The sequence below is a fragment of the Aulonocara sp. 'chitande type north' Nkhata Bay genome, linkage group LG7 (assembly GCF_057382095.1).
Source record: "Aulonocara sp. 'chitande type north' Nkhata Bay isolate Kocher_YH1m ecotype deep benthic linkage group LG7, A_spYH_male_GT1.1, whole genome shotgun sequence".
In the NCBI taxonomy this organism is placed as follows: Eukaryota; Metazoa; Chordata; class Actinopteri; order Cichliformes; family Cichlidae; genus Aulonocara; species Aulonocara sp. 'chitande type north' Nkhata Bay.
Window position 1 is genome coordinate 41482970 of NC_141350.1, and position 130777 is coordinate 41613746.

Genomic DNA, 130777 nt, shown 5'->3' on the forward strand with positions numbered 1-130777 from the left:
ATAAATTAAGTCTTTGATATTGTAAACCGATTACAGACATGTAAAAATATTTGGACTTGTGGAAACGATTTCAACATTCAGAGTAATCCAAGTGTAGAAATTGCTAAAGGGGATATAGCACAGGGTAAATGTGTGGGGTGCAGTACAACAGGCCTTTTTGTAAGACTGAGAGAATGCGCTGTCGCCCCTCTGTTGGCCTCTCAGCTGGACTGGCTGCCAAAACTCAACTCTAAAGAGGGGAAAAAAGCTTTAGGAGGATGCAGCCTGTTGAAACTGAAACTGGTTGTGCTTTTGGATTGTTACAGCTTTTTCTTAGAAGAAAAAGCTGTAACAATCCAAAAGCACAACCAGCTTAACTTAAATTTTGAAATCTGACCATATAATGAATATTACTTACAACACATGTTTGTTTAATGCTAATTTGTTTTAATTGAACAAAACGTGTTGATAAAAATAAAGAACAAATCATTAAAGATAAATATTTAAAATCTCAAACTGCAGTTAAAGAGCCTTTAACTAAGCCACAGTAGACTTATCTCTCAGCTATGTTTGAGTCTAATTTTAATTTTGATTTGCACGCGACCGTGTTCATCTGTGATTGTTTTCTGATTTCTGTTGACCTCTTTGTGTCTTTGCATTTCATCACCAGGTGGCAGAGTTTCCTATGAAGCGCTGTGTAGAAGCTGGACTTTGGACAAGCACAGGGAGGTGGACAAAGGACGACACTACAGAAACGGAAGACATGCGCATGATGGAGACGTCTTAGAGGATTCAGCCCCGCCCCCTGCTTTTCTAATATCACCATCATAACCTCTCCGTTTAGGAACGATCCGAGTTGTTTATACAGCAGACCAGGCTAAAAAAACAACAACATCATAGTGCAGGAATAAACAGACATTCAGTCTTTTATGCCACAGTTTTCAGTAGAAAGCCTGCAGAAAGTACGTTTGTGCCAATGGCAAACGTTTCTCTGTGTGGCTGTTAGCATGTCGGCGTGGTTGGCCTCTGGCAAGCGGGTTTGTTGCAGTGTCTTTTGCCAGCTTAAATGCATGTTGTGCCATAACTGTTGTTTTTACAGTTGGAGGTATTGCATTCTTCAAGCTAGGTGTATATCTTTCTCAGAAGAGAGAAATATCCTCACTAAAAAGCAGAACAGAATTCATCCAGACAACACAATGAATACTTAACCAGTAAAGTCTCTGGATAAAAATCACTTTGGTAGCAAATCCACTGCTTAAAGTATGACAGAGGTCAGGGGTCACAAAGAGCACTCTTTAAAAAATCATGTCAAGTCTGAGGAGAGTAACTGATGAAAGTTAGTGTCCTTGCACCCTCTGAAGTACAAGAAGATTCAGTTGGAGCCAAACAGTATTGCAAATCTTGTAACTGCAATGCTGCTGCTCTGGTAAACAGTAACTACTGCAAACAAACAAAAAAAGGTGGGGAGTGCTTTGCGGGTGTGACCTGAATTGTTTGATTTTAATCATGAAGAGGAAAACAAACCTACCTGTGATTAGGAACAAAGCATGTTTGAAATGGAGGGAGAGTTTCTGAGTTATCAATAGAGTGTCATAGGGCTTCAGTTTGTGAGATATGCAGCTTTATTTTACATTTTTAACATTTTCAATGCATAACATACAACCAGAGCTACTGACTTTATGCTAGTGTGCAAAGAGCAGTTACAGTGAATATGAATAATTTCTAAATCTGTAGTGTGATGTAACGTTTTGGTATACCAGCACTCAACATATTCAAAGTCTAAGCCAAGTTAAAGCTCTGAAAGTTCCTATTTTTTGTAGTCAGTTTCTTCTTGTAGGACCCTTTCAGATTGATCTTCATATAAAGAGACTGCACATGAATTTCAGTTCTGTAAGGCTGATTATGGGAGAGGATGAACAATGCAGTATGTGTGGGTGGCAGGGTAGTTGTCTGACTCAGTCCAAATCAGCAGTCAGAATGGATGATTCAGGATGATGGCTTAAGGTGTAATTGTTTTCATTTCTATCATACAGTTGCTCTTTTGTTGCCTGATTGCTTCTTTTTGAGCCAGAAAGGCCATCATGAGTGGTCTGTCTCGTTGCTTTAAATAGGCCAAGAGGATGTGTTAAGCTCATTTCCAGCTCTGTTTGAACTGTTAAACTGGGCCTTGATGCAGCCCGTTAATTTCGTCCCCTTTGTGAAGCAGGAGGTTTCGGCTCTGCTCCTTACAAAGGCCCTTATTGGCTGCTCCTAATTTGAATAGTAGATGGGTGGGGCCTCTGTGTTCACAACTAGAGCCTTATGCCTAAACCTTGTTAAGGGAAAAAAATGCTTTTATTGATATCAAACAGAGACAAGAGTGGGGGAAAACTTGCTAATGTGAGTATTCAGAGTAGTTGAGCCTCTTTTGGGTATGGTTAATATGCTCATCCAAATTTCTAACATCATGTACAACAGAAAATCATGAAAAACATCATGGGTTCAGGTGATCTGACAACACTCCGATTACACTATACCTGTGGAAATCATTGTGGCCTTAAATCTTTTGCTTTGAACACTGTGTGGTGCGACAGGTTCGGAGGACTAAAGCACATTATAGCTTCGGAACAGTATATGTGATGGGAGAAAGAGGATGGTTTAATTGTTCTGTTTTCCTAGAAGTATTCCTTAGTGTTGTCTGGAGAAGCTTAAACACAGCACAGTTTGTAAAAATAAAAAAGGAAGCCTTTCGTCCGTTAAGAGACATCCATGCTAGTCAGGTGTTATGTGGATAAATTAACTGCAGATAAGTGATTAAAAATCAGTCAAATACAACATAATGCCTACGCTGAGCCGTAATACAAGCTCACCAGATGTTAAATTACAACTGACTATATACTGTGTATTCACAAAAAAGTATTTGTTGTGCACTTAACAGCTTTGGGACTTCCTGTGACAAAAATAAGAGTCTCAGGACGACAGGTGGTGATTAATTTAAGTTGAATTTTGAGTAAAATAGCATGCTTTATAGTATGTGAGTCAGTATAATAATTCTGTGATAATAAAGCACTCAGCTTTTGATGCAAATAATATAATATTACAATGCTGTCTTTTTTAGAAAGGCATAATCAGCCCGGTTTTGGTGTTGAGTGTAATTGTCAATTAACCACAACCGGTTATTGTGCGGATCGTGACGTGAGACGTAAAGAGGACACTACATTACTCGGTAACTAATCGTCAGCTGAGTTTCGCTCCTTTGTCTTGCTCTCATGTAATCAGAGACTGAATTTCAACCCAAACACTTCAAATCCTACCAAAATCTTTTTACATTTGTTTTGTGCATTTTATTTGTGTCTGCTTCGGTGATGCGCCAGAGAATAACTATGCTTTCTTCACCAGCCTGGCATCTGTACTCGTTTCCTGAAACCAAGTTGCAACCAACTGTTTCCTTTCATAAGTGCTTTGTACAGACTTTTGTCTGTGCTGAGTTGGTTGAAGTTCTTCGCTCTGGGATGATCGACACCAGAGCTGAAGGAAAGATGCCTGTGTTGAGGATGTGCGAAAAAGGGCTGAGCTCTCAAAAAAAGACTTTTCACTGTATGTGTGTTTGCAGAAAGGAGCTCTCTGCATCTGAATGTGTCCTGCACTTTATGTTTCTTTTGTAAAACGGACGAATACAAAGGGGTGGGGTGTTGAAAGCTTTTGCTTTGTAATTTTGTCTCATCCTGCGTTCTAAATGTATATCACCTTTCTGTTCTTGGTCAGCAAGAAACAGATTAGAAATTATGAATGCGTTTTTATGAATTGCGTGACATTTTGTTTTTGCTTTTGTATTCGTTTTTTTGTTTGTTTAAGTTTCAACTTTCTTTCACAATGCTTTTCATTATTTAACAAAACATAAACATTGTAGACATTTGCTCAGTAAGACATTTGCTGCAGTGTGTGGATGTAGAAATATCAAGTGTATTAAATACAGTTCAGACTTGGAGCTGCTTCATGATGCATTGATGATTCTGCTTCACAGCTATCGTTGTCATTTATTAATGATCGCTCCCACCCCCACCCTAAAAAGTAGTCTTTTTTTAAGTATATTAAGTAACATACACACACTCAGTGCTGTTAATAAATATATATGTTCTCAGCAGTGAGGTTAGATGTGGACATAAGTAGTCTTTGTGGAGCAAAATAAAATATTTAACTACGAAAAATAATTGGCTAAGGCTTGCTGAACTCAGCCTGTGGCCACTGGTGTGTCGACTTCCCAGGTTACAGTGAGCTGTGAGTTTAGTCACTAGCTGCCATCACATTTACACTGACTTGTCCTACAGAGGAAAAAAAACAACTTCAAATATATAAACACAGTACTTAATGTCTTTTGGGACCTACAGTCGAAAACAGTGGTTAAGTCCTTACAGGGAAGCTCCACTAAGTTTGCACATCATAGTTTGTTGTCAGGTCTTGAGGAGTACTAATATATATGTAAAATCAAATTTTATAAGAGGGAGCTTTGTGAAGTCCAGTAAATATTTAGACAGTCAGTTCTGGAGTTGTGGTTGAAGACAAGGCTATACAAATACAGGCCATTTACCATTTACAAGGACGACGGAAAGAAAGAGGAGGTTTGAGTGGAAAGACGTGTGCTTGCCAGACAACTGTGCCTTGCTCGTCTTGCTGCAGGCGAGAAGCTCATCATAATACTGACTGCTGTTAGCATAGCACAGCCAAATTTCTTGCCAACCCGACAGACAAGTTGCACAGTGAGTACTGTCGATGCCGGGGTTTGACTTTCCACATTCATTGTTCTTTTTAGTTATTTAGGAGCAAAATCATTGAGAACAATAACTGGTAGGAGGCTTGGCTTGACCTAATTTAAAGGTCTCCTACTGTGCAACATAATGAAGGCCTCTTTTTTTGTATACGCAGTCTACAATTTACAGAGAGGACAGGAAAACTGTAGGACCCCATGTACAAGCCATGATAGCAGACATAAAACTAGTTGACAATTCTGCAAATAAAAGCCTTTGGACAAAGTTGGTCTTCAGAATTTGTCAGAAACCTTTTTTTTTAAAGAGTTGGAGGGAAGGGACAAGTACTAAGATATGAGCTGGTAACAACCTTGCATCCTTTTGTTTTATACATACCTTTGAAGCTTTAAAATGAACTTGCAGCTTGGAGAATATTTCTTAAATATTACAAAATGAGACACAAGATAAATGAAGTCACAGGAAGAGTTGGGAAAAGTTTACATTTATATATTGAATGTCTTCCTATCAACACGAAAACAAGAAAATAGAAAAACTGAGAACCTTACAAGCGATTCAACTAGTCTGCAGAAGTGAACACCTGGCACATCACAGATCAATGACACGATAAAGGCAGACTTGTAGAAGAATGGGAGAAATCATAAAACGCGTGAAAGGGAAAACTACCCTTGCCAAAGCATCTCAGTTAGATATAGGCTGCTCCAAAACTGAACACTTAGTGACAGCGTTGCATATCGGAGCTCTGACTACAGTCTGATGCAAGCTTGATTAAAAATAATTTACAAATTCTAGATATTATCCCACTTACACCAGACTAGGCTTAAGTGGAAGTGACAAATAATGTCTTTGAGATGAAAACAGTGGAATTTATAAACTTGTGTTTGCATTGAAATCATTGAGAAAGGTGGGAGAAAAGTGACTAGTCTTGTGTTCTAATCAATGAATTTAGGACTGTTTTTGGAAAAAGTCTGCATACAGTGCTTGATGGCGTGTTTTGTGTTGTCTTATAGACGTATGTATAAAAAAACCCCAAAATGACCAGGAATCTAGGTAAGACATTTATTATGATTTATAAACATAGTTGTGAGTCACCTATGAAAGGAGATACGCCTTCAAACATTATCTTCAAGTGTTTCGGAATACGCACAGGAAACATTTGCTGCATCGATCTGTACAGTACAGTTCAAGGTAGGTTTGCATTTCTGTGGCTTTTAACAATATCGGAGAAACTTTAAGAAAAGAGTGCAAAAACAAGAGGGAAAAGAAACAACAACACAGCAGATGATACTTAAGTACTGCAACATCTCCCAAACAAGACAGAAGCAGCACAGAAGCCTTGTACAAACTGTATAATTATATATTTTTAGTTGTCACATTCACATTAAATGGCTAATATCAGTCAATGACAACAAGGAATAGCTGGCAGAATTTAAGAGCATCACTTAAGACTAGCTAAAGAGGCTGTTCCACAATGCTTTTTTCTGATTAATTAAAAAGAAATAACATAAGAAATGTGATCTGGTCATTTAATCTGGTCCACTACGATCAAAATCATTTACATTCATTTAACTACCTCGTTTATTGTCAAAAGCAGCAAAAGGCACTTGAGTGCAAAAGTGAATTTACAGTAATTTGTAGAATGTGGCACATTTCCCTTTGGGGTAGCTGCCTAGTGCATGGAAAACAAACCCAGCAAGGCAGTTCTGGAAAAGCAATGCTAAAGCAAAAACATAAAGAGCCCACCATATTGTTTTTAGGGGATTTCTCATGTTTAACCCCCCCCCCCCCCCAAAAAAACAAAAAAATAAAAAACAAAACAACAAGTCAGTCTTGTAGTGTGTGCCCATTCTTATTCATCAGAATCAAACAAGAAAGGAAGTAATTATTATAATTAGAAAAGACTTTACACTTTCCTTAAAAACTGGCTGCATTCACCGGCACACGTCAAGCTGTTATACTCTGCAAACGCAGCCTTCACTTACTGTTAATAACCTTAATATTGGAGTCACTCAGTTTTCTGCTTGCTTCATAAAAAGGCACACTATGGAGTGAAGAGGCAATCTGTGCAAAGTCTAACAACTACTGTTTAAAAGATTTTGCACACAACCTGAGACGTTCAAAAACCAATGTCAACATTGTGGAAAAATTACTACTATAAGCTTATGTTTTGTATTAAGTGCCATTTTACTGCCGTGTACTCCTGTACACGTAAGATGAGTGTTATCCCTGTTTTAAAACATTCAGAATATTTTACTCCCTTTGTTTAATGCAAAAGTGGCATTTTGACTGGACAATGCACACAGTGGTTTCTGTCGATAAACTCTTCTCAGGCTTTCTATTCAACTTTTTGATTGATTGAAGACAATTTTCTCTGAAGGAAAACTTCAACGTGTGGCCATATCTTATTGGTTTCTGTCCCAGAGAAGGTCTCTAGCACACCTTTACTCCTGGAGGGTAAAAACAAACAAAACAAATCAGATTTCAATAACAGCATTTGAACTTGGAAATCCATGTACATCTATTAATCAGCTGGCAATGCTCCTAAACTTCAGAACAAGTTATTTTAAACATTAAATCTGCATCTTCTTCTATTCTCAGTCTGTTATTATCTGTACTTCCTGCAAATGACAGACTTTTAGGCAATGTGGTTATAGTGGAAAGTGGGACACTGGATAAAAGCATCTCTGTGGTTTAAGGAAACAGTCATACATTTTCCTGGCCCAGAAACAGAACATAAGATCCATGAATTTTCCTGCCTGTGTTTTAAGCTTTCAAGATAAATATTTATACATCTGTCACCTGATTTAATAAAGAGAAAATGCGATGCAGTGTTGGCTAGGGCTGCTGGAATGTGGTTCTTATGCATTTTCTTCAGTCATGCAAACAGCTTTGAAGAATACGCAGGGATGAAAAGGTCATGGTTCAATATTTTTGACTTTTAGCTGGACCCTTGGTGAGTATTAGAGAGATTTTTGCATATACTGCTGGCACTAAGTTTTAAGGTATCTGCGGTGCTCTACCTGTAGTATTCTAAGACGGGCTCCGTCTGGGTTTCGTAAGACTTCAATCGCCGTGTCACCGTCTCTGGTTTGTCATCGTCCCTCTGGAAAAGAGGCTCCCCTGTGTCATCATCAAAGCCCTGCAGAGATAAAAGAAATCTGTCTTAATGCTGATCTTTTGTGCATGTTTACTATGTGCTGCAAAGGAGGGTTTTAGTTACTTCTTTTACATACTGGCTCTTTAATAATGAGATATATTAGGCAATAAATGTTGGAACATAAAAAATATGAGACATGTTGGAACAGAGTAGAAATCATCTTACTAATCCACAACCGTTTGTAGGGTTTGATCAGTGTTGAATGAAACGTGACAGAGACATCAGTGTCAAGGGGCTGCCTTCAGTTCATTTCCCATGTTGCCAAGCACATTTCTGACTTTAAGAATTTGAAAGCTACAAAGATTGCTGCAGGCTGGCTTCTTTACTTTCCAAAACCTCACAGGATGCTTTTTCCCCCCTTGCAGTGATCTGGGAGCATTACTAGAAGGTGGCTAGTGTAAACAAGTCTGCATCTGTGCTGAAAGCACTGCGAGGCTTTGAGCTACAGCGACTTCTACTAAAAACACAGATTTACAAAAACGTGAACCACAAGCTATTAGTCAGGAATGATAATAATAGTGTGAAAGGCAGACGCTGTGTCTCAGCTCTACCCAGTGAACTTGACCAGCGCCCCAAATCTACCCATTTGACGTGCTCAGATATGCAACCTGTCCGTTTCTGTGGGGCTTACAAAGGTTACGTTTCTCTCACACTCTTTTCTTGCAACTCTCAAGGCTTTTTATAATCTCCTGCCTTAGGTTAATGTTTAGTTACCCTTCATCTTCTACCTGTGAACTAAAAAGGAAACAAAAACAACCCTTCACATATATAAAATATCCTCAACTGAACTAAAACTATTCATCTCACATTTCTCTGGAACTGAAAGGTTGACATTTATCTGGATAAATGTTGTTTATTTGTTAAGAAGTAGTTGATGTTCTATTAGGAACTTGAATTTCTGAATTTCATTCTCATTTCAGACAGACATTTGTTGCTAATGAACCTGTACAATTTGACCTTCAACATGATTTTTTTGATTAAAGTGTATTAATGCAATTAGTTTTTATTTTAACAGCACACTTTTTTTTTTTGATCGGTTACACTTCCAAACTCTTTACAATATTTTATGACCGTCAGAGGATTGAGAGGACTCTAGATATATTCAACACCTCTGCTCCATGACACCATCTAAACATCAACTTTTACCAGCTGCGTCCATTATAGGATCAGTCACCCTGTTATACATTTCAGGAGGGTAGACTGTAATAAAAAGGGCTCGGACAGTTCCAGGAATATGACAGTGTCTTTAGTTTACTCAGACAGCAGACACAGTCCCAGAAGGGTACGTCTGAGGTCAAGAGGGAGCACTGTAAACATGCTGTCCACAATTCTGCAAGAAATTAATGATTTACATGGTGAAAGAATTAGCTGCCTCAAGCAATTCCAGTTGATTGAGGCAGTAAGTTAAACTCGGAAATCTGACATGAGAGAGTAAGTATTATATTAAAGGCTCTCAGTGTGTTTACCATTACTCTTAGGAGAGTTACCAAATATGCAAAGTGAGGGAATATCTCTTGGAAGATTGGTATTCATCCTTCCAGCATATTTCCAAAGACATGCTGAAGTCATTCTGGTAGCATGTGGTGGCCAAATACCTTACTAAGATTTATACTGGAGTTTTTCCTGTAATCTGGTATCCTTTACTCTGAATTTCCACATCTTTATTGAGCAAATATATACATTCATGAAAATTTGAGAAACCTGAATGGCCTCATGTCCTGTTCGCATCACTATGTGGTCCAGATCGTCAACTAAATTTTAATATTAAACAAAGATAATGTGAGTAAATACAAAATGCAGTTTTTAAATGATTACTTCTGTCATTAAGGAAAAGAAAAAAGCTATCCAAACGTACCTGGCCCTGTGCGAAAAAGTGAAAGCTTCCCCAAAAACCCAATAACTTGGCAGCAATCAAGCTTTCACAATGGCCGGTAACAAGTCTTTCACATCACTGTGGCTCACTGTTCTTAGCAGAATTGCTTTAATTCAGTCACATTGGAGGGTTTGGGCATGAATGGCCTGTTTAAGGTCATGCCAAGACATCTCAATCGGATTCAAATCTAGACTTTGACTGGGCTGCTCCAAAACCTTTTATTTTTTGGTACAGTGATAGACATTCACAGGTGGAGTTGCTGGTGCGTTTTGAATCATTGTCATGCTGCATAACCCAAGTGCGCTTGAGTTTCACAAACTGATGGGCAGACGTTCAATTCATGGTTCTATCAGTTACAGCCCCAGACATCACTAACACCATGTCTGTTTATTTTTATGAAATGCTGCATTACGGTAGTAATAATGGGGCGATCGTGGCTCAAGAGTTGGGAGTTCGCCTTGTAATCGGAAGGTTGCCGGTTCGAGCCCCGGCTTGGACAGTCTTGGTCGTTGTGTCCTTGGGCAAGACGCTTCACCCGTTGCCTACTGGTGGTGGTCAGAAGGCCTGGTGGCACCTGTGTCCGGCAGCCTCGCCTCTGTCAGTGCGCCCCAGGGTGGCTGTGGCTACAATGTAGCTTGCCATCACCAGTGTGTGAATGGGTGGATGACTGGATATGTAAAGTGCTTTGGGGTCCTTAGGGACTAGTAAAGCGTTATATAAATACAGGTCATTTACCATAATAAAACTTAAATTGGTCCGACTATCTGAAACTTAAGATTTTTGCAATTATGTGTGCAAAGCTGGGCTAAATACGGTATAAAACATCTAATAGAAACTAAATCAGGGAGTGATAGGAAAGGGATATTTACAGGGACTTTAGGCGGGTTGAAATCTGTGTTGTATACTCTGCCACTCGGAAGGTGAGTCCAACGTGAAGTGAACCTTTGCTTGATGGTCTGGAAAGGTACATTGAGGTTAATAACTGTGTCCAAGGTGTAGACAACATCCAGAGCTTCTGCTTGGGACACTGTACGAGGAAAACCTGGTGAAAGAGACAGAGGAAATCTAGGCAAAGCAAAAAAGGAATCAAGGTTGGTGCGATCAATGCCAGTAATTTAATTAAAGTCTAAGTCTTTCCTTCAGTGTTACATCTATTTTTTTATAGAACAAATTCAACAATTCCTAACTAGAAATGCTGATAATATGATCGCCTACCACTCATTTTACCAGATGAACCGAGTGCTGATGCAAAGTTGTGAAAACTTACCATCGAGCAGCCAGCTGCCGCCATCTATTGCCCTCAGGTCATTCAGGATGAGACGAGACATGACGTCATCAGGTACCAGCTGACCCTGATCAATACAGGACTTCATTAGCAGCCCCAGCTCTGAAACAAACAGGAGAGGAAAACAAAAAACAAACAACACATGAGACAGAGAAAGGAAGAATGTTTGTGTTAGAAAATGTACAATTTTCCCTTCGTGCCTCAATTTTTAATCCATACTTCATAAAGCCAACACGGATACCACATCAACATTTGGCTGCATGTGCCTGACAAAGAAGCCTAATAACATGCATCTACACCAGAAAACCTGTTTTATGTTTCAGCTATTCTAACACTTCCAGTGTTTGCAGTGTCTCCATCATTATAAACAGTGTGTGTAGCTACTCAGTGACACACAGATGTTAGATGTACAAAGACAAGCTATGCTGAATTACAAGGTAAAAAACATAAAATGATGCAAATACCATAGCATATTTACACTTAATATGCAAAAAGTGGTATAGTGTATAATACAAATTGAAGAGGTTAAAGCGAAAGCCTTTTTTCTATTACTTCCACTTTAATTGGCCAGAGTCCATCAGAGGAAAGGAATTTCCTGACAAGCCTCTTTATTCTAAGCGGATTTAATGAAGAAGCAGAATGCGTTGGGGGATCGCTTGATCAAATAAAAAGTCTGACTTTTAAAAATGCGAGCAGTCACACTGCATAAAAACTGCTTTGATTGGCAGATGCTCAAGTGAATTAAGTTAAGCCTGCACGTCTGCACTCTGTATGTTTTAGGCTTTCCCAGTATAACTAACGGTTAAAGCACGATTACACATCGCACACTCCAAATCAACCAACATGGGATTCTCTTCATGCAGCTGTAAAAACAGACCTTTTTTTTTCCCTTCAAATGTGTAACTCCTCCTTTCATGAAGCAAAAGTTCACGGCTATCTTATCTTTACAGCTCTCAGCCACATCCAAGGTGATATTGAGCAGTAGCGGGCCTTCCTCCAAGGTCCAGGTAACTCTGGCGCAAATGTTTGCAGTATAAACCTGACAACGCTGACCTTGATTAGAGAAGACACAACATGTTTAAATTGTATCCTATGTTTAGTATTTCACAGACAGATAAAAATCACACTGTTGTAGGCGTGGACTCTTATCAGAATATTGCAGAAAAGCTGCCTTGTTTCGTTTTTAAGTTCGCACTTTGTGCGTAACGACCAGCTGTGGCTTTAAGCGAAATAAGCTTGATAAATACTAAGTTAAATCTTTCAGTTTGACACGTAAACTCCTGAAAGCTTTTGCAATGCCTTAGCGTGTCCTCCCTCTCGAGCTAAAACTATCTTACCGGTCTGCGCGTTTATGTTGGCTCTCAAAATGTCCCCACTGGAAATGTGCTTCAGTCCAAAAGTTTTGGTAATGCGCCCAGACACCGTTCCTTTCCCCGACCCCGGGGGTCCCATGATGACAGCACGGATAACTCTTGGCAGCACCATGTCCAAGCGAGTTTGAACTGACTTTTATCGAGTAACAACAAGTGTTCCCTTCTCATGAAACGCAGAGCAGATCCACTCTCCCTTCTCCTTGCAAAACTGCACAACGCAAGAAAGAGTGGGCGCGTCTTAAGCAGCTAGTTTGAACTCGGTGGACTTTTTATGTTGCGCAGCGCTTGCACAAAGAGGAGGAAGAGGAGGAGAAGGATGATGAGAACTACAATCAGCGGGCTCAGGGCCAGCCAGAGAGAGGAGGTTAGATGATGCACCCCTCAGACGACGGACACCGAGCAAAATGAGCTCCTTTCTCCTGCGTGCTGAGAAACTTACCCCCACCCCCCATTTAAACACTGCGCTTTACCGGACATGTATTTATTGTATAACACGTTATATAATTTGTCTACTGGTCGAATAAATAGCTTGCTGGCAAGGTGGCGGTGTTTAATCCTGTATGAGCCGATCCCTTGTGTAGGGGATTGGCTAGCTGGCAGCCCAGGCACGCTAGGTTGGACGACGACTCGTTTGCTTCCTCACACTAATCTTTAAAAAAAATAACGTGGGACTTTTCAAATAATTAAATTATATTAGCAGAAATGGTACGACTGGTTGTTTTCCTTACTTTGTTGTCTGTTAACGAAAAATAATTTCGAAAATGCTATCGTAATTTAATTTTGTTTAATTTCTGTTTATTAAAGAAAGACTGTAGGCCAAACCAGAAATTCGTATTTTTGCTGTTTGTTTACACTTTTTATGAGATTTGTGCCTTTAATTTGTGCGTCATTTAGCCACGCCCACCTAGCGTTCGTCAGTGGTTACAGTGTGCCATCTAGTAACAGTAGTGTGGCAACGCAGCCGTAGAAACCATTATTTTGACCCTACTGTCTTGCCGTAATCTCCCCCTCCCAGTAACGTCTTCCTGGACAAACACACGTGGATTTTACTGACGCCAAGCACAAACAACAATAACATGGCAAGCCACGGACTCACCTACGAAGGCTGCAATTTTCTCCGACAGCGTCTGGTTTTGTCCGCACTCAGCGGGAAGCGCGTTAAGATAAAAAACATCAGGTCTAAAGATGACGAGCCGGGACTCAGGGGTGAGTTTTTAACAGATTCGCTCCGCATGTGCCGTCGCAGTTAGCTCCCTGGCTAACTGGCTAGCTGTTACGCAGTTGGGAGTGTGTTCAGTCGCTGGGCGTCAGAGGAGGGAAAATGATGGGACAGTAGTTTGATAGTGACACGAGTGTGGTCGTACATTTGCCTTATGAAGTTGTGTCTTCGATAAGCGTGTCAAGGGGCGTCGAAGCAGTGATTTGGCAGTTTTTTGAGTTGTTTGAGGTGTCTTGGTGTGTCAGAATAAAGTTCACACTGTGGGTGGATTGTTTTTGAGTGCCAGACAAATTAAAAAATAAATTACCATGTGACATTTTTTTCCAGTCTCTACATATAAATTCTGTCTTCTCCAGATTTTGAGGCCAATTTTATCAGACTGTTGGACAAGTTGACCAATGGCTCCACGATAGAGATTAACCAAACGGGTGAGTGTTACAGCGAGGGTGTGATTTCGGTGTTGCCTTTGTCACAGACTGTATTTTATGCACAGTAATGACTGTTTACTGTGAAGGTGCAACGGAGGGGAGATTTCACCAACTCATCGACAACTTTGACGCATGATCAAAATTAAGATTTTTTTGTTTTATTATGTTTTACTCCATGATGAACTTTTGCATTTAATATACACAGTCTTCTCCCATAATATTTGTCATTTATGCCTCTCTTTAAGCTCGCAATCCAAAGGTAGAAATTATTTAAAGCTTTAAGCAGTAAGGATGCTCCAATAGTGAAGTTGTGGGCCTGTAGCAAGGTTTAAATAATGTCTTAAATTGACTCATAATTATTGATTTGTAACTAATAAAAGTCTTATGCATAATCTTATGCATATTTCGTCGTAGTTCCGTATTTTTCCAAATAAAGTATTTATTGCTTTTGTTTTATATGTACAGTATGTTGTATGTTATTTTAATACAGCATATATCTGGATGTAAAATGGATTACACTTAATAATTTGTGTGTGCTTCACTGTGTAGGTTAAGCTGTATTTTTTCCTTTGTTACTTTTGCCTCCTTTAGGCTTTGTAGACTTAAACCTGGAGGTTTATATGTTAGGTATATTAGCTTTATGTGCAATAAAATGTGCTGTATAAATTTGTACTTTAGCAAATATTGCCATTCACTGTCTTTCTTAGGTACCGTTTTAGTTTACCAGCCTGGGTTGTTGTATGGAGGCACTGTAGAACATGACTGTAACCCGCAGCGCTCAATTGGGTACTATCTGGAGGCCCTCCTCATGCTGGGTCCTTTCATGAAGTCCCCTCTGAAGGCCACTCTGAGGGGAGTTACCAATGACCTCACTGACCCAACGGTAAGCTCATAAATATGTTCACCATCCAACTTTTGTTCTGCATTTTTCTCTGCTGATTTAGTTGCAACTCATCCACCTCATGATCGCACTGGGTGGAGCTGAGCCGTGCATCTGCAAAGAAATGAACTGCGTGTTTTGTGGTGGAGTACACACCTCCCATTTCCATATGGACACTGCCCTCTAGTGCACACTTGATGATGAGCACGTTATACGTCAGTTAAGATCAACAGTGTTTCACTTAAGAATTGGTGTGCGCACAGTTTGTGTACACATATTTTCAGAAGTTGATGTCACTGGGGTTCATGTTTTTGTAATAATTTAGACACTCATGTGTTGACTTGAGGCAGTTGTGTAACATGCATCTGCTCTCTGGTTTCCCCTTTTACACCCTTTTTTTTGCCACATCCTTTGCACACAAGCCAGTCTCTGTATTGTTCTCTTCAGCCCTTTTCTTCAAGGTGCATTGTTTCAAATTAGATATTGTCAACATATCATACAAAAAAGGAAGCCTTGCGAAGTATGAATTGAGGACATTGGAGAGAGGTGTTGTCATGGAAACTGAACAGCGTCTGCCTGTTGTTGTGATGAGACTGGGTTTATTCTAGGGTTTTGGAAGGTAGTTTTTAACTCTCTGCAGGCACAAGGGTGTGCGTCAGGATTTAATCTCACTGTTCCTTGCCAGGTCGATCTGCTGAAGTCCACAGCCCTCCCAGTGATGAAGAAGTTTGGGATCGACGGAGAGGGCTTTGACATCAAGGTGAGGACCTCATGGTATTCTGTTTTTGTAGAGATGCAGTCAAACCCAGGGATGGATAAGGTAGCCATGCATGTCATCTTATATCTTAATCTGTCTCTTGTGTTACACCCTCAGGTGGTGAAGAGAGGAATGGCGCCTGGTGGGGGTGGAGAAGTAGTGTTTACATGTCCTGTCCGCAAAACCGTCAGACCCGTCCAACTGACTGACCCTGGCAAGATCAAGAGGATCAGGGGAGTGGCGTATCCTTTTTAGACTTGCACTTTATTTCACCTTAAGCAAAATGAAAGTGATCGAAATACAGAAACGCCTCTTTACATTTTAGCCCTGGTAATTTTTATGTGCTCATTTTAGTTTGATGAGTCATATTTTTTTTGTAATAATAAAGAGATCAGTTCTGTACAATTATAAGTCCGATCTAGTTACAATTACATCAACATGGCACAACTGATGTGTTATTAATATTAATAAAAAAAAAAAACCCAGAACAGAAGGCCAGAGTAGCTCATGTTGAATCAATTCATGAATCATTTGCTTAAACTTTAGCTCAGTTTCTATTTATAAATGAGCACAATGTTGCTGATGAAGTTTACACATAACTGGTAATATGAGTTGCAGGAAGCCATCATGATTTTGAACTTGTTACTAAATACTAGCTTGTTGCCTCTTGATTTTGATATAATTTCTGCATCACAAAGTGGGAACACAAACACACACTTTTGAATGGCATGTCCTTGACATTTCAAACACAGATATTCAGTGCGAGTTTCTCCTCAGATGGGCAATAGGATTGTGGAGTCAGCCAGAGGCATCCTCAACCAGTTTCTTCCAGATATCTATATCTATACTGACCACATGAAAGGAGCCAACTCTGGCAAGTGGGTATCTTTGCCTACATTTATAAGCTGCTAAGCTTTACATGGGTTTTCTATGTGTTTTTAATTCTCAACCCTTATTTGTGGAAACGGACTAAATCATTGTACTTGGTCAACCCCCCAGGTCTCCAGGCTTTGGTCTGACACTGGTAGCAGAGACGCTCAACGGCTACTTCCTTAGTGCAGAGATGTTATCCACGCCACAGGGGCAGGGAGACCCCATACTGCCAGAAGACCTTGGCAGAAATTGCGCAAAACTGCTTTTGGAGGAGATATATCGGGTAAATGCACACATGGACATTTAATACTGTGTAGAGGCTCTTGATGCCTGGCTGTACATAAAAGTATAACAGGCATGCACCAGATTGTGTGTGTGTGTGTATAAAGTAAAACCTGTGAATAATAATAATAATAATAATAATAATAATAATAATAATAATAAAAAAAAAAGATATTATTAAACAAGGACTGATCTGAGCTGCGGCTGAAAAAATGGTTAGATATGCCAACAGGATTTCTTTGTGCAAACAGGACAGAGCTTGAACATCACTGCTTCAATCCTGGGGGTGCATCTAAAGTAGGGCTGTTCGATATAACGACGATATATCGGATGACGATATAGAAACGTCTATCGTTTCCTATTACGCTATCGTTTGTTTCACGGTAACGTAAAATAAACCGTTTACAGCAATATTTTTTTCATTTTTTTGATGGGCACTGTAGTGGCTATATTAATTTCCAAAAGTTCTCTCTTTCACTTATATTTAATATAACAACACTACGGACGGACAAGCGCCTGTTTTTACGTCTTGTCGTTAGCAACAATGATGGTAAAACCATTGCGTGGTCCTGCTGTCTGCTTGTTTCTTTTTAATGTAACACTTTCACAATAAAGCTCAAGATCCTGTTGAGCCTTTTCAAAATAAAGTGAATCACGTGAAAGAGTATGCAGAGAGTTTACGGATGAGAAGCAAAAAAGAGCCGCCAGGTGCTAAAAAACTAAACGTTAGACTCAAACTTTGAAAGAAAATGGCGGCCATTACAACTTATGTCTGAAAATGAATAGTTTCATGCATCGGTTAAAACACTCGACTCCAGGTAAAGGACACCCCGCTGGAAACACTTCACGTAAGTCGAGCTGCCTGAGATTCACAGAATTTACAGAAAATATTCCATTATTGTGATTTATATCGTTGTCAGGATGATAAATATCTTATATCGGGATATGAGATTTTGGTCATATCGCACAGCCCTAATCTTAAGTATAAAAAAACATATTTTTTTGAGCATTTAACAAATACAAATATTTACTGGATTTAAGTAAATATTGCAGTTTTTGACTTCGAGGGGAGCTGATGTAGGTTTGCTGCTTCCAGGTAATTCTAGATGTATTACCTGCAGCGTTAGACAACAATTTATTTCTTGCACATTTTTAAGTGAGAGATATGCACATTTAAGTGCTTGAAAAAACAGCTGCTAGTTTACTGCTTAGTGATGATAAATAGTTCACAGTCGTATAGATGATCTGTATCAGGATGTCACAGCAGATTACATTTTGAACTTCAGCTCAGACTTTAAAGCTTCCACAGTTACAAGCTACAGTTGAATACTTAACTAGAGCTTGTTAAGCTTCTTAAGCTGTAATGGCAAGTCTTCTCTGACTTCGGCACATGTGTGAAGGTAGGGAACTCGCACACAATTCACAATATTGCACAAATAATGTTGTGTTACGACATGTGTTGCATGAACGCTGTGGACATGTTTGCAGGAAGCCAAAGCAAAATACACAGACATGGCATCTAATGACAGAATACTGTCAGCATAACAGACTGTTAAATCTGGCAATGTCTGAAAAGGCTAAATAATGCAGGTAACTGAAAGTGCTTTAATTAACTAGTTGATCTAAAGGCAACTGCCATTCAAAATAACAAGCCTATCCTGTTTTATTTGCATATCACAAGCAGGAAAAGCTGATTTCTGCCCGTTTTCATCAAGTCTGCTAGTTGTCGACTGAAACATTACCATAAGGGCTCGGCTGTATTTAAATGTGCTTCCATTTGCTCCCTCACAAGCAGCTCTTAACATCGTTTGTGGTGAGCTATCACAGTTTTATGAGACACTCATATGTGAGCTTTAACAGTGAAACATCAGATGTTGACAACATGAAATGGAAGAAAGAGTGTGAGTAATTTGGATTTGGACAATTTTGCATCAAACAGCCCACCAGGCAGTGTAAAGTCTGTAAAAACTCCTCTCAGAGGGAAAGTTGCAGCACACACGCGCACTGTGTGCACCGTGTTCTTGTGCATATCCCAGTTTGTCTTTGTGTACACATAATAAAGCTTGACATCGTGAATAGTGAATGTTGTAGAATATTTATATATTTGTTGCAGTTGTGAATCCAACACTATTCTTTTTAGATATAAGCCAGTCTTAGAGCACATGCCACCTAGTTTTATCGATGTAGATTTTCTATTGCGAAGACTACAGCATTATATTTACAAAGTTGAACTCATTCATAATTCCACTTTTTGTTAGTTTTTTTTTTTTTTAATAACTGTGCTGGGGACTCTCTTATCATTTAAAGTAAATTTGGGCTTGAAACAATGTTGGAAAAGCTGCTGCTGCTGAAATAAAACTCCTGAATTCTTGGGGAATACCTGAGATACACTGTCAGCACACATTAGGCAACAATGACATTGCACTTGTTTACCCGCATTCCCTGGTAATAAACCTCGCCTGCATTTCAACTGAAAGAAACTTGTTTGTGGACAGACCGCAATGTAGAGAGCAGCTTTTGTTTAGGTAGATTTTAGAGCACTTGACTTGACTGCATTTTCTACTTTTAATTAGGGCATCATGTTTTTAAAGAAAAAAAAAAAAGTAATCATGAAAACTTTCATGGTGTGTTTTTTGTGGAGGAGAAGTCAGCCTGTGTCAACTGAGGAAAACCATTTGAGAGACATCTGACATGAAATCAAATTAGATTTTTAAGTTAAACTAGACCGAAGACCAAGAAAATGGTAAAATTAAGTTTGTACATTCAGATCTATAATAGCCTCAAAGGGTTCTGCCTTAATATCAAGTAATTAGCTCCCTCAATATGTAAAAAGTGTAATTTAATGCTGTATAATCAGTCATTTCTTCAATTTTAAACTGTATTAACAAGAAAAAAAAATGGTGAAGTATGGGGTCCAATAGGCCATTATCACAACGGAGTATATAAGTATTTGTGGCTCCAGAGTGCAGTGGGTCACACATTTGACAAACAAGCAACAACCTTCCTGGGAAGAGAGGCAGATTCTTTGGGGAAGGTATCAGCATTTTTTATAATTGTACATTTACATATTGCCCCAGTTTCTTTCAAACTTACAGCTCATGTCCAATGACAGGATCTGCGCTCATAAATTGTTTAATTCTTCGAATACACGAGCCGATTGGGTAACGTGTCAGCTGAATACGCTGTGTTTGAACAGATTTAATCGATTAGAAATGCCTGATGGTTGTGACCACATAAAACTAAAAAATTTGTTTTATTCATTTAGTTATCTGTGTGTTGAAAGGTGGTGAAAGGTTTGCTGTGTGTAAACAGTCACGTCGCATAGCCACACAGGAAAAAGCCATTTCATCAGAATACGTACAATGAGAGTCTGTGAATCATGTTTGCCTCCACATGGTTCTGCCTCTCCCAGCCTCTCATAGGAGCCATGTGAGTCAAGTTAGCTGATCAGGGTAGTGCTGATTATCTCTGAAAGGGGAATATTGTTGGCTACATCCTCTTAATTCCAGGCAACAGAGTGCAGAGCTAATATCTCTCGTTAGCTTCCTTGGAGGGTGGTGGGTTAACAGGGGCCTTCTACTTTAAGTTGCTTGGCTTTTTAAAAGCTTTAGCCGCTGCTGGAAGAACAGGTAGATCATTTGAATTACTGCTATGTGTTATACCGAACTGTAGCAGGAGGACAGAGTGATTGCTAGAGCTGAGAAGCAAAAAAAAACCTCTGGAGTTAAAAGGATTTAATTTTATTTTGCGGGGCAGGAATACTTTGTTTTTGAAATCTGAGGAAATTTGCCCAGTTCACATCAAAGGGCGCAGGTGCCCTGTATGTTTGGCTCTGTTTGTTTTATGGTTAATCAGTACGGTCTTCTAGTTGTAAACCAGTTACTCCATGGACATTTTGTTTTTGGAAGCAGCATCAACACAGGAGCTGACGTAAGTGGTGCACTCTTTCAATTTTTACTTTTTTTTTTCATCATGGAATTAATTTTTGCATACTTTGCAGGATGCACCACACTTGTCTTTGCTTTTTGCATTGTTTTCCAACTGATTAACTGTATTGGTGATCATGGAACAGGTTTGTGGAGAAAGCGTCCATTAATTTTCATTTAATGCTAATGAATTCATAAGCTTGCTTAGGAAACACTATGTTCCTCACCTGTTGGGCAACTTGTGAAAAAAAAGAATATTTCTGTATTACCTAATCTATCATTTCTAGTGAATTTAAATCAATATGTGTTATATAGATCTACAGGTTCAGGTCAAATATATCTGTGATGCTTAACCCTCAACTATTTGCTTTACTGTCTGTTTTTGAGCGGCTGGGAAAGGGATTAACTTTCATTCAAAGGAATTAAGGGACTTTTCCATTAGGCCTTGTGGTTGGCTGATGGCCTCTGGAGACGGTCTCTGGAAGGCAGGGCCTGAAACTGGTGGTTAGAAATGGCGCTGTTGTGTCATGTTTCTTAGTTCGTTCAGAAACAGTTTTAGGTTTCTTTTCCTGTTTGTTCCAGAGCAGCTCTGAGAAGAGTGAAGTGTAAAATAGCAGAGTGGATAAGATGAGATGCAGTATCAGAGCGGACAGCACAGGGATAAATGTTACATAGACTAACAACGGTAAACCTCTAACAACAAGTCATTGTAATGTGTTTCACCTAATAAATGATGAAACCGTCACCATGGTTTCCATGATATGATTATGTAATTGAATCAAAATTCTGCTGACGAGCTGTCATGATGCCATAATTGAGCATGACTGAGCTACACAAGTACGTTGTTAGAACGGATCAGGTTAATGCTGCATATCGCATGTCAAGAAATAACTCAAACTACCAGCGGACAACTATTTTAAAGGTCAGACTATAAAATGTTCTTGGGTGTGTCCAGTTGTGCATTGCACACAGTGGGAAATCGCACACTGAGCTCTGTTAGAGCAATGGCATGTGCTCTCTTGGATATTGAGAGTGCATCATCTGTCTAAATATTTAACATGTAGATGGAATTGGGAGTGTTAGTGTCATTTGGGAAAATGGTAGGAAGATGACTGGAAAGTCGACTAATACATTATGTGAGCACGAAAGAAGAAGAAACACTTTAGTGACAACTTGCCAAACTGTTTCAAGACTGCTTAATTATATTTAATAGGAAAAAAGTTTAGTTTTTTTAATGAAAAGTCAGACAAACAAATCTACACAGCTTTCACTGTACAATCCCACTGTCAAGAAGTTGATTTCTCTAAACATTTCCACCTCCTTGACGCATTTCAGTGTAGTTTTTAGTTGCTGACACACGACCCCCGCCCTCCTTTCTCTCTCTGTTTTAGGGTGGCTGCGTGGATTCATCCAATCAGAGCTTGGCGCTGCTCTTGATGACCCTTGGCCAACAGGACGTGTCGAAGGTTCTCCTGGGACCCCTCTCCCCATACACGTAAGACCCATTCAAAAGTTAAATGTACAGACGGCAAATGAGGAACCCACTCAATCCCACGTTTAATTATTCTTCTACTAGTCCTCTTTTGGCAGATGACAATATCCCAAAGTTCACAATAAGAAGCTGAATAATACTCTGTACAGCTGGATCATCAGAGAGGAAGGAAAAAAGTCTGCATTTCTTAAATGAACACAAAATTAATCTATTTCCACTGAACTTTAACCCACTCCACTAAAGATTCAGGGTTTCTGCTAAGAGCACTCTGATGGTGGCATGCAACCACAAGGGTTTCTTTACTCAGAGCCCAATTTTAATTTGATTGCTTTGAGTAACATGTGCAATCAGATTCAACTGTTCAGGTTCACATGGCTTTGGGGGGATTTTTTTATTAGGCTCATAATGGGTGGCACCTAAGATAATGTTTTGATAAACTACATTTTTGTAGTTTATAAAATATTTCACAGTATTGATTAAATTATTATAAAGTCTAATGAGTCTTGTTTCTGTTACCCTGCTTCTACTTCTAACCCATTTGTGTGTGCTGCATTTTAAATGCATAATTTGTGTGTTTATTTGCAAACAACCCAAATAAAATAAAAGTACAGCAGTATAAAAACAGCTGAGCACTAACCTTGTTCCAGATGTCCGTCTTCTTGAATGAGGAGCGAACTATGAACTGTCCATTTTCAGTTATCATGGTACCGGTGCTGTGTCCCTCTCAAGTACAGTACTATGATAACTGAAGATTGGCAGTGCCATCACAATACACTCTTCCTGTTATTCAGGTAACACTAAATCAGTTTTGGATCATTTCTGTCAAGTCTTACGGTTTTAAAAACAAAAGACCTGTTTTAAGTTTTTAGCTTTTAAAAACTTGGTATGTATGAGAAATGTGGTGGCTGATGATCTTTATTAATATGAAACTCTCCTTTCTCTGTCTATACAGGATCGAATTCCTCCGACACATCAGAGATTTCTTCCAGATTATGTTCAAGATTGAGGTCCAGAAGCCTTTAGAAGACGAACGGAAAGGGGGCGACAAGGTCCTGATGACCTGTGTAGGCGTTGGATACAGCAACATTAGCAAAACCTTGAAATAAATTATTTTTTCACAAGTGTTCTCATCTTTTGTTTTTATTAAATGCAAAAGTTATGACAGATATTTGTGTGTATAAAAGAAAAGTGAAGTTAACAGATATCAGTCAGACATTTAAGCGCTATTATTGGGTTTAATAACTTCATGAAAATTAGTTACATTTCCTAACTAGTTCAATCAATCATATCAGTATGAAGTTATTCTTGAGATAAGTAGCTGGTCGCTACGTCAGGAACAGGTCATCATAGCTGCTGTGATGTAAAGCTGAACGACCCAACAAAGGAGCTGGTACGAGTTATTCGTCTTGGCCACACAGACACTTGAGTGTTTTTCCATAATCACCGGACACTTCAGACTACACAAGGATGGGGAGAGATAAACGAAAGGAATTGGGTGTTTGTGACACACACCACAATAAACAAAAGTTAACATTTAAACATGTTTATGTTAATGTTATAAATTCATAACATAACTCCTGTTAATACTGACCTCTAGCTGACTGTAGAGGGAACATCCAAACAGCTTCTTGTACTCTACTTTGATGTCTATCAAATCGATCTCTGAGCGACTGACGAATATCCTGGTCAGAGTGCACTCTGTGGTCCCTGCACCCTGGACCAAGTATAATTTGGAAAACAAAGACATTCGTCCTTTAAGCCAGGGGCTTCAAACTCTGGCTAGACATGGTATGGCATGCGTTAATTTCGTATTGTTCCACATAGAAAAATGGTCTCAACAAGATACAATGCAGGCTACCTTACAGGTAAGAACCTGTTTTACAACTTCTGACAGGATGGCATATTTAATTAAAATAAATTATAATCAAAATGAAAGTTAAAATTTGTTCATATTTCTGTCTGACATGGGCATGAACTCAATGATGTAGCTTGTTACTATGCAGACTTCTGGTTTTACATTGCAGTGATGCTGCACTAGTGCGTTTGGTTTGGCATGTGCACAGACAGACATGCTATGCAGATAGTTATGACCAGATTTCCCATAATTTATAGACATTTATATGCAGGCCCGATTGAAATCTACAAAGGGCCACATTTGGCTCGCAGGCCTTTTACACATGTGAAGATGCAGGGGGGGGTTTTGTTATTTTTTTTGCAATACTACTGTCAAAAGTTAGGCTACGCTTCCTTATTCAGACTGTTGACACATTTCAGCCAGTGTTGGCTGTGCTGGTCAAATCACTAACAGTAAAATGTGGTCAGCATTCCTTTCCACATCACTGGTGACCAATACAGTCTGCTGTGACTGAAAGGGTATGATGCAACCATACAGAATGTGAATTTTGCTGGGCAGACATTTCTGATGTGCATAGAGGTTTAGAAAGGCCATCATGACACAGATGGACAAACTGACCAGTTGCACAACTCACCTTCATGCTCTTGAAAAGCCTCTCAGCGAGGTATGCTGGGACGTTCTGCACACACTTAACTAAAAGAAATGAGTTCATATATTATTTTTAAATTAACTTAAATGCTCAGACAAGGAAGACATCGATAACAACAAGGCAGTGATGTAATATTTTGCTCACCAACAGCCACAAGTAGTTTCTCCAGGTTTCCAGACATCTCGCTCTTAATGCTCTCCTGCAGAGTCTTCTTGCTAATATTCTTGTACTCAATCAGAGCTGCCAAAATACATTGAGCTGAGATTATTTTTCTCACATTGAACTTGTAATATACTTTTATTTTTTGCCAATTTGGTAGCGGTTCACAGTGGGATGCGTATCTGCTGGTAGGTTCATCACAGCCCATTTTCGTGATTCAGTTTAAAATTAGCTTTTGTGGAGCTCCTCGGTTCATTGCCTGTCTGAAACAAGCAATTTCTTTAAGCCAGCTTTCTTCTGACCAACAGTGCCATGTTAATACAGGGAGTGCAGAATTATTAGGCAAATGAGTATTTTGTCCACATCATCCTCTTCATGCATGTTGTCTTACTCCAAGCTGTATAGGCTCGAAAGCCTACTACCAATTAAGCATATTAGGTGATGTGCATCTCTGTAATGAGAAGGGGTGTGGTCTAATGACATCAACACCCTATATCAGGTGTGCATAATTATTAGGCAACTTCCTTTCCTTTGGCAAAATGGGTCAAAAGAAGGACTTGACAGGCTCAGAAAAGTCAAAAATAGTGAGATATCTTGCAGAGGGATGCAGCAGTCTCAAAATTGCAAAGCTTCTGAAGCGTGATCATCGAACAATCAAGCGTTTCATTCAAAATAGTCAACAGGGTCGCAAGAAGCGTGTGGAAAAACCAAGGCGCCAAATAACTGCCCATGAACTGAGAAAAGTCAAGCGTGCAGCTGCCAAGATGCCACTTGCCACCAGTTTGGCCATATTTCAGAGCTGCAACATCACTGGAGTGCCCAAAAGCACAAGGTGTGCAATACTCAGAGACATGGCCAAGGTAAGAAAGGCTGAAAGACGACCACCACTGAACAAGACACACAAGCTGAAACGTCAAGACTGGGCCAAGAAATATCTCAAGACTGATTTTTCTAAGGTTTTATAGACTGATGAAATGAGAGTGAGTCTTGATGGGCCAGATGGATGGGCCCGTGGCTGGATTGGTAAAGGGCAGAGAGCTCCAGTCCGACTCAGACGCCAGCAAGGTGGAGGTGGAGTACTGGTTTGGGCTGGTATCATCAAAGATGAGCTTGTGGGGCCTTTTCGGGTTGAGGATGGAGTCAAGCTCAACTCCCAGTCCTACTGCCAGTTTCTGGAAGACACCTTCTTCAAGCAGTGGTACAGGAAGAAGTCTGCATCCTTCAAGAAAAACATGATTTTCATGCAGGACAATGCTTCATCACACGCGTCCAAGTACTCCACAGCGTGGCTGGCAAGAAAGGGTATAAAAGAAGAAAAACTAATGACATGGCCTCCTTGTTCACCTGATCTGAACCCCATTGAGAACCTGTGGTCCATCATCAAATGTGAGATTTACAAGGAGGGAAAACAGTACACCTCTCTGAACAGTGTCTGGGAGGCTGTGGTTGCTGCTGCACGCAATGTTGATGGTGAACAGATCAAAACACTGACAGAATCCATGGATGGCAGGCTTTTGAGTGTCCTTGCAAAGAAAGGTGGCTATATTGGTCGCTGATTTGTTTTTGTTTTGTTTTTGAATGTCAGAAATGTATATTTGTGAATGTGGAGATGTTATATTGGTTTCACTGGTAAAAATAAATAATTGAAATGGGTATATATTTGTTTTTTGTTAAGTTGCCTAATAATTATGCACAGTAATAGTCACCTGCACACACAGATATCCCCCTAAAATAGCTAAAACTAAAAACTACTTCCAAAAACATTTAGCTTTGATATTAATGAGTTTTTTGGGTTCATTGAGAACATGGTTGTTGTTCAATAATAAAATTATTCCTCAAAAATACAACTTGCCTAATAATTCTGCACTCCCTGTACAAAGTTTAAACTGTCTGGATCTGCTGTGGTGACAGCAAGTACCTTAGATGGCCCTGAATGAATAAGAATATCCCCTCTCACTAGCATAATACAAAGCCAAGAATTAGAAAAAAGTGTCTGAAACAAACCAATTAGAGCGTCCCAAAGCAGAAAAAAAAAAAAAAGAAGCATAAGTTCACTTCAAGAGCCCACAGAAGATGAATGACTTTGCTTATTGCACCATCATGAGATTGCATCTTTGGGTTTTTGTGTCTTGAACTTGATCACATAGATACTGCCTCAACTAATGGAGTCTATGTATAATGTTTTTGATCAGGTGTCAGTGAGAATAAATCCTGATTAAATGCCTTTTAGTGTCACCATGGCATTTGACTAAAAATCTACTAACCAAATACGCTTCCATCAGCCTTAGCTTTCTTAGTTTTAAATGGCATACTTGCACTGTCAAGGTGAGCATGTTAGCATGTTGCTCTTGATAAACAGCCTCAGAGAGTTGCAAGCACGGCTGTAAACTCTTAGTACTATTTCTAAGATGCTATTTATCCACAGGATGAATGATAGGTCAGGGATCAACCCACTTTGCCTGAGCTGGGGAACACTTCTGTGGCACAGGATGTCAATAAACTTCCCCTCGTCGGTTCCCCACTTCTTCTCTCCTGCTTCATACAAGGCCTGCATGGATTCAGAAAAGGTATGAGTATAATATTGTTGGACTACACTAAAAAAAGAAAAAGTAAAAAAGAAAAACACACGGAGTCAAAGTTCAACGCAAGCACACTAGATTAACTGAATCCAACATGAGAAAATTTCAACATGCTTTCAACATAGGTGCAGGTTGAAACTTGCATCACCCAGCAAGGTGCGTTAGCTGAGATGAGCGATGCCACCAAACTCTGAATGAATTAACCTAAAAATGTGAAAGAGAAAGCTGCTATTTAAAATGTTTGTACTGCAGTAACACAAAAGTTACCTCAGTTTGAAAAGCAAGTGTTTATACACAAATGAACCAAACGTAAAAAAAGTGTACCTTAGCATCAGCTTTTGCTTTGGCAGCATCCACGCTGGTGGTCTCATCTCTCTTCCCCTGTAGGGAGGACGGGTTTGTGAGGCGAAGAGAAAAAAAAGAAACTTTGAAATAGGCTATAATGATATCCTCACAATTCAATATTCTAAATAAACAATGTAACTTAAAAATGGCGCAACTCATTTAGCTCACACAGGACATTATTTGTATTTCCTGCATTTCTTCCTACAATCAGTATTTGGATATGAAGAAATCAAGGTGCTTTAAGAGTATATTTCTAAAACATAAACACTCACTACACACCTGCTGACTGCAGTAAATTTCAATGTGGTTGTGGTTCTTATTTGTTGGGAATGTTATGTCATCTGCTGTAATTTCATGTGCTATACCTCGGCCAAGATCAGCAGTGCTTTTCCATAATCTCCAGATACCTCCGACTGCAGGTCGTGAATCATCGCTCTTCCCGTTTCTCCAGTGAGACAGCGGAATACATGACAATTTCACAATACCGTAGTACATCACAAACAGCTGCCAACTCATTTATGATTTCAGTTTCATTAGATATAGTTGAAATACTGTGTGTTAAAATGTCCTACTTGCTAGGTATGCTTCAGACAGTTCTCGGATCTGCTTGTTGGATCTCGAAGCAAATATTTCTGTCAGAGTGCTTTCTGTGGTCCCTGCACCCTGTATGCACAAGGATATACAAATGAATAAATAAATGATAATGTCAAAACAATACAGTTTAATAAATCTGAAGATCAGGCTCTTATGAACCCGATGTTGACATGTGCTGTATAAATAAAAATATATCATAGTGAACTGTTGTTTAAAGTCCAAACCATAAGTATAGCAAAATTAGATTAGATTAGCATTTATTGTCTACTTAGAAGAAATTTCCTTGGACAAGTGAGTGGAACATATCATGTAAGATAACACACACACACCCACACAAATAAACGCCAAACACTCATTTACAATTTCACCTACTACCAAACAATAATTTGACTGATAATGGCACTAGAGAAAACGTAAACCTTTTAAACTCACGGATTGGTACCCTGAACCTTTTTCCTGAGGGCATCTAGTCATCCTCATTATAAAGGATGTAATTTTTTCCTTAATTTTTAGACCCTGTTTTACACAGACTCTTCAAATATCTTCAGGAGGGTAGATGAAGAGAGCATCCCAGTTATCAGCCCTTTAAATCAAATGTTGAATTTGGGATCTGAGCTTGACTGAAAGATTGCCAAACCAGTAATACCATAACGGATATTAGAGTCAATAGTTGCCCTATGGAAGAGCGACACAATATTTATCCACTCCATGGACACTAAGCCTTCTTAAAGCACTGACTAATTTGTGCACACACATGCTCCACATGATGAAGCCGCTGTAACTGGCAATCAAAGTGAACCCCTTAAAAGTCGTCACTTGTTCAGCCTTTTCTCCACTGGGGTGGCTGTAGCTCAGGTGGCAGAGCAGGTCAGCCACTAATCAGAAGGTCGGTGGTTCAATCCCAGGCTGCATGCCAAATATCCTTGGGCAAGATACTAACCCCATGTTTGCCTACTGGTGGTGGTTAGAGGGCCCGGTGGCGCCTGTGTCCGGCAGCCTCGCCTCTGTCAGTGCGCCCCAGGGCAGCTGTGGCTACAATGTAGCTTGCCATCGCCAATGTGTGTGTGAATGACTAATGACTAAAGTGCTTTGGGGTCCTATGGACTAGAAAAGCGCTATACAAATGCAGGCCATTTACCATTTAATTAAAACCGGGCTGTAATCTCCAATAGATCTTCTTTCTTTAATATTCTTTACATTTAGCATTAAGTTTAACATTATACTCAATCCAAACAAATCTTTAGTGAACAAATTATAGTGCACGTCAAATTTAGAAATTCTTTTTGTAACTTATTTCTTCAATCACTGAGTAAGTCACCTTTTAGAAAATTGTTTTAAAAACATGATTCAAATTATCTTAGTTTAACAAAGTCTTACCTTCATAGCTTTGATGACTTCCTGGCAGTCATAGAGAGCAGGAGGCGTTACCAAGGCTACTAACACGTCTTCAAAGTCTCCACGAGTGTCACCCTTCAGGTCATCTATTAATGTCTAATTGGGAGGAATAAAATCAAGTCCTGCACCAATAATGACAAACTCAATTTGGCCTTTGTCTGTGTCAACATCAAAGAAAGAAAAAGCTTGAAAATTAAACAGGCAAGTGTATTTATATACCCTTCCTGTGGCTTTCTCATAAGCCTTGGCGATGAGCTGACGCTGAGCACTGCTTCTTTGGGTCAACACATCAATCAGAGTCTTTTCTGTTGTACCTTTGAAGAAAACAACACCAAGCGAACTTTTAATTCTTTCAATTTTTTTAAAAAAAGTGTAGAACTTTCATCAAATTGTCATTTTACTTCATGTCTATTATCAACCTCCTATTGTATGGTGAGAGTGAACTGAACTGGATCTCCTTCTTTCAGCTGCTCAAAGCAGATCATCTGCTTCCATCTCACCATGTCGCTAGCATCCTCCTCTCTCACACCAACTCTCTGTATGTCCTCCTTCAATTCATCTATGAACCTTCCTCTTTGCCTCCTTGCTGGGAGCTCCATCTTCAGCATCCTCTGCACATGTCCAAACCATCTCAGCCTTGCCTCTTTTGTCTCCAAACATCTCAAACTGAGCTGTCCGTCTGTTGTAATCATTTCTATTTTCTTAAGAGAGTCCATCCTGGTCACTCCCAAGAAAATCTGAGCATTTTCAGCTCTGACACTTCCAGCTCAGCCTCCTGTCTTTTGGACAGTGCCTCTGTCTCCAAACCATACAACATAGCAGGTCTCACTACCATCCTGTAAACCTCCCTTAGCACTCTTGCTGCTATTTGAACTGGATAACAGATAAAGATTTCCCTAATGGTTCATCCACTCCATTTTGAACTTGAATGTATGGCTACTTTTCTTTTAGATTAATAAAGTACCTGAGTGTATATGTGAATGAGTTCACCTTGCTTTATACCTTTATACTGCAATAAAAAGGCACATGAGCACATTTGCCGAAGTGCTTTACATATCAGTCAGATATATATCTATAAAAATATATCAATGATGGTAAACCATTAGCTTACCAAGGCCCTCTATGGCCTTCCTGAGAGCAGACACATCTTCATCCACTTTGAAATTTGCCTTGTCCTTCACAGTTCCTCTTGCACTGGACTGATAGACACAGATGCATGCCAGTGAAAACTAATCCACAGGTAATAACTGTACCATGTATCATGCTATAAAAGAAGAGCAGGTTGTACTTACTGTCACAGTCAGTGAAGAGGGGTTGTCTAAGAGCAGGTCCAAGTCATCCTGAAACACAGAGAGGGTGACCGCCTTCATTTTCTCATATTTTGAGCCTACACGGATACAAACAGACATCTATGTAGAAGTACTTACCCAAACAGACATTCTGGTGGTTTAAGGGAGGCGTTTTACACTACAGAGAAGAAAGAAAATACACTATTAGCACCTTAATTGTGTTGTAATGTAGCATCTTAAGAGCTGACTCATGCTTTAATGGATTTTTTTCTAGCTGCAGATCGCCATTCCATCTAATCAGGGCAGCGCTTTTAAGGGCATTGATGTGGCATCACAAACAAATCTGTAGGGTACAATAATACAAAACTAACTAAAGTCGAGAGAACGTGCGCAAAAGGAACTACAGAAAAGCAAACAAGTAAGATCCGAATGTAGACGAGGCATATCTAAAGAGCAAATTTCCTTTAAAAAACAACAACACGCACATCCAGGAAGCTGATAAAAGTTTTAAAAATGTGTTCTTTTTCGTCTTACCAAGAAACAAGGAGAAGATTGAAGTCTGAGAACGAATTTCACAAACGCGTAAAAAGTCGCCACACCTTTCAAAGGGGTTGATAAGCAACGCCCACTGTGGGCTGGAGTACAGTGAATCACAGAGTACGTCTCTCATGAACTCCTCACTCCTGCAGAGTAAGAGTACAGCAGGTTACCACAGAAATAAAGCAAGAGAGATTACGACAGGCTGACGACTTTGCGCAACAGCCGAACTAACTGCATTTCTGACATATTTTGGATTCCATTTAGTACCCTATTTAAACACCTATTATCTATAGGCAGTAATTTGCAGATCCTCTCTTTGATTTTATATCTATGTAAATTTCCCATAAGTATGATTAAAATATATGTCGTTACGTTTTCTAACAAGTATGTGTTGATTAGATCTGTGTACTCGTTAAGCCCAAAGCAAATAAACGGATCAAATAGGGGGGATAGTAGAGTTAAAACAGTGAGAAAATATGAAGTACGACTTCTAAAGTAATGTCCATATGAGTAAATATATTTAGTTACATTTTTTAATCCAATCTAACAAACTTTTTAGCAGGTCTAAAGTCCATGGCAGGGTAAAAACATGAGTCAGAGAGAAGGAGGAAGGAAATGTGACAGGATGAATATGTGCTTTGGCCTTATCGCATAATTTCCTAAGCAGCCTAATGAGATTACAGATGTTTATCTAGCCTACATCCTTAATATTCAATATTCTTTCAGCACAGCTAAAATTAAATTATGCACGCAAATGTATTTACCTAGTAAATATGAGGCACGCGAAACCATATGTTTTATTATTAAGCAAAACAGAGAGGAGCACGTGGGCTTAGTTCAGCCTAGCCCAAATTCAAAGATGCCCTGCCTCCTGAGGCGCACCAGGCGGGTTTATGCATCCACAATTGTCAGGAGAGTGTGCCACTATGAAAACGGGACTGCTGATTTAAGTAAGATTATATAGCAGCAACAGCTAATGCATGGAAACATCCTGTGGTCAGATGTCTATATGAATAAAAAATGCGTAAATTCCAGGTGATGTGTGGAAGTAGGCTGATAAGAAAAGGAAAGGAGACAGCTGCGACATCTTTCGGTAAACTGGAGACACTACAGACCTTATTAGGAAAGGGACCATGAAAAAAGCAGGCATTAGGCTGCATTTCCTGGATGGATCTTGGGTGCTTTGTTTTTTAAAAATATAATCTAGATTATATTTTCCACCATGAGCTCTAAGTAATTCCCGTGGAAATGTAAAATCTCATGATTTTTACTTCCTTCCTTTTGCATGGTGCATCGATCTATTTTTCTGATAAGTGTGAATTTATATAAACGTAAATACATCAAAGTCTTTGGGACGTTACAAAAGGCCTCCTCGCTGACACCGCCTACCTTGTGAGGTTGCTGTTTCGCCCTAATTAAAGCCTTTAAGGAAGATTGCTGTTATAGCAATCTGACCTCTGTTACATGGTGAGTGAAACATAATCTTATTTTTATCCTTCTGAAATCTTAACTATAACCCGATGAACTAGAGGAAATAGAGGTGGGCGAAAGGAAAACAGATGCTCTACGTGGTACCAACTTATCCTGAGAGCTAAACTCGGGGAGAAATTTACCCACCTCAGCCGGGTAGCGACAAAGCCTGTCAGCTCTCTGACAGCTCAGTACTATAGTGACACTTGGAGACGTGTCAGCGGCCCTTAAGAAAAGCTGTTTAGCACTCGTTTTCATTTAATACGGCGACTGGAGCATTCGTTCTTAATCCCAGAGTATGTTTTGGCCTGTTTCACTTTTATTTTTTAACGAGCGACCTCATTAGCTCACTAAATAGCTTTGCCGAACTAGCGGCTGGATAGCCGACTAGCAACAGGGAACCTCCCAGTAGTATCATGGCTAGCGAGAATTAGCCACTCCATTTCACTGTGACATCACTTTGGTAACGTCTTAATATTTATTTTATTTTTTCCAGACTACCGCCTTTAAAAACAAGTGCACTACTAAACCTGTTCGGTCTTTCTGCGCTTAACCAGGGCTTCGTGCTTACTCTCGTTTTTCCTTTACAGGGAAGCTAACGTCACTTGCTGTCCCTTGTTTACATGAACACCGGTCATCTGGGGTGCTCTGAGGGCATGTGATGGTTGTAACAACACAGGATGAACTACAGAGAAACCGGGTTGTAAATACGGACATGGAACTTGGAGGTAGCTAACGTCGGCATCTCAGAGCCATTTCTCTGAGAAGATGACCTGGACTCTAAAGGAGGACAGCTGTGCCAGCTCCACTGTTTGACTTTGTGTGGGCGCTGGACGGAGAGCAGGAGCTTTGTTTGTCCCTGTTAAAAGTTTATCATGATGCAAAGCTACATGAGGACAACTGGAAACAAACAGTGCTGGGAATCGGCCTCTGCTTCTACCACAGGGATGATGTGGAAAACTCTCCTGGTCGTTAGTCTTTTCTGCTGGGGAAAGTGTCAAGAGAGCCAGAATATGACACCCGAGGAAAAGGGCGCAATCAGGTGATGAATGTTCACATAGACATATAAACAGTGAGTGCGCTTTTGTAAAATTATTGAAAGCATTTAACTTTTGCGTCTTTACCCGTTTTGTTTTTCTTCTGTGCAGGGACCAGATTGTTGAAATGTTTGATCACGCTTATGGCAGTTACATGGTAAGGTGTTCGTTACAGCATAATATTTGTAATTACCAGTAAGTTTATGTTTGCTTTTTGCAACAGTCCAGAGAAAAGACGAGTCAGTTGCTTCCAATTGGAAACGTGAATGCAAGCAAGCATGTTGGATTTGGTTGAGGTTGCTGTTAGTAATGCTGGAGAGGGTCAGACTCACCTGTGCCTTTATAGGATAACCAGAGTTGGACAAAGAGGCACGCACGACCTAAAGTGTGTGTGGTAGAAGTAAAAAGTAGATGTCCTTGTGACCTAACATAAATTAATCTAAGTGTATATTTAATATAGGTAGAGCAGCTAATGTTTAACTGATTATTGCATGTAAAAGGGCGATAAAGACGCAAAATTATCACTAAAAGGAGTTTAAACAAGTACATTCCTTAGTTAAACTGTCAAAGATTTCTTCAACTGAGTCCGCTAATAGTTTGAATATTTAGATGGAAAACTTAAGGGACATTGTTGAGTGAGAACTAACACTGTATGTGCCAGGTGAAGTGGGAGGTGTATAAGCTATTGATCTCCACCCATCCTTCCTCAATGAAACATTTTATGTGAAATGATAATGAAAGCATGGAGGCAAATGTTTGTTTCTGTTGTAGAAATATGCCTATCCAGCCGATGAGCTGATGCCTCTAAGCTGCAGAGGGAGAGTGCGTGGCCAGGAGCCCAACAGAGGGGACATAGATGACTCCTTGGGGAAGTAAGTAAATCGTTAATTGACATTTGGAGCATGAAAAGCATATACATTTAAATTCCTTCAAGCAGCAGCCAGACCAAAGTATTGCAGCAAAGGTTTGAGTGTGAGCAGTTTAAGATTAGCAGATAAAAGATGACCTGATTTCCAAATGGCATAAAGTAAGAGATGAGATATTTTTGATATTTTGAGCAAGATTACTTCATCATCTCTTATCTGCTGAGGTTCTGAAAGGACAACAAGATAACAGAGAGGGGAAGGGGGGGGGGGTGGGTTGTCTACCCTGCATGATAAGAACCCTGATAAATCTTCCTGAAGGTCTTTTGCAGTCATAGAACAATTTTGATTCGGCTTTCTAGGAATCCTGTGAGTATTTTTTGCAGTAATTCTTTTGCTTTTCCAGACCACAACTTGACCATCACCATTCCTGTTGTTTGAGAAAAGAGCTTTGTGGAAACACTTTTACCCCCACTTTACAAATAAAATGAAAGTATTTATAAAATGTGTATCACCAATACTTTTCTAAAAATGACTCTGAACAGGATGTAGCTGTATCAAGCTACATGATATCTAGAAGTTATCTGACAGCTAAGATCTCTTTTGTAAACTTTCTTTCACTCCTAAAATCGACAGGGCAAAAGTGATACTCACAGTGCTTAAAATTCTATGAAAAGTATGTTTAATTTTCAATTTGAAGCCATTTAGAGATCATTTCATCTCCTGCTTGCTGAAGTAGTCACAGTAAGGAATTTTTGACAAGGGTGCAAAATGTTTTGCATGCCAAGTCTAATTTGTCTAATGCAGGGGTGTCCAACTCCAGGCCTCAAGGGCCTGGTCCTGCAGGTTTTACATATCACCCTGGGTCAACACACCTGGTCTAATGCTTCTGAGAATGATTTTGCATCCTTAAAGAAGACAGGAACTATAGTCTTGCCCTGCTATTCTCTTCAAAAATACCCTAGTATTCAGAGATGCTGAATGACCTGCTGGAGCGGGGGGGCTAGGAGGAGGAGTTGGCTGTCCGACTGCGGTCTGGAGTGTGGGGCCTTCCTGCTGCTGCGGAGTCGGGGCGGTCTGCCTCCCCCCACCGCAGGGAAAAGGGTAACACCACCTGGGTCTGGGTGCAGTTCCCCCCTCCAGGGGCAAGGGTACCTAGACCCGGTTTGTACAGTACGCTTGGGGAGTGTGATCTTATGTACAACGTCTCTTTATGTCTGTCTCCACGTTGGTTGAGTGTGGAGTAAGTGCATATGAGAGCATGAGGGTGGGAATGGATGTTTGTGTCTGTGTGTGCCTGTATGTCTGTGTCTATATGTCAGGTTGGGTGTCAGACGCCACCTCTCTGGGGACATCTCAGGCCCTCCAAGGTTTGGAGGCCTATCTCCCCCTACCACCACTTCCCCTGCCAGTGGCAGACCCCCTCAGACATCGGTGCGTTGGTGGTTCTCTGTGTCCGGGGATGGGCGTCCAGGTACACACCGGCTCACTCCTTGGCGGCCGCTTATCGGGGCCTGGAGCCTGGGGCTCGCTCAGGCCACTTCGGAGGTGGGGTGCCCCTGGCCTCTCGGCCTGGGGCTCGGTCACTCAGGCGCGGCTGGCTGCCGGCGGAGCTCACGGGCGCGTCACTGCAACTCCCCCTGGCTTCTGCTCCGCGGCTGCTGAGTGAGCCCTCATCTGGGACTCTCCTCAGCTCTTTCCGGGACAGTGGCGCGGCTGCCCCTCTGTTGGTCTTCCTTGGTCTCTTGTGTTCTGGGGGCCTCTGGATGTCTGGAGTTCTGATCTCCTCCATACCTGCTTCATGCCCTGGAGGACGGGGCTGTGGCCCCCCCACACCCTCTAGCAGATTATTACAAGAAGGAACCTTTTAAAAAACAAAAAACAAGCGCGTCCATGCTCACAGGTGTACACACGGGTGATCACACCCACAAACTGCACCCTTTTTGGCTCCTACCTCAGGGCACACTGTGTTCTGTTGGTCTTGTGTGCTGCACAGTGGTGTTTAGTGTTTGGTATTTGCTGTCGTATTCCCATGTATCATTGTGGTGTTGTTTGTTCTGTTGCTCTTGTTCTCTTCTGCTTGTTTTCTTTTTTCTTTCAGCAGGTGATCCAGGTGATTGATATATGCATTTTTTTCTTCTCTGCCCGTTCTGTTGGTTTTTGTCTTTTGCCCTTCTCCCCGTCCCTCTTCTCAGCTGTTTCTCTTTCCCTCTTTCTTTCTCCCCTTCTTTCCCCCAGTCAAGTCTGTCCCGTATTCAGTAAGTGAAAATAAAAGAAACAATAAAAGGTGAATCAAATGGACCATTACGGCAAGGCTGGGATGGTCAATTTGGTAAAGTAAATCCGTTGGGCATCTTTCTTTGCCTTTAGACAACAATTCTGATGGCAAAAGAGCCAAACGGGACAGGCCAAAAGAAAAAAAAAAAAAAAGAGATGCTGAATGAGCCGCCAGTTTAAGCAATAAAACCAACAGGAAGGCATTAAATCGGCATCTTGGAGTGCCATACACAGATCTATGTACAACACGTGTTTTATAATGTAACATTTAGCTTCAGACTCAGCATGAGTCATTACAAATTTAACTGAATCAGTGGAAAGTAGGACACCAGCTATGCTGCACTCTGCTAGCTATCGACATGTCATAATATTCGTTTCCACCATCTTTTTAGGTTTTCTCTCACTCTGATTGACACCCTTGACACCCTGGTGGTAAGTATTTGATTTTCCTCTCATAAAAAAACAATATTGCTTTGCTTGTGTTTTTGAACAATTATTTCTTTCGCTCGCATGAATTTTAAACAGGTTTTAAACAAGCTTGATGAGTTTGAGGAGGCAGTGAAGAAGGCTGTGAGTGATGTACGCCTCGACAACGATGTGGTGGTGTCAGTGTTTGAGACCAATATCAGAGTTTTAGGGTATGAATCTTATGTATATATAATATATTATACAGCCTTTGTTATTTTCCTTAGATTTGTATTAACGGCTTTATTTGAAGTGCTTTTTTTCTTGGCTCATTATTCCAATTGTAGTATTTTTTGACATCAGTACATCGTTTTATTGTCACTGGAAAGAAATATCCTGAGTATTTCTTCTTCCCAGTGGGCTTTTAGGGGGCCATGTGATGGCTGACCTCCTACGGCAACGTGGGGAGAGGATGCAATGGTATCGTGACGAGCTCCTACATATGGCCAAAGAGCTGGGCCATCGATTACTGCCTGCCTTTAACACCACAAGTGGCCTTCCCTATCCTAAGGTAGTGCTTATTTTATTGTTAAATATCACAAACCTTATTGCAGATTCATTATATGCTATCTAGTTCTTCAAAATTAGGCACTAATAAACAACAAACGTGTTCCTCATTTTGCACAGTAACTGATATAATTTTTGCTGTATTTGGCTCACCAGGTAAATCTGCGCTACGGTGTCCTAAACCCACTTTCCCGGACAGGCACCGAGTCCGACACCTGCACAGCATGTGCAGGAACAATGATCCTGGAATTCGCTGCCCTCAGCAGGCTGTCAGGAAACTCTGTGTTTGAGGTATTACCTTATTCTTCCTTCTTTTTTTCTTTTTTTTACTTTTTCATGTTAGGAATTATAGCCGAGTGTAGTTTTCACCTCAAAGAGTTTAAGCATGTAATACTTTTACAGGAACATGCAAGGAAAGCTCTGGATGTCCTCTGGGAGAGGCGACAGAGGGGAAGTGACTTGGTGGGGACTGTCATCAATATCCACAATGGAGAATGGGTCCGGAGGGGTGAGGCAGTTTAAACACAAAGATACACAAACATCGACAGCACTGGAATCATGCAGGTTCTCACACAAGCAGTGGAAATCGAGCCTTACTGAGTCTTGTCGCTTCTGTGTTTGCAGACAGTGGAGTTGGTGCTGGCATCGATTCATACTATGAATACCTGATGAAGGCGTACATTCTTCTGGGAGACAATGTCTTTCTGGACAGGTTCAACGTTGTAAGCATTCCTTGCTGTAACATCATTGTCTCACACAGTCTGTCATATTATAGTGTTTGAGCTGAAAACACTACAGTAATTATTTGTGTTTCTTGGTTTTTCCTCTACAGCACTACAGTGCCATTATGAAGTACATCAGTCAGCCTCCCCTGCTGCTCAATGTACACATGCACAACCCCACAGTGAGTGTGCGAAGCTGGATGGACTCTCTCCTGGCATTCTTCCCTGGCCTGCAGGTCTTAAGATGTGCTCAGTTAATCATATTGACTCTTTTAATAGTGAAAGAGTTTGTTGTTTATAGTTTCTAAAGTCCTGCTTTTGCTTATATAGGTTTTGCGAGGGGATCTGAAACCAGCCATTGAAACTCATGAAATGCTTTACCAAGTAACCAAACAGCACAAGTTTCTTCCAGAGGTAATGACTCAGTATTTGTATTCCTCTGTATCCCAGAACATTTCAGCAGTCAAGAAAAGTGGTACTAACCTCTTTTGTTTTTTGTTCATCTCACTGAAGGCTTTCACTACAGAGTTCAGAGTTCATTGGGGTCAACACCTACTGAGACCAGAGTTTGCAGAAAGCACCTACTACCTCTATAAGGTAACCCTGTATGTTTAATCTCTGTCACTACCAGTGTCGCTGATTAAATATATTGCATTTCCTTTGGTTGTAAAAGTTCAACTTTGTTAAAAGTTGGCAAATTTATACAAGTATTTTATTCCTTTTAAGGATATGAAGAGCTTATCCTGTAGGACATGTAGGTAAGATTATATTTTGATGTGTGCAGGCCACTGGTGACCCCTACTACCTCAGAGTGGGACAATCCATAGTGGAAAAGCTCAATGCCTATGCCAGAGTGCCTTGCGGGTTTGCTGCTGTGCAAGATGTCCGCACAGGGACACATGAAGACAGGTACTGTGTGAGGCGAACTCTGTTCTGAACATTTAAAAACTGAAAAGTGTAACCTAAGTGTAACCTTAAGTATCAGAAACAGATGTGACCATTTTTTTTTCTCCTTCTGATTTTTTTTTTCTTTCTTCTATATATGTGGGCTTTTCTGTGTTTAGGATGGACTCGTTCTTTCTGGCTGAGATGTTTAAATACCTGTACCTAATGTTTTCTGAGAAGAGTCACCTGCCAATTGATATGGACGGCTACATTTTCACTACAGAGGCTCACCTCCTGCCTATATCTCTTTCCACCACTCAGCCACCTTGTCCAGGAAACGATACGGTGAGAGCGCTCACTTTGTCACAAACACCGGTGCAAATGTTATCTTCCTCTATTTTCTATACAAGCTTGTGTATACCAACCACTCTGTTAGGTCCACCTGTCAAATTGCTTTTTAACATGGATATCTAATCAGGCAATCACATGTCAACAACTCAATTCATTAAAGCTGCGTCCACAAAGTGAAGTGCCCATTGGAAATGCTTTTGAAGCTGACAGCTGGTTGCTTGTGGATATTCCAGGTTGCAGTTGCCTACGTGACCTTCTTAATATCTTCACCACCGGGTACTCATACTCTTGTCTATAGTCAACACGTACTGCTGAGAATCACTTCCAGGGTTGTATGCAGATTTAGTCACGTAGACCTGTTCTCGACTGTCTTCTTGAACTCAAATGGAGCAAGGTTGTACCCACCTTCTGATGGCTGCCTTCAGCAGGATAACACACCATGTCACAAAGCTCAGATCACCTGAAACTGGAATGAGTTCTCGGTTTTCAAAACTCCTCCGAAGTCACCAGATCTCAATCAAAAGCACCTCTGGGATGTGGTGGAACCAGAGATTTGCATCATTGATGTTGTTAAATCCTCCCAATTCTTTTGATCTTTGGGCTGAAGGAAGGACAATACTCGGTGTATAAATGCTCAATCAACAATCTTTTATTCCATACAATTCAACACTTTATGAGCATAAACCATCCGGAGGGGAGATGAGCGCGGGAGGGTGTCCGCCTGATCTCGAAGTGTCTGAGCGTTCCTCAGATTCTTATAGCTTCAGCCCCCCTCCACCTAGTCATAAAAGCTAAACATCCACATTCTTTCTCTCTCTCAGTGAGTCTAAGTTATGACCTTGGCTTCCTGTGCAGTGTGTTCTGTTCTTTTCTAATCAGACGAATAAGGCCATGACTCTCTGAAAACAGTATTTCTTATACCTCAGCAGTATAATGCATCATAAAACAATATCATTCATTCACAATAGATCAGCAGCTTAATGTAATACAAATCAGTTTAATAACTGTAATAGTTATCACCTTCTTCTAAGTCAGGAGAATAATGCAAACTAAAACTACATAATAATTTCACAATCTTTAATTAGGGGTCTAACGTGGCATAAGATAATATAATAATCTCACAATGTGCAGACAACGGATCTGTTGTAATTGTGTGATACTATCATGTCAATTTGGCCCCAGATCTCTGAGAAAAGTTTCCAGCACCTAATTGAATGAGTGCCATGAAGAATTGAGGCAAAAAGGAGGTCAAAAACAGTGCTACCTGGTTTGTTTGTATGTCTCACATTAGCACTGTCAAATTTTTACTAAATCTGACAGTGCTAATACTGATATTGTGATAACAGAAATTTGAAGAAAATGAGGATGGCAGCATGCCACCAGTCTAATTTATCTCAAACTTTGTTTTGTTTTTTAGTACAAAGGTTTGGGTTTGTAACAGAGAAGGAAGGTGATCTTAATTTAGTGAATATTGTAATTATTGTAAGTCTCACTTATATGACAGTGCTGTATATTTAGAAGTTAACAGCAAAACTCACTGGCATAGTTGTATAGTAGGTACATACTTATTTAAAGGTGTGTCTTGTTCTTCAGGAGACTGTTCGTATTTCTCAAGAAGAAGATCTGTTTACACACTCCTGTCCCAGCACTGAGACGTTATTCCCAAACAACCCGTCATTTGCCAAAACCATCAGGGACGGATACAAGTACCTCACTGGGGTGGGACGAGCTTTCCACCCTTTACCCATCAGGTGTGTCCAGCTGCAAGAGACTTTTGATTCCAGAGTAAATTCTCTGGTGGATTTGTGAAGTTGTTTACCTGACTGCCTTCATACTTTGCAGGGAAATTGAACTTCCACTCCACGATAATGGCATGGAGCCAGTGGAGTTCTTTAAAAGCATGGGCATTTCTCTCACTCCACTGAACGAAGCCAATATGGGAGACACTGGAAGGCTTAAGGTATACACTGATTACTTTGTACTCTAAATATGAACTGAAATGATGAGTTCAGGGTCAAAAATACGTCCGAAAATATACAATTACATGTAATTTTTTTTAATTCCACAGCCATTTTTTATACAATACTTCTTTTCAATATTTAATGCCATTGGTAAAACAAATTAAATTCAAATTGATTTAGTTTATTATTGTAAATGAATTAGTGCTCCAGCTGCAGTATTTTCATACTCCACCAGGAGGCACTGTCCAAACTCTGTGGATCAACGAGTATATTTTCTTCCATTATAGTTATCTAGTTTGTTATACTTGTCTTATAACGGTCCACTCTTTTAAAGCAAAATCTGCCTGAGATTTAGTTTAAATGTGAAGTTATGTATTTTAATGGTCCAACCCACTGATTCCCAAAGTATGTGCCAGTTGTATAGGTACTACAACCTAATTAAAAATGTTAATAGGAGGTGGTTAGGTTGTGTTATTACTCATTACACTAACCTAAATTTACTGCTCTTGTGTTGATGTTTGTGTACCAGTGGTAGTGGAGTCACACTCCTTAACATTTTGCATATGACTAGGTAGCATTAGCAATTTATAGCCAACAGTCTGTGTTGTTTGTGTGTGCGTGTGTTTTTTCTTTTTTTTTCTTAATTAAATGTTCAGGGAAATCCATCAGTTTGTCTTGTATTTTGATTAGAGTGAAGATTGGCTGGTGCCACATGGGTATTTCTGGTTTTTAAGTGTGCTGCAGCACTCTTGACTTTGGGAATGGCTGACCTGACCAGCTCTTGTTTTCAATTGGGTCTCTAAATAATGATGTCTGCAGGAGCATAAAGGAGTTTACCGGGTAAAACTTGTAGCAGAATTGAGCCAGGCACCAGAGGAGGAGGTTGTGGTGCCTCATGTCGTTCAGCTCATATCCCCACCATTTCTGGGAAGGACGGTCCTCACTGCAGGACCTGCCAAATTTGGGATGGACCTCACCAAGCAGGAGCATGGGGTGAGATAACACACCACATGGTATCGGTGTCAAAGCTAGTGTAGCTTTCAGGAACAAAGACAGAAACATGTGTTTCATTGCAACAATGTGTTTGAATAGATTACAATCTGAGATAATTGATATAATATGAACTACTAATTAAAATTAATAATTTATGTATGCATTTTTGTTCTCTTGGTCTTGTTTAGTTCTTTTCTCTAACGTGCAAAGACAAAATCACATTAAAACAAACTCTTGTGCTGCAGGTGAAGGGAAGCATAGTGAAAGCTTCCCCCTACACTGCGTGTGGACCCATAGACAATGCAGCGGGCCTAAAAGGCCACATCGCTCTGGCACTAAGAGGTGACTGCATGTTTGCTGCAAAGGCTCGTTGGCTACAGAAGGCAGGAGCCATAGGAGCTATTTTCATAGGTGAGAGTCATTACCAGTTGAGCTGAAATCATTTGCTCTTATAGTATTTCTCAAAGTTTAGAATGAGTGGACTTCAAAGATGTTCATGAGCTCAGCATACGCCTTTGTTCCTCAGACCACCGTGAAGGAAGCAACAGCGAGGAAACCCCTCTCTTCCAGATGGTTGGAGATGGCGACTCCACTGAAGACATCACCCTGCCTTTAGTCTTCCTGTTCAGCCGTGAGGGTGCCGTGCTCACAGCTGCCCTGGAGAAACATCACAATGTGGATGTGCTGCTGCTGCCCAAAGAGAGGCAGCTCGGACGTGGTGAGCATCAGGAGGAAGATTAGATTAGATATAATATGTTTATGGTATTGTCAGCAAATCCCATGAACAGTTAAAAAATGACATTATAGTTTGGTTGGTCTTTTTTTTTTTTTAATGCTGTCCAACTTTTTGAGTCTCTTGGATAATTTGGCACGAACCCTGTTCAAAGCTGGCTGGGAGCCGGTGACTATTTTTAGAATTCATGTGGTACCGGTGATAGGTCTCTAATATCCTGTGGGGGAGCCACAGTGGATAGATTTTGGCACAGATTTTACACCCGCTGCCCTCCCGTTTATCTAACACCAGGTATACACTAGCTTGTGACCCCCTAATAGGGTCTACAGAATCAAAGGAAAATATTATTCAGATTTTTAATGCTTGTTGGAAACAAAAAGGATGTAGACTCATCAGATTTATACTTAATCATATGTTTTATAAAAGTCACTGTAAAGGTTAGGAAGAAAATTAGATAGCGTTGTTTTCAGAATTCATGCAGTGAAGAGTAGTAAAGATAATGCTGGGTGTATAATCTCTGTGATGTGACTCACCAATGTGTTAACAATAGACGTGAAAAAGTGTCTGCCTCACAGAAAATACTTACTATCATCTGTCACTTACCATTTTTATTGATTTTATATATTTAATGTTTGTTGAAAGGTGAAAAATATAGAATATCACCAGATATATACTTGATCAAATAGTGTCTAAAAGACACTGTGAAGGTTAGGAAGGCCTTTGTGCTTCTGTCCTTTAATAGATGTTTTAACTACACAGGATATGTTGTGCGTCATGGTTCCTCTGACATAATACAGAAATCAAACTTTATGTAGCATACAACAATGTATTTTCTTGTGGATTTGACATAGCTGTTGGTCCCAAATTGACCCAGAACATATAGCTATCATCATTTTATTATTGTTTTACTTGGTAGCAAAGTGCAGATTCACTATTTCAGTTGTTTTTAATTCAGGGTAATATAAAAATGGAATTGAAGTTGAGGACAAAATGAAATGATATGGAAAAACGTAGTTTGTGCTGCAGATGTGAGCTCTTCTCCTGTTTACGTGTGTCGTTGTCTGTCCTTGTACTACAGATAAAATGGAGAAACACGTCAGCATGAACCTAAAACTCCGCCTGGCAGAGGAGGGGGAGATGGAGGGGGGAGCAGCTAGCGGGCGCACCCTGGAGTTTGTCTTGGAGAATGACGAGGTGCTTCTTAAGGACGAGGGAGTAGAAGAACTGAGAGAAAAACAGCAGCAGTCATGCACAGAGGACAGTGACAGGACTTAACCCTCTCAAATCCCAGACTCTTAATGTCAGACCAAACACAAATCCATGAGCTGTGCTGATCCCGAACTTTGCTGCCACTGGTATCTTGTCAGGTTCTGGATGGAGTGTGCCTCAGAGCCCCTCACTGCCCTACAGCACAGGGAGCCCTCAGTGACACAACTGGCATGTTTACGCCTGTCTTGAAGGGTCTATATTTACCTTTCAGTCAAAGATTTGCAGATTCTGCTCCATGTGGTACAGGAAATGGTGGTTGAGGTGTGGCTTCTGATCTCATGAGACTAAACTTAGTAATATAAATCTAAAAGGATAGGCTGTTAATGTGTAAACCTAAACCTAACCTGTAGTTTTTGCTCCTGTGGGCCCATATGAAGTACATCCAGAGGAAACTGTAGATAAGGGTCCAAAAATGTCCTCAGCTACGGTTGTTATGCAATGCAGTGCATTTTTAGTATATATTGCACCTTTTCACTTTAACAAGTACTGTTTAGGCATTCATTGATAGAGAGTAGAATATTACATGGCCAGTAGGTGGTGTTAGCTACCAGAGCTTCTCGGTAATGTAATGCTGGCTGTTGAAGAACAGGAAGTTGGTTTAATTTAAAAACTATTTTCTTTCTTACTGGAAATCACTTCAGGGAATTTTAAGAGTGAATACAGTTTGCATTGATGAAGAGTGCGTGTGTGTTTGTGTGCGTGCGTGTGCGCCTGTGCGTGCTCTGCTTTTTTGCTACTATGTGAGCAGTGTCTGTGACTGTGTATGTGTGTGTATGTGTAATGACTAAAAAAAACCCTTGAAGGCATCTCGGTTAAAACGTCACAAGGCAAAAACGTATCCATCTTTACAAATTCAGAAAATCGGTACGATTTACCGTCATGAATCTTTTAAAGTTCAGCTTTCTAACCCAAAAATAGCCACACGGTTAAGTTGTAACTCACGTTTTCTTAGAAACACTGAAACTGTGATCAGAGGCGGTTTTCTTGCAAGCAGACACCCCTGGTTTCAGGTGCAGCGTCAAGGATTGTTGAGGCTGCTTTGCACTTTGAGACTTGTGGAAAATTGGGAAAAAAAAGAATCATCCTATTATTACGTTTGTTTATGGTCAAATGTAATAACTCATTATGGTTATTTTTCATTGCATTTTCACTGTGTAACAATTGATTGTTTGTATCTTCCTTTAAATGCCAATTTTTTTTTTTGCAATGCTCCTTTCAAAACACTGCAAATTGTCACATTTATGAATAAGTGGATTGGGTGAAATTTTGGTGAGGTTTTTGGATCATCTAACATTTACCAGAGAAGAAAAGACCAACTGAATCCTACACATTTATGCCAGCGTGTGACTGAAATCTATAGTGGATGCATTTTGCATAAATTTACAAGCTGGGGTTCTGACTCTCACACACTCCTTGCATACTCACCTGTTTTACAGCATTAGGTTTACTTGTTATAACTTTGGATTAAAACTCAAAACACTGCATAACTATTTCATCCACACTAATAGTAGTTTGCTTGATTCTTAACTTTTGTGTAACATGGAAATGTGAGCTGTCATTTGTTCCTTACCTAACTGTAAAGTGCACCCGTTCCTGATGCTGCTGAGCTGATTTGAAGTCAGATATTTGTTTGGTCTTTTATAAGGCTGTGCCAACCTGTTTACCTCAGGACTGTGTATGTAAATGTTCATGCAGATAAAAGGACCATGCACCAAAAAATGGATTGTTCTTCTTTTAAATGATTTTCATGCTTCTTCTGCAACTCTGAGGTTTTTGTTGGATTGTGTCCTGCAGCTCATAAAGTGCCAAAAGAGAGATTATCTGAAATCACTTTCCAGGACATAAACTTAGACACATTTGTCAGTAAATTAAAAATCATAATTCCTAACCCAATCAACCAACCTATGTTTTTTTTTTTTTCTTTTTTCCATTACTCTGCATTTTTATCATCAGTGGCAGTTATGGTTTCCTATGAGGTCATAGGTTAAAGGATGTGGTTGCCATTTCCCTGTAGTAGGCTTTTGTGATTAATCATCCAGCGTAGTCTTTCTGATACTTTATTTCTCACTTCATACTGACGTATTTATCTGGTTAAAGACCTTTTGTGATTAGTTTTCCCTTTAAAAGTAGTTTAAAGTAATGTGTGCAGCTGTGTACACAGGTTGGAAATGCAATTTGATTGTAACACATTTCATATTAAGTACACACATCTTTGTAATTTTATGAATTTTTTAAAAATTTATTAGAAATATTGTGCAAGAGCAAAATAACTTCTTTATGTATATATTTTATGTACAGTTTGAGCTCAACAGAAAAGCCACGTAACATCAGTTGCCTCCAAAACCCACATGCATCACATCCGTGCCACAGCACTGCAGCGGGTTGTGAGCTTTTCAAAAAAAAGAATGCTGTCTGACTACCTTTGTCCGGGAAAAATGAGACAGACCTTGACACGTTTTTGTTCCAGAGGACTACGTGGCAAGAACGATGATGCCTGCGATGACATCAGTTATAATAGTGCTGCTGATGCTGTTTCACCCACAAAAAGCCCCGCCATGTAAGGACTCTGGACAGCTTTTAGAATAAAGAGGTTGTAATTGTTGAGTGGTAGTCCTAGAGCAATCTAATTTACTGCAAGACAAATGACATGTTGGGGGGTTTTGTGTGTGTGTGTGTCACAAAATACAGTATACCACAAATCCATTTGATTACACAGCTTTTTTTAAGTGCGTGTATAGTCATAGTAAAAAGAAAGTACAAGGGTTTTACATATCAGGACAGGAATCTGGTCTTTATCAGACCTTACAGTTAGATAAATACAACCTCATATGAAGTGGCAAACATGACATATTATAGCATCCATCCATCTTTCCACTTTGCTTATCCAATTAAGGGTTGTAGGGGGCTGGAGCCTATCCCCTCTGGGGTGAGAGGTGGAGTACATCCTGGACCGGTCACCAGTCTGTCACACGGCTAACGCAGAGATAACCATTCACACTCACATTCACACTTTGGGCAATTTAGCTTCCCCAATTAACCTCACTCCACTAACTGCATGTTCTTGTACTGTGGGAGGAAGCAGAGTACCTGGAGGGAACCCACGCAGACCCAAGGAGAACATGCTGCCCTGATATAAGACACTTTGTCATTATTTATTTTATGACAGTTAAGCCATAATGCAGAAGCAGTGTGAAAAATTAAGTCGACCCAAACTGCTTTTATAGGAATTATGAGGGTAAGGAGCAGCCTGACCATAATGCATATCAGCACAAACAACTTGCACCAACTGTGAAATACGCTGGCAGAGAGGTAATGATCTGGGCTTGTTTTACAGCCACAGGACCCAGACACCGCGCAGTCACTGCTCTAGATTCTAGAGTCGATTGTGAGCCCTTCTGACCAGCAGCTGAAGCTTGGTCAGTATTGATCACACAGCAAATCTACAACAGAATGGCTGAAAAAGAAAAGAATCAAGGTGTTGCTGTGGCCCAGTCAAAGCCCAGGCCTCAGCCTGACTGAAACACTGTGGCGGGAATCGAGCTCTACATAAATGAAACCGTGAAGCAAATTTTATATGAAAGAGTGGGTGAGAACTTCTCCACAGAGAAAACCATTGCTTCATTATGTCATGGGTACTATGTGTGTAATGCCATGTTCGCCTGTTCATTTCAGATTGCACTTACTTAACTTTAAGAGCTGCTAAAGACTAGATAATTTTTTTTATTATGTCCTGATATGTAAAACATTTGAACTGACAGAGGGTGTAGGCGATACGCTCTCTTTCTTTTTGTACAGGAAGACTGTGAGCTACTAGTAGTCCGGTTTGAGGACTTACTTTGAACCGGACAGCTAAAGATCCTTGCTGACCTAAATTCCGCTCTTTGTTTGGCAATGGTCTTTCAGCACTAAGCAAGCAAACAGCCTCCAGCTGCTATTCGCCATTTGGTCTGTGTTTGGGAAATAACAATAATGGCTTTGGCAGACAGGAGGGACAACAATGGAAAAAAGAGTTTGTCTATTCGATGTCTATCTATACATCTTAAAAATACAGCTGGAGATCATTTTACCTCCACCTGCTGCTACCTGTTGCTCCTCAGCTGTCTCCCTTTGCAGCTATCTGCATTTGGATCATATCTGTACTGCTAGGAAGAGGAAAAAATTGATAAACAAGAATAATAATAATAATAAAAAAGAATAGCAATGCGTAGACTATGACTGTGAACAGTTATCCGCATTAAAATAAGACTAGGACTTTTTCATGAATACACGACTTTATCCAGCTGCATGAAAACCATCAAACCAAGAAGATCACATTATTAAACCGGTTCTTCCACGACGTCAAACCTCACGTACGCGTTTACGTGGTATCCTGATTGTAATCGCTGTTGCATTCAAGTGCAAGTGGGAATCTGATCAGACACGATCTCGATCTGGTGGTAGAAATATCTCTGTATAACTTCGGATGATTCAGTACACGCATTTTCTTTTTAAATTAATGTCCTGGCTATCACGGCAATGAAGTTAGTTAAGATAATATCACAGGTGCATGTGGGAAATCTGTGATTTAAGATTTAAGACATCATGATGATTGAGGTTAGGTTAGGAATTTTCCATCATTTATAAAAGGCTTTATCTGTCACACGTATTTAACCTATACATTTAACATGATACCCTGACACGTTTTCATTTCTCCTGTTTGACTGGAGCATTTGAAACTAGAAGAATTTGAGCACCAGTGAAGGCAGCTTTTCCTTTTCAAGAAACTTGTGAAATTAGGTCCCAATATTTTTGTAAAGTCATAAAAAAAATCATATTGTTTCGTCCTTATGACAATACAGAAAGCGAAATATTATACTGTAGACCTTTTCAGCTTAACTAATGAAAACCTGACCAACATCTGTCCATAGAAAAGCTTTTAAGTTAAAATGTCAACTTACTTTTGCTTAGGTGGACCTCATTTTGGCTAAAATAAGAGAAACTAAATTGATTTCAAATGACTTTCAATAACAAACAATTAAAATGTATTTGAAGTGAATTATCAGCCTCTCACTGTCTGCATAATTATAGCTGTGATGAAAAAAGAAAACAAATATGTTCAAACTGTAAACGTGTCAAGGGGAGTCGGTATTTTTATCTGTAAGTTTCCGAGAAGGCCCTGAAGGCAGCACGTCAAACACATACCCTCCCCTCCCCTGCCTGAAGCTCCGCTATCTTTAGCACTGTAAGGATTACGGTGCGCAGTGTGTGTGTGACTGCACTTCGGTGCGACGTGCTCGGCTTATCGCTGTGGGCTCATTGCGCTGAAGCTCTCCTGCATCAGAGAACAAAAACCTTAAAAAAGAAGAAGAAGAAGAAGTGATGGGGGAATGACAACAAACCCCGTCCCCGTCTGCGGTTCAACGTCCCCGAAAAGACCCAAGGATGCTGCTGTTCTCCAGCCCGAGGTGCGGGCGCAGGCGCCGGGCCTCGCTGCTGCTGCCGCTGCTCTCCGCGGTCCTCCTCTGTGTCATCCCCGTCAGCGCTAGACTGCCAGGTAAATCCCCAACGGGACACCTTAACATCCGTGGCCTGAGCTTGTTTTCAGCTGTAGCGCGACTGTCTGTCGCTCCAATTAACGCTACTAGGACGTGTCACCAAAGAGCTTTTGTTATTAACGCGGGGAAGAGATGTGCAACTATACAAGTGTGATTTGTTCACACTTTAATTGTTGGTTATGGTGTTCGTTTGGTTGTGTATGTGTCTTGCTGCTGAGGGCAGGTTAAGCAAGTGCGTGTGAATCTGAATGAGTGACAAGAGCACAATGGAAAGACAAAGGCCAAAAATTCAAATTTACTTCCTTGTCAGGTTACTCAGGCTGTTCTGTGCTGACAATTGCACCTTTGTTAATGTCACAATAACCCTATAAAATGTAAGACAAATGAAGTGATGTGTAAACCAAGTGGGCAATTTTTAAGTATGTGGGAACTACCAGGCTGCAGGTTTATATGTGAGTGTGTGTGTCTAATGTTTTACCACACAGAGATGGTTGCTGTTAATATGTGCAGGGGCGATAATCTGCTTCTCAGCCATTAATGCAGAAAACCCGTGGGAGAACCAACAGCTGGATTCATGTAATCTTTATCTTTTATTAAAGGCATGCACCCATCAACACACACACATGCACACACACACTATACTCAACATTGACTGCCTCTATTGACCCAAACCAGTATGAATTTGTTGATGTTAATGTATATTTTTTAGATTTCTATAAGAATGAATGTGTAAAAAGAAGAAGCCTGTTTTCAATTTAAAGTGGTTGTTCAAGGCGTGTGCTCTGATGTGCTTTGTGACAAATGAAATGTGCGTAGTGTTTACATTTGAAGTATTGCATGTGCAGTGTGAATGGACTTTGACTGATGTACGACGGCTTGGAGAAATGAAAGCTTTAAACGAAATGCAGTACAAATTCTTGGTTTTCAGTCACAGCAGAAAGGGATGCTGTGATACATCGGTACTAACAGTAATCGTGATATTCATGGAATTTCTGGAATTACTGTCAATAATCCAGTGCCAATGGCTATTTGATTGACATCCCAAGAAAGATGGAATTGCACCTTAATGATGACTGCCACAAAAAAGGACCAATAACAGTAGCCAGGTTGTTTCTGCCACTCTGTGGCTACTTCTGAGTAATTTCTAGCAAAAGACTAATATTGTTACAAGTCAAGACAGGATTTTGGGTATAAGAAAATGCAGCTGAGTACAATAGTAAGCTTTAGAACACTGTGTTGATTCATCTACGTGTAAATCATAGTTTACTTAACAGATTTGTAGCAGCCAGTGGTTCATTTGTGTTGCCCCGTGTCCTGTTAGGTCTCATTTCTTTGAAAAGTTTACTTTTTTAATGCCACTGAATTAATGGAATACACATTGCAATATACTGATTCACAACCCTGTATCATTATACGTGTCAACAGATTCTTGCCGATAACATGCCCCATAGTAATGTGAATATATCCAATTCTTTATATTCCTGGAATAGATGTAAATTATGTAAATAAGCAGTAAACCCTTGCAGACTTCACTGACATCCCCTGGGCTCCAAATGGTGTGAATTTGCTCTGTCTTGTGCTTTCTTGGTAGCCAAGGCCATTTGAGAAACTGCTGCTTGAATGTCAAAAATTTAAAGAAGTGGTCGCTGAATATGTTGAGACCAGTTCTTTACTTTCTGTAGGATGGAATATTTTTTTTAATTCTCAGGTTTCTATTGAGCTATAAGATTAGGTTTGGTTGCTCTTTCAGTGATAGTTTATACGCTTACTAGCTTCCCTTGAAAGACATGTGTTTGACATCAGAAAGCTAAAACTGTGAAGCAAAATGATCTTTCTTGTGCATGAAGAGAAGACTTATGGAAAGCAGACTTAACATTTTGATGACGGGAAAGGCCAAAGCCGTCGCTGTTGTTGCGGAGAAATGCCCTTAAAAGACTGTAGACGTAGAGACTGGGAATGGGCCAATGTAATCAGGTGGTTTATTCAGGAGGCACTGACACATCATCATCGTGCTTAAGTAAGCCATAGAGCTTTCACTGAACACTGGGGTTTTTTGGGATGGAAGTAATCCAAAACCTCAATTTAACCAACTGATAACATAAAGTATGTCTATCCTGGTGGCCAAGATACAGAATAAATTTAGCACGCAGAGGTTGTTGTGTAATTCAGGCTCAGGGGTGTGTACTATATTAGCAACGCCAGGAGAGTCACCTTTTTTCACTCGGGAAAAAAAAAGAAGCTTTGTTTGTCTAATTTTAGCATTTCATATTAGAAGCATCATCTCCACTTCTCAATATTCAGAATGAGTCTGGTCATTATTGTGCTGCCACACTTAAATGCCAAGTTTGTCATTCATTAAACCCACATAGAGTTGGAGTGATTAGTATTCAGAAAGCCTCTGCCTCCGGCTGTTTCTGCCACTAGGATTAGGATCTATATCTTCGCTGTCACACGCGCTCTCCTTTAAACACGCACAGCAACAATACTCATCTGTTGTCTTTTGATTTAAAAAAACAAAACAAAACACAGGACATTAAACAACTCTCACTGGGTTAATATACACTGTCTGGTATCACTGTATATTCTTACGAGGTAAAGCTTACATACAGTATGTTCACATGTGGATACGGTTAAAGACCTGCTATGTGTGTAAAGACATTTGTGTTTTCCTTTGGGTTTAAAAACAAAACTGCTCTTTTAGAAATGACATAACTGAAGCGGTCTATCACCTGTACAGTCAGTGACACTGCTGAGCAGACTTCAGGAAACATGAGCTCAAAAAATCTGTCTGGAATGAGGAACAAGACAAGTGGATTAACTAGGGCTTGCAAGGGGATTTCTGTTCAAAACAGTAAGGAAATAGTAGTTATTTTAGGCTACTCAGCATCTGCTGAGCAAAATGACCAAATTCATACACCGATTTGCACAGATACCGTGATTTATTTATTTATTTATTTTAATTGGAGTCTTTATGAACTCTGTTTCTAAGACAAAATGCAGATCAGAGATAAGAAAGTGCTCGTTCTGGTTTCATATGAACCTGTTATGTGGTTTGTGCAGTCATTGGTGGGATTAGATGTCACTCGGTAGAGAAAGGGAAAATTATTGAAATTACCCAGTGGCCAGGAAACACTTACCAATAATATTGATCTATCTCACTGAGGTCTTTGTCTGGAAAAATAAGTGACCAGCCAAGGTTTTGCTGCAGTGGCTTCGTTAAAGCTCCCACTCCCCCTCGTATTTGAGAGCATTCTGTGGACTAGCAGACCTCTCTGGGAAATTAAAGGGCCAAAATTAACTTACAGAGCATCTAGAGCTATCTTTTCAAGAAATGAAGGACTCTGTGTGCTTGTTTCTTTCTTTTTCTCAACATCCATTCATTCACTCTTGTTAGTGGAAAATGATTCTATGTTTCTTTACCTTCTTTTAAATGTACAAAGATGCCTTTTCTCTGCCCTTTGTCTATGGTTAGATTCGTTTAGAATTATCCTCTTAGACTTTCCCAGCGAGGACATATTGTTTTAGATTGTTTTATCTCTCACAGCTTTCTCCCAGCTCTCTGCTGACGAGACTAGCGCCACATATGGAGTTGTTTATTTTATCTGTTTATTATTTTCTTATCCTGTTCTCATTGTCTTTTCTATAAAAAGTGCCAAGCCTCTGTTCACGACGTGAGTTGTTCTTTGCAGCTCACCCGTGCGCACGTTAAAGCATAAAAAGTAACCTTGTCTCATTGTGTCTTTATTTCTCCTGGGTTTTTTACAGAGTTTTCCCCCAACAACTCTGCTCCAGTTCACTCCAGTGCAGTCCAGTTTGGTCCTAACATATAAGCTAAAAGCCTTTTTACTACAGTCAGATGAACTTTTGAACAACCAAGACACAGCTGCACGGAGCCCCAGATGTTACGTTGACAATTTTTACTCGAAAGCATCGTCTTAATATGTGGGAGCTGCAGTGACCTCAGTGCTTTCCCCCTAACCAGATGATCATTTTCAGTGATATCTCGGTGTGACATCCCCCCAAGTCGGCTGTGTATTTTGCTGACTCATTTCACTCGCGCTGTAAGCCACAATTAGCTAATTTCAAACACACACACGTTTGATCAAACCCGAGTCAGCAGAATTTTACCTTCAATTAGTTTCTCTGCACTTCTTTCTTTTGATTACTGCTGTGTAGTAAAAGGTGAAAATTCAGAGCACCAAATTTTCTCTGTCAGCAGGTTTGCATTTGCGTGTAGCCACATCCTTAACAAGAATGTCTGCATCGGTTTAGCCTGATTTTAAATACAACTACTAGCAATACCTCATGCATGGGTTTCACTGCACTCTTTCCGTTGTGCATATAGTTAGAAGGAATGCCTGCCTCTATTGATCGATATTATTTACACTAGTCAATCTAATATATAATATTTTATAAGACTCACTAAATGAATATCGTAGGATGGATATTTGAAATATTGTACTGCAACAACTGATCGTGCCAGGAGCAAACAAACAAGATGACCATGAAAAATAAAATGGGGGGAAAAATGACAAAATAAAGGAGCTTTCATTTGCTGCCTGCACACCGCCATTGTTTTAATCACTTTAACCTCTGTTCTGTTCGCTGTGGGATGTGCTGCTTTGCTTCACTCTAATGATAATGACATAGTAATTGTCTCCCGTGTAATGGGTTAGACTCATCATTGTCTAAAATGACAGAAGTTACTGGAACAGAAATATAAATGGCAGACTGTGATAAGCCAGACGAGGTATGGGCCTGATTGGCAGTAGTATAAAACAAAACCTTGTTCGACCTCATTTTTCCATCATGTAAAAAAAATAAATAAAAAAATGTAATTTGCCTTAAGCTACCAGTGTATTTCCTGCCTCTGTCTTTTGAGCACGACTGCCTGTGTTTCTGCATGTCTGTTTGAGCTTTTGCTCGCATGACTAGCAGGTGTAAATCATGCCCCATTTTCCACCCTAATTTTAGGTGAGTCATCGTACCAGATCACCGAGGGAAACTAACACATACGCTACTGAAAATGATAATGTAGACAGTTTTCACAACCTCAGCCATTTATAGCCACGTACAGCTCTATATTTTGGCTTCAGGGTTTTTGGCATGGTTTTCTGAGAAATGAGGCAAGTGGGTTGGGGATTACAGAACAGTTAATATGTCCACTTTTTCTGTCTCTGCGATAAATAAAGCTGACTCTGAAACCTATACGTTGCTGCCACTTGACAAACTGCCTCTATGTCCAATCAGAAGTGGTTTTAAATAATAGAATAGAATAGAATAGCTTTTACTGTCACTGTTACAAGAACAATGAAAGGCTGTTTGGCATTTCTCCATGTGTGTGAAGTACACAATAGCATAAGTATTTACACAATCACAGACAAATTTACATTTACAGTTATACATACACCTGCAAACATACGGATACACCCATACAAACATACATATATGTGTGTATATATACATGTATGCATGCGTACATACATACACACACATATTTCCACATACACGCTTACATATATATATATACATACATGCCATCTGAGGAGCAGGTGCAGTGTGATCAGTGATATTGCACATTGAGTAGGGGGGTGCTGTTGCAACTATACTAAATAAGGTTATAATAAATACAGTTTAAAGAGGTAGGGATGTTGGTTGCTTTGAAGTATAAATAGAAATCTGGTTTATATATGAGGTGTAATGTCCATGAGTGTTGGCAGTACAGTTATCCTCCAATCAGGGTGGAGGTAGGGCATGTTTGACGGCCTGTGGGTAAAAACTTCTGTTGAGTCTGTTTTTCTTCGACCTTATAATCATTTAACTGCAGAAAAGGGAAATTATCCCAGCTGTATAAAATGTCCTAATGTGTTTGGGGTTTTTTTCTAGCTAATTTCTTTATATTTTGCGAAGAAAATGGAAAGTAGGTGTTTGGATTTGTTGAGATGTGCATGCATAAATGGAAATGCAGTAGATAAGGCAAAGACCAAATTTGCAGAATTCTAACAAGCTAGAAAGTCAATATTTGATATGCCCAACTTTATCATCCAAAGTTCTTCCTTGGATGTTGGCTGGCTTTTGTTCTGTTCTCTCTTAGCATGATTTTCCCATTTCACTTCCTTCAGAATGAGGTTTTGACAGCCATCCTTGTTCTGAGGCTCTTTATAATGACTTGACCAGCATATTGGCTCGTGTTACATTATTCTGCTGTAATCCACTTCCATGGTAGCGTACATTAGCAGGTCTTTTTCCAGCAGATGCCAGGGAAAACAAACCACTACAAACATGTTGTTGGCATTTGTTAGAGCATAGTGGATAAACAGAATTCCAAAAAGCCGCATATGCAAGCATAAAAACACTCAAATCGAGTCAAATTTACTATCCATGGGGACTATATCAAGTGAGGAGCTGTGCACAGACCTCTTTAATGTTTTCACTTGATTTGGACTGTTGGGCTGCTTCCTGTCTGCTATCAAAGGGTCAGGAAATGAACACAATGGGAGTGTATGGTCCTCCTGGCATACCCATTTCCTGCTTCCTCTAACTCGCTTACATTCACACACATGGCTGTGTGGTTTATTTTACTGTATTTGTAGAACAGCTTAAATGTGTACACAGTAATGTGACAAAAGTTAGAGAAAAAAAAAATCAAAGATTTTTTGTGTGCATGTGTCTTAGTGTTGGTCTGGGAGTGTAGGTGTGTACCAGGCTGTGTGAGAATGCCTCTGCTTGCCTCTCATTTCTTGCTGGCAAAGCTGCTGCTTAGCACACAGCCTGGCAACAGCAGCAGCAGATGGTTAGTAAAGTCATTTTTCACTTGTTCCAAGGACTTCTGAGTCCCTGAGTTGCATAATGTTTTTTTTTTTTCACACCTCCTCTGTCTTAGCTGAGACTAAACGTCCTTATCTAGTGCAGAAAATCTGCTTTTTCAAATGTGTATCTATATTATTAATGTGTATCCATTCTCCATCTCTTGTTCTGTCTTGTTTTATATTCCTCTTCCTTTGTCATCTTAACTGAGCTTCCTAATTAGCATCAACACTGTGTGGACGCAAGGCCACCTCTTTGCCTGTTTGACGTTCACTTCGATGACTCCTTTTGTCACAGCCGCAAACAGATTTGAGCAGCTTGGTCATACGATTGTCATGTTGTTGAGCATCTTTGTTTGTTCATTTATGGTGGCCTTGACAGCTCAGAACATACGCGAGGAAAACCGATGCCTGTAGACTGAACAGAAGCAAATTGGGACACATCTCTGCTGATTTAATAACATATGTTCAGCATTAGGCAAATACGGTACACTTCAACTAATGCCCACTGCATGTATTTACTTAGCTATTTCTCATAATGCAGTGGATTAAGCACTCAGGGCCATGTTGTTCAGGTGTGTTTAGAAAAGTATCATCATATGTATTTGCGGTTTGGCTTTCTGGAGAACCAAAGGCCTACTACTGCAGATTAATTATTGTATAAACCTTTTTATGCTAGAAAATGGTAATGCATGCAGTTTCTGTTTGACTGCTGCACCTCTCACCATCATTTTCGCTCCGTTGTCAGCCTCACACATTCATGAGCACGGAGAGTGGGTTTGTGTATGTATGGCTGCTTGTGCATGAGGTGAATAATTTTCCTCGCTCATGTGACTGCAGTAGGTTTCAGCACATTAACTTCCCACATGATGAATAACAGATGAAGTGCTGAAATTCTAGCAGTCTTATTATAATCAGGATGCTAAAAATAAAGAAAAAAAATCCCGATCCCTAACTTTGACAGGAATGAAATTGTTCTTATCTTTTGTTGACATTTGTAAAATTTATATGACAAACAAATGAAGAATTGTCTCGTGTAATTTTGTTTGAACATTACAGGGATGTGAGCTTTTTTTAATGGTTACAGTGTTTCATATGCTAAGGCCAGTATAAGTAATTTCTGTTACTCAATGTTTCTGTTACAAATGTTTAGTTTACACTATAGGTTTTTTGTACCCATGGCTCTGTATGATGTCATGAGAGCACATATCCTTATATGGTCAACTCTGGTCCACACAAGCCCCTGCTAACTGGCGTTTGGACTAAAAGTGGAAGAAATCTGACATAAAGAGAAAAAGGACAAGGAGCTAAAATGACTTGTCAAGGAGCCAGTGTAAGATAAATAAGGATAATTTTGAAAGTAAATCATGCAAAGCTACTCTACTAGAGTCCAAGAAACAAATTTGAAGCTTAAAACTTGACTCCTTAAAAAACCCCAGAGACTCTGGAGTGACTCAGTAGAAATCGTAACCTCTTTCACTTCATCATCAGTATTTACTGCACGATGGAGGCAAAAATTACATTTTTCTTTAAGTCTAAAGGTATAAAATCATCATCATCATCATTTCTTAAGTTGCCTGATAATGATTTGTGCCACATGGTGATGACTGTGGTTTTCTTTTATTTATTTTATTGCCGCAAGCAGCTATAACATTTCTGAGCATATGGCAGAATTTTAGAGCACTGCTGTCCTGTGCTGTTACATTGAGAACCACAGCATTAGGCTTCATCCACTGGCAACCAAAGCACCTCGGGACCAAAGTAGTGGACTGATTAACTCACATTTACAGATGAGAACAGCTTATTTGATCTGTGACATGAGTGCATTCATCAACACCTAATCTGGGCCTAAATGGCTTGTGATCAAAGAGGTGTTAAATAAATAAACAATTGGTGGAGGGAAAAAAGAAAACTGACTGATGATTGTTGGGAGAGAGAATGAGAGAGGACAGATAAGCTTGAAAGGCTGTTTAGAAGAGGAAGGCATTCTTAAACCGAAACTGGCTCTGTGCTTGTCTTTGGGAGTAAGAATAGGAGCTACCAGTGTTGTTTTCACATGGAGAAAAAAAAAGAAAGTCGATCTAAATTTTGGCGAATTCTGAATTAAGTGCATTTGCATGGTCTTACAGCAAACACATACCCAGCAATGAGCTGTACTCAGTCAGTTAAGTAAGTTTTTGCAGTTGCATAAAAGGACAAGGACAGAGTAAGCTCTAGTGATGCTTTTTTCCCTGTAAGGTTATAGATTGAAGGAAGTGGAAAGAAGCAACAGAGAGAACTTCTAATCTTGTAATTAGAAATGAGGGGAATTTGGTGCATGAGCATGCTACACTCACAGTGCTGTGGAATAACTAAGCAGGTGGTGAAAGATGGAGGTGACAGCGCTGCTGCTTTTCAGTGCAAACTGGAGAGAACAGAGTGTGACTTTGAATCGAGGATGCTCAGGGAGATTTCTACCTGCGTGCTACTCTAAAGCAAATCATAATTAAATATTTGCTTTTCCCGCTAATAGATGATTAATAAACCATTTTCTTTTTGTCAGCCACCAATGGTTCACAAAAATAAGCCCATGGTTTCCATTATCTCCAGATATTGTCTGTCAAACAGTGTTCTCAGATTACACATTCGCCCTTCACTCGCAGGCCAGGCCAGTCAGTGACATAAGAAGATGTGGATGTGTGCCCATCTGCCGATTGCAAAGTCGTGGCAGTGTGTAACCTTGTCAAATGTGTTATGTGTATGTGCTGCTGTTGAGAGTGTCAGATTTTCATTGAGTAAAGACTTTCACTGTAAGTCTGTTTTTAAAAAAAAAAAAAAAAAAAAAAAAAAGTTTATTATTCAAAGAATGAATCATCTAATTCACCTACAATCTTTTAAATCACTTCATAAATTTTGCCTTGAAAATGTGATGAATTTAACAAAGATGGACCAAAAAAACGTTTGGGTTATATCCACATGACGAGAAGAAATGAATTGAACAGATCAGCAGTACCAGTTTGGAAATGAGCGGCAAACAAAAAATTGCAAGTTTGTGATCTCGCTTTTACGCCAATGGTTTTCTGAGTGTTTTTATGGTGGTAAACAAGTTTAACTTTATATGTCATATTTAACTTCTTAAATATTTGATGTTTTGTGATGTTTTTGGTAATCAAATTTTATTTTCAGATACAAATTTGGGTTACAGCTGTTAAGAAAACAAGATAATCAAGATGAAATTTTCTTTAAGTGCACCCTTTTCCTTTCTTCCGTACATTATGAGTACAGCATATCCCTTCCTCTACAGCAGGGATTTCAAACTGATTTTACGTAATGGGCCGCATGTAGCTCACTTTGATCTTAAGTGGGCCACTCAAACTCCCTATTTTGTCAGCGCACTTTCAACAGTATGTGCCAGTTTTTCCACATGATTAAGAAATGCTCCTGCAGTAAATGAAAGGCCCCTGAGCCTAATGTTTGACACCCCTGCTCTACAATGCTGCACCTTCACCCTTTTCCTAGGAGCCTAAACTCAGTCCCTGCTGTGGCAGCCTCACTAGCTTGAGCCAAGTTTTTACAGTAGTCGTATATTACACTGTATACTTGACCAGCCCTGACCTGTTATTCTTTGGAAATACTGGAGTCTCCTCGTGTTCATTAAGCCGGCACCACTGCCCGCTGTGCTGTTCACCTTTAGCTGTGCAGCACTGCTGGGCTCATTATCCACTCTGATAACATACCAGAGCTCCACTTGCCCTCTGCCACCAACACACCTGCTGTGGTTCTGTGACCCACTCCCTCTTTTGTGTGTCTGTCATGCTGTTTGTGTATATATCCAGATGCAGCTCTGTGAAACCGGCAGTAATCAGGTCAAGTGATTAACCAGATATCGACGGCCAAACAGGTGGGGCTCACCGCGTTATAAAATCCAGATAGCTATAAAAAGTGTGGCTCTCTTACTGACAATATTAAACCTAAGAGGTTACATTGAACTCTTAAAACAATTTTCCAAATCTCTGTGAAGCTGTGATGTAACTCTGACATCAACAGACACTGTGTTCCACAGCAGGTCTTTTATTTCTAAACAGAGACACTAATAAAAGGACTGACAGTAATGGTGAAGCATTTCTTATTCGTTCAACGTGAAGAGCGCTATTTCACCGCCATGTTAAAAGCATCGTTTCTGCATCACATCAGTGTGACTGCGGTGCTGATGAGACTTATTTTCACTCCTCTCATGCAGCCCACGGGTGTCGCTCAGTCTGTGCTAAACAGGGGCGCGACTCCTGCAAGCGTGGTTCTTCAGATTGTGGTCCCTGCCGATCTCCTCTGCAGGAGAGTGAGGAAGGACGCTGCGTGCGTTATGGTATGTGGGGGGGAAAAAAGATAAGCGTGCTCTCACACGGCTCTGCACTTACTATGCTCACAAACTCCTCAGTTCCTGTGAGGACATTACAGCTCAAACTAGCACTTGATTTTAAAGACTTAACTAAGACAGAAGTAATGTGGTGTTGTTAGATATTATCCACCACACGATAATCTCACGAGTCTTTTTCTTCTACTGAACAACTGTAATTTTGTTTGGTTATCTTCAAACATTTCCAACCTTTTTTTTTAAGCACTAGGAAGTAAAACTGTTGAAATAAACTGTGTGAGCGTCTTTAATTCATTAAGCCTGTCAGCATGTTTTTCAACTGTGGGAAAAACTGGAGCACCAGGATAAAACCAGTGCACGGGATGCAAATGATCAGCTAGTTTAAAAACGTATATAATTTTTACTGACAAAATCATTAATCATTGACGTGAAAGGGCAGCTAATAATTAGGAACATTTGAATTCTGTGACTGTTTGCCATGCACGTCACTCTCCAGTCTTTGGATTCGCAGAGTTAAAACTGAGATAAAAAAATATATATATCAGCTTGACAAGAATAAACTGAGAATTTTGGACTAGTTCTTTGTGCATATTGTAATAACACTCTGAAGTTTGGTTACCTGTGTGAGGTTCAAATGGCTTCTCTCTGATAATAAACAGGCAAACGTGCTAATGTCTTATCCTAATGGTGTGATTCTTTGCCAGGGCATCTTATTGTGGTCCTCGCTCACCCCCCTCTTCTTCCTCCAATGCCTCTGGCAACTATGGCGTAGGCTGATTCTCTCTGTATTGTAATCCGTCCCTGCCCCTGCTACATCTAACACGCACACACACGTGCAGTGCCCCCGCACTGGCGGCCTTAATCACTCAGATGACATGCCTTTCTCTCTCTCTGTCTCTGTTAACCTTCATCTCCATCACTGAATCCAATATCTCTCAGTGAAAGAGCCAAGCTGCAGAAATAAATGCTATTTTTCAGATTTTCATGACGTGGCATTACACTGCTGACACGCACTCCACGTTTCACAACAGACGTTGGACAGAGAAAAGGCAGCATCTTGTGTTCAGGAGCGTGAACGTTTGCGTGTTTGAACCGTGTGTGTGTTTATGTCAGCTGGTGGGCCACATGTGGCTTTTTAAGGATTAATAATTTATATAGATTTGCAGCAGGAGAGGATCCAGTGCGAACTTGGCTCAAATTATTCTCAGCAGCATCAGAGAGCGAGGTAAACAAGAGGGGGAGATAAGTGTCAGCGGATAAAAGGTCACATCATGCAGAAGGAGAGAGGATTATTAACTGTCCGCTGGGATGATAAGATGCAATCGGTTAGTATAGTAGACTACAGCTCGGCTTTTAATACCATCCGGCCATACAAACTCCGTCCCAAACTCCACCAACTGGGACTTAACTCCTCTCTGTGCAACTGGATTGTGGACTTCCTCACTAACTGCGGACAGAGTGTCAGAGTGGGTAAGAACACCTCTTCCACCCTTGTGGTCAACACCGGTGCCCCTCAGGGGTGTGTTCTGAGCCCTCTGCTATACACTCTCTTCACCCATGACTGTATTTCCTCCTGCGCGTCCAATCTCATTGTTAAGTTTGCAGATGACACTACAGTGCTCGGACTTATATCCAACAATGATGAGACAAACTATAGGACAGAGGTGCAACAACTAGAGTCATGGTGCCACGACAATAACTTGGTCTTAAACACCAAAAAGACCAAGGAGATCATTGTAGATTTCCGGAGGAAGGGTCATAACAACCATCTGCCTCTCTTCATTGGTAGTAAGGCGGTGGAGAGGGTGAGCAGTTTTAAATTCTTGGGGGTAACTGTGACCGAGGACCTGTCCTGGGGCAACCATATCACCTCAGTTGTACGGAAGGCCCAACAGCGCCTCTACTACCTGAGGAGACTGCGGAGCGCACACATTCCCAGATCTCTGATGTTGAACTTCTACAACTGTGCCATCAGCAGCGTTCTGACGTATGGATTTCTAGTGTGGTTCCCCAGCTGCACCAAGGCCGATCAGCAAGCACTCCAGCGGGTGGTGAAAGAAGCTGGCAGAATTATTGGAACAAGTCTGCCAGAGATCAGTAATATCTTCCCCACTCGCTGTCTGAGGAGGGTGCACAGTATCCTGCGGGACCAACATCACCCTGTGCGCCACCTTTTCCATCTGCTGCCCTCAGGGAGAAGGTACAGGTCTATACAGGCCAGAACATCCAGACTGGCCAACAGCCTGTATCCACAGGCTGTGAGGCTCCTGAACTCTCTGCCCCCCTCTCACGGACAATAACCATATCCAACTTCTTAATAGCAATGAACTGGTCTGCATTGGTGCATCATATCTTTATTCTCTTCCCCCTCCTGCCCCCCCCCCCCCTCTTTCTTAAATAGATAACTATCATATCTGATATCATATCTCACAGTACAATAATATTGAATGGGTTGCATTGTTGTATTTTGTCATGTTTCTCAGGTCTTTGTCTGAATTTCTACGAACATTATTGCTAAGGATTGTCTTATTGCATTGGAGTCACACTGGGTTAAATATGTACACTTGGGTTTTAAGGGGTATTTATTATTTTCTTCTTTTTTTTTGGGTTGTATGGAAGCCCCAAACGCAATTTCATTGTTCTTGACAATGACAATAAATAAATAAATACTAAATACTAAATACTAATGTTGGGTGGCATTTCTGCTTTTGTGTCTCTGTGATGTTTACGTATGTGGTGCTGTGAATCTAGTACATCATAGGTCTCTAAGCTTCCTAAAGTGGTTACATAAACCACTTTAGGAATACACTGCAGAATACACTGATCCACATGAGTCTCTCTCTCATTTTCACATTCAAATGCACATGCCCTCAAACACACACAAAAGGAACTGTAACAGATTCATTCATACAGTCTGTAGGTTTTTGGTGTATTTTCTTTGCACGGGGCTGTGGCTACCTCTGCTATATTACGTCCTGCATATTGCACTTCTGAGGTCATTCCTATTGTTCCAACTAAAGGAGTGATTACCTACATTTTTAGATCAAAATTCTGTTGTGTGACTGTTCGCCTCTATGGTGACAGTCGACTGTCGAGTTTCTACTGTTCAAAGTTATTTGTAAGCAAGCACTGGAAGTGGAGCAAGCGAGGCAAGCAGCACTTTTTTATTGTTTATTGTTGGGCCAGCCTGTGTTTGACATAGAGGTGTGCACTGCCATTTGTCAACACACAGTATGACTGAAAGCTGTGTCACCTGATTGCATGCTTGCTGTGAAACCGTATATGCTAAAGGCACAGCAATCGCTTTCTTCAGGAGTTTTTTTTTTTTTTTTTTTTTGCCTTTTATATCTACATGGAGCTATGTGAGACTGCCCCCCCCCCCCCCCCCCCCCCGGTTAGGTACACATGCTCATACTGACTTGTATAATGCAACATAAAACCAAGCCATCAATAACAAAAAGGCCATGACATGCTGACAGTTGAAAATATCCTGCAGCCATATACTTTTGTAAGATGAGGCGAGAAAAATTGTAACCCGAATTTCCATTATTTCAGTTTGTTTACAAATGAGCTCGTTTTTTGTTGTTGTTGTTGTTGTTTTTCTTTTCTGTGACTCGATGAAATGTTAACAAGGCACACTGTATTAAAAATAAGAAAAAATATGATCACCATCTGAAATTCAGTTTAATTCCGTTTTGTTTATGTATAAAGCGCCAAATTAAAGCAACAGCTCACCTTAAGGTGCTTTAAATTCTAAGGTAAGACCCTACAATAATACAGAGAAATCCCTTTGAGCATGCATTTTGCTATAAGGAGAAGGAAAAGGTTCCTTTTAACAGGAAGAAACCTCTGGCAGACCCAGGCTCAGGGAGGGACAGCAATCAGCCGCGACTGGCTTGAGGTGAGGGGAGGAAGACGGGACAAAAGAGACATTGTGGAGGAGAGCATAGATTCATAAGAGCTAATGATTAAATGCAGCGTGGTGTGTAAAAACATAGTGAGCTAGTTTGATGCTCTTTTTTTGTCAATGTTATTCGTATACAGATTTATCATAGTTAATCAATCCCGTCATTTATACCACTCCTGCTGTTCTACTTTTGTAAAACTTAAAGTAAAATAACTCCCATGTAACATGTTTTACAGCCTGTAAATCATCAATGATGTGTATGATGCTCAACACTAAGTGGTCAAAAAGTACTGGGTCACCTTGGCGTTACTTCTACTCTGATTCCTGAATGCTTCCACTTTGCATTAATCCGACTTACAGCGGATTAGGAAGGTATTCCACAAAATTGACTTCTTGCAGTAGCAGTAGCATACTAATACAGTACCACACTTGAATCACTGAGCTCTGTTGAATGACCCATTCTTTTGCAGATGTTTGTAAAGGCAGACTGCATGGCTAGGTGGGACTGTGGCCCAGTACTTTGTACATGTAGTGAATGTACCAGAGAAAGAAGCATGACTCATTTTATCAGTTTACGTGATTAATTTTTATCAGTTTTACCATCAGAACATTTGCCCTCAGCAAATATTACAGCTGTTGTTTTTTGTTACTTTTGTTGTTTTTTTTGACATTTGAAAATCAGGAAACAGAAGTTGATAGAAATCAAATAAATTTGGCTCTGTTGTCTATTATATACCTGAAATTAAATTTTCATTTTTACAGCTACTGTTGCTATGCTGGGTTTGCTGCTTTGTGTAGTTATTTTACATAACAGTATCAGTATGAATATTTGCAGATTTTAATAACTGACTGACCTCTAAAAATCGCCTTTCTAAGACTTGATCAGAGAAAAGATCAGCGCATTCTGCGTGATTTATTGCCAGCTTCTTCGACTTTTATTTTCTCTTTATATTAGTAGGCGTCGTCATTTTGTGTAAGTATGCATGGAAAAACAGGTGCGGCTCTTTATTTGTGATAGAAATTCTGCTGGTTAGGTTTCGCACTGACCTAAAAGCGTGCACTCAGCTGCGACTAACTTTTATAGCAGGTGGATAATGGCTCGGTGCTACAATTATAAAGTACACAGGAACCAACTTGAGAGATGAAGTGGCAGAATGGCATTTTAACTACGCACCAGTCCCTCCACTCACCACCTTATAAAGTAAATACAAGATTCTGATTAAACTGTGACCTTTTTTTGGTTTCTTTCCTCTGGCTTAATTGTCTTCTTGACCTTTTTTCCAAACCCACAGAAAAGAGCATGTACTGATCTCAGAGCCATGACCAGCACTGTTTAGTCACAGATCTTTAGAAAATCTGAGAATATTTTCAACTGTTAGTTTTACTCCTGGCTCAGAATTAAACATTTGGGAGTGAATGTAAGTGTGAGCCACCTCCAGATAGTAAAGGCAGTAAGTGTGTCTATTATGATTGATGATTATGAAGACCAGTTTAAAAAAAAAAAAAAAAAAAAGGTCAGGTTAAAAATAATATTACAATGCTGGCAGGTTTCTCCTTGTTTTTTGGCTTAAATTTCTTGAGGTCGCGCCAAAAAAAAAAAAAAAAAAAAAAGTACTGTGCTGCAAAAACCCTGAATTGACGCTTAGTCTCCATCTTGTCTACCGCCATTAATTCAACTACACACTAGGTGGCAGCAGGACACACCGATTATACATTAACAGGCCAGAGCTCAGTTACTTCTTGTCCTGCTGCTTCTAAGCATGCTGACATAAAACTAGGTTTAATCGCTTTATAGCTTGTAATTTATAAAGGAGCAGTGATATAGTCAATATAAATATTTACTTTTTTGAGAGCTTCTTCCTCGTTTTGTTTTGTTCCGTTTTTGGTCTGAAAACATGTAATTGTGTCATAGTATTTTTGACATTTCTGTAGAATTAATCAAGAACCTGCAAACGAGGCGACTAATCCGATAAGTCAGTCATTTACGGAAAGGAGGAAGTAAGTGTGCATGTCTGTGTGTACATGTGTGATTTTCTTGGGTGGGAGGAAGAAATGTGAATGGTTTTTAAGTGGGAAAAGAAAAGAGCACATGTGTGTGTGACCCATATTGCCCTTTGAGATGTTTAATGTTTGTTTGTTGTACCCAACTACCCCCTGGGTGTTCGCAAGAGGTTATGGGTCATTATCAGGCCGGTGGCGAAACTCTCTTTCAGAAGGAGAGGTGTCCATACTTGGTGAGTGACAATCCACCCACATTTTACAGTCACCACTTTTGTTGGGTGAATGATCAACCTTAGCCTCGGTGGGATGCTGAGGGATTTTTCTAAATATAATACTTTTATTTATTTATTTACTTTTTTTTTTTTACATATCAGCTGCAGATTTTTTAGTAACACCACACATTTGTGACACCACCAGCCAGGCTCTACTTACTCTTGTGTGTTTCACTAGAATTTAAACCCACATCTCCACACGCTCCTGCCGACCACAGAGGCACAGTTGGTGCTCTTATCCACCTGCAGGGTACAGATGGTACGTCCCGCCTCCACAGACACCTGCTATGGAGTGCACTAAATAGCCAATGGTGTATGTGTGTGTTTGTGTGTGTGTGGTAGTGTTTTTGTGGTGGTGTGTGTGATTGGAGGGGCGAGGGGGGGTGACACAGTAACAAAGCACTCAGTGAAAGTGCTGGCATGTCATATCACACGCATTAGCTTGGCCAGATGGCCAGCCTTCTGGAGGGAAAGTGACACTGTAATCATTAATGTAGTGCTGGCGTAATAACGCATTCGTTTAGTTGGATTGAGTGGTGCTCTCCGTGCCTTTTTTTTTCTCCTTGGGAGTTTTTAAAATGCACGCTGTGCTAAATATTTGTTCAGGATGTTGATTGTGTGAGGGGTTGACTGAGAAAAGTAACCTGTGCTGAAAAATAGAATGGGTATTCTTCAAGGATCAGACAGGATGAATGGATAAAAAAGGCTCTTCATTGTCATCATTGACACAACCTTTAAAAATCAGAATCTCTCAAACGCTTTGAGTGATTCATTAATTTTCTCTTAAAATTTTCTCTTAAAAGTATTAAATCTTTCACAGTAAAGATTTTAGGAAAGAGTATTCTACTTAATGTGTCTTTTTATTTGTATTTCATTATATTTCTGTTCTGATCCTGAGAAATATGTATTGATTGTAGTCATTTATCTCTATAATGTTGTAGTTTTATGTAATTGAATACTGTAAAACATTTTTGTGTATTTAAACACTCAACTAGGAAAAAAGTTGTAAATTGAAATTGGCTGTAATTTAAAGAGCATCATCTCTATCAAATAAATTTTATTTATAACAAGAATCTCATGGGAATAATGCTGAATGGTGATATAATGTATTATCGTTCATGTAGTTAGATTTAATTCTTTTGATTCTTTATTTTACTCGAGGCTTCTTGTCTCACTAGGATTATATGCAAACAGCAATAATATCAAATTATAGCATTTGATATATAGCAGATAAGTGTTACAGGGGGAAACAACTCTTTGATTATCACCATTAGCAGTGAGCTGTGGGGTCTATTGTGAAGGCAGCAACTGGATCCCAGTGAAGCCAGGGTTTGGCTGTTTGCTCCTGCCCCCCTGCGGTGCTTCCTCCTGTGGCCACACACACGCTCTCGGCCCCGGTCGCCCTGGAGCCTTTGGCTGTCCTGCAAGAATGTGACTCATTGTCTGGCCTAAAGGGCTGTTAACAACAGTTTAGCATTGTGTCCTTTTTAATCAGTCCCCCGGAGAAAAGAAGGCACGAGCATGCTCACTGTTTGTCACTTGAGAGTCAAAACACATGCAAATCTATGCATACATTCCTCAACCATATGCAAACGCTCCGTGCTTGTCCCTCCCCTGGTTACAACAATAGTCACCTGTCACCTTCAGTCACTAAACTGGATTAACTTTAAAGTTGTGTTTCTGAGACCTTTCGGAAAAGAGATGACAAAAACAAAGAGAGAAGAAATCCAAATAGTCAGTCGGTTGGAGGAGAGGAAGCCTTGATGCAAGTAACATTCTGCAAAACTTGAAAACGCAATGATGTGCAAGTCTCATACACCCAGATTTTATTCACAATAGAACATAGAAGACGTGTAAAATGTACATTAACACGTCTCTACAATAAGATGGGAAAGGACCACTGTCTAGCAAACTCTCTGACACAACAGTGTGTAAACATCTGGGAACTGAGAAGACCAGCTGGACAAAGAGAGTAATGTTGTCCTAATTGTGTCGTATGAGATTCTAGCTGCTGTTTTTCATTTCATTATATAGTATATAGTTGAACTGTCACATTGCTTCACACTGCCAGACTGCAACTGCTCTTTATGTACACTCTTTGTTGCTCATATATTGTGTTGCTAACATTGTTGTGCTTGAGAGACACCATTGATCAGAACCAAATCCTTGTATGTGTTTGCGCATATACTTGGCCAATAAATTATTCAGCCCCAGACTCAACAAAGTATTGACTCAAGGGGCTGAATAATTACGCACACCCCACTCTTCAGTTATTTATTTGTAAAAAATGTTTGGAATCATGTATGATTTTCGTTCCACTTCTCACGTGTACACCACTTTGTGTTGGTCTTTCACGTGGAATTCCAATAAAATTGATTCATGTTTGTGGCTGTAATGTGACAAAATGTGGGAAAATTCAAGGGGGCCGAATACTTTTGCAAGCCACTGTAAAATTAGTCTGTGGTTACTATCCAATTTGTATGCTATATGAATGAGTTCATTGTTAAAGGCTTTGGCTTTCACTGCGATTGTTACTGCTTTTTATAATCGGTGGTTTAATTCATTAATTCTCTCAGTAAAACGTCTGAATCTTTTCTCATCTTTAGATAAGATTAAAGCCTATGACCTGGATGAAGAAATTGACTTCCTTCACTCCATCATTGAGAGACAGGAAGTGTTGGAGATGAAGCAACAAACAACAAGAAAGCAATCCAAACATCCAGGTAAGAAAAATGCAGCAGAATCGTATAGAAGTGGTAATCACACATTATTCTCCATTTGAGACAGAGGCTTGAGTATTATTGTTTTTTTGGTTTTTTTAAAGCTCATAGAGTGTTTTGTGTCCCATTGAAGTGTTTCTTTTATTATGTTATGCTACATGTTACATTTCAGCTGTCTGATTATTGCATACCAGTCATCTGTGAAGCACTTTGACTGATCAGATAATGCTTTTCCTTCCTTTTACTTGTAACCTGTGATTGTGACTCTGTTGCTGTTTTTGCTTCCTACTCTCTCTTTCCAGTCGCCATTATTTCCGGAACAGATAGAAAAAACAGCAAGACGGATGCCTCCAAACACAAAAAGAAGATACAGGGAATAATGTTAAGTGAAAGCCTGAATATCTCCACTGCAGCTCCATCTTCTAATGCAGCAACACCACAACCCTGGACCGCTGATGTGGAGGGCCGCGCTGGGCCTATACCTGTGCCAGCACCCATGGCAGACACCGTAATTATTAGTGAGTATAAATTCATGTACTCAGTACACAACAGTGCCAAGGGGCCTGATGTTTGCAGCGAGAGGCTTCAAGAGGCTTCTCTGTGTACCCACAAAGGGAAAAAAACACTTTTTCTCTGTTAGCAGGAAATTCAGGTTTCTGGTGCAACATTAGGGTGTAACCAGATAAAAAATTGGGCCTTGTCTTATTTCTTATCAAGCCGTTTTGTTGCCTCCTAGCTCTAAGTTTGCCTTAGAAGATCTTATCACTGTCGTCAATGTTGCGCATCATTTTGATGTCCAATTATACTGAGCGAATTAGCTAACAGGTAATTAAATTAGCCATCATAAATGCCTAGCACAGTGGTTATCAGTTTCTCACTCACTTACTTGTTATTTGCCCCTAACAGGCTCTGTTCCCCTCTGTTTACCTCTTTCTTTGTATCAATTTGCAGTTATCATCTCTGTGTGTGTGGTGGTGGGAACGGTGGCAGTGATCCTGGCTACTGTCTGCTACATCAAGTAAGTGTGAATACCGAAAATCTGAAGTAATGCAAGAGAAAGCTGCTGAATAAAGTTTACCAGAATATGAAATTCTCATTTGAAATGAAGTGAGTGCAACACAAAGCCAAATCTAGTGTGTTTGCAACAATACAGCAGTTAGTTAATTTATATTTTTTTAAAAAAGTCATTTATTTTACATTTTGAAGTCAAAAAGAACTAATAGTTTACACAGTTACATGCAGTATAATCTATGAAATGTTTAGTTCTGTTTGGTTTTATGCATTTAATAACTTAAAGTTATAAAGACACATGCTGTGCAAGAACATTCAGAAACTCTTTGACGTGGCCGTGAGATCAGAACCTGCTTAAATCTGCTGTCACCATAACCTACCATAAGCTCTGAGGTTGTGTTTAAGATTGTTTTTAAGTGGAAAACCCCCTCAAGTATTAAAAGAAGCTGATGATGCCCACAGGTTTCAAAAAGAATCACATCTTGCCGAGAAGGTAGACTACCCTGCTTTTGGAGGGGCGGGTGTATCTGCCAGTGGTACTTCGGTAAGCGCCCATCTCTAGCTTTGCCTAACGGGTATTATTAGTTCTGTTTCTCACTTCTTCTTCTGCTTTAACCACAAGGTTTGTGAGCTGAGGCTTCTGTCTTCAAATGTGTGATCCACACTTCCTGCTTTTGTTTGCTCCACAGATGGGAGATAAGACTCTGGCCCAAAGTGCTCAAATGTTTCACTATCAACATCAAAAACAGCAGATGCTCTCAATGGGAAAGTAAATTATTTGCTATTTTGTCTTTCTCTCTTTTTGCAACACCTTTGTGCCTTTTTATAGACTTTAAACCACATCCTTTCCCTGTGCCCTTTGACCCCATCACCTCCACATTAACTCAAGTGTCGATTCGTTTTTTTAGTCACAAGCCAGAACAGAAAGTCAGTGAAACTGAGGGCACATCAGATGAGGAAGAGGTGGGAGGTGACTTCACAGTATACGAGTGTCCCGGACTTGCACCAGTGAGTAAACGCACGCATAAAGTCGCGCATACACATATTTACAGCACTGATCATTCCTAATGTTTTATGACTGGCTGCTCATTTTCTGCGCTCTCTCAACAGACTGGAGAGATGGAGGTGAAGAACCCTCTGTTTGATGATTCAGCTGTACCTTATCAGGGGAATGCAAAATGAATGCTGAGCACTTTACAGTGTGCACACACACACACACACACACACACACACACACACAGGCATACAAGCCATTTTTCTGGAAGATGCCTCGCAATTTCACACTGCATGCATCGAAATGAAGGATTCTGGTAGAAGATGATGTGATAAAACTGACTTTTTCCTGTTCACCCTTTACTCTATCTCCCCCAGCACGGCTTTTAATACTACAAATGTGTGGTGGTTTCCTTGTTAATTTATTTCTGTCTGTTTCGAAGCCACTTTGTCTTTTAATGTAAGTTTGCATACCCCGCTAGGTGTTTGTCCTACCTAAATGTCAAACTCTAAGTTAAGATTTCTTCCTCAACCTTTGTTATTTTCCTAAAATTCTGCAGCTGTTTCCAAAGAATATGATACTATAGCTAAAAAGTGTACCATGCAGATACAAATAAATAAGCTGAAAACGTTCTAACAGTCGACAGCCTGAACAGATACCCAGGAAAAACTCCCTAACAAAACACAAGGTTTAACATTAAAAATATTAGTGTTGTTGAGTTTGTTTGTTTTTTTTTTTTGTTTTTGTTTTTGTTTTTTATCCACATAAGCTGCACATGAAGATTTTTAAGACTATAGATATATTGAATAGAAATGAAAATGAAGTACTCAGTGATGTATTTTGCATGGTTTGATTGTATAGTGTTTGAAACATGGCAATGCTGCAATGAATTTTCTGCCTCCTGTATGTATGTATGCATCCTATTGCTGCAGGACAAATGTACAGTAAAAGTGACTTCCAAGCACTTGAATGAAATTTTGGAGACAGGCTGTTGTGATAGACGTGTAGGTGGTAATAATCTCTGTCTTGTATCGTCTTTCTTGCCTCTTAGCAGTCCCAAGTTAACCTCATGCTGCAAATTGTACATACAAAGAGTGATAGTGTTCACTTTTTATAGATATTTGTACATGCAGACTAACTACTGGAATTAAAACTTTTTACCACATGCAACATGGACGTTGTTTAGCCTTTTATTTCTGTGGATAACATTTGGTAATGTGCAGAAATTTGTGCCACCCCTCAGTAATTTGCTTCCATAGACCTGGACTTTATTGCATTCTTTCTGAAGACATTTCTGACCATTTTCAGAGGAATGATGAATAATTGAAGCATCAGTCTACACATAACAGAGAACTTAGGAAAACAAAACATTTTAAATAGTCTATTTAGAGACTTTATTATTAGACCCCTGCCCCTAAAACACTTTTTTTTTACCATTTCTTTACTTAAATTTCCAGAAAATGATCAACAGCAATGCAGTGTGACAGGCATAAAATAGCATTTTAGCCCCAATTAGGTGATTCCGAAAGAGTTTTTAGCACGTACTTGGCACATATGTGCATGGTGTGCAGTGTTTCCTTAAATAATTTGAAGAAATTGGACAAATGAAGGAATAGATGACATTCTCAATTAGTTTTGACAGTTTTCATTGAAAGAAAATGGCAGATGTAATGGGAGACTGCAAGCTGGGGAAAGCTTCGGTGAGGACTGCCAGCAGTTCCTGGGCCAGGAAGAGGCCCAGGTACTAATGAGGGCTGTGAGAACTTGTGTCAGGTCTAAAAAAAGCTATGTACAGCAGATGAACAGAATTTAAAAATCCTTAAAGAGGAAAAAATCCTGACACAGGATCTGAGAGGTGCCTCTCCTGATGATATCAGGAGACGGTGAGTGTCTACATCCATCTGTGAAACGTGGAGACTCTATCATGGTTTGGGTCTGCGGGGCTGATCAGACTTAGAATTACATGGTGCATGGATCAATCTAGAAAGCATCTGATTAGGAATACTCTCATTTTTCAGCGCAACAGTGATCCCAAACACACCACTTGAGTTGTGAATGTCCTTCAGGAAGCCTGGAGAACTATTCCTGAAGTCTCTTTAAAGAAATTATAAGAACATTTCCCTAAAAGAGTTCAGGCTGTGTTGAACAATGAAGGTGTTCATACCAAATGTGTGTCCGAGGTGGTAATCTGCAGCACGGGGGCACCACAGGGCACGGTTCTCCCACCTTTCCTGTTCAGCCTTTACACTTCAGACTTCTGTTATAATTTGGACGACTGCCATCTAAAGAAGTTCTCAGATGATACAGCCATCATTGGATGCATATCAGACGGGAATGATCAGGAATACAGGGGGGTCATCAGTGACTTTGTTGGCTGGTGTGAGACCAACGTACTCCTATTCAACGCCGGCAAGACAAAGGAGATGATCATAGACTTCAGGTACTTCTGTATAAGAAGGGCCAGAGTCGACTCCACCTGCTGAGGAGACTGAGGTCCTTCGGAGTCTGCAGGACTCTGTTAAGGACATTCTATGACACTGGGGTAGCATCTGCCCTTTTCTATGCAGTGGCCTGCTGGGGGAGTGGATGCACAGACAGGGACAAGAGCAGGATTGACAAACTGGTGCGGAGGTCTAGCTCCGTGCTGGGATGTCCCCTGGAGTCTGTGGAGGTGGTTGGCGAGAGGAGGATGTTAGTAAAGCTGACATCCATCATGAACAACCCACATCACCCACTGCATGAGTATGTGAGTGGGCTGAGAAGTTCCTTTAGTCAGAGACTGAAACACCCTCACTGCAGGAAGAAGCGCTTTCGCAGATCATTCATCCCAACAGCAGTTAGACTCTAACTCCTCAATCACGATGTCATAAGTCACTGGACACTGTGAACATCCATGGTCACCACTTCATGCATAATGGACCTTCCATGTGTATGGACATGTGCAGGTATATATGTATGTATATGTATACATATGTATATTTAGTGTGTACATGTGTGTGTGTACATGTCTATACATAGGAATAGTAGTGGTACAATAGTTATGTCAAGCTGTATAGTTTATGTCTTCCATATTTCCAACCATATCCATAATCACATACTGTGTATGCTACCATTGTATATAGTGTATTATCTTACTTTTTTCACTGATTGTACTTGTTTGTATTTTTGTATTTCCTTCTGATATCTGTACCTGAGCTGAGGTGATGCAAAAATTTCTCCGTTGTGGGATCAATAAAGTCTTATCTTAAATATTACCTTTCAAACTTGTTCAACTAGAACGCAGGGATAGCTCAGTAGGTAGAGTGGTGGCCCCACGATCGGAAGGTCGGGGGTTCGATTCCCCTGAACAGCTACCCTGAGGTACCCCTCAGCAAGGTACCCTCCCCACACACTGCTCCCCGGGCGCCCAATGGCTGCCCACTGCTTCACTGAGTGAATGGGTTAAATGCAGAGAGGAATTTCCCAACGGGGATCAATAAAGTACACTTTCTTATTTTCCCGATTATCCTTGCATGTTTCAATTAATCAATCGACAGATTTCTAATTTTCAAGCAAAATAAATGAGGTGTGGCTCAAGACTTTTCTACAGTATTATGTATTTTCACAGATAAAGCTTCTTTTGGGTGTTTTTAGTAAAGAAATTACAGGAAATTTAGGACAAAGATGCAACAGTGGCCCCTTGTCAGAATCATAGTAGGCGTACTAAGTTAAAGCTTCATAGTTATATGTTCTACCAAAGCCAGTGCATTATTTTGCAGTTTTAAAGAAAGTTATCCAGATGTTGATCAAATATGGGTCTTCTTCTTTTGTCCATTTCTTAAGACTAAGGATTTGTTTTTGAGTTTGACTGGAGCAAGTCAACAAAACATCAAATCATAGAAAATACAACAACACATTTTTTCTTCTGTGATGACTTAGTATAACAGAAATTGGCATTTTGACTGCGCTCTTAGATAAAATGTATATAAAAATGGACGTTGATCTATGTTACAACCTTCTGGGACACTCAAAGATTTTAAAAATGAAAATCTGTGCAATCAAACAATACTGAAAGCCAACTTTATTTTTCATCCTAAATATTCATGAAATGCCACAAGACATCTAAATATTCCCTGCTAATACAACAACTAACCCATAGTCGACATAAATATGGAGAAATAACAATAAAATAACAGACTGAATAGAGAAGGACTCAGTTTAAACAATCACAGATACATTCTCCTTTAACCTGGCAGTATGACGCATGTAGTGCTGCCACTCTGCCTCAGTCCTGAGTGATCCTGTCTGACCTTGTTTTACCTTGACTACGCCCATAAAGTGTGTATGTGTGTGAGTGAGTGAGTGTGTGGTAGGAGAGAAAGGTTTGTGGGTTTTGTGTATGTGGTTGAATTTCCGTGTGTGCTCGGGAGGGGATGTGTCAAGTCTTCTGCCTCCATTGAGATGTATGCAAATGCCAGTAAACCTCTTTGTGCTCGCTGGTGGACAGCGAGAAGAAGGCTGCCATCAGCCCTCGGATGAAACCTTGAGTGGGTGGAGGTGTGTGAACATGGGTGTTAACAGCAGGGCTGTTAGGGGGGAAATCAAAATGCCATCAAACTTGTTTGTGAGATGATAGTGATAGTGCTGCTCAACAGGAAGGGTGGATTTTAGGAATCCTACCAATTAAATCAGCAACAATCTGAAAGCAGTCCCTCAGATTGAATATAAGATTGTAGGTACACTCATTACATTTTTTAAGTTCTTTCTTACTTGCAGGAATTACACAAAGATCTTCCCAGAAGTGCATGTTTACTGTTAAGTGAGTCATTTTACACATCATGCATCTGCAAATAGAAAAGGAAGACATGACCAGAAAAAAAGCAAGTACATTTACTTTCACAAGTAAGGGTCATGAAACTCAAGTTGGAGGTGTTTCTTTCACAGATCTGATCAGTTGAGATGTGCAACACATTCACGTTGCCACCCTATCAGCAGGCTTTCTTTTATCTCTTACTTTCTCCCCTCCTCTGATTGTGCTGAAGGGCTCTGATGAGTCTTGAAGAGAACTAAAGGCAAGATCTGAGACATTTGGGAGGTGGGGGTGGGTGGGGTTCAGCTAAATCCTTGGATACTCTTCTCACACATCTCCTCCTCACTGTACTGAGCCATTCAACACTAAACCCTCCACCCCCTCTTGCCCCCAACACCACCAACACTCCTTTTCTTTGGGCACCCTGAGAGCTCTGCGCTCTCTTGTGCCTTTCTCTCTCTTTCTAGCCCAGCCTATCTCTCTTGCTGTGTTTGTCTTTTGCATAACAATTATTCCCCCAAGTCCATGTACCCAGAACAATGCTTGTATAGCTGGTATTTGATGTCCTTTACTCCACTGACTTCTCTCCGAAAGTGTGTTAAGTGCTCATCTGCTGGTTATAATGTAGTGTGATGAGCTAATTTCAGAAGTTCCAAAAGAAGAAATTCTGTTTGTTTGCAAGAACGTCTTAAACTAGAGCACATGAACCACCAAGAATATAATGACATGAGTTTGAGGTGTTTTACTGTTTTTTCTTTTTTCTTTTTCTTTTTTTTTGGGGGGGGGGGGGGGGGGGGGTAAGGCCTCAAGCCACAAGGAGAAAAAATGTTACACATGGCGCTACACATGCAACCTATATTCCAGCAGAACTTGATTATACAGCCTGCAGACAGCTTGACCAGTTTTACACCTTTTGGTCATATTGCAGTTAATCCCTGCAGTGGGACATGCAGACTAGGGGGAAACTTCCATCGAAACTTCAGGATAGTGTCTCAGATGATGGGGGTGTTGGGGAGGGGGTTGATGGGTGTGGGGATTGGAATCAAAGGGTTGAGGACTTTTTGTTTCAACGTGAAAAGGAGCTAATGGCCGACCATCGCATCTCGGGATCTGAAATCCCCGGGGTGCCCCCGGGGCCTCGTCGTACAATTGCACCCCCCACTCCCTTCCCGCAGTGCGTCTTCCTGCCGCAATCTGCGGCCAACTATTCGCGCTGGGGGATCGCATCTGTACTGGGCTTTTGAATAGCCATTGATAGGGGGTGAATGGGAGAAGTTCAATCGAGTGCTGTGGATTGTTTTATGGTTAAGCTTGTTTTTTTCCATTCCGAATGTTTTAATAAGCTTAATATAAAAAAGTAGCCATAACCTTGGCAACTGTAGCCTTTTCCTTTATCCTTTTATCCCAGTATGTAAACTCTTATGCATAATCGCATTTTTATCTGGGTTTTTTTAAACAATCATAAAAATTGTAGACTGTCTTTTATTTCGGTAACACAATCCTCTAATTCAAATACAGATTTTTAACTGATAGTTCTGAATAAAGTTATATTCAGTTGTTTTAAGAAGAAGAAGACAAAAAACAAACAAACAAACAAACAAAAAATCCACAATTGAAAACATACACTTTGTAAAAAAAGGTGCCACGGACATGAATAATTTCTCACTACAACAAGATAGAACATGTCTTTATCTGCAATGGGTGGGAAAATTTTTATTTCGAGTAGCCATAAACCATTTTTCATTCCATTATGCAAGTGTTGCCTAATTTATGAGCAATTTATGTTTGTTAGAGTTAAAAAGTACCCGACCCCAATGTGTTTACGATTACATTCGGCCTGGTTCATTAGGTTAATTTGTTTCATCAGCTACTCGGGATGACATTGGTATTTGTTTAAATACATTGATTCAGGCCACACTGAAGCTTGTGTGTGAGAAATTTTAATGTCAAAGCCATGCCATTAACGAGGAATAATGTAAAGAAACGCTGCATTATAATTTATGTATGAAATGAGCGAGTTAGGATGTTAAATTGTTTTTTTCACAGGAGCAGTGACCTGTGGTTTTTGAGCAGTGTTTTTATGGTCTTCCAAGTAGATCAGTTTATTCTAAGCATTAGCTTAACTTTAAAATATATGTACTTCACATACATAAAGTATCAATACCGTGCTAAAAATAACTTTTTTAAGTTCAGGTGAAAAAAACACGCCCACCTCTTTGGGAGGAGTCAAGGTCATTTACAAATGCACCTTCAGCTGTGCCCAATCAACTAGCCGACCAATGGGCGATGATTGGCTGTAAAACGATACTAACACTTGTGGCGCTGATAAGAAAAATCTGTGGAGCAGACACGCATTTGAGCCTGATGGTAGATAAGCGTTTGGGAGGACAAAGCTTTATGGACTAGGCCGTTGGGATATTGGTAGTTATGCTGCATTCAGACGTAGGCCTTCACGTTTGAACTGGTTTATTTATTTTTTTCTCCTTTGGATCCCGAAACGGATAAGACATTTTAAAATCAGTCACCTCTAGATCAACTTTTTCCCCACTTTCTGGAAGCGCGTTTGTTGCTCGGCCAGGTTTTCTCATCTTTTGGAAGATGTCTGAAAGTCCTGAGGGCCACAGCCGGCCTTGTGACTTCAGCCGCGCCAGCGCTTGCGCGCAGTTTTTGGGTCAGGAGGGTTTTGGTAGTAGTGCCTCCTTCCAGGTACCCCATGGTGTCTTGCCAGACCCGAGCCGCATTTACAACAAAAGCTGTTACAGTGGTATCGCATCGACATCCGCTCAAGCCTTTTTCCCCTTCCCATCCGTCTCCACCGACTACAGGCCCTCTGAGCTACAGGCTGGAGACTTTGGGCAACCCAAGCATTGGTATCCCTTTGCAGACTACACAGGCCAATTACCTGGCGTATCTGCAGCAATCCAGCCTATAAACCTTACCACCCCTGAAGCCGAGACGGCGGAGCAAATCAAACTACCTGAAATAAAGATGGAGAAGGTCGCCCGCGAGGACTACTCATCCGAGATGAAAATTCAGCAGTACCTGACTCCACAAGCCTCCAACGATATGGCCCACGGATTATTCTACGCTAGGACTGGGACCTGGAACCCGTCCTTTTGGTCCTTCTCGTCACCTGGCAGCGGTAGTCAAACTCCCTCCACGTCTTCGACATCTTCCCCATCGCTGTCCCCCTCACCCCCGAGCAACGGACTTCCGGGGAACGGGTATTTCAGCGTGAACACACCTCAGGTTGTCCCTGAGGCCCAGCAGCAGAGGCCGGCCACCTCCCGACGAAATGCCGCGTCCTCCAATCAAGGATGCAAGGAAGAGGTGAGTCCTCATCTCGTAGACCTTTTGCAAGAGCACTGCAAATGTGCGCTGCCTATCAGCCAAAGATTTTTCGCTTGAATTTTGGATTATTTTTTTTTTAATTTTCTCCTTTTAGCAGGAAACTGTTTCCACTGAAGAGCTGGAGCAGTTTGCCAGGGAGCTCAAACACAAGCGCATTACTCTGGGTTTTACCCAGTCAGATGTTGGCCTTTCACTGGGAAGCCTTTATGGTAAATTTATTCTTATCTTATGTTGCATCTGACTTTAGTAGATTGGATTGGCAGATTTGGTAAATGTTGGCAATTAAAAATGGTTATGAATATTATATGCTCATGAAGTGTCTTCTGCAGTTTGGGGAGCTGGCTGTGTGTCCGTCAAGTCTTATGTCTTTTATTTTCTGGAGCAGGAAAAATGTTCAGCCAAACTACCATTTGTCGTTTTGAGGCTCTGCAACTGAGCTTTAAGAACATGTGCAAGCTGAAGCCCCTTCTGCAGAAATGGCTGGATGAGGCGGAGAACTCTGAAAATCCTCAGGATGTAAGTTTCAAACAACCAGTTTAAGACCAGGTGATTGCCAAACTGGGGCTCCTTTTAATTTTAGACTAAGCCCAAACTGAAGCAGATATGTCAAATCCTCTAGTGATACAAATTTAGGTGCTTGAAGAGCACAATCAGTAACTCTCCATCCCTCTTACACGTTTCTGCTTCCACAGATGTACAAGATTGAGCGAGTTTTTGTTGACACCAGAAAAAGAAAGCGGAGGACCAGTCTGGAGGGGGCAGTGCGTGCTGCTCTAGAGTCCTACTTCATCAAGTGTCCCAAACCGAACACTCAAGCAATCAAGCACATTTCGGATGATCTGGGCCTGGAGAGAGATGTAAGCATATCTTCTCTCACCACAAGTCTCTTGTGGTTCACATTTTGTTGACTAACACTTTATTTTGCTCTTGGCAGGTGGTACGTGTTTGGTTTTGCAACCGGAGACAGAAGGGGAAGCGCTTGGCTCTGCCGCTGGATGAGGAATTGGAAGGCCAGCTGTATGAGCAGAGTCCTTCCCCCATTCCCAGTCAGGCCTACCCAGGGCCCAGTTTCACTGGAGGCCCTCCTCCCACGCTCTACATGCCTCAACTTCCCAGGCCTGATGTCATGAAACAAGCCCTGAATCCTGGAGTGGTTGGGCACCCAACTAGATAAAGCCATAGTCCAACCAGAACCACAGATTGCCTTTCAAAAATGTGCCCAACTTGCCTCGTAAGCTCTACAAATGCAGCAATCAAACCATCTGATCTTATCTGAGTTGTGTGAGGGTGAAATCAAAGTGGTTTCCGGTTTCAGCTATGGTGATTGTGAAATGTCTTATGTCACTGTGTTCTGTGACCATGAACTACTTTGACTTCATATAGCAAAAGGGGATGTGGAGTTGCGCATTTATTGCATGACTATGTATTGGCCAATGAGTCCAGTTTTTGAGTTTGTGCTGTGACTTTATGGACCAGATGTGGAATGAGGCTTGGTCTGTAAATGCTCAAGAGCTGGGGTGTATTAGTTGTGCATAATTCTGGGTAGGCTTTCTGTGGTGCCAACAAGGGAAAAGCAAGGGAGGGACACCTCCTTAAACAGTATTCATTTTTGACAGTTTGGCCAATACTTGTGCAATACTTCTTGTGTCATGTCTGTAGAGAGCATCTGTAGTATTTGTCTAAACTAGCACTGCAACAGAGAGCGCTCTTATAAGATTGATTTGTCCAAATTTTTTTACAAGGCTTTTATTCCATTTTTATTTGTATACCAAACTTGCTTTTTTCCCCTCCCTTGTGGTTATTAGTATTAAGCAAAAGGGGGAAAAAAAGCGCTTCAGTAGGTGTTAGTGTAATCCCTTTGACGTAATCTGGCAAATACTACAACCCTTTACTTGTTCTATTTGTACACGCTTTCTTTCTCAGATGAGCGACAGTAAATGTGACTTGTTGCCATCTGCTTTTAGAAACTCTTGTAGGATTCTTTTTCTCTTTATTTAGATTTTAATGTTGACTGACTACCCTGTCAACTTTCTCTTTTTTATTTCCTATGTTACTATTTACTCAGTGTTTTTAAAACTTTGAAAACAATGTTAAATGTCATTCCAACTTCAAAATACATCAAGAAGTCCCTAGGTGACAATAAAATTATTAGCAGGATCAGCTTAAAGTTGTCAAACAATATGTACTGCTGTAATTTATTTCTGGCCCAGGATACCTCAGTGTTGATTACAAGCTGAAATTATCAACTTGAAGTTATTTACTGAGAGTGCAATCACAACTGTTAGGCATTAGCTGTTAGTTTTTAGCAAAACTAAATTGATTAATATATTGAAAATCTGGGATAGTGACATTTTTCACTTAAAAAAAAAAAAAAAAAAAGTTTGTAATCATATGTATGCATAATTACAGAATTGCCTATTATCCCCCAATAAATGTTATCAAAAGACAGTGTTTGTATCTTTTCATGATAAACCCTCATCATAGGGTAAGCAGTAGTTTGTAGCTGAATTTAAACAGGGGAATTTTACCTCATGCTGCTAAGCTTTGGCATTAGTGTAGTAAGTGCATGTATGTTATATATTATTCAAGGAAGTGGGGTGTGTGTGTGTGTGTGTGTGTGTGTGTGTGTGTGTGTGTGTTTTGGCCTGGATATAAAGTGCAAACATGGTCTCTGAGTCTTTCAACACTTCAGCAATGAAAAATGACAATTTTAAAAAGTTTTCCAGGTTTTGCTTTATTGTAAACATTGAGGCAGTTTACAGACATTTCCATAATGCAAGAGGCAGGTTACACTTTATCCAGATATCCACTACATCCCTTTTCTAAATATCTCCACATACTAGGTAGTTTTTAACCTTAGTGTACTGGAGTAAAGTGCTAGGGATTTCAGTGTAGCAGATCACTCAGTCATTGTTGTTAATGCATAGTAGTTACAGTGCAGTTTAAGTTGTGTGCATACAATCACATTTCTAAAATATTTTTTTAGATACAATTTTTCAGATTTTTACGTTTCACATTCACTCTGAACTGTTTTCAAAGAAATTCAGAGAATGATGAAATGATGTCTACAAATGTTGCAAAAAAAAATACAGTAAAATTTGATCAAATGTTTAAGCTTGTGTTAGCATTGACCCACGCATCTAGGTCTGAGTAAACTTTGTGCTTAGGTAAACTGTTGTACTTTGAACAGATATTACACAGTCTTTCCCTCCAGTCTGTGTACCGTTTCACTTTCCACTGTTTCTTCCAGGTAAAATACTCATTGTAGCGTTTCTTATCCTCTGCAAGCTGTTGTAGATACTTTCCCATTTCATTCAGTGATGCAAACTCATCAACATGGATGAAAGAATGAGGTGGAGCCACAGCTTTGTAATTGCCTAAAGGTGGCCCCAGGACAATGGGCAAAGCCCCTCCCTCGTAAGCATTCCTCCACAGCTTCTCCGTGATATAATCTTTAGCAAGTGAGTTCTCAAAAGCCAAATAAAAATAGCAGCGAGATATTGTAGGTAAAAGTTCTGAGGAAGGGAGGCGGTTTTTAGTCCAGCGCCCATAAACTACCACAGGAACTGAAGCGCTGAGGTTGTTGTACACTTGGCTTCTTTTGTGGTGGCTCTTATAGTTGCTGATCACCCAACAAACCAGAGAGCTCTTGTTTACAGAGTTGTCTTCATTCACATGTTCTTCAGCCTCCCTCCGTAGCAGCATGCCATAGGGTATGCTGACGTCAGCATCCCTCCTGTAAGTTATGGTCATGTTAAAGATATCTGCATACTTATGTAAGTTTCCATTGTGAGAAGGAGCCTCCAGGGACATCCAGGCCCACTTCTGGCTTGATGGCCGTGAGATGTTAGTAGGCAACTTGTGGAGGCCCACTTGCAGCTCCCTGTTGTGGAACACCACTACATCCGCAGAGGGGAAGTAGGAGCGCTCGTCCACCAGAATACAGTGAGGGATACGGTAGAGATCCCAGCAAACGTCACCCTTCAGGCTGAATGATCTGCTGAAGGGCCAATACCACAGCAGGACGGTCACATTTCTACTTCTGCTGTCATGATGTAAAGGTTTTACAGAGCTACTCAGCCACCCACTGAAGAGACACAGTGGTAAAAAACAGAGGATGACTAGCCTCTTCACCAATTTGCGTATTTTTTTGGTGTGAAACCCCTGTCATAAGAAAAGAATGAACACATCAGTTTTTTTCCTGCTTCACTGTTTGCCTTGAGCAGATATATAAAGAAAAGACATTACTTGCATGTTTTTTTTTCTTGAATGCTGCATAGACTTCAAGGATGATCTGTTTTGTTTTACCTAAATATAATCCCTCACATTTTCAGTAAATGCATCCTTCTAAAGGTCCACTTAAACTGAGCATATTTAAATTCTTCCTTTTGCACTCTGCACAGTTCACAGGTTAAAAAAAGGTGTTGCACGGACGTCATTATAAACTTCCTGGAACGAGACATGTTAGCGCTTATCCCTTTATGTCATCTGTTAAGACACCAGAGGCTTCTTCCAGGAAACATGTTCACAAAACTCTATATTTAAAAAGTCAATCTAAGATGATTAATTCTGATAAAGTCTTTTTATCTTTTGGTTCCAGAGAGGCTTATCAGTGCTAAGTCAATCATCTCTGTGTATATTCAATTCTGTGTTAAGGCGTGCCTGACCAGAGGAAGAAAGACATCATCAGCGGAGTCGAGGTGGGAAAATCTGAATTTCAGTATTACCAATAGCCATGCTGGTATTGGTATCAAATTGATGGTAGCGTGATCAATACTTTGTTTCTATCTTCTAGGGTTCAGTATGTAGCCCACTAAAAAAAGAAAAAATATACCTCAAACCTGCACTGTGAATAATTTCTGAACCATGTTCTTTTGACTTTCACGTCTGTTTAATTGCAGTATAGCACAGCATTACAGCGGAGGTCCCAGACCACAGATTCACCATTGTAATGGGTAAATAAAGAGCAGAGTCTCCGATTAAAACCCAGCAGACCGAAGGATGTGAATATGCATCAGTGTGGACAATGATGTTTATCTTAAAACTACGGTGGATACACTATTTGTTGCCATCTCAAATGAAAAACAAAAAACAAGTAAATAAATTAAAAAAAAGTTTTTTGCTACAGTTTATCACCATGTTCGTTTTAATTTAAAGTAATAGTAAAACGATGGGATGTTACCAACTTACTTAAATGCTTAGTGAGATTTAAAGAAAAAACAAAGAGAAAAACAAAATTTTGCTTTAATGTTTCTCTGTGTAAATATTTCTAATCTGATCTAATCTCAACCTTCAGTGACAGATGATGGTTCTCTTACAGCCACAGCTTGGTCAGTGCTCTTTTTAGCGAGTCACAAATGGAGAACAATGGCAGTTCCAATGAAAAGTTTCACAGTTTACATCTGTTTACGGTCACTGGCGTCCTTTTGGGGAAATCAAATTTGAGGAGGCATTCTAGTTTCTAATTCTGTCTGGAAACTCAGAAATTCAGGAGCATACCATAAAATATCAGTGATGCTTATCTGTTTTAAATCCTGCTGTGCAAGTGGTTTTCCACCTGGTTTGCCAATGATACCTTCTACCAGAGCCCATTCTGGGTAGATGCCTCAGTACATCTATGAACAAAGTCCAACCTGAAATGTTCACAACACAGTCAGACTGCCTGCAACATTTAATGATGTTACAGTCTTAAAGTCATTTCAGCCTCATCTTCATTCAAATATTCACATCGAGATCCAACTGTGACAGGCATTTTTTTTCTCCTTCTCACTGACAAATGACTGATTAGTGATCAACGTGTTAAAGCTAAAGCTTTAAATAGAATTAATATAAACAATATTTAAAGATATTCAAATAATAAATTAGTGACATAATCGCTGTCTCCATCCTATGGAAGTTTGTTTCAGCTAATGAATGAATGAATGAATAATTAAAAAAAACAAAAACAAAAAGAAAAAACTATCAAAACCCAGACATGCATCAGAAACTTCTGTTATTATCTCCATTATGTGTTACACTACATTATGATTTATTATCTCAAAATTTTAACTGGCAGAAAATATGTTTTGATTTTTTCAGTGGTGAAAACAAGACTTCATACCATTGTTATTGCTGACTAAATCATTGCAAAAGTGTTAAGTGCAAAAAATAGCAAACGTCTAACTGAGATTTCGGTCTTTGTCAACCTGTAAGCTTCTGGAAACGAATTCACATTGCTCTGAGGTTCGCCAGGGACTTTATGACTGAAGAAGTGAAACAAGCAGTCACTGATTCAGCTGTGGTGGTGGCGTGGCAGTCAGACAGAAATTCAGAGTTTGTTGCTGAAAACCTGCCAGTGAACAGATTTAGTCCACAGATTCTTTTAACCTAGTAACTGACTTTTTCTGGAGCAGAATGTTGGGGTTTTCTTCTTATCTGGCTTAACAATGTCAGAGCTAAACTTGCTTCTCAGAATAGAGCCTAGGTCTTTCATTAAGTGACCAACACCTCATCAAACTATGGAGAAACTGAAAAAAGAAGCACTTTCTTCACAAGGTAACTTTGTAAATTTATATGGAAAATCAGAAGTCTCTCTTAAAGTAAATAAAAGTGTGTTGTATTCAGTTTTGGGTAGAGTAGTGACTGTGTTCAGGACTCACCATTAGGGACTTTAACTTCACATGTGGCTTCCAGTATGAACACGATTCACCACCTCCTACACAGATCAGCACCTTGCCTGTCCTTTGCTCTATATGAACAAAACAAAAATTAAATATTACTTTATAAGAAGGGGAAAATCTCTTTCAGTCAGTATTTGCATGTGTATAAAACACATTGTTATTATCTTCCAGCTGTTATTTGGTTAATCGCTCCTCTCATGTTCAAAAGACAGAATCAAGCAGTTGCACAAATGACACAAAGTGAGTTACAAATCACCTGGTGTAAAGCTCGAACGAATGCAATTCAAATATTTTAGTTAATCCTGTTTTTGCATTGCATGACATTGCATATTAAATTCTAAACTAAAGGCCTATATCATTTAAAAGCTCTACCTTTCTTAAACGGTGTGGTCTTTCTGTGGAACCTGTCTTTGTCTTTAGAAAGTACAATGTGATGCAGACTTAAGGAAATGGGATTTTGCAATATGTAAGACCTGAAACTACAAGGTTTCAGTTTGTTGAAAATGAAGAAGAGCAACATTTAAAATGACTTCCCACACTAACTCCTGAAGAAATATTTTCACAAATTTATTCCTTACATTTGCATGGCAGAGGAAGAAAGCACATGTTTGGAAAAACAAATAGAACAAATGAGCCTCCTTCATAAAAACATTTGTATATATCCTTAATACATTATATATATTTTTATTCAAAATCTATGTCAACAAGTGTATTTAAATAGCAATATTCTTAAGAAACAGGCCATGTCTATAGTTCAGACCTAAAGATCAACTACAGGATGTTGTAAAAGATTTTGTTGTTCTGTCACTGGCTGGTGACCCTATACTTTTAAACCTGCATGTTTCTATTTATTTCTAGCAGTCAATGAAATGCAAGCTGGCAGATTAAATAAGCAAGCAAACAAATAAAGATTTAGCAAGATTTTGCTTAGCAAGAAATTTCTTTAGATGAACCACACTGACCAGAAAGACATATGAAAGGCAAAACCCCAAACCTCCTCCACTAACCTGATGATGAGATGAGTGGTTTATTCTCTTTCTTCAATCACCATGAATATTGTTTCTGCTTGTTGCCAGCAGAAACACGATGGTAAACTTGTGTTAGAAAACCAAAAACACAAAGCCTTTTAAAGAATCGTAGGTGTGGCTTTTCTGAAATCTTGCTGAATATGTGTTTACATAAAAAGGTCCACATTGTCCCACCCTCTTTCTAACTCCGCATTGCATTTAAATTCCTGCCTTCTGGTAAGTGCGGAACATTCTTTCTCTTTTATGTCTGTGGCAACCCTCACTCTATGAGAAAAAATGGAGCATATCCAAGACGAGTTCGTTGCATGTGTGCACGGCTATAAAAAAGAGGAAGTGTCAGGCATGACATATGAAGATGGGGGTTACACAAGGGAGCTCACACAAGACTGAGTTACAATCAGGGAAGCTGCTGTAGGGGGAAGAACACCAACACCGGCACTACTGTGCAGAAATATTTTGCAAACAAAACAAAAGAGAAAGGGCCTGTATCAGAAACATCATGTTTCTGTTTGCATCAGTGAGTGGTCAAAAGACAACATGCAGCAAGATGTTAGATATATTTAGAGTATTATTTACATATACATGCCTGGTTGTCACTGATTATCACTTGTGGTTTGTTAGTGCTAAGGAATGAAAAAGCAGTGGCAAGAAGTGGTGAACAAATCTGTATTTGATCCAGAATGAATTGCAGATAGTGTAGTCGTAGTTTAAAATCTGTAACAGTGTATCTGTGAATATGTAATTATGTGCACTGGTGTGCTGGATCTCCTGTGTTGCTGCAAAAATTTTTCCATCTTGTGTAATCTTAAATTTGAGCAGTAGAGGTCATCCTTAGTCTTCTTGTGAGCAGATCACTAGCTCAACAAGCTTGTGCATGTTGGTGGCTCCCAGTGGGATTTCTGGACCCCATGGAGAAGAAATTATCTGCCTCTTTTAACTACAAATTTTCCTTTACAATAGTCCCAATCACCCGACTCTTATCTGTGTATAAGCTTGTCCTGCATTTCCCAGTCGCCACCTCAGTGCACCACCTTTACTGCTTTTACCTGTTTTCCTCTCCCAGTAGCCTCTTGACCTGTTTGTCTCACCTTTAAATTGTCAAAGGGTACAAAAAATAGGATTTTAAAATGGTTAAAAGTATATTTAAATCTCATAGATTATCAAATACTAAATAAAGTCCATCTTTGTGCTTGTGCAACCAATTCAGATGAAGCAATGTGAGAAAGGAACATCATAGTCATAGTCATACCCTGTAAATAATGGTAATCGCATGTATGTTTAATATGCCATCCCTTTAGTAAAACCATGTTTTATATAACATATTTGGTTTATGTTGTGCTTATGTTAAAACTGTTTTTACACCATATTTGTTGCACATATGACAATTTAGTTTCAATTGTTGAAGAATTTATTCAAAGAATATTCGAGTGTTTCAAAAGCAGAACAACATCCTGTTCGATCCTGGACAAAATAATACACTAAACTGCTTTCATCAACATGTATTTGAGTGTGTGAAATCAGCTTATGGAATTCACAGCACAAAAAGTCACAGATGACTGATAAAGACAGGTCACACCCTTATGATTTCCTTCCTCAGTCTTCCTCGCCTGTGGAATAATACAATGTTGTAGGGGTTGTGTCACAGCTACAGCAGTCTGCTTCTTTCTAGTGATGTTATCTCACTCATTCAGCTTTCACCATTTTTTTCTCTTTACATCCTTGAGGGTGTTTCTTTCTCTTCTTGCCAACCGGAACACAAGTCTCGGTGGTGAATGCTTGTTACACAAGAGCATTTTTATTCAGTCATGAATGCAGATCGACAACTAGAAACAGCTGTGGAAAATGTCCAATATAAACATATCAAACTGAATGGGAAACACTGGGTCTAAAAATGTCTTCAGTGCAACTGCTTAATTTATATCTGAAATGGAAAGCATGCAGAAAATAATGTGGCCAAAAAGAAAAGAAAAAAAGAGTTGAATAATAAATTCAACAATGATATTTAAGATACAATATCACCTTTGTGGCAGTATTTTGGATAGCCCTCTTTCCAGTTCCACTGTGAGGGTACCACAGTGTGCAAAATGTGACTCATCAGCTAGTGGAGAATTTTTCTTTATAGCATGGGGAAGCAGCCACAAGCAGTCAAAACATCCTTTGGAAAACTACTGCACCATGCTATTGATGTTCCAGCAGCATGTGATATACTTCAAACTTTGCTCCGTGAGATAACTGTAATTCCTTCCTCCAAAACATCAATATGTCCTTTAGAGTCGATTCCTCAAAGACGTTCTACCATTAATTAATGTTTCAGTCTTAAGTATGATCAACCTGTCTCTATTAATTGGAAAGATACCACAGGGCTTCAAGCTGGCAGTAGTTAAACTGTTACTTAAAAACCTATCACTTGACCTAGATGGTTTAGCTAATTATAGGCCAATCTCCAACTTTCCTTTTTATCTCAAAAATTCATGAAAGAGTAGTTGTTACAGAGCTAACTGATCATCTGCAGAGCAATGGTTTAATTCAAGAGATTCAGTCAGGTTTCAGAGCCCATGACAGTACAGAAACAGCTTTAGTGAAGGTTATAAATGATCTTCTTATGGCCTGAAAGTGGACCCATCTTTGTGAGTGTCCTCTGAGACCTCAGTACAGTGTTTGACACTGTAATCCATAATATATTTTTACAGTGATTAGAGCATGCTGTAGGTATTAAAGATACTGCACAGCAGTGGTTTGAATCATATCTATATACATATTTGTTCACGTAAATGGAGAATCCTCTCTTCACCCACTGAGGTTAATTATAGAGTTCCACAGGGTTCAGTGCTAGGACCAATTCTGTTTACATTATATGTGCTTCCTTTAGGCAGTATCATCAGAAGGAATAGCCTTCATTTTCAGTGCTATGCAGATGACACCCAACTTTATCTATTAATGAAGCCAGATACAACACACCAATTAGTTAAACTGCACGAATATCTTAAAGACATAAAGACCTCGATGACCTCAACTTTTCTTCTTCTAAATTCAGTTAAACCTGAGGTTATTGCACTTGGCCCTAAAAAACTTAGAAAGGTGGTATCAGACCAGATTCTTACTCTGGATGACTTTACCTTGGCCTCCAGTAACACTGTCAGGAATATTGGAGTCATGTTTAACCAGGATATGTCCTTGTGCATATTAACCTGATATGTAGAAGTGCTTTCTTCTATTTGTGCAATATCTCTAAAATTAGAAACGTCCTATCTGATAAACTAGTTTGTGCATTTATTACTTCTTGGCTGGACAATTGAATTCGTTATTATCAGGCTGTTCTAAAAACTCCCTGGAAGCCTGCAGTTGATCCAAAATGCTGCAGTTAATTAAAGGACTGAAAGGGACTAGAAATACAGAGCAGATTTCTCCTATACTGGATTCTCTTCATTGACTCCCTGTTAAATCCAGAATCAAATTTAAAATCCTTGTCATCAAATACATTGTCTTGAATAATCAGGCCCGTGTTATCTTAAAGACCTCATAGTATTGTGTAATGCCATTAGAGCATTTAGCTCTCAGACTGCTGGTTTACTCGTGGTTCCTAGCAATAGACTGGAAGCAGAGCCTTCAGGCCCCTCTTCTCTGGGCTTCCAGTTTGGATTCAGGAGACAGACATCTTGGTGTCATATGATTTGCAAGGGTTTTCTCTGTTTTTGGTCTATTAATGTAGGGTTTTTACTTTACAATATAAAGCGTTATGAGGCACCTGTTGTTGTGATTTGTGATGAATAAAGTTTAAATTAACTGAACTGAAAGTAAGCAAGCTTGAAACTATAGAAATAGTCCACTTTTTTGATGACTCCTTTTTGTCTAACTGATCTTTTCTGCTAGATAGCAATTTACAAAGAGCAAGCCAGGGCTGAAAGAGTCATATTGGACAGACAGAAAGATTTCATCGACAGAATATGCTGGAAGTGAAGCCAGATCCAGATTTGCTGGTCTGACTGGTAACTCCAGAGGAGGTGTAGGCTGCCACTCAATGCTGGAGAGGTGTGGTGGCAGAACAACAAACCCCAGAAACAGGTGAAGAGTAGAGCAATTAAATAATACAGGTGGAGGAAAGATAAAGTACTGGTCTTGCATCCAGTGCTAGCTGTGATCACCAGTGTGAGTATATATATATATATATATATATGTGTGCTTTATTTAAAAACAGAGAGAAAGAAATAGGTAAGGAGGTGTGTCAGAAAATTGCAAATGTCTTTACTTCAGTCACTATCACAGCTCTGCCTTGTCCTTTCATCAGCAGTGACAGAAAGAAATCAGTTTGTGGAACCAGCAGAGGTACGTGGACATCAGTGGAAAGACGGAGAGAAAGTAAGATGGCCGAGGAGCCAAAGATTGAACTCTTTGTAAAGGTAAGACATACAACAATCTTGACGTGTTACAGTCTAAGCAAAAACCCTTCCCATTCCCAGCTACTTGGTAACACAAGGTGACATTTTCCTGTTTGTTTACATCTAAAGTGACAGAAATGTGTCAAAAAAAAGCTTTTAACTTTAGCAAACTACAGTATTTCAGTGTATTTAAACTGTAGTAAAGCATACAATGCAGGATATGGCAGAGATACAAACCAGTATTACAATAATAGGCTTTTTAATCTGGGTGTGAAATTCCTTTGCAGTTAGCTTAAACTGCCAGAGCAGAGCAGGCTTAACGAGAATACCTGTGTAGGTGCTCATGGTTTTGTTAGATCCTGATACTAGAACCCACGTACAATTGTGCAATTTTATGATCATAAAAGCTTGTTTTATACTCATCTGCTGTGACTGCAAAGTGTCTTTGTTTCTGTCTGTCAGGCCAGTTATGATGCTGAGAGTGTGGGGAACTGCCCTTTCTGTCAGAGACTCTTCATGATTCTTTGGTTAAAAGGGGCCAACTTTACCCTGACCACTGTAGACATGAAGAGGTGAGAGCACATTTTATTCGTTTTTCAAAAAGTCTTGTAGAATCTTTAAGAGCTGGGCACAAAGGAGACTGGCTTCATACTGCTTTTTTGATGTAGTCTCAACAAAACTACTATTTACATTGTTTTTCACAAGTTGCATTCAAGGACAGAGAGTTGCATTTGTAAAAGAAATGGGAGGAAAGTCTGATTTACATTATAAAAGCCACCCAACAATGAAAACCTGCCAACACCTCACCCTCCACCAACCCCACTGAGTTCAGGAAAGGTTACAGGGACACTAAATGCTATGCAAGAAACAGCCACAGCAATAAAACATAGGCAGGCAAATTATTTACATTCATACAGGATTCAGTTTTTGGTAAAAAATTGGTAAAAACTGGTAAAAAATTTATTATGTGAAATGGTAGATTACTGAACAGAAAAGACTGCTGCCTGGTGTAGGCCAAAGGGCTGAGATTCTGAAGCAGTCACACAAATGACCGCAATAGGTTACGAATGATAAGATGCTGAAAACGAGTACAAAGAGATATTTGTGAAGACAAATAACAAGATGACGCAAACAAATATTTTACACACCTGCAAAGAAACACAAAACCTCCACGAGATTCAAAACAATAACAAAAAAAAAAAGAAAAAAAGAAAAGGTTTGAGAAACACTAGTGAGAAAAACAAATGGTCAGCAAACAGTTGTAACTGACTCAAAAGTGACACAAAATTAAAGCAAACAAGCTCAAAATAATCAGGTTTATATCTAAAACAAATCAGTTTCCATTCCATTTTTAAAAAGGCAAAAACACAAATGTTGTGTTCACTTGTTGACACTGCCCCCAAGTGTCAGTAAAATCAGATATTGCAGGTTTAAGAAAACAAACACACACACGGGAAGCTGAATGATATTTACAATGTATGAGTGAGAATCAGGCGTAAGAAACACCAAAACCAACAATAAAAGAATAAACCCCCCACACAAAGGTTTGACATCAAATTTAAAGCTGTCCTTCTGATGAACAGGCAGCGGAAAGGGAGGGGGCAAGGAGCAAAATATGCTGCACTTAACATAAACAACATGAAAGTTAAGTATATAAAATACACTATTTAGATCATATAAAAATAGGAAGCTTTCATTCCGGTGTCTCAAAAATTCTGTAAGAAGGTGTTAAGATGGTTGCTTGTACTCCAGCAGTCATTGCTTCTTCATGTTTTGCAAAAGGGGGAAATAATGAAGCCCTGTTAATCTATAGCACAAAACAAAAGCAGCTCAATGGTTTCAAACCCGTGTTTGTATTTTTTTTGTTAAACTTATCATGTCAGTCTATTTTTCACTCAGTAGGAATCACTACAAACCAAATTTAGACTGGTAAATGTGCCTGATTCTAGAAGAACACTTGCACTCGTAAACTAATTCATAGCCATAAAACACATTTGGTAGTGAGAACAAACCGCAGCGGATATTAAGTCTTTACCCCTTTAAAATTTAATTAGGAGTAATCCTTGAAGCTCTTTTCTGAATAGAACAATTTTTGTCATATTTCAGGCCTACTTATAGAACAAAAACCACTGGGCATGCATCAGAAGTCAGCGAGGGTGGTCTCTACCTATGCAGCTACTTTGAAAAAAAAAAAAGCCAGAAATTACTCTAATCATCAATGGTCATCATAGCATGGCTTTATTTATATATACTGAAGTGTCAAAACACACCATTAGAAAGTGATCCTAGCATGCTTTTCCATAGCATTTGCTTGGTTTAGGCTGGGAAGTTAAACATTTTAACTTTCTGATCAAGTGTGCCAAAATAAGCCTTCACTGATCTGTTGCAGGGCTCCGGATGTACTGAAGGATTTGGCTCCAGGCTCTCAGCCTCCCTTTCTCATCTACAATGATGAAGTCAAAACGGACACTAATAAGATTGAGGAGTTCCTGGAGGAGACCTTAGCCCCTCCACAGTGAGCAAAGTGCATCTTGCTTCAAACATATGAACCACAGTCTTTTCAGTCCTTGAAACACACTGCATATCTAACCCATCACTGCAACACCAAACATTAACAAAATGTTTTATTTGATTAACAACAGGCACCCAAAATTGTGCTGTCGTTACAAAGAGTCCAACAGTGTTGGAGAAGACATCTTCCGAAAATTCTCAGGATATATCAAGAATCCCAATCCTGGTTTAAATGACAGTAAGAATTTTGAAACTTTCAAGTCACTTATGCTATATATATGATGGAAAGAGCCACCATGGGTTAACAGAAAGCCTGCAACTTCTTTCAGTGCTCGAGAAGAAATTTCTTTCCACTCTGGTGAAGCTGAACATGTATCTAGAAACTCCTCTCCCTCACGAGCTGGCCAAAAACCCAGATCTTACTGTGTCTTCACGTCTCTTCCTGGATGGTGACAGCCTTACCTTGGCAGATTGCAACTTGCTTCCCAAACTCAACATTGTCAAGGTGAACAGAATTCAGCAATCCTATGTGTATACAAACCTTTCGTTTTGTTTTGTTTTTTAATCCTGAAGAAGAGAGAAATATTCACTGTTATCTGAATAGTAGAGATGATTTGAGAAATGTAATGAGTCATTCCTGGACTTATTTGTAAAAATTGCTCTTCCCTCAGGTGGTGATCAAGGAGTACCGTGACTTTGCCATCCCTGCAGAGCTCAAAGGTCTGACACGTTACCTAGAGAATGCCTACAAACGGGACGAGTTTCGCCACACCTGCCCAAATGACTCAGAGATTCTCCTCGCCTACCATTCTGTCGCCCAGTACCTAAGCAAATAGAGGAGTGAACCTAAACAGCATTCATGAAATTAAAGAAAGTAAAAACAGAAAGAGATAAAATGCAGATGACTCAGATATACCATGTTGAAAATTAAGTTCTATATCTGTTTAAATTACATCTGTGTGGACAATAAAAAAAATGGCAGTTTAATCATTTACTTTCTATAAAAAGTATAGTTGTTACCATGACTTTGGCTCCCTCTAGTGTTTCTCGAGTGTTTTTGTAAATGCCGTGTACGTGCGTGTTTTGTGTCTGAACGTAATGTTAAGTGCACTTAATTCAAATCAGATTTTAAACTACACATTATTTTAGCATACACATAAAAAGATGAATGACTGTACATAACTCCTCTTTACATATTTTTATATAGTGACTGCATATTAGCAGTGACCGTATGAGAATGGTTTAATTTAAATGCATAAATGGAGGGTGAAGGAAAGAGTATATCTATTTATATGGACATTATGGACATACATTAAAGGTTAAATATGAAAAAGTGGCTAATGTTGGTACATGAATGTTTGTATATGAATTTATTAGCTACTAAATTTTTGCTTTAAAGTTGTCATGAGTAATCGTTTTTATATTAAAGTTGTATGGTGAATGCAGATTTTTCATCATCATGGAATCCAAAACATTGGATGAAACTTAATCAGTTTTGTTAATAGCAAATGAATTATGGTAATAAAATTATTGATTACATGTCTATATGACTCTTGATGTATTTATTTCTATGGAAGCAGTATTTCATGCAATATAGCAGTAAAATTCACTTTCCAAATCTACCTGACCCTATATACAAAAGTAATTGCCCCCTAAACTTAATGCCTGTTCGTGCCAGCCTTGACAGCAAGAACTGCAGTGAAGTGTTTACAATAACTGGCAATGCGTCTTTAACATCACTGTGGAGGAATGATCATCTCTGCTTGGCAGAATTGTTTTACTTCAGCCATAATGAGAGTTTTTGAACTTGAACAGCCTGATTACGGTCATGCCAAAGCATCTCAACCTGGTTTAAGTCCGGGCTTTGGCTATAAGTAACTCCAAAACCTTCTTTTTGTTTTGTTTTTTGAACAATACAGAGGTGGACTTCTGGTGTGTTTCTGATCATTGTCCCTCTGTATTGCCCAACTGCTCTTGAGATTCAGGGAATAAACTGATGGGTGGAGATTTTCCTTCAGGGTTTTCTGTTAGAGAGAGGAATTAATGGCAAGTCATGCAGTCATGCAGGTCTTGAAGCAGCAAAGTAGCCCCAGACCATCACACTACCACCATGTTTGAATGCTGGTATGATGTTCCTTTTATCAAATGCTGTGTTTGTTTTATGTGGGATTTAACAGGCCCCAAGTCTTCCACAAAGATTGACTTTTGTCTTGTCAGTCCACAGAGTACTTTCCCCAAACTTTCAGGGATGTTTTATTGACAAATTTTAGATGAGCCTCTGTGTTCCTTTTGGTTAGCATTGGTTTTTGCCATTGGATTTTTCCCATGGATGCCATTTTTGCCCACTCTCTCTTTTTTAAATTGTTGAATAATAATGAACTCTCACTTTACTTGAGGCAAGTGAGGCCTACAGTTCTTTAGAACTTGTTCTGGGTCCTTCTGTGACCTTCTGAATGATTCGTCAATGTGCTCTTGGAGGTTTTTTGGTATGGTTGCATAAACCCTACTGTTCCAGGTTTTCTCTATTTGTGGATAATGGTTCACCATGGTTCACCTGCCATTTCTAAGTCTTTGAGCTTAGAGAAATGGCGTCGTAACCCTTTCCAAACGGACAGATATCAATGACATTGTTTCTCATCTTTTCTTAAGTTTCTTTAGCTCGTGATATGTTGTATTTTGAGATCTTTTAGGCTAGTTCACAAAGAGGTTCTAGGTTAAATCAGGACTGGGTGTGGCTAGTTAAAGCTCATTCAGCTTTCATATTTTGTATTTACACATGTTATCATTGTCCAATATTAAAATGTATTTGATCATGTGAAGTAAGTGTGACAAATATAAATATTAAACGTCTGAAATAGGCAAAGGTAACTCGAAAATGCTATAGAAATATTAAGCACTACAAGAGACTGGTCGAGAAATAAACAAACTCCACTTCCTCTCGGATGTTTGTAGCCTTCAAAGATGCTTTGTTAAAAACAGGAAGACGAGGATGTGCCTAGTCCGTTTCTGATTGGATAAATGATCTGAGCGCTACCAAGGTAACAGCGGATAAGGGCGGAGCCAAGCAACTGACAGCATAAAACTTTGTTAGCTTCTCGCTAACTTTATTCTAGCTTCTGTTTAGCTATGTTATCAGCTTGAAAACGGCACCCCAGGATGCTCGAAAAGTAAGCCTCGTGGTTTTTTTACACCCTGTCAACTTCACAGAGTTTGACTATCTTAGTTCTTCAAGATAACTTGTGAAGCAGCTACTCTCAGTCAGCTGGACAGCTGCTAGCGAATGTTATTTTAGCTAACGTTAGCTACTCCATTCAGACGTATTCAGTAAATCGTCTAAAGCTTGACGTCTATCGAAAGTTACTTTGTTGCTGGCTAATTATAACACCTATTCGTGTTCTGGTAATTTTATCAAGATGAATTAAGAAGGCGACACGACGCTACATGGCGAGAGTGGCTGCTAACATACAAATCCGTGTTCCCCTTCTTAATTGTTGCCTTTTCCTCAGCAACTTTTGGTTCCCCTCGATGGCATGTGATTTTTGGGCTGCAGACTCAGCGTTAATAGAGATTTTTGTCTTATAGGTTAGAGTGTCATGGAAAGGATGATGGAGACCTGTGCAAAATGGCCAGTTCAGTAAGCGCATAATTCCATTTAAAATTATTCCTAACTTGGTTTGAAAGGAGAAAAGTGAGTTAGTTGGGAGCTACCAGTGTTGAACATGTATTACTTGAATCTGTTGTGTTATATTTAGGTGGTAACGATGAGCAGAACTGATTTCCGTGCACGGCTGCCACAGTTTTTGGAGGAGAGGATGCAGACCAGCATGGTATGAAATGGAAATTGAGTGCCTGTGTTTTGTACAAGAAATGAGGGCCCTGGATACAGTGTTATCAAATCGGGCGGTTTTCCACTCAATAGAGCTCGTTTTGCTTAGAGTTATACGGGTAATTTAATTGTGATGCAAAGTTGGACTAAAAACAATTTTACAAACGTGCTGTACTCTATGTAACTGTGCTGTCATGTGATCATATTATTGCCTCATCAGTCTTGTTTGTCTTCTAGCTTACAGGTGTATTGATTGGAGCTATGGTTGCAGTTGTGCTGATTGGAATTGTGGTGCTCTTCCTTTACAGGAGATTCAAACATGCCCGTGAGTCATCTGACCTCTTGCTGAACTTCATATTTATTCTATGATAGGTAGATAGCGATATAGATATATATCTCTATATTTTTTTTTTTTAGTCTTGCTGCAGAATGACATTTGTTGTTTATCTGAATTATATTTTTTGATTTTCCGACAAGGTAATCAACAACCGGGTGTACCTCACTATCGATTCAGGAAACGAGATAAAGTGCTTTTCTATGGAAGGAAGATCATGCGAAAGGTTGTCTTTTTCTTTTTTTCCCCTTCTCAGTTCTGTTGATGGCTCATACACACTCTCTTGGTATAGTCTACTAGTATAGTCTAGTAGATTGTTATCTGCTCTATAAAAACTAGTTAATTTTGCTTTTAATGCTTTTATGCCAACAGTTGATGTCCAGAAATACTTGATGTTAACATCTAGTTGTAGTTTCCTATTAATTTCATAGGCAACACTACTAAGACTATAGTTTCACCCTAATACACAATGACTGAAAATGCCTTCAGTAGTTTGGCTTGATGATAAATGACAAACAGCCTTTCTATGTTTAATACAGCAGTTTAAAAAAAAAAAAAAAATCAGTTTTAATATTTCTTAAGTAGAAGTACAACTTTGGATAAAATTCTTTTTCTGCGCGCAATAAACAAAATATATTTGAATATTGTTTTGTAGGTTAAGACACTCTCCTCGCTTCCTTCTCCATCCCATCCCTCGCCATCAAAGCAACCACAGCGCATACGAAAAAGAACCAAAGTTCTAAACATAGCCCGCAAGTATGATGAAAGAACACATTTTTAAATACTATGTACTCAAGGCTTTTTGTGAAATTAGTGTTTTATTTTTAAAGTACATGTTTGTTTGTTTTTCCTCCTGACAGAATTCTGAGGATCCGGAGAGACCCTCCCACCCTGCAGCCCAAGGAACCCCCTCCCTCCCTGCTGGAAGCTGATCTAACAGAGTTTGAAGTGCAGAGCTCGAATCTGCCTTCTGAGGTCCTGTATATGCTGAAAAATGTCAGGTAGGCAAGTCAATTTTGTCTGTGTGTGGGTTTTCTTTTTTTCCTTTTTTTTTTAAATTGCTTTTGTTCTTCAACTTGTAGGGTCTTGGGCCATTTTGAGAAGCCTCTGTTTCTGGAGCTGTGTCGACATATGGTGTTTATTGAGCTACAGGAGGGTGAAAGCCTGTTCAAACCAGGAGATGATGATGACAGCATCTACGTGGTCCAGGATGGAAGACTTGAGTTGTGCATACAAGAGAATGTATGTGAATGATTTGTTGTCTTCCATTTGACTCTCTCTTTAGGCTAATTTTGAAACTTAATTACCTTTGAAATTCTATTGCCTCTTTCTTTTTATGCAAGTAATATTGTGTTTTGTTTTTTTTGTTTTTTTTTATTCTTACTGACCTGTAGGGCAGGGCAATATGGCCTGTATATGGCATGTTTTAAATAAACATTTAAAAGTGCAAATTCCTTGCTGACAGTTTAACCAAAAGGCATTTCCAGTACAAATTGGCTGACATATCCTCAGCATAACCATGTATAATATCCACAAAACTAAAAAAGGTTTTATATACACACACACACAATGCGGTAATATTATGTTGAAGCACAGTACGTATTACTCCGCGAGGCTCCCGACTACGGTAGACATAATGCTCCGACAATCCATCAAGTGGTGCGGCTTCGTAGCTTAGCAAAGTCGAACTAAAGCACTTTTGACAGCTTTTTGAGTGCGGTGTACCACCTAAAATCGGTTTGGTAATAACGATGGCCTGCTTGCATGCTCTACCAAAAAATGTGCTTTGGTGTGTATCTGACAGATGAAAGCCCAAACCAGTTCCACATCATTGAGGTTGTACCAGTTTTACAAAACAATTCTGGTTCATCTGTTTCATTCAACAATCTGCTTTTGCTGTTCTCATTTTCCGTCGCCGCCATGTGCGTATGAAAACAAAGGCACTGCACATGCGTGTTTACCCATATTCCAACCCGATATTTCATTTTCTTATCATTGCCTAACATTATACTGGTATTACCGTGAATAGTATGATATGGCCCAACCCTACTGACCTGTGACATTACATCAATTTATATAGAAAATGGTAAATTCAAAAGTTGTATTGCAATTTTAACAACTGTGCCCACTGGTCATTATTAAAGTTCATTTTAAAAAGTGTGATGCAAGGTTGGCTCCAAACTGTACCTAATTTAATTTACATTCATTTTCAGCGCCTTTTCTGTTTTCCAGTTTTACGTCTAATGATAAAGCATGAACACCAGAGGACAGTAGAATAAATAGTAACTACTTTATTTTTGCCATCACAACAAGTCAGTGGCATCCCAATATGTTGTTGGCTTGCTTAAATTCCTGCTTTCATCCAACTAGATGTCTGCAGATTTGTTTAGACAGTGTGAAATATTTTTACCTTATTAATATTATTTTGTTGGCATCATGTCCTGTATTCTTCTTTTTTGTATTGCAGGATGGCACAGAATCAGTGGTGAAGGATGTCCTCCCCGGAGACAGCGTCCACAGCCTGCTCAGTATTCTGGACACTATCACTGTGAGCTCCTGTTTTTTCTCTCTAGGTTATGTCCTCATTTGCCTTCTGAAGTGTCTGTGTCAGTGTGATTTGTTTATTCATTACCTTCATGCCCCTGAAACAAAATTAATGTACTTTGTATTTGCTGTAATTTGTTTATTTAAAGCTGCATCTTTTCAACTTTGTTTTTCTCTTCTTAAAATACATCATTGTCATCCTTTTCACACACTCAGATTGATGTTGTTTGGAACTGATTGTGCAGTAATGAACTCAAACCACGTATGTAATGTATAGAAAAATCAGTTATTACAATAGAATAACTTTTTCATATCTTGTTACTTTGTTGCCATTGCATAGAAACCGTTTAAACACTATCACACTTGTATTATAGAGCTTTGAAGTGTTGACAGTTATTTAGGCCACATTAAAATGCCGCAAGCACAGGTACAGGTCACGTAATAAACCTTGGGGAAAGTATCCTTAGCCCAATTTATTACTTAGCTGTGAAAGATGTGGATGAGATTTCTGATTCTTATCTTCGATTTTGCCAGGGTTATCCAGCTCCATATAAAACTGTGTCGGCACGAGCTGCAACTCGCTCCACCATCTTACGCTTACCTGCTTCAGCCTTTGAGTCAGTGTTTAAGAAGTACCCTGAGACACTTGTACGCGTCATTCAGGTAACAGATTGCATTATGTAGTGTTTGTTTTTTCTCCAATTAAACATCTAATTTGGAGCTACAACATGCAACAATTAGCAGAATATACTACATATCATGTTGTAGCTAGGGTTTTTCTTTCTTCTTTTTTTTTTTTTTTCTTCTTCAGATAATTATGGTGCGCCTCCAAAGAGTCACCTTTTTGGCTTTGCATAACTATCTGGGCCTAACAACTGAGCTCTTCAATCTGGTAGGAGCAGAATTTGTTATAGGACACCTATAGTATTTATGTGCATACACATGGTCACGATGACTGTGTCACACAAGTTATGATGCAATTATTATTATTTCTTTACTTTTTTCCTTGACTGACAGGAGAGTCAAGCAGTGCCCTTGACCAATATAAACAATGTGATGGCAGAAGCAAATACTGGAAAGACTCGACGTCTCCACTTCCAGGACGAATTACCTGCCGGAACCACTGAAAACACTGCAGAGACGGGTCAAGCACACACACAAACATGCACTACATGCCGTTCAATTTCAGCTTTGTCTTGTACTGAAACTGATCCAGTGCTGGCACTTGACTTTTGCAGATGGTGTAAAGGACAGCCATTCAACCAGGAAGCTGCGATCCACCTCTATGCCCACTGAATGCACAGGTGGGTCACTGCCTTGGACATAAGCGATCATCAAATGCCACATGGCTGTATTAATTTCCTGCACAGATGTACTCGTTATCCTAATCCTTTGTTTTCTGAGTTACAGGTAATGACCTGAGCATGGCCTGCGAACGAGCTCGAGTTACCATTGAGGAGGCTCCGTCAAGTCCTATCACTCACAAAGTAAGGTCTGCTTTTTACATTGAAGCGTGGTGACAGGTCTTGTGTGTAAATGTAACACAATAGCACAGTATCTGCTGCATCTTACCTACTTCCTCCATAGTAGTTTCTCTCCTGTGCCTGTCTTTGTAGTCTAGTCTGAAGAAGAGTGTGACAATGCAACACACACCATCTGAAGTATTTCACTATACAGACAGTGGAGGGCACGCTGATGCTACCTATCTTGGTAAAAGCAGTGCAATCCTCCAAGCTGCTAAGAAAGACCTGCTGGGACTCATCCAGCTGCAGGTGAGGGGTTAATTGGAGAAAATTCAGCTGGTGTCAGTGTTCTGATCCTTTCAATGCACCCTTTTAAATTTATTTTTGTGGCATGTTAAGTGGGAAAATGTTAAATCCACAGTCTTGTCATCATAAGTGGATATTTAGAGTGTCTTTTTCTATTGCAGGACCCTAGTCTGCTTGAAGGCAGAGTAACCGTCCACCATGTCAAAGCTGGCTCTGTGGTAGCTCGTCAGGGAGATCAGGTTGGAACAACAACTTAGAACCTAGCTACTTTTCATTCTGTTTAATATTTTACTTCATTTCAGCTCTTGATTAATTTATGCCTCCACTGGACAGTGTCCATGCATTGCAGAGGGTCGACTTGGGAAACTAGTGTGCATGTAAAGTTGTGTCCATGTGAACTTGCTTGTGGGAAGAATTAGAATGCGGCCCCCTTATACTATCATATGGTTAAAGGCTATCCTGAGTCATACGCAAGAGGGGAAACAGGTTAAGCTTATAAAGTAAACAAACTAATCAGTCATTTAAAAATCTAAGGGATGACTGGGAATGACTTGCCTGTAATGCTTTCAACAGTAGAATTTGAATTTCAACACAGGTATTACTCATCTTAAAAATCATGAATTCAGTATTTCGCCACCTGATTGTTAACAGCATTCAGAGTCGGACTGTTAAATCTGAGCATTTTCTCTCAATCGTTCCCTCTTGGTGTTTTAGGAGGTGAGCATCCACTTCGTGATTTCTGGCCTCCTCCATGTTTACCAGCGGATGATTGACCGTGAAGAAGAATTGCGCCTGTTTGTAACGCATCCCGGAGAGCTTGTTGGTCACCTTGCTGTTCTGACCGGAGAGCCCCTCATATTTACAGTTCGAGCTCAGCGAGATTGCAGCTTCCTCTCTATTTCCAAAACACATTTTTATGAGTGAGTGACCTGGACACACATCCTCACACTGTTGTGATGTTCAGCACTGTAGAGTTGGAGGGGAAAACAAAGATGGCTACTTCTACTTTGTCATTTTGTGGATTCTTCTTTATTCTTTAGGATAATGCGAGTGGAGCCCAAAGTGGTGCTGAATGTTGCTCATGCTGTGGTGAAGAGGATGTCATCTTTTGTCAGGCAAATAGACTTTGCTCTTGACTGGATGGCTGTCGAAGCTGGCAGGGCTGTTTACAGGTATTCCTCTGCTGACCTTGTGTCTCATGTGTGAAATCAACTCGTAACACTGCAGGCATTACTTGGTTCATGTGGGACAGGTTAATAAATACTAATCGAGGGAGGGGAAGCTGAATTTGGAAATGTGATTGTGAGTTGTTTGGAGTAGACTGAAGTTATCTGTATTTTTTTCTTTTTGCAGGCAGGGAGAGAAATCAGACAGCACTTTCATAGTGCTGAGTGGTCGACTGCGCTCAGTAATCATGAAGGAGGATGGCAAGAAAGAGTTGATAGGGGAGTACGGACGTGGTGACCTGATTGGAGTGGTAAGCACCGTGACAGCCAGAGGGAAGACAGCTGGGGAAGAGTTGATGGAAGACTATTAATATCCATGTTGTATCAAACAACACTAGCTGTTTGTTTTCATATAAGAACCTGTTAAAAGGTTAGATATAAAAAAAAATGTTAACAATGTTAATATCACAAATGGAACTGCCTATTAGCTGTCAGTATACTGCATATGGCTGATGAGACTGGATTTCCTGTATGTTCTACTTTCAGTAAATACAGACTAAGACCAGTACATCTTGGGATATATTTAAACAAAGGGGGGAAAAAAGAACAAAAAATGTAGCCAAAAGGCAGCTGAAATAGAATATGCATTAAAAAAAAAAATCCGGATAATTATATCTTTTTCATGCTCTTTGTCTCGGGCTCTTTTTGGGACAGCTAAAGTGCATTTAGACAAAAGCATGCACTAAATTCATTTGCCAGACTACCAGAGGAGTGTGGGTGTTGTTAACCTTCAATACTGGTCAAAAGATTTGGGTCGTAATAAATGGATTGTGTGAAATTACTGCACTTCATATTACAATCAAAGGGAAAATGGGGGGGGGGGGCAGCATGACTTTGGGATACATTTTTATACAAACATGATTTGATGACAATGATCAAATCTGATTCTAAGATATCTTCTAAATATTTTAATAGTTCTGCCAAGTTTTTCTCAAATTAAACTCTATATGGTATTTTCAGCCTGTGTAAAGCAAAGTCACTTGGTTTAACTCATCCACCTCTCTGTCAGCTGGTGTGACTGGTTCAATACTTCTAATAATACCTGGGTTAATGGATCCTATGGTTACTGTTACCTGGAGGAGAGACGCTGTCATTGGAGCTTCTGTGATAGTGATTGTGAGACAAATTTAGCATGGCTCAGATGTCAGTTTTAGATGAGGGGTAGAGGTTAATTTTAGCCTTTTAGCTTCGGATGTATTCTTATTTATTTGTTTATTTATTTTTAATCGAAGGAGACAATCAATGTCTGTTCAGAATATACAGTGCCTGCCCTAAATGAAATAATTGATACAGAAATGGCAAATTCCAGGTATAAATTCTGTACTATTATTTATAAAATTATAACAAAAATGTTGATATAATTATTTATTAAGATGTCCAATTAGTTATTTACTTGCATTCCTGGATAGGCTTTGTTTGGATTTTGTGTAATTAATGACTTGTCTGTGCGCAGGTAGAGACCTTGACCCGTCAGAACAGAGCGACCACAGTACACGCTGTACGAGACTCTGAGCTGGCCAAGCTACCAGAAGGTGCACTTTGCTCTATCAAGAGGAAATTTCCTCAGGTAGGCCTAATCTAATGTGTTAAATTCATCTCATTTGAAAACAATTCTGTTAAAGTAATCCTTTTTACTGGAGAGAACAAGTGCTATTGCCTCACCCGTCCCTTTCCTTTAAACAAAAAAAGACTTGAAGTAATCATGAAAATAATACAGATAATTAATACATTTAATCAAACTAATAAAAATTAACATGTTGCATTCACTGAAACTCATCACAATAAACATTTAAAATAAAATCAGGAAATGACTTTGTACTGCAGAATCTGAGTAACAGGGCTGATTATAAAATGTGCATCTCAGGTTGTCACCAGGCTGATCCACTTACTCGGACAGAAGATACTGCAGCAGGTCAATGGTCCTCTGACAGGTGTGTACATCTGTGTGCTATGCTGCCTATTTTGCAGGCTCTTTCCTGGCTCAGACATACTGGCAGTTTTTGTTGACGTACCATAAAGGGAGTGATTGTGTGGCACATCTGTTTGTTAATGGATAAACAAATATCTTGTGTTTAATTTGATACTGTTTGTAATTAATAAGGTTTGTAATTTTTCTTTGGCTCTTGCTAAAAACTTCTCAGAAAGTCCTTTATGTAGGGGCTGGGAAACAAACAAACTTTGGATTGAACATATGCATGGTCTACACATGTTTTAATTGGTTAGGTTCTCCCATCATTTCTGGTATTAAATCTGTTTTTCACCATTTGCAAATCTGTAACACATCTCCAGCTCGCAGTTTGGCCCTGCACACACCAGGAAGTAAGTGGGATGCAGGAAACCAAGCCTCCAACCTCTCCACTGTGGCAGTCCTGCCAGTATCAGAAGAGGTGCCTCTTACTGCCTTTACTCTAGAGCTGCAGCATGCACTCCTTGCAATAGGTAAGAATGGAAAGAGATATGGAAGCTCAAATTTGGCTTATAATCATTCACTGCTGTTCTCGACACAGAAAACGCTTCAGGTCATGGATGATTGTTTATTTTAAACATATGACCAGCCTACTGCTGCTCTTCACCCAGTCTGTTGCCATTTTCCAAAACTTCTTATCGAGGACATGGAGGCATGATTAGAGGGGCTGCCATGATGGAAATGCTCTCCCTTTAAGAATTCTGGATTCCTATTTGCATCCTAATTTGAACTGTAATTGAACCAAAATCAAATCACTTTCAGCTGTCTTTAACCTGGACGTAACACCTCCTTGAAGTAGACATTCATGGGTGTAATCTATCATCTCTCACATAAAGGTCCTACTCTTCTACTGACAAGTGGTATTATCAAACAGCGTCTTGGAGCTGCTGCACTTGACAGGTATGTTTTAGGCCATATTCAAACATTTTATGCAATTTTGCAGGTCCAATCTTCTCTTATTCAAACCTCAAATAAAATGAGTATTTTTCAGTGTCTTACTGCTTTCTGTTGGTTTTTATTTTCTTTGTGCTTTGTCTTTCACGCTCATTAAATTCTGCTAAAATTTGCTCTATTGGCACAAGAGGAAAATGGATGTCTTGGATGCTGCCAGCAAAGCAATGCTGCCTGTCATTAATGGACTCCTTTCCTCTTTAGTGTCCATGAGTACCGTCTGTCCAGCTGGCTGGGCCAACAAGAAGACATCCATCGCATAGTTCTTTACCAGACTGACTACACACTGACCCCGTGGACACAGAGGTGCATCCGTCAGGCTGACTGCATCATTATTGTGGGATTAGGCGAGCAGGACCCTACTGTAGGGGAGGTGAGGTGTTCACTGGTTCCCAGGAGAAGAGAGAGGTGTATTACTAGGAGCTGTTAGAGCTACACTTTCAAATCATGCAAAGACACTCCCAAATTACTGTGAAGCTACATTCACAATAATTTGTGAATGTGGCTTCTTGTCACCTCTGCCAGCAAATCAGAAAAATACCTGAAAGCGGCAGTGTGGTGAGATGCACCTGCAGGGTGTTACACCCCGGCCTAGGCAACCGGAGTGCAACACGAAAAAAGTAAAAATAAAGAAAAAAAAAAACACACACAAAAAACCCCACTAAAGCTCACCACCAAAATCCCGAAACGAAAGTATCGACAAATCTATTTATAACAAAACACCAAACTATTTACAACACGGGGGAGATCGCGACCATGACACACTGAAACACAGGGTTTAAATACCTAGAGGGAGCAATCAGGAAAATGGACAACAAGAGGGAAACACAGCTGGGGCAACTCAGAACTGACGAGACAAGGGAAACGTAAACTGAAAAGACTAAGATAACACAGACTTTCAAAGTAAAGCAGGAAATACATAACAGTCACGCAAAAACAAAACACTGACAACACCGAAACGTAACAAGGGTAAATAACTGAGTTAACAAAGATTCTGCAGTTCATTAAAAACAGTTTTGTATGAAATTGGCAAGTTTGATACTGGAAGCTTTCTGGTTTCTGTTTTGTTCAGAAATGACTTGGACAAATCTTTGACTTCATGCAGGTAAACAGTTCATGTGGAGAATAATCTCAAAAGCAATGAGCTGCCCCTTTTTTTTTTTTTTTTTTTTTTTTTTTTTTTTTTAAATAAATTGTGTAGTCTGCTTGTGTAATCTGTCCCTGTATAATTGTATCTCCATCTTTTATTTTATCTTTCAGGGCACACATGAAAGGTGGTGTATATGTTACAGACACGCTATACCTTAAAAAGATGCAGGGCCTGTTGGTCACACAAGAATGCCTGAACCAGAACATTATTTATTTAAAATACATATTTAGTGGAACTTTTTTTTTTTCTGCTTATTTTCACTCCAGTTTTTAAAGATAACAGAACATTGTATTTTTTCAGATATGATTAAGAAAAGTAATTGTTTGTTTCATGAAACCTTTGCAATAATCCAAAAATTTATAAAGGATTTGCACAAGTTTGCCGCCCCCCCCCCCCCCCCCTTTTATTTATTTATTTTTTTCTCTTCTCTTCTCTCTTCTCTCCCCCAGGGACTCAATTCCTATAGTTCATAAAATGTTCTAAAATATCTGTGCTGCTTTCTCTGTAGTTGGAGCGTATGTTGGAAGGAAGTGCAGTGCGTGCGCAGAAGCAGCTTGTGCTGTTGCACAGAGAAGATGGTCCTGCACCCAAAGGAACCGTAGACTGGCTCAACATGCGAAGCTGGATTTCCAGACACCTCCATCTTGCCTGTCCCCGAAGGGTCTTCTCCAAACGAAGCCAGCCCAAACTGGTGAGAATGGAAGACATGGCCAGAATGTGCTGTGTGTCTAAAAGCCCCCCCCCCTTCAGATCCACCCTCAGCTTCGCATTTTGTAGTTTTTCTTATTTCCTGTCTTTCAACATCAGTACATTCATTCTTATCCCACTTGTTTCATCATCTTCTTTTAGCAGTACTTTGCTTTTTTTGCAGTTGGAGCTGTATCAGCGTGTGTTTGAGAAACCAGCAGATCGCCATTCTGACTTTTCCCGCCTGGCTCGTGTTCTTACAGGCAATGCTATTGCTCTTGTCCTGGGAGGAGGAGGGGCCAGGTAATGTTTGTCACATGCTTGTTTCTCATCATAATTTTAAAGACGACATTATACAACATCAGCTCCTAATGATGCTGGTTATTTATGTCAGTCTTTTCTTTGTAAAATTTTTCACTTTCCATGTTTGTTCCCCCACCCTTCTAACCAGGGGTTGTTCTCAAGTGGGTATAATGCGTGCACTATGCGAAGCTGGCATCCCCGTAGACCTAATTGGCGGAACATCAATTGGCTCCCTGATGGGCGCTCTATATGCAGAGGACCGTAGCCACAGTCGCTTGAGGATAAGAGCTAGAGAATGGGCTATGGTAAGCGTCAAAGTGGCAATTGCTGTAGTATTTCAGATCTAAATCTTTCTGAATGCACTGACATCTGCTTTGCTTTGTTTTCCATAAACTATTCAGACATTGTCCCATTCTTTCTTTAAAAGTCACTTCTGAGGCAGTTACCAGAACTCCAAGTTCAACCACAGTATAATTGTTTTGAGTTTTCGTTTTTTTTCTTTCCCCCTTCTAATGTTGCTTAAAAAATAAATAATAAAATGGAGGTGTGGTTTCCTGGAATGACATTGAGCAGAGAAGTCTTGAATTTGATCAGTGTCAAACTTTTAATGATAGCAATCTAGAGTATGTTTTAAACTTGCTTTAAACTGGGTTAGTTATACATGGATGTGAGACTTTCTTCCTGAAATGATTTAAGTCTAATCCAGTTTAGATCTCAGTTCTGCTTTTAATTTGATAAACCATGCTGAGCACATTAACCACCATTTCATATCACGTACAAGTCCTGTTCCTGCCATTGAGTAGCTCTCTGCCTTAGAATGACTTGGCCTACATCCACGCATCGTTTTCTCTCAGTTTTGGCCTCCCGTCCACACTGAGACGGCACCGAAAGTAAATGCAGCGTTTTCAAAACGCTCTCGAAAACTCATACATTTGAAGACTGTTCTTATGCGTCGCAGTGTGGACAGCGAAAATGGAGACTTTCAAAAACGATAATGCATGTTAGTCATGTGACCAATTAAACAAAGATAACGGAGGGCATTATACAGCAATTGTTTTGTTTGCGCTTAATTTTGACAGCCCTATTAAAGATTAATATCAGTTTGTTTGCTTCAGATCGCTTTTCTTCAAATTCTTTAATTCTCACTTGCTTTTGCAACTTTGTACTTTTGTGTTACTCGCAGCAACAACTCCACCTCATTGTTAGTCCATTTAAAAAAAACAAACAAACAAAAAAACTGTGCTTTTCCTCGACATTTTGCCATGACGTTTCAAAGAGCCGGAAAGTAAATAAATGGCAGACAGAAATGAGGCAGGCTGAATCTTCTTGCGTCTCACGCATGCGCAGGACTGGAACGTAAGCGTTTTCGGCCGTTTCAATGTGGACGCAGAACTCTGTGAAAACGACTGAAAACGCTAATGTGGACGCGGAGCGTTTTCTGAATCTATTCGGGCTAGTGTGGACGTAGCCTTAGATGTAACACTTCAGCTGTATCCCTATTTAGTATGCATCGATCTGTGTTTGCAAGCTCCGCTCATTCTTATGTTCACTTACTGCATGTGGAAAAGACACAATAATGTAAAAAGTTATCACAGTGATCAACAAGGAAAGGGAGTACTCTGAAACTGTGCCATGTTAGGTAACCCTTTAACCCTAGATGGGGATGTCTAAACATAAGTCCCGGGGGCCAGAATCAGTCCACTATAATTTCATAAGTTTTCCTATTGGTAAAGACTACCCATCCATCAAAGTAATTAACTAACAGGTAAACAGTTAAATGACAGGAAAGTAAATTTTTCAACTATTGCCTGTGTCCTGGACTGCCTGTGTAATGAACTATCGTAACTTTTTCTTTAACTTAACACATTTATCATGTTTCACTGGTCCAACCTGCTAAGATCAAAGTGAATTTGACATCACTGTCCTGGGTTTTCTGCTCTAAAAGTTAGCCCCACCTCACAAGTTGACAGTGTTGATGTGTTATATCTTAAATCTTAGCTAGAACACATGAAAGTTAAACATGCAGGTAATGTTACAGATGAGCATTTTAGCTTACAAGCTGGAGTGAACAAATTGGCCAAGGGTGTGGGGTGTGGCGTCAAAATTAGTTTTGCAGTATTTTGAAGGCATTGAGGCAAAATGCCAGAAGTAGCTTTATAGTGTAATACTCGTGACACAGTATTGACAACTAGCAGGGCTTGTTACCGGTATTGATACCGGTATTTTGGATGCTATGATATGGCAAAACTGTATAGTCAATATTGTTCAAATGATTGAGAAATGTACACTTGTCAGACAAAATATGACAAAAAGTGTGTGGGGTTTTTTTTTTTTTTTTTTTTGCGCAGTCCTGGGTATAAGGTGAGAATTGTATTAAAATGAAGTTCAACTTTTAGGGATTAATTCTGCTTTGCACTTAAGCAAAAAGATCTTGAGTGGCTTAGAGGTGGGAAACATTTATTTGAACCTCGTTTTAATTTGACTCTTTTGGCTTTTCCTGTAGGAAATGACTTCAGTATTTAGGAAGGTCTTGGATTTGACATATCCAATCACATCCATGTTTTCTGGTGCTTCCTTCAACTCTGGCATAAACAACGTCTTCAAAAGCAAACAGATTGAGGTGAGCTAAATGACAGTAGGTGTGACCCAGCTGTTGGAATACTGATCTGAGGCCAGTGTAAATTCTGTGTCATGTAGGACCTTTGGATCCCATATTTCAATATCACAACTGACATCACTGCCTCTGCCATGAGAGTACACACTGATGGTAAATACAGTGTTCAGTTTATTTATTTTGAAAGAATCATTCTGGTCTTCATTGAGTTTTCTGAATTGTTTTTTTGTGGTCATAGATGAACTGACTCTTTTTAATAGTCTGATTAATTTTCGGTTGATTCATATTGGTTGCTTGCAGTTAGGCTTTATGCCTTTTAAGTAAGTTTAAGTTGCTTGTTTGTTATTTGAGGTTCTCTATGGCGGTATGTCCGTGCTAGCATGTCTCTATCGGGATATCTCCCTCCTCTGTGTGACCCGAAAGATGGACACCTGCTGATGGATGGAGGCTATATCAACAACCTGCCTGGTTTGTTACATTCAGTTTGTACCTTCCCTTATTAAGTATCAAAAGTAGCCGTACTTTGATGTAGTTGCTCAGCTGTTTGCTTATAGCAATATATTTTTAATTTTACCAGTACTGTATGCTGTTTGTCTTGATGTCTTCTTCCCCTGATTCTCCCAGCTGATGTTGCGCGCTCCATGGGGGCCAAAGTGGTAATAGCTATTGATGTGGGCAGCCGGGATGAAACAAATCTCACTAATTACGGCGACTCACTCTCAGGCTGGTGGCTGCTATGGAAACGCCTTAACCCCCTTGCTGAGAAAGTTAAGGTGATGGATTGATTAAGAGTAAAGACACACCATGCTGTGCAGCAATGTTTTTAATTCTATCAATAAAAATAAGGATATTTTTGGAAATCATTTCAGTGATTTATAAGTTAATTTCCACAGGTGCTAAACATGGCAGAGATTCAGACTCGGCTGGCCTATGTGTGCTGTGTGAGACAGTTGGAGTCTGTGAAGAGCAGCGATTACTGCGAGTATATCAGACCTCCAATCGACAGATACCGTACACTAGAGTTTGGCAAGTTTGATGAAATTGCTGTAAGTTTCAGAAATTTGTTTTCACCTGAACTCTTTTACCCCTGATCATGAACAAGTATTGAAACTTTCAGATGTTGTAAGACAAAAGTTTTTCATTATCTGAAACACTAGACCAGGGGTAGGCAACTCCAGGCCTCGAGTGCCGGTGTCCTGCAGGTTTTAGTTCGCACCCTGGGTTAACACACCTGAATCAAATGATTAGTTCATTACCAGGCCTCTGGAGAACTTCAAGAAATGCTGAGGAGTCATTTAGCCCTTTAAATCAGCTGTGATGGGTCATGGACACATCAAAAACCTCCAGGACACCGGCACTCGAGGCCTGGAGTTGCCTACCCCTGCACTAGACCAACTTTTAAAAATAACTTTTTTGGCAAATAGAAAATGGTACTGATATGTGAATATGTTTGTGTGATTTTTAGGAGGTGGGGTACCAGCATGGCAAGACTGTGTTTGATGTGTGGCGTCGCAGTGGTGTGGTGGAAAAAATGCTGAAAGACAGACATCAAGAAGAGTTCCACAACACGCAAAGCAGAAGCAATGTAAGGATGTTGGCAGTGAACAACACATGGACATACACTATCCAATCCAATTTTATTTATAAAGCAGTTTAAAATACCCAGCACAGGAACAAAGTGCTGTACAGAAAATAAGTTAAAACAATAGAATAACAAAAAACAGCAAAATAAATAAATAAAACACATAAAACATAAAATTAAGACAGCCCTATGTTAAAACTGCATCGAATCACCTAAAAACAACTAAAATAAAAAACCAACATCTCATGTGGTGTCAAAGGCCAGGATAAAGAGGTGGGTTTTCAAGAGTGACTTAAAAACAGATAAAGAACTGGCCTGTCTAATCTCTAAAGGAAGCTCGTTCCACAGTTTGGGAGCTGCTACAGCAAAAGCACGATCTCCTCTAAGTTTACGCCCAGTCCTGGGTATCTTCAGGAGCAGCTGATCAGCTGACCTGAGAGAGCGGGTGGGTGTATAAGGCTGTAGCAGCTCGGAGAGATAAGATGGAGCTAGGCCATGGAGAGCTTTAAAAGTAAATAAAAGAATTTTAAAATTAATCCTAAAAGAAATGGGCAGCCAGTGAAGTGAAGCTAAAACGGGGGAAATGTGCTCAAACTTTCGAGTGCCTGTTAAAAGACGAGCTGCGGCATTTTGCACCCTCTGTAGATGACTAATATATAATGCACTGACCCCAATATAAAGTGCATTACGGTAATCCAGCCGAGTGCTAACAAAGGCGTGGATCACTGTCTCAAAGTGCTGCCGTGAAAGAATTGGCTTTATTTTTGCCAGCTGCCTGAGGTGAAAGAAGCTAGATTTTACTACTGCCTTAATTTGATTATCAAACTTCAGATTACAGTCCACTTTGACCCCCAGGTTTGTGACAGTTGGCTTAACATACTGTGCCAGGGAATCTACATACACATTGGGGGTCTCAGTGGAGCTACCAAAAACCATCACCTCTGTCTTTTTATCATTGAATTTTAAAAAGTTAACAGACATCCAAGCCTTAATGTCATCGAGACACTGAAGTAATGGCTGTGTAAGGTATCTGCCTTTTTTCTTTAGAGGGACATAGATCTGACAGTCATCAGCATAAAAGTGGAAAGGAATGCCGTGCTTTCTCAGTACAGAACCAAGAGGAAGCAGATATAAAGAGAAGAGGAGGGGGCCTAGAACTGAGCCCTGTGGGACACCACACAAGAGGGGAGCGGAGGACGACACATAGTCACCAAGGCTGACACAAAAAGTTCGCCCCGTCAAGTAGGACCTGAACCACTTCAGTGCTGTGCCCCTAATGCCCACCCAGTGCTCCAAACGAGAGAATAAAATGGCATGATCCACGGTATCAAACGCAGCTGTCAAATCTAAAAGCACAAGAACAACACAGTCCCCAGCATCAGTCGCTAAAAATATGTCATTAAAAACTTTTTAAAAGGACTAGAACATGAAAGAGTTCAATAAAAATCAACAGCAGAGTATAGACTTTTCTTTGATGTAAAACCACAAAAATATGGTGATGCAATACAATATAGTATATTAAACTTAATCAAGTTGTTTTAAAATGATTTGCTTTAGGGTTGTAATGACATTGAAAACTTTTGTTCTCTAGCTTTTAGCAGCCAGATTTTGAGATGCAAATTAAAAATGAAATACTAGTAAGTAGCCATATTCAAATCTCACTCCTCTGAATCCAATGTAAATGCAACAAATGGACTTGTAAGCAGTCCTATTACAAATCCCTTTATAAGAATACAGCTGTTAACAAAATGTGTCAGGAAATGATGAGAGGGTATAAAAGCTATTTCCTACAAAAGGGAAGCTCGAGGAGGAGAACACTTCTCTGCTGTAGTTTATGGTCTTGAGTAATCTTACGAGTCTGACTAATTATCTTCAAAATCCATGTTCCTTGCATCCAGAGTTTAATAAATAAATGGTATCTTAAAGTGAGCTTAACACCCCACTTGCAGTCCTTTCACATTGAATTGACCAGTTGGTTGGTTAATTATTTTGGGATCATTTTCTCACATTTTATTGGTTGTGCTATATGACTTGCTGTTAACAGTGCACCACTTTAGACCTTAAGCTCTTTTTTTTTTTTTTTTTTTCTGATAAAGTAATAACAAAACTATGAATTTGCTTTTAATGTACACAAAAATAGATTTTTGTGCACCAGATTTGTTCCAAGCAATGTCACAGAAAGACAAAGCTCCTAACCAAAAGATGACGAGAATGATGAAGAAGTTATTTACTCCCAGTTTGAACAACAACACAAGGATGAAGGGTAAAACAGCAGGACTCACACTGGCAACCTCCCCCTCCCTGATAACAGGCAACAGAACAATTGCTGAAAACAGGATGGAGCCACTTTTATGATTGCAGATCTGAGGCCGTAATGTTTAAGACTAAATGGCTTCTGTTCTCATTCTTTTAAACAATAGGCATCCCACACAGTTAATGAATGCATTTCTATTTTCAGATGCTACTGGAGAGTACAACAACCAGGGGATGCAATGCTTCTCCTTCTGTGATACATTTGATACTATTTATTTGTATGGATGCACAAAATGCAGATCAAGACTTAAAAACATAACCAAGGTTTTGGGACTAGCCGAGCTTTTAAAAAAGGCAAAACCAGATGTGCTTCACTGAAAAGCTGAAATTGCACAAAAGTCTGCAGCAGATTTTTTTTTTTCATGCAGTTAGTTTCCATTATACTTTGCTGTGTGTTGGAAATTACAGCAATCTAGAGGAGGACAACTCCATTATAGTGTTTCTTGGCACACAGTTTGGAAGCGTATTCAAAGACAAAATTCCATAATGCCTCCTCAGTAGTCCCTGTAACTGACTGTGGCTCTTTTTTTCTTTTTTTTTAAAAGGTGGTGACATGTCCCAATGCTTCCTTCACTGACCTGGCAGAAATTGTGTCCCGCATTGAGCCCGTCAAACCTCCTCTTGTGGATGGTAAAACTACTGACACACACTCCAACACTGCAGCTTTCAGCCACACTCAAAGTACTTTTTAAGTACGCTCATGTCTCCATGTTTGTGTTTGTCATTCTTGACCTAATGAAAAACAAATCAACCCCACAAACAAAAGGTCATATTTTATTAGGTCAGAATTCTAACAAGTCAGGAGACTGACTTGTTAGCCTCAGTGTAAAACCTGCTGACGGAAAAGGAACGTGTTTTTATTGTGCAATTTAGTAACTAAGCATTTACAAACTTGTTCTTATTCCTGTTCTCTCTATTTATAATGAATTTGTCATCCATCACTCATCAAAGTCCACCCTGTATGACATTTCTAATGTTCTGACTTATGCACCTGCACACCCACGTGTATTTGTCACCATTCTACACTCCAAATATTCCAGTTTATTCACCCACAGTGTGCTTCCTGTCCCCCACTCTTTCCTTGCATCAGAAGAATCCGACTACCACACTGACTATGAAGAGGATGCACTGGAGAGTGCTCTCTCTGACATGGAGACGTATAGTCGCTATGGAGAGCACACCGAAGGGGAGGAGACGGCTGACACGGTGCGAACTTGTGGTAGTAAGATTAGAAACTGTGGGCTCTCTTTAAAGAGAAGAAGAGCAAGCAACCACAGTGAGGAATTTGTTTTTTACTCATGTCTAAAACAGGCTTTTCAGGTTCCATTATAATTAATTGTATTGTTTTGCAACACAAATTTCCATTATTGCAAAGGTTTGTCTGGCTTACAATGACAACACACTTGATCAGTCCTCTCGGTAAAAGGATTTTCATAAATCACTTCTTGGGAAATCAGACCATCCTGCTGGCTACTATTCAAAGTCAGATTGAGGTTCATACTGGAGTCTGGCCAGTTCATGCTTTAAAAGTGATTAATATCATTAAAATTTTGAAATTAATTGGAAGCCATTGCAGGGGCACCTAGTTCAACTAAATTGATATCATTTAGAAGTTGGGGCTTGAGAACATTGTATACCTGCAACAATACAATTCAGGTTGTGTTTTGTATTTATTTATTTTATGGCTGTCTGACAATTTAAACATTCATTTTTAGATTTAACAAAGAAAAATGGGGATGACTATGCACGCCTCAACCTGATTCTCAGGATGTAGAACTGGATGGGAGATCGACATGCTCCATTACCCCGCCCATCAGCTGCCACCATCAGTTTCCGGATATCCCTAACAGTTCACTGGAAGCGATGTCAAACCAGCAAGTAAATTCCAAGTAGTCTATTTTTGTGAATGGTGGAGTAATAAAAGTTGCTTAAACAGGTTAGCACAATGGAAGCATTCTGTCTTTGCTACATTTTACCCTCCAGTGTGAAAGACCAGACTCTACCTGCAAAACTTGTCATTTTGTCGTGTGTGTGTGTGTGTGTGTGTGTGTGTGTGTGTGTGTGTGTGTGTGTGTGTGTGTGTGTGTGTCTTTCATTTCTGCCAACGCCTCTCGTTATCGATACAGGGAAAAAAATGAGCTAGCAACATAGGGTTGACAAGCAATTTCTCAAACACTGCAGAATAAGCGAAGCACAAACTTCTAACCTCTTTAGTCACCCTTCATGCAGTCATCTCACTTTCATTTCCACTACACTGTTTAACATACCTGCATTGTTTGACTTGTGTGTTTTTTTTTTTTTGTTTTTTTTTGTTTTTTTTTTAAACAAGCTGAATTATATCAAAAGGTATTTTAAGTAGCAGTTATCTGGACTGTTAGACAGTGAAATGCCAACATGTCCAGCCTTTGAGTTTGAAACTTTGTTCTGGCCATGTTGGATTGGAGCTTAAAATATTTTCAGTGGTTGCAATCCACTTCAAAAAACTAGTTTTCCCCCTTTTCTGGTGAGAGCCCCCCCCCCCCAAAAAAATAAATAAATCTGCTTTGAGTCTGATGGAGACTGATGAAATCTGTAGCTCAACTTGTCTCTACATAGTTTATCCACTGAAATATGTGCTTGACCAAGTGTAGGTTGTTTTTGTTTTGCTTGTTTGTATTTTTGTTTTGTTCTTAGAGCTAGGGTAAATTATTATTATTTTTTAATTAAAAACAAGTTATCTGTGCATACAGATTTTTTCAATGTAGTCAAAATATATATTTAAAGAATATATACATATTTTATATATGTGCCAATTATGTTGGCCTTCTCTATTAAGAGTTGTTCAGTCATTCCAAAAATGCAATTCAATGCACAATCGGTTAAGTACATAGCTTTGATTAACATGCGTACTTGTATGACACAATTAAATTAATACACTGCTAATTTAATCTACATAGTAACAAAAAGATGACTCAGAGGAAGGATCTTCGCCAAGACTAATACTCCAATAAAACATTTTTCAAAAACCACCATGCTCAAATTCATGTTATTTAATAGTAAAGGAGTACTGTATTTTTCAGACCATAAGGCGCACTGGATTATAAGGCACACTGTCGATGAATGGGTCTGTTTTCATACATAAGGCATACCGACTTCACTTGCAGCTGCTCTATTCCCATGTTGTTGCAGACTAACCTCGTATTGTGGATGGATTATCTCAGTTGTTCTCCTGACTGAAGTTTGGTCCATTTACAGCATCCTGCCATGCGATTTCATTTGTCGCTAACCATCGGGAACCCTCACGTTAACCTTACATGTTACTCGAGTGGGGAAAAAAGTTAGCGTTCATCCTCCAGCTTCACTGTGTTTATGTTATGCTAACATAGCTGTGTCGCTAGCAATCATGTAGCAAATCATTATACCAAGTAGGCCGATTCAGTAACCCTACAAACGTCACTGCTTTTTAGTTTTCTGTCTTCATTTATGTTGGAAGTGATGGCAGAGCTGTACGTTTTAGTTTTTTCAGAAATCTCTCAGTCAGAACATGGTAGCCTACATCATGTTTAGGTGGAAACTAGCGAGCTAACTTCCTGCTAACTTCTAACTCAGTTAAATTTAATAAATTCTGTTTTCATGGATGCCTGGATGCTAAAATTAATCGTTATACCTGGTAAAGTAGCAACGCTGATAATTTTTTTTTTTTTTTTTTTTTTTTTTTTTTTTTTAAAGATGAAAGAATTTAGACAGTTTTGAACTCTCAATGATGCCGCAGTGTTCGTTTGATTTTGGGACCTGAAGCGAACAGAGGTTTGGCTCCTGACTACGGTAGCCGTAATACTACCATCAAGCGGTGTGGCTTCATAGCTTACTAAAGTCGTACTAAAACATTTTTGGAAAGATTTTTGAGCGCCGTGTTCCACATAAAATTGGTTCGAGGTCAGTAAGCACAACCAGAATTCATACATACGGCGCATCGGATTATAAGGCGCACTGTCGGTTTTTGAGAAAATTAAAGGATTTTAGGTGCGCCTTATAGTGCGGAAAATACGGCTATGTAAAAGATGAAATGACAAAAAGATGGTGTTCTTTACATGGAATCCTAAAGTTTGATTTGAAGTCCTGTGTTAAGTCTGTGCTGTAGCTGCACCATAGCCTTAACATGCAGCTTTACAAAAATATAACTTCATGTACACATCATATGCTGTACAAAGTATATTTATTAGCACAATAAATATAATACAGCTGTGAAACAACATGTGATAGACTGCCAGTGTAGACAGCTCAGCTTAGTTTAACAAATGACTAACAGGTGACTAAGCTAATTTTCAATTGGCTGTTTTAAAGGGGAAGCTCCACCGCTCAATCCTGATGTCCAACAAAATGTAATAAATTCTTCCTTTGCTCGTTTTCTACTTCTCAAAGTCTCAGAAAAATCTGACTTCATGTTTTTTCTTTTTGTGTAATCCTGCTAATATAAGAAACTACAACAAAAGCGTTATGTCTGTGGTGGAGGTAACTAGTGCTGACGATTATATCCTGTATTTATTCATGTATTACTTGAAACTAAATTTCCTTTTTTGTGGCTAACACTCAACAATCCAAAGATTCTTACATTAACTTTTTTTTTTTGCTAAATTTTATTTTTATTAAGACATTATACGAGGTGAATGATTATCAAATTGCTGTTGTTGAACTTCTAATTGTTTCGGGAGCATTTTCAGTATTACCAGAACTCGACCAAGGCTGTTTTCTCTTCTTGCTTTTGTTTGCAGCAGATACAAACATAGATTGTGTGATGGTTTAAAGTTGGGGTGAAAACAAGCCCTTTCAGTGATACCTTTTCTGAACGTAAAAGACTTTCTACACTACCACAAACCCATCTTAAGAATCTCTTTACTTAAAATTGACCCATTGTTTATTAGCTGCACCCTACATCAATATAACAATATCTAACGGCGGCCCCCTCGGGCGTAAATCTAATCAGAACTTTACCAATGCAGCTTTGCTTTCTTCGTCTTTCATTTCCTTATAAACTCTGATGCTACACTGCCTGCAGCCTTACATTATGTGTACACGGTGAGAGAAACCTTGTGATAAACACTATGGGCTCTCATATGATGTTTGGTTAAATGTGGTCTGTACAACAGCTCGAGACAAGAAAACGTTTGCTGTTTACCAATGAGGTGATGGAGTTCACTCTGATATTCTTTGTACCTAACCCTCTGCACAGGGAATCAATCTTGTTTGGCAGAGTGAACGTCTCATGGATGAAGTGCTGATGTAATGTGTGGAACTGTGCCATGAATTTAATGCAACCTTCGATGACCCACGTTGGGGGGGGTGGGAATGACCACTTGTGCCCTTATTTGACACCCATTCCCATACTAATGATGTAGACTGAAGAAGCCTACTGTTAAGCCTGTAATGTACAATTACTGCCCAAATGTGTGTTCTGATAAGCTGTTTTGCTAATTAAACACTGTATTATGTGTGTTTGTGGTTTTTTTTTTTTTTTTTTTTTTTTTTTTTTTTTTGTTTGGTTTTCCTTCTCTCCAATTGTCTCTATTACAGTTTATTGTAAAAGAAATTGAATTTTTTTTGGGCTGCAGAGAAAGTAACTAAAAATGAAACCATCAAGGGCTTTGTTACTAAAAGGGCATATCTTATGAATAATGTTTTAAGGCACTTGGTTCTTGGTGAAAAGGATTTCTCCATGCCTTCCAGGTGAGGCAAAATATTAGGAACACCACAAATGTGTTTCAGAAATGGCTATAATATCCTATAAGTAACCAGAACATTAATAACTGTTATAATTAATATGAGAGATCATACTTTCAATTATTTAACAGTCTAAGCATTGTCTCTCAATTTCCCCTTGGCATGAATAGGATTATTTTAATCACCACTCACCTGCTGATGGAGAGCAGGACGAATCATCCTTGAAACTAATCAAACAAGATTACACTTTTCCAGTTTTGGTAAACCCTTGTGAGTTGTAGCCTCAGTGACCTGTTCTTATGTAACAAAAGTTACACTGGGGGAGATCAATGTGTTGTGCCTTCAGAGATGCTCTTGCACATACCTCGTTTGTAATGAGTGGTTATTTTCAGTCTTGCTTTCCTATCAGCTGGAATCAGTCTGGCCATTCTCCTCTGACATTGGCAATGCATTCTTGTGGAGAGAACTAACACTTGATGGGTCTGTCTAGCACAAAACTCGCTGGAACAATCCGAGACAATTCTACTACAACGGCAAAAAGCATTAGACACCAGGCAGAACTCTTTGTGTGATCTTGTGCATGAGGGAGAGAACTGTGACGAGCGCTGCTCCTGACGCTCGAACCCCACAGAGATACTCCAGCAGTTAAAGAGATGGTTAGCACACAAAACTTACAAGTAGACGTAGCTGTATCAGTGGATAAGTTAAGCACCCAAGAGTGATAGTGGTGTCTGGTATTTCAGATTATTGTAATGCAGATGAAAGGGGCTATGTGCTGAGTTCAGAAGTGAGTGTAAACTCTGTATCACTACACAAAGCTCACAACTAGTTTTGAGAGCTCTGGCTGCTCTGCATCAGCTGTTGATTCAGATAATACTGATACTGACCTTTTAAATAACAAGTTTATGACACTTGGCTTCTACATTTTCAGCCTCTTTAGGTGCATAACTGCACTCTATATAATATACCATATAAAGCATATATAATGGTGCCAGCGCATTTCTCAGGACGCAAGGTCCAATAAGAACTATGATAGTGGATGGTGGGGATTACCATCATTTTGGCTTGGCGATAGGTTTGGTGTCATGGCTATCTTTATTCTTGACTGCTTAATTAAATAACACTGCAGTTTAATATAGATGGACTCCCCCTTTTCAAAAGCGGTAGACTTCAGCATTGTCTTAGAAAGCCAAAAAGTTTTGATCAGTTTTAAGGCCCATTTATTCACATTTTGAAGAATGACACTTATTTGCAATGGCTGACACTCAAAGTATGTCCATTTGTGTGTGATGCACCTGCAAAAGCTTTCATTAAAAACACAAAGGCTCATAATGGTTATTCTGGTTGTAATAAATGTGTTCAAGGTGGTGAGTGGAAGGATGAAAAGTTAATGCAAAGTTAAGAACCGATGCTAATTGTCACTTAATGACTGATGAAGACCACCACTTGAATCAAATATCGTCTCCTTTGGGTGGTATAGTGAAAAGGGTTACAATGTTTCCCTTAGATTATATGCATTTATGTTGTCTTGGAGTCATAAGAAAACTCATAAACACATGGATGAAGGGCAAAGTACTTGCAACTAGCCGTCCAATCTGACCGTAAGGTAACTTTTAGTAAAATTGAAAGGACTGGGACCTTACACGCCAGTTGAGTTGAAGAAAGCTGCAGAAATTGATGCATACATTGTACAACATATACAACATATATTTTATGTTGGATGTAGGGTCTGTGGTAGGCATTACATTTACATACAATGTACACCAGCTAACATACCTGGGAGAAGAATATAGACTCCCTGGGCCTTAAGGTAATATCTCAACATTTCCTTATGAAAATGACTTGAATTGGTCAGATTAAACATCTCTTGTGAAAGACTCACTTGCCTTTATAGTAAATTGTGAAAAGGCTTTCAGAAAAAACTGATGCAAACACATCACAACTGAAAAAAGTACATAGGATAATGCATCTGCATCATAATGGCCCACTTGTGACTCAAATAGACCATTCAGAACAGGAGGGGATAACTGTGTACGAGTTGTAGATGTCGTTGCTATCGTTTGCAATATTGTGAAAGTAGTTAATGACATGTTTGTAATCTTCCAAGTGTTTTGTTACAAGGAGTCTTACTTCCAGTGTCCCCTCACCCAGAATTAGTTGCCACTGAGTGTGGCAGTTGAACAGCAGTCTTGGTGTAACAAAGCTCAGCTAAGCTTAAATTGTCCCTTGTTCCTGGATAAACGGGGAGAAGCTTTCATGGCCTCCATATCCTCCTCTAGAAACGTTTAAGCAATAAGAAGTGAACTCTGTGATACATCAGACTTGCAGTCTGAAGACGAAAGCCAGACCAGTCTAAAAAGAACACCACAGAAAAGAGTGTTTGGATTACCAGCGGACGTTAAAACAATGCAGACAAAAACGTAAAAAATAAAGAGTAATTATCAGGTCATCAAAGACTGGAACGACCAGAGTGGGTCCAACCGAAAAGTCTGGAAATGGTACGTATTTCACTGGGAGCGACTTAACTTTGAACAAGCAAGGACATTTCTAATAACTCATTAGCTGTGTCCAAATTCAGAGGCTGCATCTTCCTGAAGCCGCATTAGTAGGCGATTACGTCACAGCGATGCAACGAAGGCAGCCCAAATTTGAAGACTCCTCTAAATGCGGCCGACAAATGCGTCCTCCTTTTCCCCAGATTTGAAGGATGGGTCGGGTGTATCCTTTGTGGCTCAACCTATCCCAGAATTCATAGCGCGGCCCAGCCAATTTCAGTTTCCATTGTTGGAAACTGGAATTGGCTGCTCGACCGATTACAAAAAAATTAAAAAACTTATTGGTTGAAAAGCTGTTGTTCTGCTGTCAGGTGTTTGAAAAGGTTTTACGAGCCAGCCCTTCAAGGGATAAACTGAGTCTTCAAGGATGTAATAAGCAGTATTCACTGAAGCTTCTCATGTGAGCTGGTAGGCGGTTTTCCCAGCTGGCTAACTCCCACAGTGTGGACAGTCTCTGAACCTGAGCGTCATGCAAGCTCTGTGGCAATCCAGCAAACATGTTCCAGTACCGACCTTTTCCATCAACAATACCCTAAATGATTATGTAGTGCGAGCCAGCCTTTACGGTTGAAATAGTATGATAGTGTTGTGGTGCTATGATGGATAGGTGGGAGCCATCAATAGCGCTCAAACAGTACGGGCGCCCCCACCTGTTCTCGATGTAGGCAGGCATTTCCCTGAACCTCCCCTCATCAGGAAAACAGATTTGCTCTGGTGCCAACAACGTCTCAGTTGCAGCACAAAACTCTTGCACACACAGACACACAGTTGTGATGCTTACTCCACAAAGATGTCCAGTACTCTCGCATTCTGAGCCAGTAGCAAGTTTACACGGTGCAATAGCCACTCTCTATTTCAAGGGCACACACTCACCAAAGGTTGTGCCTTGTTGCTCAGGAAGCTTAACATTTCATACTAAAGTTCTGCAATGAAATCACATCACTGGGAAGCTGGGCTGAATGCCCAGACTGATGGTTTGCACCAATAACTTTGCAACACTAGAGTAGACTTGTAGTCAAGACCGCCTAAACCAAGACAAAGTCAAGCCAAGACCAAGACCGAGATAAAAAAGTCTTTAAACTGTTCCTATATATATACACACATATATATACATATAAACACCCAGCACGCCCCTGCGGGCGGTTTATCCTTCAAGCTCGGGTCCTCTACCAGAGGCCTGGGAGCTTGAGGGTCCTGCGCAGTATCTTAGCTGTTCCCAGGACTGCGCTCTTCTGGACAGAGATCTCCGATGTTATTCCCGGGATCTGCTGGAGCCACTCGCCTAGCTTGGGAGTCACCGCACCTAGTGCTCCGATTACCACGGGGACCACCGTTACCTTCACCCTCCACATCCTCTCGAGCTCTTCTCTGAGCCCTTGGTATTTCTCCAGCTTCTCGTGTTCCTTCTTCCTGATATTGCTGTCATTCGGAACCGCTACATCGATCACTACGGCCGTCTTCTTCTGTTTGTCTACCACCACTATGTCCGGTTGGTTAGCCACCACCATTTTGTCCGTCTGTATCTGGAAGTCCCACAGGATCTTAGCTCGGTCATTCTCCACCACCCTTGGGGGCATCTCCCATTTTGACCTCGGGACTTCCAGGTTGTACTCAGCACAGATGTTCCTGTACACTATGCCGGCCACTTGGTTATGGCGTTCCATGTATGCCTTGCCTGCTAGCATCTTGCACCCTGCTGTTATGTGCTGGATTGTCTCTGGGGCATCTTTACACAGCCTGCACCTGGGGTCTTGCCTGGTGTGATAGACCCCAGCCTCTATGGATCTTGTGCTCAGAGCTTGTTCTTGTGCTGCCATGATTAGTGCCTCTGTGCTGTCTTTCAGTCCAGCTTTGTCCAGCCACTGGTAGGATTTCTGGATATCAGCCACCTCCTCTATCTGCCGGTGGTACATACCGTGCAGGGGCCTGTCCTTCCATGATGGTTCCTCGTCTCCATCCTCTTTCTTGGGTTTCTGCTGCCTGAGGTATTCACTGAGCACTCGGTCAGTTGGGGCCATCTTCCCAATGTATTCTTGGATGTTCCTTGTCTCATCCTGGACTGTGGTGCTGACACTCACCAGTCCCCGGCCCCCTTCCTTCCGCTTAGCGTACAGCCTCAGGGTGCTGGACTTGGGGTGAAACCCTCCATGCATGGTAAGGAGCTTTCTTGTCTTTATGTCAGTGGCTTCTATATATATATATACATATATATATATACATATATATATATATACACATATATATACACATATATATATACACACATATATATATATATATATATATATATATATATATATATATATATATATATATATATATATATATAGATATATAGATATGTCACACAGGCAAATGGGAATCATGAAGAGGCTGCTAGGAAAGCTGCAACCACCTGCAGAGTGTGAGGCAAGTCCTGAGGAGTCAGCTGAACGGTAAGAACAAGATCCGGGTTATCAACACCTACGCCCTGCTGGTGATAAGGTTAATAAGCTGGCCAAAGGAGGCGGTAGAAGCCACTGACATCAAGACAAGGAAGCTCCTGACCATGCATGGAGGGTTTCACCCCAAGTCCAGCACCCTGAGGCTGTACGCTAAACGGAAGGAAGGAGGACGGGGACTGGTGAGTGTCAGCACCACAGTCCACGATGAGACAAAAAACATCCACGAATACATCAATAAGATGGCCCCAACTGACCACGTGCTCAGCGAATACCTCAGGCAGCAAAAACCAAGGAATGAGGAGGAACGGGGGGAACCATCATGGAACGATAGGCCCCTGCACGGTATGTACCACCGGCAGAGGAAGTGGCTGACATCCAGAAATCCTACCAGTGGCTGGACAAAGCTGGACTGAAAGACAGCACAGAGGCACTAATCATGGCAGCACAGGAACAAGCACTAAGCACAAGATCCATAGAGGTTGGGGTCTATCACACCAGGTAGGACCCCAGGTGCAGGCTGTGTAAAGATGCCCCTGAGACTAAGAACTTTGCTGCATGCGCTATGGTTGCTTTGATTGCGAGGGAGGGGTTGGAGAAAGAAGACAGGATAGCGTCTTGAGCTGAAAATACATATTCATCATGCATCATCTTGAATTTAAACAGTAGAGGTCACCCTTGATCTCTTTTTGAGCACATCATTAGCTCAACAAGCTTCTGTGTGTTGGTGGCTCCCAGTACGATTTGACCATCTTCAGATTTCACTTGGACTGCATGAGACAATTTCTGTAGAGAACAATCATATTTTTAAAAAGTATTTTAATGACAAATTTGAAATACAATAAGCTTAAAAAGTTGTTTAATAGGCCACAAGTGTAGTGTACCTGAGATGGCTGCAAATAGCTTCTTACTGTACAGTGGACACAGTCATACCTAATAAAGTGGCGGAGATTTTAAAATTGAGATGCGTGTTTGCGTAACCCATACTGTATGTTCACACTGAGAAACTGAGACAGAAAAAAGTCATAAAAAGTGTTCTTTAACCTTAATTAAATTACCATTGTGTGGGACCTGTATCGTGCCATTGCTGTTCAGATTCACTGCAGCTATGCACAGGGGCCACAACTGGCACTGTCAGTGGTGAGTAATGTGTCATTTGGAAGAGCAGTGCCACTGTGTGGCTGCACATAAGAGCGCCCGCTAGACAAACCATCGGTAATGAATCCAGAAGCTTAATATCTGAGAAGAAAGAGAAAGAAAATTAGAAATTTCAAATCATCTTCATGGAAAATTGCCAGCAGGCGCAAGGTTCCTAATTTCTTTCTTTCTTTCTTTTCTTTTTTTATGCATATTTCTCACACTGTTCACCAGAAGTTTTTACTTTTACTCCCTCTATTTTGAACAAATATCTGTACCTTCTAATTGCATTTTCAAAACGGGCTTGTTACATTTGGCTTAACATTTGAGGAATGTTATTATTTCAGGTCAGTGCAGCCCTTCAAACATCAAACTGATTTGAGCCTAAACAGTAACACGTGAAAGGCAAACCTGTTTGTGTTACAATCACCAGGGGACCTGGCATAAAAATAAATGAAAGAGGCAAAAACGTGTGCCATAGCGTCTTCTCGTTGGAGAACTCATGTTTAAAATTCACATGTTGGGTCTGTACATGTGGCATTATGTTTTTTCATATTGTGAAACATGCTGCTAAACAAACTGAGGTTGACTGTGTAATTTAAAAGTTACATAAAAATAATATGGAGTTTAGTGCAGCATAAACAGGTTAGTTTGCTGTACTGTGGATTTAAACTGTGTGTGACTGGTGCACAGTTTGCGGTGCTCATGGTCAGAGTTTAGTCACATCTGTGTAGCAGATATTAATATGAAGTTAAGCTGCTGATATTAGATTCATTCACTGAATTCCAGCTTCATACCAACTTTATACCAGTCCTGTTGTCCTGGCTGGAAATCAGCCAGGACAACAGGTAAAAATATCTGCTTACATCTTGTTGAATTCACTTTGGTCAACCTCTGTTCTTTTTAAGTGTGCTAATAAAATAAATTGACTTGATCTGCTAATTCAGCTTTAACCCCTGACTGTACTCATTTTCTGTTTAGAGGCAAACTCACCCACTATAATGTAGGCAACAGGAAATAGAGCTACTTTAAAAAAAATTGTTTCTTTTTCTCTGCTCATGTTCTGCTTAACTGATTCAAGCTGAGTACATTAATTACGATTAAAAATGAAAGTTTGTACTCCCATGTACTAGTAATATTTAATTATTACATTAATATAGCACAAGCTTCAGTTAGCTTTGCACCAAATAGCTGGTAGAAAACTACTTTTTACTTTCTTTGAGTATGTGGAGATCAGGGAAATATTTTACTGCTACTATTCATAACCATCATCATTACCATTACATTAATTATCATTTCATCAAAGCATTTATTCAGTAGATTACACATGTTCTTAGTTAAGACTATTACACCTATCACAGAGAGCTTCTGTCTGGAAAAAGGTCAGAAGCGTCAACAGGCGGGGTGAGGCCGAGTGCATTTTGAGGTCGAGACATACACACACACACAAACAGTAGTTAGACTCATGTTTAGGTAACAAGTACTTTTTCACTTAGTTGAGTAAAGAAGTTGAATCAGTACCTCTGCTTTTTTAACACTAGTATCTGTACTTCTACTTAAGTACAGAATGTCTTTACTTTTGCCACCTCTGCTTGTCACACATCACCAAGTAAATTTTAATGGTAGACAATGATAGTACGAGTAAATACTATCCAAACTATGTACACCTTAATGCAATAAATTATTATGTCATAAATAAACTGTGATGTCATGAATTAACATTTGGAAAGAATTAATTGAGTGCACTTAACATGTTAAAGGCATTTTTGTGTTAAAGATGCACAGTATTTAATTTATTGCTAATGTTTAATATCAAATATATAATCTCAAAAGTAATTTTGACCCCAGAGCCTGCAAGATCCCTGAAGGGAGTCTCTTTAAAAAAAACTAAGGCTTTTCAGACGTTTAAGATCACTTGAAAAAATGGCAAAAAAAATCATATTTTGCATGGTTGGATCTTAACAAAGTTCGAAGTACAGCTTTAACATGCAGCAAGAAGAAATGAGTCTCTCACAGCACGCCATCACTGCTGAGGTGGGACACAGTCAGGCAGCCATTTGAAATTTCTTAAATGTTCCTGAGGGTTATAGAACAAAAAAAGTCAAGTGGAAGACCCCCAAAACTTTCACCAGCACTCAGCTGGAGGATCCAATTGGGTGTCCGTCAAG

At 39.8% G+C, this 130777-nt stretch overlaps 10 protein-coding genes and 1 pseudogene across 20 annotated transcripts in view; 8 read left to right on the forward strand and 3 right to left on the reverse strand.

Annotated features, from left to right (window-relative positions):
* Nucleotides 1-3946, forward strand: part of cdc37l1 (cell division cycle 37-like 1) — a 12791-nt gene extending 8845 nt beyond the window's left edge. The window contains exon 7 of the mRNA XM_086300436.1: nucleotides 650-3946. Within this exon, the coding sequence (XP_086156562.1) occupies nucleotides 650-766 (117 nt within the window). The 3' untranslated portion in view covers nucleotides 767-3946. The remainder of the gene's footprint in view (nucleotides 1-649) is intronic.
* A 1820-nt stretch (nucleotides 3947-5766) lies between these two features.
* On the reverse strand, nucleotides 5767-12839 carry ak3 (adenylate kinase 3). Its single transcript, XM_086300440.1, has 5 exons — nucleotides 12374-12839; nucleotides 11019-11138; nucleotides 10621-10793; nucleotides 7742-7860; nucleotides 5767-7168 (listed from the first exon to the last, which is right to left on the reverse strand). Exons 1-5 carry the CDS (start codon nucleotides 12519-12521, stop codon nucleotides 7057-7059), a joined length of 672 nt encoding a protein of 223 aa, XP_086156566.1. The 5' UTR covers nucleotides 12522-12839; the 3' UTR covers nucleotides 5767-7056.
* Nucleotides 12840-13343: 504 nt separating this feature from the next.
* rcl1 (RNA terminal phosphate cyclase-like 1) lies at nucleotides 13344-23387 on the forward strand. Its single transcript, XM_086300438.1, has 9 exons — nucleotides 13344-13615; nucleotides 13985-14056; nucleotides 14764-14939; nucleotides 15622-15696; nucleotides 15811-15935; nucleotides 16446-16571; nucleotides 16693-16849; nucleotides 22166-22269; nucleotides 23219-23387. Exons 1-9 carry the CDS (start codon nucleotides 13486-13488, stop codon nucleotides 23370-23372), a joined length of 1119 nt encoding a protein of 372 aa, XP_086156564.1. The 5' UTR covers nucleotides 13344-13485; the 3' UTR covers nucleotides 23373-23387.
* A 3-nt stretch (nucleotides 23388-23390) lies between these two features.
* LOC147325766 (annexin A3-like) lies at nucleotides 23391-31801 on the reverse strand. Its single transcript, XM_086300439.1, has 14 exons — nucleotides 31666-31801; nucleotides 31270-31309; nucleotides 31135-31182; nucleotides 30954-31041; nucleotides 30062-30156; nucleotides 29825-29938; nucleotides 28426-28516; nucleotides 28219-28298; nucleotides 27833-27889; nucleotides 27384-27477; nucleotides 24915-25010; nucleotides 24756-24814; nucleotides 23858-23980; nucleotides 23391-23723 (listed from the first exon to the last, which is right to left on the reverse strand). Exons 2-14 carry the CDS (start codon nucleotides 31279-31281, stop codon nucleotides 23664-23666), a joined length of 1017 nt encoding a protein of 338 aa, XP_086156565.1. The 5' UTR covers nucleotides 31282-31309; nucleotides 31666-31801; the 3' UTR covers nucleotides 23391-23663.
* A 1180-nt stretch (nucleotides 31802-32981) lies between these two features.
* LOC147325767 (ER degradation-enhancing alpha-mannosidase-like protein 3) lies at nucleotides 32982-47283 on the forward strand. 3 transcript variants are annotated; one of them, XM_086300443.1, is made up of 21 exons: nucleotides 32982-33138; nucleotides 33732-34183; nucleotides 34290-34335; nucleotides 34950-35050; nucleotides 37711-37750; nucleotides 37844-37956; nucleotides 38141-38294; nucleotides 38447-38581; nucleotides 38693-38798; nucleotides 38915-39012; nucleotides 39123-39248; nucleotides 39343-39426; nucleotides 39526-39609; nucleotides 39797-39921; nucleotides 40077-40242; nucleotides 41842-41999; nucleotides 42091-42208; nucleotides 43029-43202; nucleotides 43448-43613; nucleotides 43729-43920; nucleotides 45014-47283. In XM_086300443.1, exons 2-21 carry the CDS (start codon nucleotides 34017-34019, stop codon nucleotides 45208-45210), a joined length of 2550 nt encoding a protein of 849 aa, XP_086156569.1. In that variant the 5' UTR covers nucleotides 32982-33138; nucleotides 33732-34016; the 3' UTR covers nucleotides 45211-47283. The 3 variants fall into 3 exon arrangements, with proteins under 3 accessions (XP_086156569.1, XP_086156568.1, XP_086156567.1); XM_086300442.1 differs by lacking the exon at nucleotides 32982-33138 and adding an exon at nucleotides 33303-33437; XM_086300441.1 differs by lacking the exon at nucleotides 32982-33138 and adding an exon at nucleotides 33309-33604.
* A 3139-nt stretch (nucleotides 47284-50422) lies between these two features.
* Nucleotides 50423-73970, forward strand: npdc1a (neural proliferation, differentiation and control, 1a). Its single transcript, XM_086300444.1, has 8 exons — nucleotides 50423-50737; nucleotides 70682-70798; nucleotides 71098-71313; nucleotides 71747-71813; nucleotides 72269-72350; nucleotides 72496-72575; nucleotides 72715-72814; nucleotides 72917-73970. Exons 1-8 carry the CDS (start codon nucleotides 50626-50628, stop codon nucleotides 72986-72988), a joined length of 846 nt encoding a protein of 281 aa, XP_086156570.1. The 5' UTR covers nucleotides 50423-50625; the 3' UTR covers nucleotides 72989-73970.
* A 5900-nt stretch (nucleotides 73971-79870) lies between these two features.
* pou5f3 (POU domain, class 5, transcription factor 3) lies at nucleotides 79871-83388 on the forward strand. 4 transcript variants are annotated; one of them, XM_086300448.1, is made up of 5 exons: nucleotides 79871-80919; nucleotides 81038-81149; nucleotides 81323-81456; nucleotides 81633-81797; nucleotides 81875-83388. In XM_086300448.1, exons 1-5 carry the CDS (start codon nucleotides 80188-80190, stop codon nucleotides 82112-82114), a joined length of 1383 nt encoding a protein of 460 aa, XP_086156574.1. In that variant the 5' UTR covers nucleotides 79871-80187; the 3' UTR covers nucleotides 82115-83388. The 4 variants fall into 4 exon arrangements, with proteins under 4 accessions (XP_086156574.1, XP_086156571.1, XP_086156575.1 ...); XM_086300445.1 differs by having other exon boundaries at nucleotides 79872-80919; nucleotides 81035-81149; XM_086300449.1 differs by having other exon boundaries at nucleotides 79873-80919; nucleotides 81326-81456.
* Nucleotides 83389-83667: 279 nt separating this feature from the next.
* On the reverse strand, nucleotides 83668-88918 carry fut7 (fucosyltransferase 7 (alpha (1,3) fucosyltransferase)). Of its 2 annotated transcripts, XM_086300450.1 has the most exons (3): nucleotides 88607-88918; nucleotides 87579-87667; nucleotides 83668-85104 (listed from the first exon to the last, which is right to left on the reverse strand). In XM_086300450.1, exons 2-3 carry the CDS (start codon nucleotides 87579-87581, stop codon nucleotides 84043-84045), a joined length of 1065 nt encoding a protein of 354 aa, XP_086156576.1. In that variant the 5' UTR covers nucleotides 87582-87667; nucleotides 88607-88918; the 3' UTR covers nucleotides 83668-84042. The 2 variants fall into 2 exon arrangements, with proteins under 2 accessions (XP_086156576.1, XP_086156578.1); XM_086300452.1 differs by lacking the exons at nucleotides 87579-87667; nucleotides 88607-88918 and adding an exon at nucleotides 86440-86458.
* Nucleotides 88919-92663: 3745 nt separating this feature from the next.
* Nucleotides 92664-97057, forward strand: clic3 (CLIC family member 3). 2 transcript variants are annotated; one of them, XM_086300453.1, is made up of 7 exons: nucleotides 92664-92773; nucleotides 92916-93024; nucleotides 93466-93575; nucleotides 95393-95518; nucleotides 95646-95752; nucleotides 95844-96019; nucleotides 96186-97057. In XM_086300453.1, the coding sequence occupies exons 2-7, from the start codon at nucleotides 92989-92991 to the stop codon at nucleotides 96348-96350; spliced, it is 720 nt and encodes a 239-aa protein (XP_086156579.1). In that variant the 5' UTR covers nucleotides 92664-92773; nucleotides 92916-92988; the 3' UTR covers nucleotides 96351-97057. The 2 variants fall into 2 exon arrangements, with proteins under 2 accessions (XP_086156579.1, XP_086156580.1); XM_086300454.1 differs by having other exon boundaries at nucleotides 92665-92773; nucleotides 92913-93024.
* Nucleotides 97058-98553: 1496 nt separating this feature from the next.
* Nucleotides 98554-121612, forward strand: pnpla7a (patatin-like phospholipase domain containing 7a). 4 transcript variants are annotated; one of them, XM_086300455.1, is made up of 36 exons: nucleotides 98554-98681; nucleotides 99097-99148; nucleotides 99267-99341; nucleotides 99578-99665; nucleotides 99818-99900; nucleotides 100330-100430; nucleotides 100535-100675; nucleotides 100757-100916; nucleotides 102142-102222; nucleotides 102753-102881; nucleotides 103030-103110; nucleotides 103236-103362; nucleotides 103457-103522; nucleotides 103629-103705; nucleotides 103835-103990; nucleotides 104149-104226; nucleotides 104702-104907; nucleotides 105028-105159; nucleotides 105341-105464; nucleotides 106667-106780; nucleotides 107078-107144; nucleotides 107503-107652; nucleotides 108016-108079; nucleotides 108335-108503; nucleotides 109789-109971; nucleotides 110152-110270; nucleotides 110419-110575; nucleotides 112774-112890; nucleotides 112968-113037; nucleotides 113236-113352; nucleotides 113509-113657; nucleotides 113778-113930; nucleotides 114350-114469; nucleotides 117325-117409; nucleotides 117870-117985; nucleotides 118495-121612. In XM_086300455.1, exons 1-36 carry the CDS (start codon nucleotides 98671-98673, stop codon nucleotides 118498-118500), a joined length of 3924 nt encoding a protein of 1307 aa, XP_086156581.1. In that variant the 5' UTR covers nucleotides 98554-98670; the 3' UTR covers nucleotides 118501-121612. The 4 variants fall into 4 exon arrangements, with proteins under 4 accessions (XP_086156581.1, XP_086156582.1, XP_086156584.1 ...); XM_086300456.1 differs by having other exon boundaries at nucleotides 117873-117985; XM_086300457.1 differs by lacking the exon at nucleotides 98554-98681 and having other exon boundaries at nucleotides 99649-99712.
* An 859-nt stretch (nucleotides 121613-122471) lies between these two features.
* On the forward strand, nucleotides 122472-125435 carry LOC147325773 (uncharacterized; annotated as a pseudogene).
* The last annotated feature ends 5342 nt before the right edge of the window (nucleotides 125436-130777 follow it).

Coding starts and splice junctions, on each gene's coding strand:
- npdc1a (XM_086300444.1), top strand. CDS start 50,626: ATGCTGCTGTTCTCCAGCCCGAGGTGCGGGCGCAGGCGCCGGGCCTCG. Junction 72,351..72,495: donor TATCTGCCAGTGGTACTTCG/GTAAGCGCCCAT, acceptor TTTGCTCCACAG/ATGGGAGATAAGACTCTGGC. Junction 72,815..72,916: donor AGTGTCCCGGACTTGCACCA/GTGAGTAAACGC, acceptor CTCTCTCAACAG/ACTGGAGAGATGGAGGTGAA.
- pou5f3 (XM_086300445.1), top strand. CDS start 80,188: ATGTCTGAAAGTCCTGAGGGCCACAGCCGGCCTTGTGACTTCAGCCGC. Junction 80,920..81,034: donor ATCAAGGATGCAAGGAAGAG/GTGAGTCCTCAT, acceptor TTCTCCTTTTAG/CAGGAAACTGTTTCCACTGA. Junction 81,457..81,632: donor ACTCTGAAAATCCTCAGGAT/GTAAGTTTCAAA, acceptor CTGCTTCCACAG/ATGTACAAGATTGAGCGAGT.
- pnpla7a (XM_086300455.1), top strand. Junction 99,342..99,577: donor AGAGGATGCAGACCAGCATG/GTATGAAATGGA, acceptor TTTGTCTTCTAG/CTTACAGGTGTATTGATTGG. Junction 103,706..103,834: donor CAAGTCCTATCACTCACAAA/GTAAGGTCTGCT, acceptor CTGTCTTTGTAG/TCTAGTCTGAAGAAGAGTGT.
- LOC147325767 (XM_086300443.1), top strand. CDS start 34,017: ATGATGCAAAGCTACATGAGGACAACTGGAAACAAACAGTGCTGGGAA. Junction 38,295..38,446: donor GTGGCCTTCCCTATCCTAAG/GTAGTGCTTATT, acceptor TTGGCTCACCAG/GTAAATCTGCGCTACGGTGT. Junction 38,582..38,692: donor CAGGAAACTCTGTGTTTGAG/GTATTACCTTAT, acceptor ATACTTTTACAG/GAACATGCAAGGAAAGCTCT.
- ak3 (XM_086300440.1), bottom strand. CDS start 12,521: ATGGTGCTGCCAAGAGTTATCCGTGCTGTCATCATGGGACCCCCGGGG. Junction 10,794..11,018: donor CGGCAGCTGGCTGCTCGATG/GTAAGTTTTCAC, acceptor CTCTTTCACCAG/GTTTTCCTCGTACAGTGTCC. Junction 7,861..10,620: donor TCAACCCGCCTAAAGTCCCT/GTAAATATCCCT, acceptor TTATCTCTGCAG/GGCTTTGATGATGACACAGG.
- LOC147325766 (XM_086300439.1), bottom strand. Junction 30,157..30,953: donor GAAGGCCATAGAGGGCCTTG/GTAAGCTAATGG, acceptor TTTTCTTCAAAG/GTACAACAGAAAAGACTCTG. Junction 27,890..28,218: donor CACTGCTGATCTTGGCCGAG/GTATAGCACATG, acceptor TCCTCCCTACAG/GGGAAGAGAGATGAGACCAC.
- clic3 (XM_086300453.1), top strand. CDS start 92,989: ATGGCCGAGGAGCCAAAGATTGAACTCTTTGTAAAG. Junction 93,025..93,465: donor AGATTGAACTCTTTGTAAAG/GTAAGACATACA, acceptor TCTGTCTGTCAG/GCCAGTTATGATGCTGAGAG. Junction 95,519..95,645: donor GAGACCTTAGCCCCTCCACA/GTGAGCAAAGTG, acceptor GATTAACAACAG/GCACCCAAAATTGTGCTGTC.
- rcl1 (XM_086300438.1), top strand. CDS start 13,486: ATGGCAAGCCACGGACTCACCTACGAAGGCTGCAATTTTCTCCGACAG. Junction 14,940..15,621: donor ATGACCTCACTGACCCAACG/GTAAGCTCATAA, acceptor GTTCCTTGCCAG/GTCGATCTGCTGAAGTCCAC. Junction 16,572..16,692: donor AAAGGAGCCAACTCTGGCAA/GTGGGTATCTTT, acceptor TCAACCCCCCAG/GTCTCCAGGCTTTGGTCTGA.